This window comes from Gavia stellata, chromosome 9, assembly GCF_030936135.1.
Source record: "Gavia stellata isolate bGavSte3 chromosome 9, bGavSte3.hap2, whole genome shotgun sequence".
In the NCBI taxonomy this organism is placed as follows: domain Eukaryota; kingdom Metazoa; phylum Chordata; class Aves; order Gaviiformes; family Gaviidae; genus Gavia; species Gavia stellata.
Genome location: NC_082602.1, coordinates 23,422,061 through 23,540,588, shown reverse-complemented (window position 1 = coordinate 23,540,588; position 118,528 = coordinate 23,422,061). Strand labels below are relative to the sequence as shown.

At 37.0% G+C, this 118,528-nt stretch overlaps 1 protein-coding gene across 2 annotated transcripts; it reads right to left on the bottom strand.

Annotated features, from left to right (window-relative positions):
* Nucleotides 1-16,771: 16,771 nt before the first annotated feature.
* CPEB3 (cytoplasmic polyadenylation element binding protein 3) lies at nt 16,772-112,814 on the bottom strand. Of its 2 annotated transcripts, XM_059821242.1 has the most exons (11): nt 112,799-112,814; nt 109,377-110,284; nt 81,510-81,669; nt 69,273-69,329; nt 55,081-55,104; nt 50,170-50,337; nt 48,230-48,319; nt 27,933-28,051; nt 26,533-26,647; nt 23,468-23,649; nt 16,772-20,499 (listed from the first exon to the last, which is right to left on the bottom strand). In XM_059821242.1, the coding sequence occupies exons 2-11, from the start codon at nt 110,271-110,273 to the stop codon at nt 20,272-20,274; spliced, it is 2,040 nt and encodes a 679-aa protein (XP_059677225.1). In that variant the 5' UTR covers nt 110,274-110,284; nt 112,799-112,814; the 3' UTR covers nt 16,772-20,271. The 2 variants fall into 2 exon arrangements, with proteins under 2 accessions (XP_059677225.1, XP_059677226.1); XM_059821243.1 differs by lacking the exon at nt 55,081-55,104 and having other exon boundaries at nt 81,579-81,669.
* Nucleotides 112,815-118,528: the final 5,714 nt, after the last annotated feature.

Here is a 118,528-nt window from a genome sequence, read left to right as displayed (position 1 = left end):
GTAATCAGCCAGTTCTCTGCAGACCTGCAGCAACTGTTTCATGAACTGTGAATTACATTTTAGGAAGTACCTAGTGATGCAGGGTGTAGAGTTTGTTGTTAAGGTAGTATAAATTTGATAGAGCACATGAAGTACAGGAAGGGAGGTTGCTCCAAAAATTGTTGCAACAAATTTCCCTATCAGCATTTAAAATTTAAAAAACAAATTCTGAAAGAAAAAAAAAAATATATCTCTTGTGTTTGAGAAATGGGAAAAGAGGAAAAGAAAAGTAGAAAAAAATGTTACCTCCCATGTCTCCTATAGCTTTTTATTTTTCCTCATCACAGGAAGAAAAAAAACCCTAAAACCACAAAAGCCCTCCACCTTGCTCTAATGCTAGCTTACAGCTGCTAGGGAATTTACATCTCCTGTAGCAGGTGTTAATCATGGTGAGACTAAAGAGCAGTTCCACTTCGGTGACTTTTTCTATGTGTTAGTAGGTGGTAGCATAGTTAGGACTCAAATTATAAGAGATTACGTTTTCAGAGATGTATTGAAAACTTCAACCCAGTAATTATGTTTTCCAAAGTAGTCCATTTGTGCTGTGTTACTGCTGGAGGCATTCTGCATTGCCTAAATGATGTGTTCCTGCCATCTGAGTTTCTGAAACATAAGTACGGGAAAAAAATTATGTAGGTGGATCCTGTTAAAATAAAACTTTGGAAGCTAGGAAGTCTAAGACTTTATGTCCCAGGAGGAGGTGTGCTGAGGTGATGTAGTTTTATGCGGTGATAGATGGTACAATTGTCAGCTGTATTGAGGGGGAATGGAGGGCAGAGTGATCCAAGGCTTGGGAAAAGCAGGTCTCTACATTGATGAATACAGCAACAGTTCAGTTAGCTAGTTTGGTCCCAGGAACAAATACACAGGCCATTTTGCACATCCCACAATGCAGTAGCACCTTGGTATATGTAATCCACAGCTCATTAAAATGAAAAGAATAATAGTAGAAAACCTGGCGGTGAGACTTTGTGGAGTTCATTGGGAGTTAAAGTGGGTAACCAAGTTACTCAGTTCTAATTCAAGATACAGCTAGATGAAGCGTGATAGTGAGAACAGATAGTTAGAAACAGTGACACTCACAAGCCTGTATCTTGCCTTTTGACTAGAAATCAGGACAGAGGTCCAAACCTGTGAGCTAACCTCAGCTAGGAAATGCTGGCAGAGATCCCTCATTAGTGCAACTTCAGTGTTTCTGGGCATCTAATTTCTGCTTTCTTATATGCCTGTAACTTTTCCTTTCTGAGCAGTTTGGTATTTTTGTCTCACTTAAACCAAAGCTGGATTCAGAAATAAGTGCTTTTCATCCTGGTTGCATAACAGGGCATGAATACCTGATAACAGCTGCTGTCCTTTTCTTTTAGAGCACAGCTGGAGCACCAGGACGAAGTGCCAGTGCTGGTCCTTTTATTTTTCTTTTTACTGACTACAGTGCTTGTTCAGCAATGGTAGCGTAAAGATATGCAACCCACTAGGCTATGAGCGGATCTGTGTGGAACTGCTTTCTAGCCTGAAACTGTGCCACAGCGCAGAACAAATTGAAGTCTCATAAGGAGCAGAGAGCGTGAGAGTGAGTGTGTGAGGATATCAGGCTGCTCTCTGTAGCCTGGCATTTTATGTGCTTCTCTGTGGGAGAGACTACAGTTGTGTCTCTGCATCACAGACTGTTCAGTTCATGCACATTAAGCAAAACTTCCTTTGGCTAAAATGCAAAAAAAGTCCTGGTACTTACCTACAGTTACTTCAAATATCTTCTTTTGACTGTCCAGTGGATACAGAAACAAAACAAAGAGAAGGGAATTTGTTTCCCCCAAATTACATCTCTTGAATTTCTATTAAGCTTCTTTTTAGTGTAAATTAAAAATATCCCTGTTGTTTCAAAAAGATGACAGCATCCTGCCTAGTGGGCCAAAGAAATCATAATGCACTCTTACAGCCATTTGGCCTTCAGGGAGGAAATCAGCCTTGTTAGCTCTTCTTCTAAGAATAAAGAAAAACAAAAAAGTTAATGGAGGGGTCCGAGTTGCATGCTTTAGAATGTAATTCATCAAATGCGCTAATAAGTAAGAACACTTCGTTATCATTTCTTAAATAGAGTGGTTGGATCAGAGCAACTTGAAGAATAGGAGCAATCCAGCAGTGACCTCACCATATTGACCCTAGGACTTGGCAAGGTAAGAAGAAGCTGAGAGCTACTCGCACAGTCTCTGCATTGCTGAACCCAGCCTCGCCCCACCATAAAGTCTCTTACGAGCAGGAAGCTGAAGGTAACGGCTCTTTGTGAGTATCGCCAGTAGGGGGGATTGTCTCCTACAGCTCTAGCAGCAGTGCAGTGCAAGAGGCAGACCAAGGCGATACTATTATTCATGCTTTATTTGGTGCAAACAATGCATTTTAATCTGCCTGCCAGAAATCAAGCCAGATTGAGTCATAACTTTTGTGAGCTTGGGTGCCTGAATTGCTCCTAATGTCTGAGCGAGCCTTTTCTTGCTGCTTCTGCCAATCTGATTTGCAGTCCAAAGGGGCTTGTAGTGTTAACATAAGTACATTGAATAGGTTTTTGCTAATTCAGTCTCAGTTGAAAATGACTGTGTATGTAATAGGATATTTCTGAGAAGAAGCCTCTTGTATTGTGCTCTTCTGAGTACAAGGTTTGTTTGAATGCTGCCATAGTCTTTATTGGACATCATAGCCACGTCTTTGAAGCATTGACCTAATAAAATCTAGTGCGGGGGGTAGGGAGCCTATTAAATGTGAAACAAGCATAACTTCTCTACCCAACCCAGTCCCTCCAAACAGAGATGAGACTTTCAACCTTGGTTTTTTACACAGTGGGAAGGAACCAGCAATTAAAGCTTCTTAAATCCTTGTAGTTGTCAAGTGTCAGAATTAATAGGCACCAATAAATGGTTTCTACAGTGGAGACAGAGGCAGAAACAGATCATCACGCTGATTAGTTTTTCCTTTTGAAAAAAGGGCTGAGTTTATTGATTATTACCGGTGAGACCAGTGCATTCCTGTATGGTCTCAGACAAGTCACTTATTTTCAGTCCTTCTGTTCCTTTTATGTGCTGTTTGTGTTGCTCACTTAGACTGAAAGCACTTCAGGACAGAATCTGTCTCTCTGCTTTATGTAATGCTGGGCCCAACAAAGCTCTGCTTTACTTTGAGGCCTTTAGACACTGATGAAACAGAAATACTTTCAAAGACAATTAGCAACAGTGGCTTTGAATGGAAAGTCATAGCCTGGCCTGAGAAGGAGGAATTTTTACTGCTCTTCCCTATCTGCTGATTAGTATTGTCTTGGAAAGGAGGAGACTGGGAAATTTTGCAAACATTATAAATGTTCAAAATACTTGCACAGTTGTGGCAGACTCTGAGGGAGGTGGATAATGAGTGGTTGATTGCATTTGGCTGAAAATAAAAGTAGCTTTATTGACACCTGTATGCCTCAATAGCACCCAAAGCCCAGGAGAGGTTTAGTAAAAATTAAAGAACTCCCTGCTCTAAGTAGATGCTCATGATTACTTATAAAATTTAACCATTAAATGCCTTGAGGGAGAGGAACTTGACAGTATTGTAATATTTAGGCTGTAAAACAAACAAACAAATCAAAATAGGCTTTACTTTGAAGAACGATATAAATCTTCCATTTCTTCCTTTATTTTGTTTTTTATTATTTTTATCACAATAGCACCTGAGAGTCCTAGTCAGCATAAAGAGCAAGGCAATGTACAAACCCTGCCACAAAAAGGCTCTTGTTCCCCCAAAGAGTAGTTGGTCTCAGGGCACAGTAAGGGGAGCAGATTAAGTTGTTTAAGAGATGCCTGGTCTGACTACATTTTATAACCTTTTTCTCTCCAGAAGTTCCTGTCATCTCAGTTCTGCCAGTTGATCTACTTTTTTACTTTTTTTTTTAACTAGACTTTTTTTACGGAGTCAGACTGCATTCTGTAGTAATTAGATGAAGAGCCGAGATGGGTGGAACTGGGGCAAAGACATAGGGTTAAGTATTCAGGGAGTGGAAACCTCTTAACCGTGATCAGCAGCAGAAGACACAGCAAGTGAACATGCAGTGATGTAAGTCAGCCCTGATCTCATGGGTGTGGAAAGTAAGTGCAGTGAGAAATTCTTCCTCACTGATTTGGTGCCAGGCTGTGATGAGGAACACCTGCAAAGATAGTCACTGCTGAAATTACTCTGGCCTTTAATTTCTTTGTTTCAAAAGCTAAAGGAAGTATCACCAAAATGATTTTAATTAATAGAGTGACTGATGTAATCATAGAAGGGCACCTTTAAGTACAGGTAGAGTATATACAGTTTGCTTCACCCCACTTCTGGTGTACGAGGAGCTTTTAACGTAGGTAGTGTCACTTTCGTGCAACACGAAAGTTATAGCTTGTGTGTTTTCACTCAGAAGATTTGTGGCTGCCAAAATGTCCTCTGTAATCAGAGAAAATATTTCTGTCATGGGAGTGGCCCAGGTTTAGATAGTCTGTTGTTATCATCATGATGGACTGTTCTAATTAACCTTCTAGTTCACTAACATGCATTCCTAGTCATTGAAATTATTTGAGAAATAGTACCAGGTCATTAGAGCTCCTGATCCTCAAGGCAGGCTCATTGTTCAGTTGCCTACAGCGTACAGAGATGGAGGCGATATCTCATAAATCCAGTAAGTTAGGTGCATCTGTATAGGCTGTTAGATATGTGTTAGATAGGTGGAGACTTCTGAACCTGCACAGTGTCAAGGGCAGTTAGATGCTTTCATACTTGGCAATTCAACTTCACTAGAGCTAGCTAACAGGAAGTGGTGTGGACAGACACACATCTGAGATCTTGCCCTTCTAGCATGTGGGAAAGTCACTTGGAATTTCCACCTGTGTGTCCTTGCAGTCATCTAATTTTTTTTCTTTCTTCTTAAGCATGTCAATATAATTGAAACTCTTTTGATGAATTGTGAGAAAATGTGGAGGGTGCAGCTTCTGGCTTGGTGGTATGAAATGAAAGTGGACAATGGAGGCCTACAAGAGCACTTGCTCTTTGGATTTTGGTACTGTTCAGGCAGGTACTATATGCTGACCTACTCTGCTTTGCCAGGACGGGGAGTTCTGGGTCTGTGCAGAGGCACCTTTAGGCAACGTTAGTCAGCCAGAGGGTTCAGACAACTTCAAGGTCATGCAGCAGCTGAGTAGGAGTTTCCAGGAACAGTTTTGGACTTTAATTTTTAATTACATCCTTTTTTATTTTTTCAGTTTGGCCCTACAGTGAAATATGATTAAGGCAGTACTAAAGGTTTTCCATACCAACAGTTTCACCTTCAAAGGCATTTGCAGCTGCGACTTCAGACACTCTCTCTGTTTTTCAATTCTCCTCTACTGACAGAAGGAGGAATTCATGTTCACTGTTCATAAATAGGATCATGCCAGAGGACATCCTGACTCTATATGCAGTCTCTCTGCCTGCAGTCTGTCTGCTTGATCTGCCAACCCTGAATTTTCACCTACCCACTGGATTTGAAAAGGGGCAGATAGTAGATTTTTCTCTGAAATGAACTGCTGAATTAACGACTCTCTCTTCTGAGGGCCACAGATGGAAATGAAGGGCTAACTCCCTATGCTGTGTTGCTCAGCCCTGAATTATGTGGCAGGCACTCTAAGTGATGCATATGATACTCTTAGAAACCATTTTAATGGGGTGTCACTACATCAGCCAGGAGCAAATGCAGATGAAAGGCTTAACAGATAACAAACCAGAGGAATTCCCCTCAGTCTGAGGTTCATGTCCTCATTCAGGAGTTACATTTGGAATCTGCTTGTCCTGGATGTCATCAGAGTATGTTTTGAAACCATAGACACAGCTGTCCAGAAAATCTGAAAGGATTGCTGGCCAGCTCCTTTTTTTTTACAGGTTACAGCTGGCTTTGATGTGCTGCAAATACACCTATATGATCTATGTCTAGGTCGACAAATGTCTAGTTTAATGCTTTGCACTAGGTCCTTCATAGCCTTTCAGTCAAGGGCTTCAGTTACGTATTAATGGTACAGGTCTTTGTGCAGGTTCAACAGCAGAAACATTGGTATGTACTGGGGTAGGGAATACTTTGGCTCAGCATGTCAGATATAGCCATTGGCCCCAATTTGGCAATTACTTTGGTGTGCATGTAATTTTAAGCACATAAGTAACTCCAGTTGGCCAGGCTTGTGTTTAAGTGCATTGCTGACTGGGGAATTTCTGGTTCCTGCAGTTGTTCAGATCTTGGCTCCCAGGAGTCTTCCTCCAAATTTAACAGCATTTCTGCTTTACTTTCTTGTGGTAAAAAAGTGGTAGCCTGCTTTGCTCTGTCAGCACAGACAGCAAATCTGCTTTAGCTACCATCCTGTGAGGATCTATAATTTATGCATTGAACAGATAACTTGATGGGAATAAACACTCTATGGTTAACTTTGAGAGGCTAAGCAATATGTATTCCTAAAGCTGATATTCATTAGCTAGGTTGCATGAAAGTGCAGCTTAGCTAATTGGCAAAAATTTTGCACAAGCTTTTCTAAAGTTCGGCACTTATTCTACAAAGTTCAGAAGTTTACAGAACCAAAATAGGGCAGTACAGAGTAAGAACCAAAAGGCACGTTAGAAATTGAATTGTTTTTGCACCGGGATTGGGAGAGAAATGTGTAAGCTCCTTTGAACTAGTTGAACTAGAACTACATCAGCTCCATGCTATACATGAGATAGATATTGTTCAGAGCTGTAAAGAAGATATAGCAGCTTAACTCTTCGGGGAGAGGAAGGACTGTTTGGGACATTTGTAGGTAAGGGAAATGTATTTAAAGGTATGGTACTATTCCTTGTCCTGATTTTGTTAAAAAATGGATCCTTCAATTTACTGCACCCTAATCTAGATAAATGAGGGAGTTTCTCCTTTGCTCTGGGTAGTGATGCGTTGGATCTTTTTTTTTTTTACTCACTTGTACCAGGAAATGTCTCCAGGCCATCTGCCACTTCTACCCTGGCTATGGAAGAATCAACCTATAACAGGAAGAGAGTACTGCCTTACAGCGCAGGCCTTTCCCTTCCTTTTTAACCACATCCTTCCCTTTAAGAGCAGACTGTTCAGCCTGGCCCAGGTCAAAATGGTAGAATGGCAAAAGCAGCAATAGACTTGCTTTTCCTGTGAGGATGCACTTTTGCTGTTTACCAGCCAAGTGTATCAGGTAAACTTACTTGCTCTTTCATTAAATATGTATTTACCTCGTGCCTGTTTTCAAAACTGGCATTGCCTATACCATTGAGGTTTTGGGACATGAGCCCTTTTTTACAAGAGTCTTGTTCAGTGCTAGGTTTTCCACACCATGGAAAATATATATGCCGCTGCTGTACACACGCATCAAACCCTTTCTCATCTCCTGGGACTTGTGACATGTTCCAGCATAATTCTCCTATGTGGCAAGTTGTTCCACAGTTGCCAAAATAAGATTTCTTTTGCCTCCTGCTTAAGCATCCGAGACTGGCAACTCGCTGAGATGGGATATGGAATTACAAGGGTCATTGGCTTATCAGTACAGGCAGCTCCCAAGCTCCTGCAATACTGCCTGGGCCTTTCAGTTGTCTGTAACTACAGAAGGCAACTTCACATCAGAGTTGGTCTGGCTAGATGAGCACCTTGCAGCCTTGGGCACCACCCTCCCCTCTACTACATCCTGGCTGACTTTCACATCTTCAGCTCTTCCTCCAGGCAGTGGGAAAAGCCACAAGTAGCTGGGGAGTTCTGTCAGCTGTAGCTAGTGTCTTCTCTGTCAGAAAATCCGCAGCTGCTCCCAGGTGCAGCCCAAATATCGCCAAGCAAAGCAGCAAGAATTGTGGTGCAGTTTATGACAGGTTTTCATGGCTTCTATAGAATAAATGGGAGTATGTAGCTCTGTGGGTTGCATCAGACAGCACAGCCTGATACTGCTCTCTCTTTTCCTCAGCTGTGCAGTGCTGCAGTAAGGCTTCTGTTCATACTTAAGAGTGAGGGTGATCTGAGGAGAGGTATGTGTAAGGGTCTAGAGCATGGCTGGGACTGTGCCGATGGAGAGGGGTGGAACTGACAGAGGGGTGATGCCAGTCGCCTTCTGATGCCTCAGAAGGGATATCATGTTCTTCAGATCCAGAGCGAAGTAGTGTCTTCACTGATTGCCTTGTCCCACTGCCAGGATGAGGCTATAACAAGTAAATGGCTTGGTAATAGGAGGAGTTCAGAAGGGCCCCAGGAGTCCAAGCAGGTGGTATAGCTGGTGATGACAGGCTCAGTCTGTGGGAACAGTATGTGTACTGAAGGTAGCCAGGGAGAACTCATTTTAGCAGAGCTGGGTAGACTCACAGTCACATGGGCCCTGGCTCAGCTGTACAGCCTGAGCTTTAGGAAGCTGAGAGGGCAAAGTTTTCAGAACTTGCATATTGCAGCTGAGTGACTGTACAGCACAGTCACTCCCTGTCCTGTGTCCAAGGGGTTGTTCTCATAGCCCGGTTTCTGCAAGGATCACAAAATGGAGGACGCCCCCCACCCCAAATTTCTAATCTGGCAGTGTATTTGGAATTGGCTCAGGAATTGGGTAAAGATTCAGTTTGAGTATTTGATATGAAGAGTTCACTTCTGGCTAAAGCTATTTCTGTTACATCCCTCCTTCAGAGCATGATTTAAGAGGACTCTGATACAAAGGCACTGCCACTTGCTGACTCTGCGTTAGCTCCTGCAGCATTTTAAATACAGCTTAATTCCCCTGTGAAAAGAACTGACACAACCAATCCCCATGAACTCTTCACACTTGACAGAAACACAAGTGAAGAGGTTGATCCATAATAATTAGGAAATTGGGATCAAAAGCAGGCAGGCTTAGCCCAAACTGTTTTCCTCAGAGGCAATACTGCAGCTTATAATATACAACTTAATTACTGGAGAACATAATTTCTGCAAGTGAAGGCAGTTTCCAGAGTGGAAAAGCTGCTATAAATACAGTTCTAAATTCTACTCAATTTAGGTTAGGAGAGCATGAGTTTGAATAGTGTATAAAAGACCAAAAGGAGAATGTTACATAGTGTTGTCCTATTTCTGGTGTCACTTCTCAGTGGAAAGGCCATTGTCACCCATCTGGCCTCATATGTCATTCAGAAACAAGAAATCAAGAACAAGACAGAAATGGTGTTCCTTAAAGTCCTTTTCCAAACACAAATTGTTGTCCTACTTTAAAGCAGTGGCAGGCATCTTCACTTCAGGGCTGCGGTTGCTCTTTCAAAGGCACACTGAACTATGTTTTCTATGAACAGTCCTTTTTTATGTCTCCGATACTGTGTTAACAAAAGGCTAAACTGCAGGAGAGATTCATCCTCCCCCGCACTTCGCCGCTTTTCCTCTTTCTTTATACATTTACTCTACGTTTTATACACTCTGTACAGTGGAGCCCAGACTCATAGGATGGATGTGAATTTAAGATTTTTTTTTTTTAATATATGTTCTATGTAGATAGTCTGACAAATGCAGAGGATTCCACATATCGTAGCATTTGTTTTCCTTTTTCTATGTTTCATATGACACCTAGCTTCACTAAGGATTAGCTATCAACAGCTATTACACGTCAGTGAGTTAGATACAAGAGTTACTGAGTTACATAATGGTGTAAAGATTTGCAGACTCAGTAAGTCATATCTCCTCATGACTAGGTTATTTTTTTGGCCTTCTGGCTATATAGTCTATATTAAACTTTTTTCAGGGCAGTGATTGAAGTAGTATTACTGAAGGAATTTTAGCACTGAAATTTCCTAGTACCTTAGGGATTTTTCCAGAACAAAATATTACCAAATTGCTGGCTGATTGTTGGGAAAACATGTCCCAGAATCACAACTGTAGACTTTTACTTTGTTTTAATCAGAGGGAGAGACCGTTACAGCTTGTCATCTTTATATCCTATGTGCTGTGGGGGTAGTGCTTTCATTGCATGGCCATAAAGTAATGGTAATTCTCTGCCTCTAAACTCTCTTGGCCGAAAAGTGCTAGAACATTCTAGCTCTGCATTTGCTTTTCTGTCCTTTTTAGGGTTGTGTGTGTGTGGTTTACATTATCACTTGTTTTGTATTTAAGCTCATAGGATGCAGGTTCTTCAGCACTTCGAGGCTTTACTGTCATTTTCCCTGGTGTGTCAGGTCTTTTTTTCAGTGCTTGTTGGAGTATATTATTTCTGCTGTGGTCATAAGCACCTAATGAAACATTTCAGCAGATAAACAAATCTCCTCAACTGAGAAGAAGAAAAAAGGGTCAAGGTCACAAAGCCGAATCCGCAAAGTTACGTAGGTGGTGTGACTTTGAGCATCACTGTGTCTAATTGTTTAGTTCGTGGTGGCTAGAGCATAATTCATGTCCTTGAGTTAGGCACCTGTACAGTAAATGTGGTGTAGAGATAGCCAAGGTGCTTTAGCATTGGCTAATTTAGTTGCTTTTCAGGGTGGATTATCACACAGAGCATTTCATGCTCATGACAGTAGAGGTAGCTTGCGTTATGCTGCCTGAAGCTGGAGGAAGGGTTTTGCTTTCTGTTCTTCCACTTTATATAAAACAAATCAAGACTGTCTGGGCTAAGGGGGTGGGAGCAAAGGAATGAAAGTCTTGGACACCCACTTGGCAGGGAGGAGCTCTTGGTTCTGGTTTCTGCCCTATTTTGGAGTTTATGTTTTAATGGGTATCAAATAGCTCCTACTTATTTCTGCCAGAATGACTGAATTTTTTCTAGATTAAACATTAATTAAAATGGAGATAAAATGGACTGCTTAAGCATTCCTCCTCACCTCACCTTCACTTGTGTGCACTTGCAGGTCATTAGGTGCAACTAAGTAAGTAAGTTAAGTTCATCAGTGGGTAGAAAGCAATGATTAGGCATTTCCTAAGCTAGAACATGTTTAGATAGACTGTAACATAAGAAAGTAACCAGAGTAACATTAATCTTTTGTCTAAAGCTGGAGCCAATGAGAACTGGGTGAAAGTTGGCACATTTTCTGGTGAAGTGGTATCCCACTGAAGTTTCTAAGACAGAATTCTGTCTTCGAATTAGTGGGAACAATATTCTATCCATTACCTTTTATGCATTCTTTTGGCCTTTTGATACTGCATATCATTTTGATTAGCAAGTGATTTCACATCGAGGTGTTCAGCATATAAGGAGCTTGTTACAGAGAGGTAACATGTTGGTTGCACGTTGTCTAAAGGTATTTATATTTTGTAAGATATGTGGCAAGTTCTTAAGGGGGGGAAATGCTTTTGTTTATGTTCATTCATAGTTGATCTTTTCCTTTTGTCATTGCAAGCAGCAGATGAAGGAATGCAAATGTACATGTTCAGTAGTAAAACTGTCCAGTTCTGAGCTGTGACAAGTTACACAACAGGTAGCTATCGGGGAAAAAAAAAAAACAACAAACAACCACCCACAACTTAGGATATGTGTCATGTTAGCACTGTCTTTTAAGTGAGAATCTAGTTGCCTTCTAGAGTAAATTATAACTACTCTGAATTTTACCCTTTACAAATGATCGCTTTAGGCAGACTCCTCCCCATTGTGCAACGTCATCTTACTAACATTCCAGTATTACTCAGTGCTGTGTGACAGGTTAAACTGTGTGGAAATGGGGCAAAGAAATGTTGCCATTGCTTTTCATCCATTCATAAACTGGTGACAATTTATGAAATTGGAGGAAAGCCCAAATAATAGCATGCAGGTCTAGTCAGAAGTAAGAAACGTAGAGGCAGAATGCATAGCAGGACATTTCTGGCACATGCGTATGCTGTGATTCCGTGATGCGGGCTTTGACTGCACCAATATGCACAAGGCACAGTTGGAGGGATTAGTTATGAACAAGATTTTGCCCATCTCTTAGAATTTCATGGTTTTTATTTGACTCAGACCATGCTCTGTAGTACGATAATGAGATTAGAGGCTGTTTGTGTAACTTTGAAAGGCAAAGATCTTGGAGGAAAGATGAGATGAATCATGAATTGTATCTTTGCCATGATTTTTGGTAGTATTTTGCAGAATTATTTTGCATATGAACTGTACCAGCTCCATCTCTCTTTCAAACTTCTATTTCAATGGGTCTGTAGTATATGTTGAAGCTGGCAAGGAAATCAAGAAGGTGTATCAGAGGGTGCTATCTTGTTACATGTAATTTTATGAACAACCATTTTGATTATTTTTTTATTTGCCTTAGTGGTGATGCTTATGCTGTTCCAGAGAACATTCTTCTTCACTCGGTAAAGACGAAAGTATGTGTCACAAAATAGAGTAGTTGCTACGACCATGAGCAAAAAGGTTTAGTCCTTGCTCCACAGTGCATAGGAAATTCGGAAAAAGAACAGAATAAAAATTAAAAAAAATCCCCAAGTGTGTTAACCTCTCAGGCTATTGGACAGAGAAGGAAAAACACACCTCTGGTGTGTGAAACTTGGTCCAATAAAAATATTTGCAAGTGCTTTCTGTGTTTAGGCCTGCAGGTAAAAAAATACAGGGAATGACCTTGAGAACCCAAGTAGATCTTGGGTTACTGAACAAATCAGAAGTATTAAGACACAAGCAGTTTTTCATATTCCTGTTCACAAAAGCATAGGCCTAAGCAATGCTAGGCAGCAGCTCAAAGGGGATTTTAGGAAGTTGGTAGCAAATAAATGTCACTCAGTCACCTAGAAGTAGCAAATGGATACCTGGTTTTACTGATTTAGCCCCACGTGCCTACCGTGCTGCCAAGTAATGGTTGGCATGGCCACACTGGAAGGCTACTGTGCTGAGTGAGGCAGCATGAGTTCTGTCCTGTTACTAAGGGCCTGCCATATGACTTTATACTTGCTGATACTTTATTTCTCCTTCCAAAACAGAAAAAGGGGTAGCTTTCTGGACTTTTGTCATGCTTCCTTCTCAAATTGCTCTAGGAACTGTTTGTCATCCCAAGATAAACCTTGCTGGCCACCTGGGAGAGAGAGAATTCATTTGAACAGGCATAGTTTGTGTGTGCATCTGGTGTATGCAGCCTTGTCCTGTGTTCATAACAGAATTGTGTGGTATAAGGGTTTTGCAAGTAGCTAGTAACATTTTTACGAAAACAGGTTAAATAAGTTGCTTGTTTTAAAACCCACTCTCTGGTTGATCCCTAGGAGAGGCACTGCAGAAATTCTCCCCATGTGCCCATGCTGTTTAGCTTTCGCTAAACATGAGGAAAGCAGATTATGGCTTTTAAGAGCTAAGCTTTGGCTTTTCTGCAGGTCTGTGTGAGGGGTGACATGTTGCTTTGGTGCCTTGAGTACAAAAATGTTTAGCTTAGAAGTGTGCTTAAATAGGTTTAATATACAAGCTTCAACAGTCATATAGGCAGCTATTTTAGTTCAGTTTAAGCCTCGCAAAAATAACCCATAGAAACCAGAAGCAAAAGAGGCCATGCAGCCTTTTGTACTTCTTTAAGTGCATTGGTTTAAATTAAATTAGTGCAACCTTTTTTTAATGCAAGCAATGGCTGAGTTAAATGCTGCTATCATCAGCTGGAAAAGGAAAACAGTCAGTATCAGTACCTTACAAGTAGCATGGCTTACTTTATCAGTAATGCAGTAATGGAAGGATTGGAGATTAGATGTTCCAGAGAGGCTGCGCTTCCTCCCACAACTGTTCTCTGTAATGGAGAATGGGGGTAAACCCAGACTGATTTTGTCCAGATGGACTCGGAACATTGCACAGAGAGAGGCTACAATAAGCAGTTTAACACTCATTTACTGGAAGGTGTTTACAAGAACTCCCTTCTCAAATTTAACTCTGAAGTAACCAGAAGCCTACAAGTTCTCATACATTTTTTTTTAAACTACTAGAATTCCTGTTACAGATCACTGTCTTGTAAAACCACTTCTCCTGGAAGAACAGTCAGTAGACCATTCTCCTGAGAGTTACGGTTATTCACTACCAGTTTGCAAACAAGTCCATGCCTGAGCATTCTCTTTGTTTTCTGGCATCCAAGCTTTCTTCTTTCATGTGTGTGAGCTATTGCACATGGTAATGTTAAGATAAAATAGCACAACACAAGCCACAGGGCTCTGCACACTAAAGGAGCATGTACAATACTTGGTTGGCAGACATAACCACATCAGCTTTTCATATAATTTCCAAAGGGCATTTAATTTCTAGTGTAATCCTAGGCAGTTCCTGTTTAAGTAGAACAATACATTGAAGTCAGCCTGTAATTTCTAGTGCTGATAGTTCCAGCAGGATTGTTGAGCTGCATTTATGTAGAAACTGAAAGAAAGCAGTGACATAGAACATGCACTAGTTTACTTGCCCTGACATAGCAGAATACACATTTTTTTCAAGGAAGTATTCTGCAGAGTTCCAAACAGCTATATTGCTGAGCTTTACTTGTCCCCTATTAAAATAGAAACCATTAGAAACTAGTGTTGTAGTGCTTTTTTCTTTTTTTTAATCTGATCAGCCTGCAGCCATTGTTAAACTGCTAATAAAAGAGTGCAATATAAGTTAGCCAGCAATTTTTGTTAAATAATTCAGAGAAAGTAATTCATCCTTTTTTCAAGGCACTTGATACTGCATTTGGTGGGGAAAACTACATTCTCAGTTTGTGTGCATGTGAGTAAAGTGTGTATTTGCTTAACCTTATCTAGTGTAAACAGTTTTCCAATACAAGATTTGGGGGTTTTATAGCTAGTTTACATTCCCATAATGCGTATCCCAGGGTTTCCTTAGTGTGTGCAAAGGATGACAAATATCAGTACTTCATACAACTATATTTAATAAGTTATTACAGAAAAAAATAAAGTCCAAACTACAAAGTTTAAGCAGTTGTAAGCAATAGCAGCATTGAGCTCCATGTTTAGTCACAGTACTGCAGTTCCATACAAGCATTAGTCCAAGCCAAAAAGGAAGAAGCCTTGTTAGAATTACTAGCAAAAACAATCTAAGAGAACATGTAATAAAAGATACAGTACATTTAAAATTAGTTGAAAAACAAGTACAGAGATCTTAGCTGTGAATGCTCTAAAAGTTATGTCCATTATTTTGACAGTAAAATTACAAATATCTAATACTTTATACCCCAACAGAACTACGTCCAGGAAAAAAAAAAAAAAGAGCCAAAATTATCTCTTATTAGCACCCTGGTTTTCTACTTACTGCTAAACTTTTTCCCAGGTAAATTTTAGTGTGTCAGAATTATGTGACCAATGTGATTTCTGACCAGCTACCCATTTGGGGTATAGAGTAGTCACTAACATGAATATAAAATACTCTGTGGTATGATAGAACACTATAGCAGCAGAGATTAAGAAGTTTGTCTGGTTTAAAAGAAAGAAAGAAAGGAAGGAAAAGAAAAAAGGGTTTAGCTGACATCATACAAACTAGCATAAAAGCAACTACGTACAAGCCAGATTAAACAAAAGAGACATTTCTACAAATCTGTGACTAATCTTTCACTCATACCTTGCAAGTAGAGATGTCACAATACTGAAATATTAACATGGGAGCTTTTCCCAGTTAAGCGCCTTTTTTTTTTCTTTTTTTTTTTTCTTTTTTTACTACTCTAACAGATAGTGAAATCAGCAAAGTTATTTGCTAACTGCATATTTGCAATACAATTTGTTTTAGCCCATGCTTTGCTAGCAGGCTATAAAATACAAGCATGTAGGCAGAAATATAAGCATAAACTTTGTACCACTTAGCAGGAATTTTTTTATTCCCTCTTCATTCCTTAATCTCCTTTGTTTGCAATTTGCGTACATTCCAACCAGTAGTACCTAATTTGAGTCTAAATTTTACTTCACTATTTGATCTAGTCTATACATTACTTACAGAACTGAACACACAGAGGATACACAATAGACCAACTCTGGACACATTTCTTTCTGCAAGTTACAGATGAGCCACTCTAACACTCTAGCATAAGTTAGTCTAAAAGGTCATCAATAACTTGTTGAAGTAATTGTTTTGTCTAGAGAAAGTCATTGTATGCCCTCTTTACGCAACACCAGTTTGTCTGGATTTTTTTAGGTGCCAGAACAGAGAGTCACTGGCTTTAGGAAGGGGTTTCTTCTGGCTGCGTGGGGAAACAAAGGTGATGCAAATGGAGGTGAAGTGAAAGGTGTTTTGATACTGGCACTTGGTATTGCCAATTGAAAAGAAAAAAAGGACAAAGAGACAAGAGAGGCAGAGAAGAACGGAGAAAGACAAAGAAGCTGAACAGATGTTCAGACATGGTGGCAATATGGGTTACTGCATTGCTACCAGGAAATGGACATACAGTATTTTGCATTAACTAGGCAGCTACCAACACTATGTGGTAACTTCATTAGAAAACGATGTGGGTACCTACAGTCTGCTCCATGCTGCCGCTGATAAATGTATGCAGGAAGGAAGCTGTGCAGGAAAGGGTCAATTTAATTAAATAAATAACACGGTGGCAAAATACAATGAAGAGTATATATTTTAGGAGGACTATTGAAAAGACAGTTTATTGAGTTCATGACGAGAAAAGTAATGGAGCATTATGCTGAATGGGCAGGGTCAAAAACCCATTGTTTCAATAGATTTAGTTCCTTATAACGGCAATAGTATTTCATCAACACTGGTGGTGTATAAATCTAGACAGCGAACTGGTACTGTGACATCCCTATTATCTCCCTAAATCATTTTGATAAAGGAAAAGGCTTTTCAAAATATCACATTTTTTCTGCTTCATTCTGTCATTTTATTGCCCAATTCTTTGTTACAATTTTCCAATCACTTTACATAACCAACCATTTTCATCATTGCCACACTATTGTAAACCACATCAGCAAGTTAATACATAAAGCTTTGCATTTCAAAAAACTAGACACTTTAGTAACAATATTACAAAGATTTTAGCTTCAAAAATAACTGAAAATGAAAAAAATAAACTTTTAAAGAATTAGCATCATAAAATTAATTTATTCCAAGTAAAAATACAAAATAATATTAATGACATTGACCAGATATGAAAGTCTCTCCCAGAAACAACTATATTAATGGTTGAGAAAGCACTCCTTAAAGAAAATACGAAATAAAAATGAAAAATATGTAAATATGTTTAATTTTTTTCTTAGCAAAAAATCTTTCTAAAAATAACAATGAAAATTTGTCTCAGTACAAAGGCTACATTACTATTGAAAAAATACCAGCATGAAGAAAAGGTACATATTTGACAGTAGAAAAATGATTTTAGTGAATCACAATGTCTAAAGTCTGCAATGAAAATAAATCTGCAATAAAGATTTATGCCTTTTTTCTTTTCATTTTTCTTTTTTTTTTATACAAACAGTACAAACAGTATTGCACATAACAACAAATAGTCGAGGTTAGGTTAGCCTTCAAAAAAATCGACTAGTTCAAGTCTCACATCAGAAAAGGCCACAATAGGACCTGTTGTACCCAGGGGCTTCTTAGTCAAGTTGCAGTTCAGAACTCCATTATTTTAAAAAATAACTTTTTTTGAAGGACCCTCTTTTAATATAACATATTAACAATTCAGGGGCACATTCATTTACAAAACAAAAGGGAGCATGTCATAATTTAATAAACTAAAAAAAGTTCTCTTTAAAAAAATACAAACAGAAGAACTCTCACAATTCTGGTCAGTCGTGCATAATCACACTTGATTATAAATATACAAATTAAGGGAAAATATTTTTTCACCTTCTATTCACAACTTTCAGCACCAAATGGAATTTGTGTTTACACCTGTTCCTTATGATGATTTTGTTTTAGATTTAATCCAACATTATGCTATAGTGTACATTTTCCAGCTTCTCTCTCTCTCTCTCTTTCTCTCTGGGGGTATTTTTCTACATGAAAGAGGGGTATTTCTTCAAAAAGGTTTACTTCTTTCACATAATTAGGTAGATTTCTGTAGGTTAGCTATGATCTTTAATATTACAGTTATAAAGCTCTAACTTCTTCATTTTCAAAAAAACTCAAATAAGCATGAAAAAAATAAAGTTACCCATCTGTTAAATCATTTTTCTTGCAGAATTAAATTAATATATATTTTTCTGAATAAACTTACTTAGAAAATATCATTTTCTTTCCTATATTTCAAAATTGAGGTATTGCAAAAGATCATGTCAGTCAGAAAGCATGCCTTTTTCTTTAAAAAAAATCATCAGCCGACTGTTGAAAACTGTCTAGATACAAAAAGTAGTGCATAACAAAATGTCTTGTACAGATGAAAAAAAACAGAAAAGACACCTGGGCTGGGAAAAGAAATATCACAAAAACGCCCAGAAGTAACTTCAAAAGGGATAATTATAATAAGCATTTTAAACCAGTAAAAAACAATTTTTTTCTTTTTTTTTTTTTTCCAAAAACAGAAAAAAAACCTTTCAAAGCCAATACTTGCAACTAAACATTGGGAAAATCAACTTACTAAATTAGACACAAACAAGGACATCACAACAAACAAACCCCAGAACATTTAAATCTACTATGCGGTGTCATATCCAGTCAGATTGTCCCCAGAACTGCAAAAACAAAGGAGGAAAAAGAAAAAAATAGTGTACACATTCTCACAATCATTAGTATACCAAGTGTGTTTATATTTATATGCTATCTGCAGCCCCATAGTTCATGCTAAAAAAATGTCCACTGTGTTAGCAGGTCTTAATTGTATTCAAGCTTCACAGGATACATCCAGGGATTAGAGAGATAACGCCACATCCACAGAGCAGACATCTCATGTTACTTTTATATGCAGACATTTCTTTAGCACCACTTTTTTTCCTAACTTTCTTAAATGTGCCTAGTTTATTAGTTTGACAGACTATCTAATTGGTAGTGTATGTATGCTAGCATGAGCTCTTTGGTTTTCTGGACAAGGTCTGCAGTTACGTAAATGATGCAAGCATTAGGAGAGAGATTGTAACTAAGAGCTCATTTCTGTTTATGTACCTGTTATGAACTGTCAAAATGTGTTAATGTTGGATACAGAGGCTTTAACAGTTAAGTTTGATCACAGTACTAGACATAATCACTTTACTATATAAAATAAATTGCACGATATATAACAGAGCACCGCAAAGTACTTCATCTACCATCCACAAATTTGTTTTAAGAATATCCTACAGCTAGTTTTTATATTTGTTGTAATATAGGTCATTCTGTAATGGGCTGATCCTAATTTCAGAAGCATTACATTTACTGAGGCATGCCTTCCTCCAGTCAGTAATCAATTTTTTTTGTTACTGAGTATTTTGTAGCCTATGTAGTTTCATAATTTGTGCATTGTGGGCAAGTTTTATATTAGACACATATAAAATTTATTGCATGCAGCAACCTGATTAAGTAAACATGCAGTCAAAAAATATTGACCTTCCTTGGAAGCTTTTCTGTATGCTATACTGATCTCCTTTCAGCAGCCATCACTATTTTAATCACATATTCATTTTTTAATTGATACCCTAGCCTGAATAGAGTATTATGGTATTAGTAATACCATTTTAATAGCAGCAAAAGCTATTGCAGCATACATTTACATAACACTAAAAGACCTAACAAAAAAAACCAACAACAAAACAAAACAAACAAAAAACCCCTCAGCAAAACAAAAGAAAAAAGTCTGATCCAGCTTATGAGGTATCATCCTTACAAGTCAAAATGGAGAGCAACTAAAGGCTTATTTTCTTTAAGGGTTATTACTACTCTAAATGACCCAAACTAATGATTGCTGAATATCTGTTTAAGTTTTTGCTACATCTGCCACCTACTTGTGAATATTACCTTTGGTAAGTCATCTGCTAGGGGCAAGTCTAAATTTCTGAAAATAAGTGCATGCTCCAGTTTAAACATAAAAATAATTATAATAAAAAAACCTTCATCACATACGCATCAACCCAGTGAAGGCTGATGAGAATGGCAGTCTACATAATGTCACTAGTGACAAGTCTTGTGTAGGAAATTAAGGTACCAAGCAGATGTTTGTGTGAATCAAAGTGCAAAATCAGTACAGTTACACTCTGCCGGTTTGTATTATACTGGACACTGAGTTCAGTAATGTGACTGTAAATAATAATAATAATAATAGTAATAAAAAGACCCATATCTTCATTAAAGTCGAGGACGAATGCACAGATTTCCAGAACACTAAGCCCTGAGGCAGCGCTCTCTTTTCACTCGATTTTATCTACTTCAGTACTTGTTGCTGGGTGAGGCCTGGGATTCAGCTCCAGCGGAATGGGACGTGGCGGGGCCGGTCACCTCCCTCCTTTACCAGTGGTTTGTGGAACTCTCGCCCAGCACGAGAGTGTATGCTTGCCCAGCAGTATTCACAGTAATACTGCAAACAGGTAACATTGGCACAAAAGAATGGAGCAAATTTTCCACCACAGCGAGTGCCCTGGCATTCATCACACATCTGATCATCCAGCACATATGGCTTCACTTCCACCTGCACCAGAAAGAAGAAAAATAACTTTAAGAAGATTACATAGTTTTGCTAAGTATGAACAGAAGGAACAATATTTTAATTCTTTTGACTGTCTTGAAGGTTTGCAACTGATGCTGGATTAACCCGAAGAGGTTGGTAGTTAAATTTTCATACCAACCACCTTACTTGTCAGAAAATCTCAAGAAAGAAGGGTGTACTTTGGTAACTATTCAGCATTTCTTGGAAAAGTTAGGTATGTGAAAGTACTAAAATGGAAGTTCAGTAAAAATAGCATCTCCAAGGATTTTGATGCTGTCTAAGAAACCTCCAGGAATGTGAATACAGTTGTTATGGGGGCAGGGCAAGAGAGAGCAGCATTTAGGAAGAAAAATTATAAAGAGCAAACTTCTATTTATAAACTTCAGAGGTCTGGTGAGTTTCAGAGGGGTTTTTTTCCAGAGAGCTTTTTTTGTTTCTTTGTTTGTTTTTTGTGCACTGCAGAATGCAGGACCAGACTAATAAATGAACAGAAGATTCAAATTAAACAAGATTAAATGCACTTGTATTAAATACTCTGCTTTATGGTGGCAAAAATCACTATCTAAAGATTTTTAGCTCTAGAAATGTAAGATTTCATAGTTGTTCCAACTACGGCCTTGCCATCAATTACAAATAGGCTGGAGAGCTGCTGACTTTTGTCCTGCACTCAGTTGTAAACATCTTAGGACTGGAATTCTTTTTGTTTTTAAAGCACTTGTGCCAAACACAGCAGTATTTTGATGCATGACTAGGCACTTGCAATAATACTAATCACAGAAGTTGACAACGTGTGAGTTCTCTCCTGTGTGCCTGTTCCTGAGAATCAAGCCTACACATTTAAATTGAGTGTTTATTCATTCTGGGGAAATCATTAGTTTTATGCACGTGTAATTCTTATAGCTCTATGATGCTATTTATAAAGTGGTTTAAGTACAGTGAACTACATTCAAAGAGACAGAAAAAATTGAAATATATATACTTTTTTATTAGAAATAATTTTGCTGTAACTGCACAAGTGTTAGTCTGGCAAAATTTGTATATTGCAAGGAAAACTCGACTCCAGTAACTACGCTTAAGTACATACAGTATTAAAGAAACACCGAATGAGATATTAAGTTGAAAAACAAGAAACACATTATACAAAAAAGCTTTATGCTGAATTTTACTTCAACTTATCCTGATCACATTTCAACATATGTTACTCATTTGAAGTGAAGCTTACATAGTTAATTGTATTTCTTGCCTCTGGAACATCTAGAACTGCCAATTTATTTTTTTTAAATTACACTGTACTGCTAGTATTGCATGGAACAAGTCTGAAAAAACTGCCATTTTGCATATCAGATACCCTATCACTAAAATTATAAGCATCATGTAAAATAAAACAGCACTGTCTGAAATTATATTGGAAGAAAACACGTCCAGTGTCCGGCACATCTCTAGATCCCCACCTACTCACATTTCCAAAACATGAATTGTGAAGGTCTGAAATAGATTCTCTCTCTCATTCCTTTTCTTGTTTTCATTACTAGTGAAATAATTTTAAGAATGTATGCTGTACAATTGAGGGATTTCAATCTGTTAGATTTAAAAACTAATATTTAAGGACTGATTAAGGGACTTCATACTTCTTCAAACTCACAGATAAACCTGTTTTAAAAACAGATAAAAGATAATTAAGTAAACTTAAATTATCTGCCGACCAAGTGGGAAAAGTACTGATCAATGGAAAAAACTACCAGCTAGCATCCTAAAGCTTAGAAAATCCCCAAGTTTTTAAGCATGGCTGATATATAAAACTCAAAGGGTTCAACACCGTGATTAAGACTCCAAAATTAATCTTCTTAGTCTCTCTGTAAATTTTTTCAGAATTCAATGGAGAAGATGTATTTAGGAACAGCCTTGTCTTAGGTAAAATCATGAGGTATGGTAGCACCATAGAAAAATAGTTTGAGGACTTGCAACTCCATGATGTCATCTAATCTGACAAAAAGTTCAGTTCAGATTTTTAAAGAGAAAGTAAAAATAGCTTGGACTTTGCAGCTGTGTGTTTTTATATGTATACTGCACATAATAGACACACGCAATACCTGTCAAGCTGACTTCTTAAGAAACAATTTATATTAGATTAAGCAGAAAACAAGCCATCCCTATTGTAAAAATACATAGCAGCAGTGCATGCTGTATGTTCTTTGGAATAATTCTAAATTCTGAGTCCTCAAAAACATCGGTGTTATTTGTACATGTAATCAAGAGAAGAAGACAGAAGGTCTAAAGGAAAAAAAAAATCTTGGAAATTAAGTAATGTTTTCTCTTAATGTCTTCAACTCAGATTTCACTAAATACCTTAATGTCACTGTATACTTGAAAAGCCCTTTAGAAACCAGGATTTCATAAGGACTGAACAAAACCATCTCATTGCCCCCCCTTTTGCCTATCAAGCTTCTATTGGCATTTGGGTTTGGTTAAATAATTCTCAAGACTTTCAAGGTCAGCATTACCTATTATACTTAGGATAAGCCTGCGTTTTAGGAACCTCAAGTCTAGACGTACATTGCCAAGAGAAAATGTTGCCTAATAATTGCAGAAATGCCAGAAGTAGCCACTAACTAAAAGCTGTTGATGTACAATGAGCAAATATCTAAAGGAGGAGAAAGAAGCTGGGAAATTCTACAGTGTTTGACCTTCAGAATTCAAAACAAACCCAAGAACAAACAGGCTTACAACCAACTATTTTCTGGTTCTAGTGCTAAACAGTTATTTAAGATGTTTAAGATGCATTTTTTCACTCTACTTTAGCTGCTTAAATAGGCTTTTAAATAATTAACAAATGCCATCTGAAGAACAGAGGTTACAGTGTTCTCCAAGACAATATTAATAATAGGGATGTTTTTCATTTCTGTACAGTTTTGTGAGTAACAACCACTCTGTTCCATGCTATTTTACTTACCCGTTTATCAATGTCATTATGTTGGAGCTGGACAAAGCGAGCACTGATAGCAGCAATATAGCTCTGCTGATTGGAAAAAGCCACTCTGCCAGCACCTTTTGGATACTTCAACTCTGGGTCTGTATCAATGCCAGCATAGCAGACACCTCCATATAAACGGTCCATAATCATTGCCAATTCAACTGCAAGAAGTCAATTGTTAAATATTACACATTTAATGTAAATAATACTGTTGCATGTGGTTTGTTGCATTAAAAAAAAAGCACTATTTGCCTTAGTGTACTTGTCTTCCATAGTCTAAAATAGCAAACCCAGACGTTGGTTTTAACAGATTGAATCAACCCTACATGAATTATAGTAAAATATAAAGGCAAAAAACAGATGCTGTAAAAAGAAACTTCGTGTGATTTAAAAGACATGTGGATGAGGCACTTAGGGACATGGTTTAGTGGTGGACTTAGCAGTGTTAGGTTTACGGTTGGACTTGATGATCTTAAAGGTCTTTTCCGACCTAAACCATTCTATGATTCTATGACTGAAGTGTGAAAATAATGCAGGGTTACATAGTTAAAGTAGGTATCAGGTCAACTCTTAGAATTTTTCATATTGAAAATTAAAACTGTGGTATTTGGGATTAGGTGTTCAGGATCTCCCCCAGCTCCAGCCAGGCTTGTTAATGCTAGTTTACATATAAGATCACTTAAAGATATTCCTGTATTTAGAATCTGATATTTTGCCCTAAGTACTAAGGTTGAAAAGACATTAAGGAAGTATTTTACATTTTAAACAAAATTTGGTGAAACATCAGAAGTTATTACACTTAAAGCAAGCCTATATTTTGGGTGCAACTTAACTTAGTATTTTTGTGGAACATTAACTTGATTGTGGATCTTCTAAAATGGTTTGTTGCTTCTTCTGACACTAAGAATAACTCTAAAGAAGTTATAAATACCGTTCATAAGACAAGACAGGCCGAGTGCATGGCTGAGGACACATACAGGAGGAAAGTTAAGGGAAAGAACTGAAGGAAGTGGAAAAGAGGCTGAGGGAAGTGGAGAAGAGGCATGTAAACTATGCAAAGATGTATGGTCACTGAGCCCAGTTCTCTGTAAAAGTTGATAAGCAAACGAATTGGTCAGATGGATGAAGGACAGACCCTCACAAAGCAAGGTACTGAGACCTGTACAGTCCTGTCAAGTCAGCCATTTTTTTATGCTAATGTGCAAAAACACTTTTGGTAGCAATTTAAAATTTAGCTATCCAAGATAAAATGAAAAAGATATACTAAATATTTAAATCCTTGTAGTTCTCACAAAATTCTCACTAGTTAATTATATATAGAATAGAGACAATTTTTAAATTAAGTATGTATGTGTGTTTGTATAAATGTGTGTGTCACATTAAGGGAAGACCATATGCTAATTTGTCCATTTGCAACAAGCAAACAAAAGTCTGACTCATTCTACCAAACCAGGTACTACTCTTGCTCCAAACAGTAAGGGAAAACTATCAGTCACTAGTAGATTCTTCTGCTTTCTAATTATTTGGAATCATCATTTGGGTAATGATCTCAGAAACTGACAGTACAGAATAGACATCAGGAACACTTAAAAACATTTACAGTAGTAGTTCCAGTAAGTTACTCTTGCCAATAGACAAAGAATATATAGGATGCCAGGGCAAGGAAACCATGCAGTGTTCAGACAGTGTAGAAAAAACTTCTGTATCAGATCTCTAAAGTTGCAACCAAGAAAAACTGGAAACTATTTGTCTGCTTTGGAGAGGTTAACTATTTAAAGGCATCAGTTTTCAAATGTAATGCATTTCAAATGTCATCTATGACAGGCCAAATGACATACAGTTTTATAAAGGCTATAATTAGAAATGAGGTAATGTTTAATTGTTACTATTTACATAATTACTATCTTACAATTATGCCTTATTTTAAGATGGTGAGGAAAGTGAAAGCTGCTGAGAAACCTGGACTGGGAGAAATCTGACTGTCAGCAATGGCTGGAGGACCTTGTGTACAGCTTCCCAAAAAAATTAGGATTAGAAGAAAGATAAAGCGAGGAGCTGAAGTTCTTTGGGCTGGAAAGTGGCTGCCAAAGGAAAATATGGGCTACCAGGAAACCTGATACAGAAGTCTTTCGTCCAGGCAATGACTGAGGGGCCTTGTCTACTGCAGCTCTAGAAAATTAGGATTAGGGTTGAGAGAATGAAAAAGAGAAACCATGCAGCTGACTTGGAGTGAGGATGGAGAGGGACTACTAAACAGAAGTGAGGGCTGCCAAAAGACCTAGCTAGGAGAAATGTTTCAACTTGCTAATAAGTTTGTGACCTTGTCATTGGCTCACCAAAAATACAAGGGTTAGGAAGAAAAAAAGTGTTGGGAGTTGGGAGTGGTGCTGAAAAGGGGCCTTCAAAACAAAGTGGGGGCTGCCAAGAGATCTGGGCTGGGATAAATCTTTCCTCTGGCCAAAGGCTATGGAGTCTTGTCTATGGCTCTGCAAATAGAAGTGAAGAAAAAGAGTTAAGGGTGAAGAAAAAAAGATTGAGGAAAAGAGCTACATTAGGAGTGGGTCTGGAAAGTGGTCTTCAATACAGAGTGGGGCCACCAAGAGACCTGGGCTGGAAGAAATGGTCTATAGCTCCATGGGAAAATTAGGGTTAGGGTTGAGAAAAAGGGAAAGAGAAATCAGAGCTGCAGTTGGAATTGGTTTGTTTTCTAGTCAGACGAAAGGGGAACTTGTCTGCATCTCAGCAAGCAAATCAGGGTTAGGATTAAGATGGTATACATTACGAAAAATCAGCCAAGTTTAGGATGTTATGCAAACTGGGGGAAAACTGTTTCTGCTGAAAATCCTAATTAGTAACCTATTTAAAAGATAAAAAATGTTCATAGTTTGTATTTTGTAGACAGGAAGACACTCACTGACTTAAAAAGTGAGCTACAATCTTTGGAAAAGACGGTATATTTTCTGCTTTTTTACATATACCGTATATCTTTTCTCATTTTTTCTGCTTAATTGAACCCCCTACTACATGTCCTGCATTCTGCTCACCAGCTCGGAGGGGCCGTGGAACTCCTCCAACAAAGATAGTTTTTCTTGGATCCAAAGGCTGAGACCCATCCATCACAAAGTCACTGTCACTTAGGTTCCACGGTCGAATTTGCACCTGTATTAAGGATTGTTTTTAGTAGAGGAACTTGACGACTCCATTAAAATTAAGAAACAACTGCCAAATCTTTCTACATTTAAAAATATAATTGTAACTTAGCAAAAGCAGTAAATTGGTGGTATAAGCACCAAAACCATTTGAGAACATAGCCTAAGTGTTTGAAAGGTGGACAATTCATTTATCACCTCTAGAGGCCAGGCTTGAGTTAAATTTCATCACAGCAAACTCCTACCTCATTAATTCCCTGCCCCTAATCGCCATTATAATAAGAAATCTGTGAAAGGACTTTCAGAACATGTATGTGCAATTACAGTTGCAGCTTGGGCTTCTGGCTTTCCTGAAAACATATACAGTGATCCACAAATTTTAAAGCACTGATAGGAGTGGAGATAAAATTAATTTCTGTGCTTGGATACAAAAGTTTTTATAATGTGAGTGCTCACTTCTGTTAAGCAGCAAGCAAAACAGTTGATAAGAAATTTTTAGATTATACAGAAAAAAAACCTACTCAGAAGTTATTTGGATAAAGCTATTCACCCATCCATTTATTGGTCCTGGAAATCACATAAGCACACTCACTCTGCTGTAATACTGGGTTGTTCATTTATCTGTGCAAACTTTTTAATAGTGTTTCTAAAAGGCAGCACGTTTTTTATCTAATCATATTTGCCTGTATTTTTCATCTAACCTATATGTATCCATAGCCACAAAAAAGACTAGCATTAAAGAATGTTAGAGATGTGAACAATAGAAACAGGTTACCGTACGTCTTCTATTCTGCTATAGCTGTCTGCATTACTTGTTTTTACCCTGCAGTTTATATAAGGTAAATGATACCTAAATTATAAATTGATTTGCTATTGCATGCAGAAAAAATAACCTAATGAAATACAGAGGATATTTGAAGCTATCTGGATTTTAATTTGGAGGGGAGTTAAGTTTCTTCATTTCATTGCATAAGGCTGTCTTTTCTTTCAAATAATGTAGAGGGAAAAATTATAATCTGATTGTTTTACAACTAACGTTGTAAAAGGATGCATACTCCTGTGAGATACCAGAAATACCAAATATAAAAGTTAATTGAACATGGCATTTATCAGAAAGAAGCAAATGCTAAAACCATGTTACGCTGATACAGAAAGTCAATTCAATGTAGCAGCAAGGACAGCAACAGGAAATGAACAAGTCCATCAACTGTAAGTATTTATTTATTTTTTAACTGAAAAGACTGACAGCAAATGGGTTAGCAACCAGCGCAGGTGTCATGGCATAAGCTACTTACTGGTTTATCCTTGATTGTGGGACTTGACACACACAGGTAAAGTTTCCCATCTTCTTCCAGACAGGCATCTATCAGAGCTTGTACAGAGCTTTCTTCCTGGAACAGCAGAAAGGCATAACCTTGGAAAGGATAAAGGCACAAGAAAGAAAAAGAACAGATTAATGTATAAAGCAATTTTTTAAAAGAAAACAAACCCAAGAAGTGAGTAAGATACACAAATTACAAATAACTGTTAAGTCTGTTAATTTGTTTTCATATATTAAATTCACCGAATAGATCATACCCTCATACAGTATTGATTTCACAATGGAGTCAAGAGTGTTTGCTGCATATGAGTTTGTTTATTTGATTAATTAATGATTTTGAGCAGTGAGAATATAGGCTGATGAATATGGGGTTCTTATTATCCAGCAACTGTGTCTGAGCTGTATCTGCTGGTATCAGTGATTATCATCTTACAATGGAGGCACTGAGTTTCCAGTTACTATATACAATGAATGGATATTAGAAGAAAGGGTCAAAAAAGTGGACAGGTAGACAGATAAATAGACTTCTGTGCTCACATACTTAACTATGAAAAAAATCCTCCCCTAAAAACAACAAGCATGAGAGAAAAAGAATGGCATGTGTTGTGTTTTATTATGAATCAAAGTCCTGCTGTTGTTATTTAAATTTAAATAAAGCAGTTCAAAAGAAAGAAGAAGTCCAACAAAAACTGCTCCAAGTGATTGAGAATTTTAGGACTTTAAATTAGCCAGTAAAACTAAACATGTGTGGCATTCAGTGCTCTTCTGAATGCAGCTGGCAAGAAAGCTTTCTTCAGTCTTAATGTTGTTAAATTTGAATGAAGATTTGACCCAAGCAGTCCATGCTTTTGCTACCTCAGAAATGAAACTAATACAGCACGCTCTACACTACGCAAAGCCATCTAAAGATGTGCTGCTAGACTTGAATACAGCTGCTCAGTTAAGAGGACTTTATATTGAGCATGCATTGCTCTTTTGCTCCATAATCAGTACAACTCAGTCTTCTCACTGAGCATGAAGGTTTTGGCTTTGGCCTTTATAATTTGGCACTTGTGTGTCTTACAGGCTATGTCTTTTCAGAAAATCTGCAGCAATTAAAGGCAGCTGGAGTTTAAGCAGGGACTGCTAGACTTTCTTTGACTAAGACTCTTGACACAACTAAGCGACTACACGATGATACACCATACTTAAATTATGACAATGTTTGATATACCTTCACACAGCCTATTTGCTATTAAGATAGTGGTGACTTACCCTAATTTTGCACCCAGTACTGAGTGAATACTATTTGGCATGTCTTTTTTAGATAAATACTACACAACTCTGATTTATAAAAAAAATTTAAGGTAGACAGTGAAAAAGTGTTTTCCTCTGTAGAGTTATTATCTACCAAATTACCTGTTACCCTACTATCTCTAGTCATGTGTGACTTCTCAAAGAACATTGAATTCTATGCAGCTGTTTGTTTTCAGAGGCCAAAAAAGGTTTGTGTTAACAACATTGTTACAGCGCAGAACACATCTAGAAAGACTGACTTCCCCAAGAAAACAAAACAGTTTGATCACCACTCTTGCTAGCAAACAAGGAACTTGCATACTGGAGTTGGAGTAGATTAAAGATACCAGTCCCAATAAAAAGTGAAATAATTATTGAGTAAAAACATTGGTTTCCTCTCTAGCACGTCATTCTCTTAAAACAGTGCCCTAAAGATATAAACACACTTGAACATTTTAGTTTTAGACTTTACAAAACTAATTACATTAGCCGAGTACGAAAATAATTAGCTTGCAATCACTATAATTTTTAGCTTCATTTTATTTTTCATCCATGTACTTGTTATATCTTCCTCACTCCATACTGTCCCTTCTGATTAGATTCCATGATCAAAGCAAAAACTTTATACAAATTCAAGTATCTTTAGTTTAGCAGTTTTTTCAGCCTTATAAAATGCCCCAGTCAGAAAACTAGATACTTGGAAAAGACTACCATGGCAACTACACCTTCAAAGCCAACTGATCACACTTTATGGTTCAGCCCAATCCTTGCCTTACATTTTATATAAATGCCTTGTGAGACAAATTTCCAGAAGATGCACTGCAGATCACTCCAGTACTATGAAATCCAAATAAGAATACATGTACATTTATGCACACTTTAAACAAATGGTTTATAATATATTTAAATAGATTTAAACATTTAGGTTTTATTTTCTGATCAGACCATAAGATTTGAACTCCGAAAAACCCCCAGAATTTTGTATATTTCAGACTTTTGTAATCTTAAACCAGGAAAATAGTGGAAATTTCTTTAGCATAAAGTCAAAATGAAAATTGGGAAATGTTTATTGTGGCTTAATTACTCAGCAAAAATCTGGGCCACAGCTTGGGATGCTTCATTCTTCTATGAAGCTTTTTCAGGTTTTTCTCTGTCATAGTAAGAGGGTACATCTGTGGTAGTTGGAGTTGACAGCCATTTGGGGGTACAGTAAATAGTATGATCATAATTCCCCAAACCAGTTAAAATTTACCAAACAGATACTTGTTAATTTTCTCTGGCTGCTAGATTCAAGAGCAATCCAATTTAGTAAGAATTCAGTTTTCCAACCTGGGGCTAGCACCTGCCATGAAGTTTAGTAAGTTAACAGCTCCTCATTTCTCTAGACCTCTGTTACTGTAACACATTCTCCTGCCTGCTACAGAGTCTCTATGGGCCCTCTGAAGAGACAGGTAAGCAGTTTACAGCAGCAGTCTTCCGTTAATCTAGAAAAGCAAGCAGGCTGGACTAGCATGACATGGTGTCCAGCATTACTTCAAAACCTGGTGATTGCACATCTATTCCAGTTATTCAAGGACTTTGATACTCAAAACTAACAAATATTACACTGAAATGAAAAATATTTGAATACCAGAAGTTCAAATAATATAGAGATCATGTAGAAGCTGATATGGACAAGAAAGATACCTGCCAAAGTTAAAGGTATTTGTACTCATTTTCTAGAATTGCATAGGGATGCAAAAACTTTAAATTCAGAACGGTGCAGCTCCTTCCTGTAAGCAGTGGGGAGTACCAGGCATTGCTATTACTGAAGACTTAGACTCTTGCTCGCAGTATCACTGTTTGGAGCTGCATTTGCCTGTTCATACAAGCAAATATGTGCTTCCATGAATGCACTGCATTTGAATAGAACTCTATAGCAGGAGATGCACTTTGAACTGAGATTCCAGTATAAAAAATGAAATTGGAAAATACACATGCTAAAACTGACATTGCATAAAGAATTATCTCACACTGGATGCAATTTAATAATGGAATTTTTTTTTGCATAGGAACAAAACACCATTTTTAATAACTTCGGCCACAATTTAAGAAAAAACAGCTCACCAGTCTGTAAATTACCAGTAATTAATTTTCTCTTTGTCAGCTGTGTTTAAATGCTAGGTTAGGCTATAACTTTATAAAACTTCATAAAGTATTCCTTCCTGAAGAGATTCTCAAAAACATCTACTTCAGGCATTGTATCCTGTTCTACTGACTATTTCTATTCCTATTTCTACTACACACAATGTGAGATGAGCCCTATCCCCATGCAGCTTTACTGCATGGCTAGTTGACTTCTAACATTCAGAATGGTCCATTATAGGGGCTTCTAGGTTTGAAAGAAAATTCATGCTTAAACACAGTAGGTGAGGTAGAATTAATAAGATGGTCAGTTTCCAAAACAAAAGTGTATTAATCCACATAACTTGAATTATTTAGCAGATGCTGAAAGTTTCTTCAAATTCCTCAGCATTGTGTGCTTCAGCACATTCTCCTCTCTGTGCATCATGGGTATCATATGACTTAAAGCATATGGGTTTTTTTTCCAAGAAGTAAGAGATTTGATGAATTCCAAAATTTTAATCCTCTACAGCAGAATCTTGGTAGCATGCTGTGGTAGTATGTTGCAGACAAACTTCAGCAGTGATCCTTTCTTACCTGACCAAACGTTCAAAGTTTTGAGGGCTCAAGGCACTGCTCCTGACTCAGATTCCACAAAGTAAAACAGGCGAGATATTTGAAGACCCAGAAAATAGCAAGGTACCTGACAACAGCTGAATATTCTATATACACAGATACATGGCTTCTTGGCAGAGCAGAAGCAATCCAGCTCCTTCTCAGCTGTTGGTACGACACATCACTGTAGCGCTGACAAGAAACATTGCACTTTGCAATCCATGGGAAAAAGACAACAATGTATCTTGCTGTAAGAAAAGTCGCTACAACTTTTAAAAGGGTACAGCAGAGGGAAGAGAAGGAGAAGATTAATTTCCCTAGATTCTGAAGCACAGCCTAGGAGTTCCTCAACCTTGAGCTCAAGGATTCATTATTTTATGGAAAGCAGTACAAGAACTAAGCACCTTTGTACATGTCCCATTCTGACATCTAAACAGTGACAAAATTTCCATATGAAAGGATAATTTAGAACAGTTAGTCTAATTTCACTTAACCTTGCTGAGAACAAACTGGAACATCTGGCATATACGCTGTGTCCCGCAAGCTTGAAACAAGGTTGTCACTTGAAATGCAAGATACACCTGGAACTACCATATAAGGTTGCTATAGTCTGGAAAATGCATTTTTGCCAGCCTAGTCTGGAAAATCTCTATTTCAATTAATATCAACATAGGCATACCTTCTCTAGTGATGGGAACCTTCCTGTACTACTGAAAGCACATTTTGCAATAAGGCTTCAGTGATCTCTTCAAAACAACATGCTAGATGGAAAGGTTATTAAGGTGCTTATTCTGTCTTTCCTATAATAGCAGAATCTTGATATTCATACTTCCATTTTAACAACTGGCATGTTGGTACAAATTACGGTTATCGTATTGGAGTTTTTGCTAGAAGGGCATCATGCATCCTTCGTCAATGTAATTAAAGTGAAAAGAACTATGCATGGACCTTTATTAGGGAAGAATGTGTATTAAGTGTATCAAGGTGAGGGAGAAAATAAACTTACAGGACTTGTAGACACCATTCAACTTAGCAAGCCATAGCGGGTATAGTTCATCAGAGAAGACTATCTTCTTGTCTAGACCAAAGTATTTCTCAGAGTTAAAGATAATCCAACTTCATGCCTTTCATGGCTCACCAGGAAAAGACTGACTGCATTTCAGAGCATCCATGAATAAAAGATGTTAAAAAAATAAGCTTTCTTTTATGCTTCTAAACCTGGTAACACCTTCCTTGTACAGCTCCATCACTAGGCACAAAGTTTGATGTGAGTGAAATGAAATAATTAACTGTGTTTTGTAACCCATGGGAGAAGGTAGGAAAGAAGTTTGGTATACTAGAATTTTTACACTCCTTTCAGTTTAAGTGATTAATTACTAATGTTATGAGTGCTAAGGTGGTCTGAACAGTTTCTAGTTACTTAGTGATACAAGAGTAGCTGTGTAGATCTCTCACTTAATGAAGTCTGGAGCGGATGGAATTCAATCAGAAGTTTTTCTTAGAAATTTCAGTTAATTCTGAGTTAGTTCCATCTCTTTATATTAACTGAAGTTTACCATTTTATGCTCAACTTGTGACTACTAAAAGTAATTCATAACTTCTTTAAGTTCTTACATTTGAAAACAGCAATATATAAATTGCTGTTCAAATACATCAACCATGAGCTGCATTTTCCGGTACAAAGCCAGCGTTTTGGCATTCATGTGTTGTATAACCGATAGGGAAAGATTAACCTATTTCTGGCTCTTAGAATCAGGGCTACTTTTTAAATAAAGAAAAAAAATTGCAATGACGAATTATATATAATGTTGAAGAGTATTTGGATATCCATGTCAGAGGTCTGCCTATCATCTATTGATTTCCTGTGTAACTGACCTCAAATCCATAATTCCCAAAATTCAGCCCACTTACAAAATCAGATCTAGAAATCATGTGTTTTCAGTTTCGTAACATTGATGTTGGGTGGCAGAACTAAGACAATGAAGAGAAGGACTTTCTCTTCTCTTTACATACTGCATAGCAAGTCAGAACAGTCTTTGGGTAGTCACATGTATTCATTTCATATGCAAAATGGAAAGACTACTTACACTTGAAAAAAGTTAAACTACCTTTGAAGCACATTTTCTTTCATTCCTTCTTTTTGAAGTTTAGACAGTGTCTTTTCTGATGTTTTATAGGCTCCAAGATTACAATAAAATCTACCATCCTAAGATCTCTTATAAAAGTATTTCTGTATCTACCTACCTCATATTATTACGTAAAAAATAAGATGGAGTTAAACTTGCAATGAAAATTAGTGTTCTAGTCTCATGCCTTTGGGTTTATTTTCAGATGGTTGAGATGGCTACTTCAAAAAAGTAGATTTAAATAGACTTAATTTTTTTTCATGAAATATAAATAGCACTTTCTTCTTTTTTTTTTCCTGGATTTTTAAAAATAGTTTTGATAATTACAGTTTTATTTACTAGAACTTCTAGAATGAATTTGTTTTAAAAGCCCACAGCAAAGGAACATTTAGAAACAGTGTGAACCAAATTTCTAAACCAGTTAATATGATGACAAAGGGTCATTGCTCAAAGTCACCCTTAGTAATCTCATTAGGAGATGCTTTGAGCATGAATAAAACACGTTTCTAAATCCAAAGATGAAACGACTGTTAAAAATGAAACTCATTTTTGAAAAATAAAAACCCGAGGTGTTAAAAAAAAGCAGACTTTCTTTTAAACATTGCAGTGACATGACTGGATTTTCAAAAACCATCAAAGGCTTTAAATACTTAAGAAACCTCAAAATAGAAACGGCTGTAATTTCACTTAACTACTGCAGAAGAGTGAAATTATGTATTAGTCAGGGCTGCAAAAATGAATTTCTTTTAGTCAGTCTAATTTTAAATGGCAGTGTATGACCCTGTCAGCTGATTCCTTTCTTTAAAAAAAAAAGGTGTATAAGAAATGTGAACAGTTTAGCGTCTTACAATGAGACTCTTTCATTTTTTCGTCTTTTTCATGAGTACCAGACTAAGTCCGAGTAGTCTGATACATAAGAAATTCCCCATATGCCACATTGAAGACAGGTTTTGGGGGAGGTTTTGTTTGTTTTTAGAGGTATGTACTTCATATCCTCAGTGCCATTGAAAACTAATTGGATCCTGAATCTAAATAGCAATTAAATGAAGCATACATAGTTGAATGGAAGACAGGATGCATATCAAGAAAAGTCAACAAGCAAGCAGATCATATGGAAGAGTTGAAGGAAAAACTGAGGTTCTATATCAGTAGCTTCTGTAAAATAGATTGCACGTCTTCATAATTCCAATTTTACCATTAAATAGTCCACATCACTGAGATTACCAAAAGAACGGAAACTAACATTTAACCCTTGCTACTAATGATCTTACCATATCACAAATAACAGAGAAATTAGAAACCTCCTATGTTGTCATAAATATGGAGAGTTTTTCCCCACATCTTCAATTTAAATGGAAAAAAACCCAAACCACCCACAGAATGTCTGCTTACTCCATGAGGACATACATTATTTTTGGGACATGGGAAAGGTGGTCTAGTGTTTCCTCTGCACTTCAGTGCTGAATAAAAAGGACAACATTTCAATAGTGTTGTAGTGAATATATACAGCTAATTATAAAGTCCTTTCAGTTCCAAAACACGCCAAGAAGCAGAAAGGATTTGGTAGTCGTCACTACTCCAAGACTTTAACCGCTTATGGGGAAAAAAAAACGGTATACATATACCCTCTCAGTTTGTCCTGTAGTAAAAATACTCCTGCCCACTTGTATTGGAAAAGGAAACATTGAAATGCCTCTTTCTCTTTTTTTTTCCCCTCCTTTTTTCTTAAACTAAAAGAATATTCTACAAGCCTCTCTTTTTATCTGGCATTTTACTTCTACACTAGTGTAAAATATTGCAACAGCAAACTTGTAGGGTTGTCTCCTCTTTTAAAGGTCACAGCCATTTTAGAACTTCAGACTTCAGACTGCAACGTGATCTATAACAGCTATAAATCAGAATTAAAGGGTATAAAAACATAAAAGAAAGGCTATAACGTACAGTTTGGTTTATTGTAGTTATAAGAGTAGTCACATGAATTAATCATATGACAAAGACTAAATTTTCAATGAGGCAGGAGCTATCTTTGTGGAGTTTACTGGGTCAGCAGCATGAAAAAACATGCCTTTACATTCATAAATATCAAAAAACCAACTAAATTCAGAATTGAATTTTTCAATTTTGGTTTTCAAGGGCAATATGAAATGGTGACTGCTCTGGGCAGAGCAGCTCATTGTCATCATCTGGAGGGGGTCAGGTCTCCTGCTGCTTTTACTCTGAACAGATGGCTGAAAAGAGATCAGTTTCCCAGTTTGAACAAAACCTGTTACTCTTCTTTGCAAATAAGCCAATTTCCAATTCTACTCCAAGCAACATGAACACAGAAAAATTCTAGATAAATATAAATCGTCTGCTTGATTTCAGCTTCTATTTTCATGCATAGTGTCAGCATGAGGTAAAATAAATTCAACACAAAGATTTTCAGGGGAAGAAAGCAAAGGTCCAAAAATCCAGGCTCCTTTTTAGCTGAAGTCAGTTATTTTTAATTCATAAAATTTGATATTGGGGTTTACAATACATTTCCTTTTAAGTGATATATTTTTACTAAAATTTATTTTTAAAGAAGAAAGGAAACAGCACTTAGTAGAGCTGTGATACACAAAACAGTTGGGATTGTTGTCAAGAGCTGAATTCAAAGTAAAGGACGTCAATCAGAAAGATAAGATACCCAATGTCATTTACGTAGCCCAAGCCAGCAATGTATTTCCTGATTCCATATGATTCTAACTCTCCTGTGAGCAGACAGATAATCTGCACTTCACAGGGAGTGAACTGGGCCTAGAGAGGAACTGAAGTTGTAAGACGTTTCTTAAGACAGAATGCAAAGCTTCAGTACTAGGCTTTGACTTTTCTTCCAAGTAGTCAATTTGTCAATTGCTGCTGTGGTGCATTGCTGCTTAATAACTGTTTGAACCATGAACATGAACTCACATGTGGATTGTTTTCAGGTTCTAGTTGCTCAACTTTCTTGACTTTTTTAACTATATAGAAAAGATGCAGCCTGAAAACCCTTTCTTAATAATGGAAAGTTTTTCTAAAACTTGACTACTCATAGTTGCAGAACAAATTTCTCTGTCTCAAAAAAAACAGTTTCTGGTTAGTGAGAGTATGCATTTTCCTAGGAGATCAGAATGGTACATTTTACAAAAATAATTATTGGACTTGCCAAATCCTCTAACACATTATGGTTTTCACTTTATTAAATGAAAACTGCACAGCTTCCATTGGTATACAACAGACTACTGATTATACGACCTCAGTATAATCAGTAGTCACATACATCATAGGTCCCAAAACGAAGTAGAATTTGCATGGTATGAATAGATTAAAAACTGCCAGCCACAGCACAGAGACATCTGAGAGAGACACCAGTTCTCAGCTGCTCCTAGCTTTTGAAATGAGAAAGAGGCATATACGCTGCCTTGGGTGGAGGCATACACAGCATCTCATTCCAGCATCTGATGAATTGCCATTGCCAGTCCTACCCTCTGATTTGACAGATTAGAAGTATAATTTGAGATATTACCTTTGATAAATTACGGATTTTTGTATTCAGATGATATTGCACTAATTTTATATTACTGTATCATTATCATAGGGGTAGAATTGTGTGCATCGTTGCAGTGATTTCAGGAATGGAATACAGAATATTATAAAAATAATACTTACAGGAATTTAGAAAGAGAGCATGAGCTTGTAATGCATGAAATGCTTACAGCTGTTGGGGGGGTGGGAGTAGGGAACGACTTATTTTTTCATGACCCTCAGAAACAGTGAATACACTGCAATACTAGTACAGAATCTGTCTCTCCAACACCACCCCCAGTCATGCCCTTGAATTTATTTCAATGATTTGAAAGAAGAATTTGGTGCTTCTTAAATTATTAGCAAAACAAAGCATAGCCTAAGCTATTAGTAAAGCACTAAATATTATCAAGTCCTCAATATCACTGTTCAAAGGACTGCTTTTATCCTTGAACCCATAATACTTACAGATCAATTCATATATTTCTGTTTACAAAATAAAAGAAAAAGGCAACATTTAATGAAAGTAGTATTTTAAGGGGGGGGGGCCCACAAACCACAGAAAAATCTACTTGGCTTTAGACGTGGTTAATGAGAATCGGACAAACATTTAACTGCTTCCATTTGATAAAAGTGGTCTGGTTACTTCCTACAAATAAGCGGTAGAAAGCTTTTTCTGCATTTAGATATGTTCAAATTTCAGGTAATGCTTTCACTTCTCCACTGTTATTGCCACCTTAAACCTCTTTTTAGTGTCTTAGGCATTGGTGGGTTTTGAAAGAAAATTTAGCTAGATATTGTGAACTGACAGTCATACAAATCAGAATTAGCAGCATTTTCTTTCACATGTGTACTATGAAGTGACAATAGTGAAGAAGGAACATATTTTTCAGTCTGCTTAGGAGTCTTTTAGCCATTATCCTATGCAAAATTTCAGTATAAACAGTAGCTACATAGAATAATTTAATATACTTCATTTTAGCTAAATATCCAGTCACTATTTAAATATATAGTATTTTCTTCCCCATACTAACATTTCATAGTAGCTACAATTCCAGTGGGAATCTATGCCAGGCCATATTTTTACCTCCTGAGTAGGCCATGTGTAATGTGTAACCTACTCAGTGACTCAGTTGGATATAAGCAGTATAATATACATGTACACTCAATTAGTATACCATATACTACAGTCTGATATATTTATCATCTACAAAAAAGACAAAGAGATGCACACCCCTAAAAATGCACGATTCAGTGCTCTTATTTAGGAAACGTCATGAAGTCAGTCATTAAGCTCTATGTGCTTCTGTTTCACTAAATACAAAGCTTTCTCTAAAAGAGGATCTGCATCTCTCGAAGTAAGAGCTAAAAACAGTTAAAATTTTGAACTTAACCCTGTCCCTGATTTGGATCGCTGATGATTTGTAAGATTCATCTTTTATTATTAGAAGATAAATTCATAGGGCTCCTCCTTTCTCTTTGAGATTATCTTTAAGAACATCAAGATTTAAAACCTGTGATCACAACCAAGTCCAGCTTTATTAAAATTAATTGCCCAATAAATCAAAAAATATTCAATTTGCATGTAAGTTGGTGTCAGTTACCTATATACTACAGAATATTGAATACCCAAGACATACTCCTGAAAACCTCATAAAACAATGTATTTTTTAATACGGACTATCTTTAAGATCTCCTGTTTCTGTCCAAAAGAGACATGAGTAAATTTGTCTGAAATTTGATATATTTTCTTTGGCCACCATCAGTTCTTCAGATTACTGCATCATTTAATCAAACTCTTGTCTATTTTCCATTTAAGTCAGAGGTATATTTAGTCTAAGTAAGTCAGAATTTCAAGAAGTTCTACTGCAGATAACAGCTGCACAACAATGAAGAAAAAAATATGGGCACTACACACAGGTAAGTCTTACTGAAAAGTCCTAGTCAATTATTTCAGCGTCTGCCCAAACAAATTTACTGCAACAGTTAGTCCAGAAAGTGGATGCTTGGAATTGCTATTTAAACAGAACCTACTGAACTGGGCATTTGATTGAAAACTTGCGATGATGAGTAGTGATTAGTAGATGCATGAACCAGACTCCGACCACATGCTCTTTAGATTTTCAAAGCAGCAATCCCCTTGAGACAAGCCTTAAATATCAACTGTGACTTAACTCAATGTACTCTAATAAAATGGATAGTTCGTGTAAAGTATAAGAAATCCCATTGCAATCCTAACCCTTCTTGGCAGTGAGAGAAAACAGCCTGCCGCTTTGTCATACGACCAACAGAAAAGCGTCTGGATGATTTATGGAAAGACTTTCTTCTGGAAAGAGAAAATTATGCAACTTCAACATGTGACCTTTAGTTTTCCCTAAAGAGGCAGGAGACTTATGAAGAAAACCTATCAGTAGATGCAGGTATGATGTGTATGAACTTCAAAACTGTCTTTGCTGGAAGCGATGGATGTGGCCTAAGTATCTCTCCTCATGTAACATGCGACCTAGCCCATGAGTCAAAGCAAAACTAAGAGGCATTAGATAGAATTTAATAGAAAACTGACACATAGACTGCAGACCATGATACGGGCTTCCGAAGTACGCCTCCTTTAACTGCTGCCAACAAATCAATTGGGTCTTTTAGAAACCTGATTTTTTTCTGTGGGAAATTCAAGGCCTTTTGATGATACTGGCCATAAGACTGATGACCGAGTTATGAGACATCCCGTCTTCTTCCAATAATCACATAGTCCAACAGAAGTCTAGAATTTAATACAGTTTTGAATACAGCAAAACAACCTTCCATACTGACTTCTGTGTTGTAAAAAAGGTATTTTGCCTCTATCAAAAACTTCTGAACAGCCTCTGAACAGTTGTGACCACAAAACTCTTCTAGCAATTCATTACTAATGCTGTAAAATGAAGTTACATGGTAATTGCAGTCAAGCCCCTGATTACATAAACCACTTTCCGATAGAGTCAGATATGAAAGAGGCTGGTTGACAGATGCACAGACAGGCTGAAACTGAAAATGTCACACAGAACTGTCTTTACAATTTTTATTCTGGAAACTCTGGGGACTAGCACATCAGTGAGAAGGAGTATGAAAACAAGTTGTTTCTCTAGCAAATCAGAAGTGCAGCCATGAATGTGGATAAGTAGTAAGTCTGACAGTAAAATTTATCATATTAGCAATATGCACTGGAAGAGCTACCCTAGGACTATCACAGCCCTTGAACTCTCACTTTTGAGGCAACAGAACTCTTCCTGCTTAAATAATCTGCTTAAGCAATAAAGAGGAACCTAGGTGACAGACAGCTACTGAATTTATTTCCTGTATGACATATTAGCCCCAAATGCATATTACTTCTTCAAAAACCAGAAAAGTTAGTCCTTTATTTGTCTGTTGTACACATACAACATATTACAGTACACAGACATCATATTATCCAATGTGATTTGACTGTTGATCCTAAAAATGTTATTTATCTGAACAAAAGAACTACCAAAAACGCCAGGACACACTGGTGAGTAACCAAGAATCTGTTGAGGATGTACTCCAGCCTATCAGAGATATCTTAAGAACTTTGAAGTCTTTGGAGGAAGAAGAAAAAAAAAGAAGAAAAAAAAGTCTACACATAGACAAGTGTCCTGTAGACAGGACAACCCCAATTGCTTGAGAACATGACAAAAAAAAAAAACCCAAATAAACATAAATGAGGGATAAATTTATTGATAGGACAGATCTAACCTTGGACAACAGCCTTCTTTTGTGTTATAGGCAGAAAATAATTTGATTTGGTCCCATTACGTAAAATCTCACAAGAGACTACTCCACTTAGGAGAATGTCTTACAGAATGTTATCAAGCATGTGGTGTTGCAAGATTGATTCTTTCAGAATAATAATTGAGAATAATAACGGAGAGCCACTATCAGTAATTGCAGCCCAATATCTGACCCTCCCAACCCCGCCCCCCAAACAGTCCTGGAAAAGGAGCTGATCCAGTAATTGTGGGCATTACACCAAATTTGTCATGTCTTGATTGGAAAAAACTTTCTGACACCACATAAGGAGAATAAAGAAGAGAGGGAAGTAGGCAGAAAGGGAAAAAATGTTTTTTTGAAATACAGATATTTTTCTCTCATGGGAACATTTGGTTTACACTGATGAGGAAAACGGAAGCTGCTGGGGTTGGATTTACTCTGCTTTATGACTTCATACTAGAACCCAGAACCCCAAATTTCATTCCTGAATTCTACACTACCCATCCTTTCTAAACTTGCACAGTCCTGGCTCTCAAAATAAGGTTTTCAGTAATAACCTAAACTACATTAGGAATATTTGGCTATAATCATTATATTCTTCTCATAATAAATAGCCTTTATTTACTTATTTGGTTACTGTAGTCATAAGCAACTAGTAAGATTGACAGAAACACCTTTACTACCAAATCCTGTGGAGACTATGGATGCTGAGCCCCTTCTGAAGAGACCTGGTCATTCCTTAGGAATCAGAAGTTGCTTACTGAAGAAGAGTCAACAAATGCTTGCTAGAAAATTGTGGTTTCTTCAGGGTTAAAAAATATTCCCTTGCAACCTAGCATTCTGAAAGAAAATAGCATTTGTTGAAAGCAGCATGAAAGCTGGGAGAGAATAATCCTGCAAAGCTTCTTCAGAATCAGATTTGCTCTGCCTAAGGCTTGATTGCTTAAAAATATTTTTATATTTTGCCTCATCAAATTCTTGTTTACCCCTAGAAAAAAAACCTGCAAATGGCATAGTTTTAGGGACAGAGATTCTCTTATATGAAGCAAGCTTCTTGAATGCTCTGTGATAACTGGCACAGCAGTCTCAAAGACAGACTTTAAAATCATCATTATCCGAATCCACCAAGAATCCTCAAACATTTAGGACAAGACAGGAAATAGTGTGAAGATCTTGACAAAGGTTGGCTTAAACAAAAGTCATCGAAAACCTAAAAGAAAATTTAATACCAAAACAACCTTAAGTTACTAATCTGCTCTTCTGTAGCTGTGTATATACTGCATTTTGCTACTAGACATTTTGTGAATTGCATTGATTTGGGATTATGCTGCCCTGCTGTGGGAGGGAGGACACAGGGACTACCAATTATATACGTGGCCTCAGATGTCAATGGGTAAAAGACTGATATTGTGCATGGGTGTGTTGGAATATACGTAAACAAAGTTTAAAAAAGATCTTGCATCACTATTTGCCATAAAATGTGTTTCTGGATAAGGAATATCAGTTTCCATTCTAGCAAATACTATGATCTCTGAGTTCAGTTTTCAAAATACAAAAATTGGCTAGACATTTTATGCTGGACTTTGGTGGTGTGGTATTAGATCATTTAAGCCAAAGCAACTGGTTTCAGTATACTAGATTGCTGTATTCAGACAAACCAGATACCTTCTCGTGAATATGGCTGATGAAATTAGAATTATGACTCCATACTTCCTCCTTGCAACCGCTCATTCTTGTTCCTCTGGCAGAAGCTACTGTTGCCACTGCAGTGGCAGTGGAATTAACCATGCAAATAGTCCTCATCCATGAAATCAAGATCAGTCAAGAAGACTACCAACAACAGTGTTCCCATCTAACATTACCTTAGAGATCATCAGGAAGGCTCATACAGTCTGTCCCACCAGCTGTTTTAAATTAAGGCATCAGAATCACTTCACAATATTACTTTGTGCAACTTTGTATACACTATTTTTCTTCTTCATGAGATCTTGTTCACCCTTAGTGTCCCGTGTGGAGCAGTAGGGACAAGGGTGCTTATTTTTATCAAATAACACAATAACTAACTGAAGAACAGGGAAAACACAAGATGATCAGACTGCTGCACCACACATCTAAATCAACTGTAAAGCCAAAGCATTCCTCCCATTCCAAACCCATCCTATTTCCAAGCTCTGCCATGCTTCATTTTCTCACTCTATATCTCATCTTTATCCAAACATCACTCCTCCTAAATGGAAAGGAACAGAGGAAGACTTGTGCATAATTTTTGTAATTTTAAAATATGTTGTGCAGTTTTTAGTGATTGCTAGAAAAGTCATCACAAAGAAAAATCAATAAAGACTTTTTAAAAGTTGTTTTAAAGCTAGTAATCTGTTAAAAAAAAACTAAAAGAATGTTTTTGAAACAGTTGGCACCATCTGTTTGCTAAAAAAAAAGAAAAAAAAAGACTGTAGTTAGCATAAGCATTGCTTAACTCAGCAGACCAACAAATAAGTAAAAACCCCATCAATTTATAGTTCAATAAAATATGAATTACCTGGATTTTGCCAGAGTGAAATAGACTGTGTCATGGTAATATGTAACTACATTTGGTAATATTCTTCAGCGCATATTTCATTATTTCTCAGCATCTCATAGGTACTCAAAAAATACTTAGCCACAAACCACATTTAATTCCCAAAACTCTGTGGTGAAAGCAAGTAAACACTTTACAAACTGGGCATCTGCCTACCCAAGACCAACACATGGCATTTATAATTTTGCCAGTTCCGTTACTAACATCCAGACAGATGCCAAAGGAAGTCATCCAAAGACTTTTCAGGCAATGGGAATGAATTGGCCTTATTCAGAAGCAAAGCATTAAAATCACCTCATGGATGACACTAACATAAAAACATGGTGCTAACCTTTACAATGCATAGGAGGAGTAAAAAGAAATGTTAAAGCAATAATACAGATGCTCAGAACTAGAAATAGCAACCTGTTATACATGTTGTCAGCTGTTACCAGCTTCTCTTGCCCAAGTGCATAATATACACATTCAGTGACAGAACAGCTGGGTGCCACCTCTTCTCTCAGCAACCTAAATATTGAGCTTACTGGCAACCAATGCATCCTGTAAAGGCTGTTTGATCTACAAGGTGATTTTGGGTTTGTTATTATAGTAACCAAAACTCAACCATTGACCAAGCCAGATTGCTTTGCCAAACACATGCTCACAGCATATTCTATGGTGTCGGGCAAGATTCAGTAAGGGTAACGAAAACCTAGAGTATCTGGGAAAACAGAAAAACCTGGCTAATACAGATAGTATAAATGTGCTTGAGGAATATGGTGCAGACACATCCATGTTGATATGCGATCCCGCAAGGTCCAAAATTATGATGTTGGCACTGCACTGAAATAAGCTTTAGGTAACTCACCATGCTGGAGATTGCAGTTCAGCGTATTTCACACACAACCAGTTTATGTCCATCAGGTCCAGCACTAAATCTGAGGTAATGTGCCTAAGTGGACCTGTGGTGACACCATCCTGCTCAGGGTGCCAAATCCAGGAAAACATTCTTTGTTCAAGCTCAGCATTGCAAGAATGTTTCTGGACCCCAGCTAGTACTGAAAACAGCTTGCATGCCACTGCACCTAAGCTAGTCAACCATACCAACTAATAAATTAGCTAATAAGGCTTGCTAGAACTGACTACAGATCTATGATTGACCTGCCCACTTAACTAACCAGATAAAGCCCTCGGGGGGGGTGGGGTGGGGTGTGGGGAGGTGACTAGACTGTAAGCAACATTTTATTTTAAATCTTTCAGATTTCATGCTTGATCAGATTAGCTATGGCTAATAGTTCCTGCAGCCTTTTGTTCCTAGCTCTAAGAATATCAACGAAGTGCTCCTAATATAGTGCGACTATAGGGAATTCATATATTGCACCAACATAGTAAACATTCCACAAATTCAATGAATTCTACCAGTAAGAAGATACTGGAAGTCTGTATTAATACACTCAGGACTGTGAGGGATGTCTTCACCTGGACTTAACTATGAAGACAGAAAACCGTGATGTAAAACTGCCCCAGTGTAAAACTCGGCTGACTATGCTGACCCATGGCATCAACTACTGATGTTGCCAGCTCCAAACCTCTAACTGAATGCTTATCAAGGCAAACCAACAAAAAAAAACTGAACTTAGTTATAAGTCCAGACACTGCCCACTGGTCTGACCCTACGGACACAAAGGAGTAATGAAAAAAGCTATCCATCAAAAGATCGCTAAAGTCTCTCCGGAGGTGATGGCATATTTTCAGAAAGACCAGGGTTCAATTTTACTGCCAGTGGGGCACGTTCAAGTAGGTGGGAGAAGCCTTGGAGGTCAGGTTTTATTAATGTGTGAACAAAGATTAGCCTCCACATCATCCCCACTGCATTCCACCAATCCGTTTTTCTTGTTTTCCTTTGAGACTGCTAGCACAAAAAAAACAACAACTAATTCTCTCCTCTACAATTTAATTTGTCTTTTTTTTTTTTTGACATATTTTCCATTTGAAAGAATCATACTCAAAATGTCAGAGAATTTACAGACTAGCAACATGGAAGAGAAGATATCTAGAAAAAGGAAGGGAGAAAACATTTGAATTCACGAGTGTTTGACAGCTGAGTAAGTCACATCACTGAATTTTGTACCAAGCATAATTTCAAATATATCTTTTCATTTCACTGGATGTTTTAAAGAAACGCCTGATAATACATATCAAACCAGCTTAAAATAAAAAAGTAAAATAATAAAAAAGACTTAATTTTAGTTCTAAAGGAACTTCTAATGAAAAAACAGCAGTGGAGACATTTTATTGTGGTACTTCTCTCAACGATTCCATAATAATTTTGGAAAAGAAGTACTCTTTATATATACAATAGACCAAACAGCAGTGAAAAAAAATTATAATACATATTCAAACTTTACCCTTTGACGCCTGGTAATAACATTCTGTCTTCTACGCAGATGCTGCCTATATGGGATCACAGTAAGTAAAGTACGTTTGACCTACCGAGCTTAACATGACTGTAAGTGAATCTCAAAGACAGGAATGCAGGACGTATGATGCTGCAGCCCTGATTGATAACTAAGAAGTCAGTTATAAATAAATCTGGAACAGTTGGGATTGACTGTTGTTTAGCACTTTCAGACAGACATTCAGGGCAACTGGCAGAGGCTTTGAAAGCTGTTTCCTATATTAGAATCATGACAAAAATAGAAGTGAGGCTGCATTCCCTTGTCTTCTGCTAAAATAGATCTTAGGCAAAAACATTTTTACAAGTTTGGCAAGGCATAACTAGTCCACTGTCCGATAGAGAACAAAATCGTAATTGGAAGTCCCATATTGATCTACCATGAATAGTTACTCATTGAATTAATAAGAACAAAAAAATCCAAAGAGAAAAGGAGAAAAAAAAAAAGTGGAGAGTACTAGGCGATATTAGGGACAAGGAGAAGCTGGTTTTACGAATTTTTTTAACTTGTAAGTGAAGGTACAATCAGAATTCACTAGCCAGAAAGACCCTAAAGACCTTTAAAAAGGGAAAAACCATTTATTTTACCAACTGTCCTTAGGAAAATATGGGGGTTTTGGAAGTTTGGGGTGGTTTGTTGCTGGTTTGGGGGTTTTTTTTGTTCGTTTGGTTGGGTTTTTTACATTCAAGAACAGATGTTGCATAATAACTACCAACAGCAAGGCTGAGTTGGGAGAATGGAACAGGAAAGAGCGAGCATGTGTGGGGTTTTGTTCTGTTTTTACGGGCCCCACACACTGTTTACAGGGCAAGCATTTGTCACAGAGTTATCTTGCCTCCGGCACTTAAATTTCCAGATAAATTAAGTTGGCTTTTATTTGTGTGGTTTTTACAGTCAAAATATATCTATCAAAATATTGTAGGATTAGCTAGTTCACTGACTGAACAGCCTGTTGTTCTGCCAAAATAATCAGTGGCCTTAATGAGCAATTAAGAGCTTTCAGGGTCAGTGAGAACAGAAAATCTTAACATATAGATCAGAAATTCTGCGTATAACTTCATGCTGCTGTTTCAGATCATGAGTGAACTCCTAAACTATATGCAAGAGGCATGCATGACTGAGAATAGAATGTATATAGTATAATATAAACTCATAGGAGAGACTAGGATACAGTAAGAGCAATGTGATTTAGCCAAGTAACTCTCTCAAACAGGTTTCCCATAAACTGTTCTTTCTCAACCAAAACAGGTCTGCACAGTGTTTTGCTGACATATATGAAACTGCCCCACCTGCACGCACTCTAAACCACCCTGAACCCAATCAGCTCCAACCTAGAAGCTCTGTGACTGTGGTGTGTAATGCCAGCCTGTCCTCTCTTAGCTCATTGCTGCGGTTCAGCACTCGGCACGCCCCGATGCAGACCTTGTGGTTCTGAGCAGGATCACAGCTGCTTGGGTCAGAACACACAAAGCTGACTCATGGTTCTCAACAAAATACTGTGTACCCAATCCACCAGTGATTTCCAGCTATTACTTCTATCGTTTCTACAATATGCAAACTGCAACAGAATCAGCACCAGGAAATTTCGCAACTTGCCTTCTAAAGTAAGCCTAGTATAAATTAAGGCATGATTCAAGGACTCCAGGCTTGCTGAAGAAGGACACACACAGGACCACATTTCAGTCACTGAACTGTGTTTTTTCCATCATGACAACTGCTGAAAATATGCTTGTTGAAAGAGAGAAAATTCATCATAAAGAGTCAAATCTTTTCTTTGTAATGGATTGCCACATTGCAGACATAGTTTCCTTTTACCAGTACAGCCTGCATAAATGTATTTTAAACTAATTACCTTTAGGTGGAAAATATGACTTGCTTTCAGCTTTGTGAGGCCAGTCCACCACAAGAGGTCCAAACCTACGAAAGCTGGCAGTGATCTCATCTACAAAAAACAAATGAGGCACCTTAGAGAGAATCTGAAGACTGACAGTGGCAAGGCAAAAATTCTTACTTTAAAAGAAAAAAAAAAAAACCAGACTATTTTCTACACCTATTAAGAACAGTGAAAACTACAATAACGTACATAGAGGATGCCTAAATATTCTTTCACGTCTATGCTATACGTGGCTGCTTAAAAAAGTAATTTTACATTCCATTAATGCAAATTTGCAGCAGAATTAAATGCAAACATGATCTATTAGAAGTGAATATGCTTCAGCTGCAGTCTATTTCTAATTATAGGCACAGAGCGAGGTCAGATGCAGCCGCATGGGACTGACGGAGGAGCTACATGTCAGCACGGCCACTTCTTGTAGCATGCCCCAGAAAGCAGGCTGCATCAGGTTATGTGACTGTGGGGATTTCACCCTCCTCAGTCCCCTCTGGAAATCTTCCTTGAATTACCAAGTTATTTCTTTGCTTTTTAATCAGCAATTTAGAAACACTGTGGAACACACATTTCAAACTATCCTATAGGACAATTTTGGTTTACATGCAAATGCTTCAGAAAAAGTATTTTAAGTTATTTTTTAAAAATCTTTTTTCTCAATGCATTTATTTATGTACTTTAAAGAAAGAATTAGTTTAAAATTGTGTCTAACATGATGCTAGATAGATCAGAGCAACAATCCATCAGGAGAAAAGTTTGAAGACAAAGGCAGTGGTTTTCCAATTTTCTGGTTGCTGTTTGAGATGTGTCCAGTTTATCTGACCTCATGAGCTGCATGTCAGATTTTTCAAGCGACTAGAGCCACAAAACACATACTGCATAACTCAGAAGCTGAAGGAAAAGGTGTTACTGGAGTAGACCTCTCGTGGAAGAGGGTAATAGCTCCGAAGTGGCCATGTTATTTCCTTGCAGGATAGGCTGGGCATATATTTTGATTCTGAGTGGCCCAGCAACATTCACATCAGTTGTACCTGTTGGCCTGCTGATTCTTACAGCTGGAGATTCAGATGACCTAGCAGTCCCTGTATCAACAGTCCTGCAACTCATGATGTGACATGGGAACTGCATTTGAGCTGTTTGTAAACCATAGATTGGCAACTCATACTATTTTTTATTAAAATTGCACATGGTTTAGGTTTCAATTTAGGAGATCAGGTTCTGAGATCCCTCTCTTTTCATTATAAGGCATCCTCAAATTCCCTATGTATGCCAGTTGTAGCTAGATAGTGTTGGATTCCAGCTATAATATAAAAAATACACCAAAAGCTGTCATGATTCTGGTTTGGGAGGCAGGGTGTGTGGGAGCACACACAAGTAGAGCAGATGCTGAGATTGAGAAAAAAACCGGACCATCCCTACTAAGCTGGTTATTATTTTGTAACCATATTCATTACCCTACATTTGTCAACTGAACACTGCATGTATGCTGGATATAACAGCTGATCAATTAAAGCGTGATTTATTTTGGTAAGGACTGTATTAACGAAGTCCTTAAAGTCAACCACGTATTTTAAGAAGAACAGGGAAAGGCTACAGAGTTGTGACAGTACCCACTAAGTTCCCTTTTTCAGCTTTCCCACTTTACATATGTGGGAACACATGCTGTTATTGTAGATTAAAAGACCTGCCATGCAGGCGTTTCTGTCTCCGTCTTTTCTGATCTACAGTACAGAAGAATGTCATATTGCAGGGGGTGGTGGTGTTTGTTGTTTCAAATAATGTCACAAGCACTACAAGCGACATACCTGGGAAAATACATTCGTTTTTATGAAAATCTGACCTTTTTAAAGTAATTATATGAAAGCCAGTTCCCATATCTCACCAGTGTAACTTATTCACAGTACCTTCATCAATGTCAGGAGGAAGACCTCCAACAAACACCTTTCTAGAATAGCGTTCCACTCTTTCACCATTCTGACAGCGTGTTGGAGAGCTGAGACCCGATGATAAAGACTGATCACCATGACTGTCGTCTAGGAAGCCATCTTCAAAAGGAAAGAGTGAAGACCGACCTGTAACAGATTTTGTAGTATCTACAGTTAACGCTATTTCCTGGAGAATTAAGCATTTCAGTAAAAAACGTTATATTCTCCTTTTACTGTTCTGCTTTAACAAAATTTGCATTAAAGGGCCCAGCTAAGTGGTCCAGTTATCCAAATGATGTTCATTAGTATTGCTTCTATTTTTCCAAGACTATATTATCCTCACAAGACAATAAACCTAATTTAACGTTAAAATAACCCTTGCAAATGGCTTGCAATGAAAACCAACAAGTTATGATGAAATTGTTTGTCATAGCTATAGAATGAACCTTTGTAAGATTTACATTTCAAACCGATTCTTAGAGATTTAAATCTTCTATTACACATCTTGAAGGAATGATCTTAAAGAGCAGATCCCTCAAGCCATTGCACTGCAGAGCAGGACAGTCTCCTTCAGAGTGCTTTACAGGGTCCTAACCACAAGGGCTGCAACACTTCCTCCTCGAGTGAACAGAGGCCCAGTCTGAGCAGGGGAGCAAACAGCAAAATAAACAGAAAAGCTCTGTATTGTCGATATTAAACATGTAGGTGAAGCAAGAAGCTTAGCTAACAAGAAAAAAAAAATCTTTAAAATCTTGTTAAACAAACCACAAAAAACTTGCACTTGAAGAAAAAAGTTTTTAGCTAGGACAGCCTGTCAAGCTGTCACTCAGTGTTAAAACACCCTTTCAGTAATGAATTAACAAAAAGCAACATAAATGGCTGCTACTCAGTTCGTTAATGAAAAGTAAAGTATTTATTGGTGACCATTTGATGCAATTAACTTGTTGCTATTACTACCAAAGTATACACACAGTAAGAACAGGTTTATTAATCCAGAAGATAAAGTACAGAAATATGCAAAGTCTGTATGTAAGCAGCACTGTAGAACATGCCAACTTTAGAATTTAGTAAGTCCCTATACCTGACTTGAAAAATAAATCCTGCAACATAGAATGATGTGTAAATGGGAACCCCATCTCAACTCTCAAAAGGCTGTCCCCTCATGTCATGGAGGATTGCTCCCAGGGATGGAATTATAATTAATTGATACAAACAGTTTATAGGGGGGTTAATAACAAATACAAATAGCAGGGCACATAATGAAATTCAAAGGTAATGGATTACATGAAACTGACTTCCAGCAAGACCTAAGGAAGAATTAATACCATACTGATAACAACAGTAACAATAATCTAGCAAAGTACAGGAAATAGAGGCAAGGAGAAAAATCCAGACATGCAGAGGAACGCTAGTCAGAAAAATGTATACACTGAAAATATCAGTAATAGAGTCTCCAGTAGTAAAAGACAGATTACAAAAAGAAGAAGCAATCCCTATATATGGAAAACAAGCTAACAAACAAAAACCAGGAAAGATGTTCTGACTGACACAGAACACCTGTGTCTGCTTGATTTTTTAGGAACACCAGGCATTAGAAAAGTCTTGATTAGAAAGAATATATTGAATGCACAACATTGACAGAGATCACAGGTGCAAAAATCCACTGCAGCAAAAATCCTACTGTGCTTTCAAGCACCAACATAAAAAACAGGGTAAATGCCACAATCAGAGAAGGACTTAGAGATGCTACTTTTCAATGTCTAGTATAACTGGTTGTCAGAAATGGTGGGTTTAGAGCATAAAACAGGAAAGACTATTGATGAATATTCTGTTAATAGACAAACAGGTCACGCACATATATAAACATATGCATTTCAGCATAAAAGAGAACACATGCATGACAGAAATAATAATTGGGAATGCTAAAATTGTGTAAAAATATCAAATCAGAAAAGCCATTGGAAAGTAGGAAATTTGAAAATATCCATAAGGGATTGACATTACTAATAAGAAGCTAAATAATCTTTTCATTTCCACTCCCCCAACATATCTTCTTGTAGAAAATAAACAACAAACATGAGCCATTAGTGGAAGTAGACATATCAAATTAATAGACACTAGAACAAGGTGTTAATCTGAAATACAGGTCTACAGAGGAGGCTGAATAAGTGCTGAGTTCTGAAGGAAATAATGCACAGCAGCTTAAAAAGCAAAATACCACCTCTTACGCCAGATGCTTGACAGTCTGCAAGCATTGTACTCATCTTAAGTAAATGCAAAAGTTTATCTAAAACTTCATAGTTAAGTCAAGTATAGAGTTAAATGTATAAAGTATACAATTAAAATAATGGAAAGCATACAGACAGGGGAACAGGAAATGATTGTTCACTGTCTCTTCCAGTAAGGGGAAACTTAACGTGCACTGAACACAATCAGTAGTACGTTGCAAGGCTGAAAGCAAGTGAAACTGCGGAACCCCTTGCCACAGGCATTTTAGGATGCTGAAAAGTTTATGTAGGTTCAGAAAAGGGAATGAGCAAGAACAGGAGAAAAACCCACTCTGAAGCAATAAATATTGAGACATCACTTCAAGAAACTCCCAGAGGCAAATCTCTGGGAGTGTATTATGGGAAAGCATCGCTAAATGCCCTGGTTTTATACTTTTGCACCCCTCCCCTGGCACCTCTGAGTTGTCAGTGTAGCAGAATAGATTTTGAGCTGATTTCCCATAGCTGTGCTTACATCTGTACCTGAAAAACTGGTTGTAAAAGTTAAAAACAAGGTACCTAAAAGAACATGACTCAACAGCTCTAAGCATGATACCTCTAAACAAATGCTCGCCTCCCTACTCAAAGAAAACAGAGGATCTAGTAGAAAACTGATAGGCTATGGCAAGCTCCAAGAAATTTCTGACAAAACCTCTTCTCACTGAAGATGCTTAGTCACAGTCACAGTGACAGACTCAAACACTAATTAAAATATTCAAGTATAATAAACATGAAATGGGTCCCTGCACAGATTCGCCTCTGGGTACTCTGCATTATTATCACAATGCAAATGGTAAAAACAATAATAGAGAGCAATATATGAGAACATTTGATAAACAGCACATATTTTTTAACAGACTATTGTAGAATTTCAGGTTAAAAAAGCTCAAAACATCATTATAAAAGTCAAGGTAATGAAAAACATGAATATCACACATTTTAATATTGTATGAATAAGGCAAGTCACAAAATCCCTAACATTAATGGCAAGACACACACACACACACAAATCTACTTGTTACTACAGAAAAGCCTGAATTTCACATAGGAAACAATTATTATGGAGTAAAACATGCTTTTTGGTAGAGTAAAAAAAAGATTCTTAAAGTCCAGCACATTCAGAACTTGTTTGCCCTGTTTTGTCATCACTACAATTTGTATAAAACAGCATACACTGTGTTCATGACAATTACTGCCACATTACTATATTTTGCTTCTACAAGTGAACATGAGTTTCAAGAACTTAACAGTGTGCAACTGATTCTCACCTCCTTCCCTACTTTGGTGCCATTTGATCAACCTGCAAACACTTGCCACAATCTTAAAATGAAATTAAACATTGTTCACATGCACAGAGAGTATATAATATTATATACTCTGCATACTTTCCAATTTGTTTCAGTACCATGAGAGCACTGAAAAAGTGTAAGAATTAGGATGCTTTCAACATCTGTTAACAATAGCCTGTTCTCTGGAAGCTGGGAAAAATAGGAAAGTAAGTTTGTGGGGAAAACTTAAATCTTTTCTTTTTGCTTTACCTACCAAATAAACAGTAAAACCAGTCGGCTTTGAACAAAATCAGCTCAAATTCTGTATTATAAACTGTGTTAGTACAGCCTGTACAGCCTACTAGCTCAGTCCATACATATGTGTAAACTACAAGTTACTTATACGCCTTTGGCTTGCTTGTGGCTAGGTTTGTCTCCAAGCTTCTTCACAAATGTGATGCAAATTCTACATTTTGAAAAGAAAGCTGCGTCACATGCATAGCTGTCACAGAACATACATGAAAAAGAAAATAAAATGAAGTTTAATGCCAAAGTACCCCAAGCAGATGGCACTGCCCAACTCTAATCGTTAAAAGCTGCAGTCTTCACTGTTATTTTCTCAATAAAAAACAGTCTGTGAAAGCTACAGCACAGTATATAAACGTAAGGTACATAGTAGCTTTCTTGGTAGTCAGCGAGTTTGCTATTGTCCATGTTCATTAATCTCTCAGAATAAACGTATATGTAGCACTGTACACTTGTAAAATGTTTTCAGTCTGCTTTTATTTTTTAAGGGTTGCCTATGATGAAATAAAGTTAAAATGTGCTCAAATGTTGTCTCTTTTATTATTATCGTTATCAATATTCACTGCTGAGGACAGTTACTAGTATTGGTATTCACAATGTTCTACCTAAGGTAGTCCAATGTAATACTCAAGTGTAATATTCATTGAAAGATGTTTTAGCTAAGAAAAAAGTACTAGTTAACACTAGTTAGTTAACACAATGCACTAGTTAAACATTGCAGTTCTACTGAAAAAATCCAAACCTGAAAACAATCTTTTTTTGGAACACTACACATTTAAAGTCATAAATACGTGTCATGGAAGAGTCTTTGCATTCAATCATCCTCCAGTTCACTAGTAATAGCAACACACTTGAAGTTATCAGCTCAAGATCATCGTTGCTTTAAGCTGCTATTAAAAGGGAGATGTTTTGCAAATGAAGAATATGAGATTGATTTATATGAAGCAATTGATCAACCAAATAATGTTAAAATTGGTAACATCATAAGAGAACTAAATATTTATTTCTCCTAGTATTCAGCAAACAGAACATTTAGTAAATGCTTTTACCTCTTCTCCGCCCATAGCTCCTGGCTGCATGTAAACACAGAAGAACATTGTCGGTACAGCTGTCATTAGATTTAGCTCCAAAAGCAAAGAAAATGTAGCTTCTACCTCTTGTCTGTTTCCCCTCCCATCATAAAGGAAAAGACATTCAAAAAGTGCAAGATGAAATTCAAACAACCCAAGACAAGATAAAAAGTTTGAAGATGACACAGCGGGGGGGTGGGGGGGTGGGGGGGGAAAGAACACACCTGCTGTGCAAGTTTTCTACATAGTAAAAGTATTAAAAAAATCAGGTATATCAGAGTACTATGAGATAACAATTTAGGATTATAGTTTTCAGAGGCAATAAACATCATCAACAGTAATCCTAATTAAAACAATTAATTTTGCATTTTATTAATTAGTTGTGGAGAACATATTTTCCAATTATGTTTCAATTTAAATAATTAACCATCTGTAAATACTAAAATCCTATGAAAACAATATGAACACAATAGCCAGTATGTTCAGATGAATAAAAACAGATTGAAAAAACATCTTTGTAACTACCAGAATTAATACACCATTTCAACGAGACACGCATTAATGGCAAAATCCACAATGTTGTACAAGTGCAGAAGCATATTTCGTGATATAATGGGAAATGCAAAAAGCAGCATTTTTTGATCTGAAATTTTAGAATACCAGAAAATAATCTGGAAAACAGTGTCTTCTACACAGGGACTTCAGTCTGTCACAAAAGATCTCTGTGATCTTCCAAGGTAATCAAATGTGGAAGGACCTGATCAAAAAGGGATCAGGTAGAGTTTTTCAACAGAAAGTGAGCTTAGGCAATAGGTAGTAGAGCCTTGTTTTGTTTCTTTCTCTCTTCACTGCAATACTATTTATGTTCCTCCTCCTTCCCAACCCCATCGCATTTCCAAACCTTAACACTATGCCTTCTGGTCCCGCCCTACATGCCCAGGTTTTAGGTGTCTACCTCCTTTAGCTCTTCCTACATTCCCCATTAGCCCACTTCATCTAGTTCCCACTCCCTCCTTCTAGATCCCAAGTGTTGTCTACCATAAAACCTTCCATTCTTCCCATTTTCCTATTTCCCTCTTCAGATGCACGTCCTGAGGTGTCCCACCATACCCCTCAGCTTTCCCTACCTACATTTCTTTGGCCAGCAATTACATGACAGATCAGTTGTGGCTAGTTGAGAACTACTCATCTGCTGACTGGTCCCTTGGTTGTCACCTCTGAGTGGCCCCAGGGGCTACCCAGAGCAAGGCTGAACCTCCTTCAGCACAGGTTCTAGTAACCTGTCTTCTACTCAAGTAGCTTCTTCCTCAAGCCCTGAAGAAACACTGTCTTGGATGCCATACACCTATGTCTTTTTCCCCTGCCATCAATGAGGCCACAAAAGAGCAACTACATGAGTGTTTCATCAGGGGGATTAAAAAATTTCAAGGGCTACGATGAACTGCTTCACGATTTACGTTTAACATAAAGACAGTAGAAGCTGTTTGTGTGAACAACTATTCAGCCACAGTGAGGTAGTTGGTAAGCCCTGAAACAGACTCTGCTCCTTGCACAGCAAGCGATAGGGAGAATTCATATTAGAGTTGGCTTTGCAGCAAGAATAAAGTTAATCCTCCTCCTTTCTAGTTACTGCTAAAGCCGTATTTCACTACTTATTATCATGGCAAGAATCACTGTCACACCTCATGTAGTAAGTCCTTGTCTTGCTGAATGCCCATACACCAAAAAAAAAAGTACGTATCAAGGTATAGCTATCAACACATTTTGAGAGTAATTTATTTGAAAGAGGTTTCTCAAACAGAATGCTACCAATCTAAAAATTAAATAAAGAAGCATTACTTTAGTATGAGAGGAAAGAGACTTTTTTGTGTTTCTTTTTAAGAAAAGAAAGCTTTCTATACTTAATGTAAACATTCAGGCTCTGAACAAGATAACAGTACACTATGGCAGAAATCTACCACAGACTTCTGTAAATTTCAGAATAACCTATTGCCATTCATGTATTGTAACACTTCTATGTTATACTGCACTGCATAATATTACTTTTGTCTTCTGTATGCACTCACACACATAATCTTTATGTCCATAAAAAAGATTTACTGACGATACATTTTAAATTGCCTGTAAATTCTAGGGGGAAAATAATGCAATCCACTTAAACAGGAAGACAGTCAGCCTAATCAGCTTTTGCCAATTTAAAAACACTGCATCACATCTAAACACTCGAAGAAGGTGAAGTTTCACCATTCTTGATTATATTTTTTTTATATATACACACACACAATTTGAAAATTAACTCAATTTTATCCAGTGTTTACATTAAAATGTTACTTTTTCCAACAAGCTGACAGTTATTCAGCACAGCAGCTTAAGAATGTCAACACGCACTTTATTACGTTGTTTACACAGGATGCAAAATAAGAATGTGTCATTTGAGACAAGTTAATAAAAAAATACCCATCTTGTTCATAAATCAAAGTTCAGAGCACAACAGATTTAATAGAAGGAATGATTCGTCAGGTAATCTTCCTAACACCTCCAGTTTGAGGAAATATTTTAGAAAATAAACAATTTAGAAATTATTCTTGAATGAAGACATTTGGGAGCCAGTAAGAAAATTATTGTACTATTACAAACATTGAAATTACCACTGTTATATATCTGAAGTTACTTTCTCTCTTGGGCAATTCCAACAGAAGACAAAAGAAAAGAGACTGGGAGCTCCCAAAATTGTACCCACAACTGATGAAGCCACTCCCATAACCTGGTTTTGGTGCCAAATATGAATGTCAATTTGCACAGAAAACCACCGCCTGAAAGGTTTCAAAATTCAACACAAAAGTGATTCTTTCCTAGGTACCTCATAGAACATTAGAGTATTAATGAAAACGTTGCTGCTTTAAGAAGTGATGAGCGCATTTTCCCATATAAAATGTGAAATCGTTGCAAGCAGACACTGATCAGTTGTGCAACTCCCAGAACGATCACCACTGTGTTAGTGTTTCTCCATCCCTTTGCAACTTTACCTCTGACAGGTAGAAAGTTACATAACCACTATGTCCCAAATTGCATGTACTCAAATACAAAGGAACAACATTTTTTACCTCTCTGATAACCCTCCTGAAACTATTAACTCACCTCATCCCAGAAGTTGAGTGTATTTTTACAAACATGAAACCCTACGTTGAAGAACAGAACTCTAAGCTTTTAACAAACAAGCAAAACAAACTCCCCAAATCTTGCAATGCAAGTAAGTGAATTTAGTGCTAATGCTATTGGAATTCTCAAAAGCCTGCAGCTAAGATTACCCATTGTTGCAACAAATCAAAACACACTCAACTGAAATGCTCAAATTTTAACTGCATCTCAAGGACAGCTATACGAAACTGATGATAAAGAACTTTAAAGGCTTGCATTTTGCAAACATCTATCTGGCAGTCAAGGGAGAAGGGGTCTACTGGTGGCAGAGGAACACACTTGCAAAATTTTATCAAGACCCGCAAAACTCTTGAGATAACATGGTTTATGAGATGAGCGTACCTGCATGACACGCAGAAGCACACATCCACACAAGATAGCCCTCAAGGATTCAGGAGGAAGGAGTGACCTAACAACCCTTGCCTATGGTCCTGGAAAGGCAGAGGACCAGAATATCCACAGTGTGACAATGTTGACAAGAGAAGAAAAGTTACGTGGATGAGGGAAGTTACTCTGCTGTTTAAAGTTACTCTTGCTTAGTTAACATACATCCTGAAAACCAGGAACACAATCAAGCAATAGAACATTGCTTATTGCATACCAACAAGTAAACCACCTTCATTCTTCAGTTCACTATGTAGGCTGGGAATAAGTTTGGTTTTGCCCTGTTGTTTGTGTTGGAAGGTTCCAACACAAAAAGGGACATTGTGTAATTTGTGTGATAAAAGCAAACCATGTAAATAAATACCAGAATTGCACAAACGATTTCTGAGAATTATTACTAGTAAGGCAGGTGTTCTGCAATTTATCTGAAAGAGATGAAATCACATGACAACCTACTGAAAGGAAAGGACTGTGACTAAAACATATTCTTATAAATTTAACTTAGTGTATAACGTAGACATGAACCATATAGCTCAGCTAGAATACCTATGAGGTCATATGCAATGCCCTGCTGGGTAAGACCAATGAACCATTCAGACACATAGTCAGTCTTCAACAGTTACGCTCGAAAGAGCATATTAGACTGGCCACTATCAGTGATATGTTTCCCTCCTATTACCTTAGCATTCACTGGATGAAACACGTTAGGAGACACACTCTTGCCTACTTCTAATACCTGCTTTAACGCCTTTTGTTAATAATTTGTCTAATGCTTTTTTGAACCTGCTGATACTACCTGCTTCCACAAATTCCTATGGCAGCAAGTTCCAAAAGTAAACTACAGAAGCACTTCCTTTTGTGGGTTTTAAATTTACCAATTGCTCTGTTAGTTCTAGCTCTGTGTAACACAGTGAACAGCAGTTCTGCATTCCCCTGTGATTTTTTTAAGGCTCCATCACATTCACCTCCAGCCTTCTCCTCCCCAAACTGAAGCACTTCAGCTTCTTTAATCTCTTGGTAACTCAGTACAGTCACAGTAGAGACAGAACAATTATAAGGTCCAGAGAAAATTATATTCTAATAGTTAGCTATTTTGGTAATACAAAATAAGGAAAGAGCATAGCTAACCGAAAAAAAAAAAATTAAGCTTCCAAAGGGGATAGAGAAAACTGAAATAGAGCAGTGAAACTGCTGTTCATTATCAGCCTCATTAGCTTTACCCAAGGCTGCAAAGACAAAAAGTTTCCAAAATCCAAAGTTACGTGCTGTCACTGGCTTAATTTATTCCTATGGAATAGGATTATTCCATAGGAAAGCCATGAGAACAATTTTCCACAAAAAACAATGCATGCTTTAGGGTTTGTCCTCGTTTACTACTCTGTAACTGGGCTGGCTATACTCATATAAGGCTTGTAGTCTGCACTTCAGTTACAAGACAACAGAAAATAAAAATCAGTGGCACTTGGGAAAAATAGGTATCAGTGATGACTACACAAAAGCTCAACCTAGAAACGTGTATCATCTGACATGATTCAATTAAATGCTGACACAATACATCGGTGCAAGAAGGCGTAATAGTAACTTATCGTTCAAGATCCCTGTGAATCAAGCCTTTGAAGTTAAGAAACACTTGCAAAAACAAAAACCACCTTACTTGATCTCCTGGAGACAACAGGTGTTAGTCATGTGAAACAATGAGTATCCACTCTAACAGCTTAATCTCTAGTTAAGGGTTCAATTGTTATAGGTCAGAAACTGTGGGGAAATGTTCCCCTGGGAAGACAGCTAGCTACACAAGGGAGCAAGTTGGTAGAACAATTAACAAGCTTGCCTGAAACACAATCACCTTCTTAAAACATATTTTTTTATGAAGCCAATCAATCACATACTGATATTTATTCAACATGTTACTATCACTACCATCAAAAAAATGTTCTGTATAGAAACTTGAGTATTGTTCACCTACATCAAGCAGATCAAAAGCTTTCAGCAGCTTCCTTGTGGCTTAATTAATAACTTGTGAGAGAAAACTTTCTGGAGAAACTTTTCAAATGCATCAAACCTCATTAAAAATCTGATAACTTAAGTCTATAGACAAGCTGATGTGCTTCCAGTATGTTCATATAGGAGGTAAAATTGCCAAATTAATTTGTTGACTTGTTTTTTAAATCAGATTCTAACAGCAACATAAAACTGACAAGCTGTGAAAGATCCTCTTCACAGATTTCAGCAGAGGTATGAACAGGATTAACTTGTGCTAAGTCTGAAGACTGCATGATGCTCCTTACTGGAAGAACTCGGTAAAATTAAGAAACTGAAAACACATTTATTATAATGTTATTAAATTATGTTGGACCATGAAAATAATCTTTACTGGTTAGGCACAGCCCTTAAAAAATTTTATTTTAGATGAACTAAAATGTTTAAGCCATGAGATCTTATATGCCAAATAAAATACTGACTTACAAATTACTGACATCTGATCTCAGTGAGACTTCTTTTCTGATTTTTTTTTCATTGCTTTATTACAGTATGGGATTGGATCTCCACATTGTGTATGGATCAAATAGTTAGCATTTCAAGGAATAATAAATTTATGAATTCATAAAACATTAACTCAAAAGAACTATATATACCCTCTTTCCATATCATAGCTAAAAGTGAATCTGATAAGGTGATTTCAAATACAGAAATAATTGACACCATTTATTTGTATTATCCCATTTTATGGAAAACTTAATAGAAAGTATTTTTAAAAACATTCTTTCTTCATTGTTGATACTTATCTTGTTCATGCAATAATATGTCCACAGTATCAAAGATACACATTTCAAGGAAATCTTAAAGACACTTCTTAAATTGACATAACATAGCATTATCTCTATAAAAAAAGAGTAGACATTTCCAGATTTGAAATTTTGGAACTAGAAGGCCTAAAGGAAAGTTTATTTGACACAACTGGGAACCTCCTTGCTTTATAAGGTCCCAGAATCTTATTTCTAACTTGGAAAACTCATTTGTAATCTTGAAGCAGTCAGCAATTCAGAACAACACTTGCTTTAGGACGCTATGAGTTGTCCCATAATTTTCTAAGATCAGAAAGGAAAATATGTCAAGCTTTTTCTTTTGAATAGTGGGTCTCTGAAGTTCTTGGAGATCTGGAAGTTTACAAGTGATTTACAATGCCAGTGAAAATGAATTCATTAACTGAGACAAGGTGATAGAATCAAGTATAATTATGCAACGTATCTTTGCTATAACAATATCTCTGTAGCACACACCTTTAGCAAAAAGAGTTCTTCAGTGAGTTAAAGTAACAAAAAGCAAATGAACAGAATAATCTAGGAACTCTGTTTTTATGTCATTAAAATACACAGACTGAGATCAAGTATTTGTGTGCATATAACAAGAAACGCAGATGCAAGAAGTGCATGCCACATAGTCAGAATTTCTATCAACTGATTTGAAGATTTCCTTTGGGTCATAATAAAAGTCTGAGATGAGACATATGAATATTTTATCTTTGTAAAGTACTAGACTTCTTTTAAACTTTGGGCCACATATTCAAAGTTCCTTTGGGAAACTTTCTTGACTTTGTTCATTTCAGTCAATTCATTTGCTACAGTGTACACAAATAAACTTTATTTACATCTTTATGATTTTAAAAGTATCTACCATTCACCAACCTGTCTCAAACTACCCATGTGGAAAAATCATAGTTGCAATTCCAGCAAGACAAAACAAAAGTTTCCTCTTGAATCACTCTGTCAGTCCATGCTACTCTGAATGGTCAAGGTTATCTAACAAACTGTCAAAAAGTGTCGGGGGAATATCACTGAGTAAGAGCTAGGTAAGGAGCGTTCTATTTAAAAAGTGGATTTTCATACAGTTGGAGTTGGAGGTATATGAAAGGCAGTAGCTAAAGCGGAAGCAGTTTGAGTAACTTGATTTGTAGCACTCAACATAAAAAAATTATATGCACATAAATGCAGTTTAGAATAAATTCAGCATTTTCACTAACTAAAATAGGAGTCAAAGTTGACAAGAACAGCTTGCATATAAAAATGAGGCCAATGCTTAATAAAACCAGCATGAATTTACTGCATATAAAATACTATTTCTTGAATATCAATTTCTGGATTTTATCTAGATAAGAAGCAAGCTGATAAATGAACATGACATGATAAAACTCATTAAGTCACGTGCACAGAAGTATGGGGAAAAATAAGAATTACATTTGGGAGAATAAAGAATTAAACTTGGTTCACTGTATTAACTTTTGTGTTCCTTGCCATTTGCACAGAAATCTATCTGCTTCCAAAGAAAGTTTTCTATATAATAATCTGTTATTTGCAGAACACTCGTCCCACTTTTTCAGGGATAGCATTTGCAATTATTTTTACTTCAGCATTTGAGAGTTGAGTGGTTATTTTTCATGATTAGCAATGCAACAGAACAGCTTGTTTAAGAAAATAATGCTTTTCCTTCCCCTTTTTCCATGGCTAGAAAAGCTGTTCACAAAGAACAAGACTTCTATCCTCCAGTCTTTTTAAAGAGGTCTTTGAAAGAAAACATATAATCCAAATAATTTGGGTTTTGGGATTGGGATGAATCTAAGCTAACGGCTCTTCTAAGAGTGGTTCAAAAGGTGGTTCTCAATTTCCACTAATAGATGGGCTGGACATGCAGATGGCATTGCGATAATTTGGCGACATTAGCTTCAACAATCCCTTCTGGTTTACTTTTTTCCAATGCTAGCAATGCCAGCATTACAACAATCTCCCTCATAATGTATGCTGACATACATATACAACTGAATCACATCATCAGAAAAATACAATCTACGTGCAAGTTGTATGCAGTTAAAGCCCAAACATTGGACCTCAAACACTTGATCAAATACGTGAACTGCATTTGATACTATTTGAAACTATTGTTTAAACAGCTTAGGTCTTCCTTCCTTAGGCATACTGAGCAGCCAAGCATCTGTGCAGGAGGTAAGGCTTATCTATGTTCATTCCTTTGTTTTAGTTTGAAAAATAGATTAATGATAAAACTCACATTTCTAACAGCCAGGCTGATAGGAACTTCCTTCATATTGCTTCCAATCTATCAAACCTAATTCTGGACTGCAGCCTCATCTCTTCTAGCAACATATATAATGCTTGTGGAATAGCCTGGCAAATCTTGTTCTTAAAAATCTGCAGAAACAGATGGCACTCACCCACAATAGAGAAGATCACACAGATGAAAGGAAAGCACATCGGTGAGGTTATGAGGGAGGAAAAGTGGTGGGGAAAAAAAAACAAACAAGAAGGTAGTAAAGAACTACAAAGTTGGATAAAAAGGAAGAAAATTTAAGAAATCTTCCTCTGCTAGAAAAAGACTTTAGCAGTCACTGATAAGAGATACTGCCTTCAGTAACAGCCAAATCAGATCTCAGAAACTGCAGATGCTAATATAAAAAATTGAAGGGAAGAAAGAAGAAAAAGCATGTTTTATTGCTCCCCTGCCTTTCCCCCCCAACTTTTTCTTTTTTTTTTAATTGAACAGGTATAGAAGGGACTTTTGAGATACCAGCTAGTCTGCCTCACAGCCCTCCAGGCAGCATCAATACTAACTGCTTGTACAGCTGGTTCAGAAAAACTTAACAAGGCTGTGTATACAGTGATAGTTCGCACACTCTGGGACTCTTATGAACCCTGCTGCCTTTGCTATATCACACTTTACATCATTCATTTTTTCCCTCCAGTTAAACAAACTCTGATCTCTTCACAATTAAATCAGGTCTAGTTTTGCAAACCTTAGTAGCTCTCTCAGTGTCTTTTATTCTTTTATATTATTCCTTATATGTTAATAAGCTAATAACGCATTAGTAACCCGACTTGGCAACTGGGCTAAAGAGCTCAGCAAATTCCTATAAGGCAGGTACCAAACTATTAGAAGAGACTGATGCCTCTCAAAATTTAGCTGCACATTTTCCCAGAATATTATCCCTACAAAACCCAAGTTTTTAATAGCTATTAAACTGCCAACCTAATATTTTGCAAGACAAATATAATTCAATAACCTTTCTATTCAGAGTGGTTCATTTCAAGGTATACCAATAGCATTGGCAAAGATTTAAATATAAAATGCTATTTCAGCAACTTGGTTATATCTAAACACTATATGTGTTTGAAAACAATACACCAGAATATAGGAAGAGCCAAGTACAATAGGTCTTAAGGAGATAAGGCAATTTTAAAACCAATAGAAGCATGAGAATAAAAAATGAAATTGTTTTGCTGCCACTACACTTTCTGTCATGGCATGATGACTTCCCCACATAATAATTATCTATATTAATAAAACATAAAGAAAATATTTACACAAACATCTAAAACAGCACCCCAAACCCTTGCCTTAATGTATTTTTCAAATTATTTTATTCAGAACGAACAGAACTAAATGACATTAATGAAAAGAAGAAAAGACAGTCAGATGGAGAGCAAACAGTACTAGACCTCACAGATGACACATTTTCATCTCAGACAAGTATGAACATTGGAAACAGATGGAACATTTGAAGCCCAACAGCAGTGCAAAGTCACTGTACAGAGGAGCTTTAGGGAAAACAAAATTCCAGCTTTTCACAAAGGGGTTTTTCTCATTTGTTGATTTAACTACCTTTAGTCTAAACTCATTTCACAGAAGTTCATTTGCAATCCCAGCAATACAGTTCAGTGCTTCCTTAGAAAGATCACACAACCTTGTTTATTCCCCATCTCACTTTTTCACCTGCTATACTTCTCTCCCACTGAAGTTTACTGTTAGCTTTCTGGAGCTCACAAGAAGCATTAAAGATAGCTCACTACCTAGCACATAGGTGACTGTATATTCATGCTGATCATTTAGTCCTATTTATATAGCTAATTAAAAAGGAGCACATATTAACTCAAAAGAATGTCCAGTGTCCCCCAAACTGAAGCAATGGCTGCAGAAATGTATGACTGCAAATGGGAGTGAATACTAGCAAGAGAAGGGGATGGAGGACGCCCTTGAGTTAATTTTGGCAAAGCAAATTAATTTATTTTCAGGCTTTGCTTAGTATTGTAAACATAACTTTTAATTAGTATTGCAAACATCTAGTAAAAGTATCATCAATAGATGGTTTCTCTTTAAGTTCATACATGAATTTACATAAATAAAATCGATAATTCCATTTATGTGACCTTCCCCCTAGAAATTACAGTATCAATTGTATTTAATAAGGTGCTGTAGATTAAAGTTTATTAAAATTGTCTACTGTGTAGCTCAGTATGAGTGACATTATTAAAAAGTTAACAAACAGATGTCACTACTTGATTAAAAATACTATTTCAGTCAGAGAAATTTCAAGTGGAGCTAGTATAGATAAAATCTATAGCTTTTTCCCTTTGCACAATGTTTCAAATCTAAATATTTGCATCTTCCTTTTGTTTAAATGCTCTTTAGGATTATGCTCAGATCTCTCTGAATATTTGAACATTGCATTCCTCAATAGAAGTCTAATTCTACAACATAAATGTGTTTATATGCATGTGCAACAGTTTGTGCATGTACACAAGCATAATGCTATTAATGACAAGAAGAGCTTCATAATAATTATGCATTTAAAAGTAATCTCTTCTCTCTCACTAATTTTATTATTTCAGAACTCAGTGGTTTGAGATAATGATGACAATTTATAGCTTTGCACAATGATGCAGTATGCCCTACACTAAGCCCTGCCAACTAAGCAAGCAGCACCTTCCCTCAAACCAAACAATCCCCTTCAACATTTACAGATAGTAGCTCAAGACAGTCAGTCAGGAAAATCCCTAGTTTCAAAAGGCTGTCATCAATAAGAATACCAGCTGAAGTACAGTTGAAAGTGTTGCCATAAAGGATGAGGAGGAGCTAAAGAGACAAAGACCCCTTAAAAAACTTCCCCTCTCCCTACAACACATGAAGTTTTGCATTGCTGTTGGCATGAGCCTATGTTGTCTTCCTGCTTCAAAAGACTGCACACACTGTTAGTGAGAAATTAAGCTTTGAGTAATAAATCTTAAAGATTATTACTGTGTCTTCGCAGGAAAAGAGAAAAATGCTTATGTAGCAACAACTATAAATAGAATGTGATGCCTGGATTTGCAGATTCAGCAGACAGTGTTTGGTTTCACAGAAATTATATATAGCTATTACAAGTATTATGATTTAAAGAAGTTACCTAAGTTCTCCAAATTGCTCAAAAAATTACTGGGATGAAATCTCTTCTGGGAATTTTTATTTTATTTTACTTATTTTATTTTTTTTAAACCCAAACCACAACCATTCCAGCACAGGAAAGAATATTTCTTCTTGGACTAACTTTCCTTAGTATATTTCCCCATGACAAAGGTAATGGATCACATGGGAATTACATAGTTCTAAATTTCTCAGCTTTAGCTGCATACAAAAGAGGATTTAAATCACAGAAAGGGATTTTTAAGCTTATGTACTTGAATACTTGCTTTTATTCTCAACTCTTAAAGATTTAAGAGCAAAAAACAACAGGTTTCACAGTACAATAATTCTAGCTTCTGGGCTTTTAGTAATGGCCAAAAATGGTGTGGCCTCACCTAGTAAAGAATGGGAAGATGATGAGATGCAGGGGAGGGAAAATATGTAGGAACTTATCCAGACTTGTCATTTGCATTGAATTTCATTCAAGAGAACAATCACTACTATTATGCATAAAATTCATATTTATCATTCCAGGTTTATGTAAGTCTGTAAACAGTTAATATTTCAATAAACCCATCGTATTTTAAGTACTTTAAATGCATAAATATATTTTGTTTAGGTCCCTCAGTTATCTATACTAATCTTTTAGCCATACACCAGGACTATAGCTGTAAAGGATTATTATTTTTTTATAAATAATTAGATTATATAGCTGCTGTAAAAATTTCAAAGGAGCTAGACAGGGAGGAAGAAATATTTTCTTAAATATTATTTCCATTAAAAAAGCAATTTTTTTTTTAAAGTTTATCTAGCAATGACAGAAATCAGAATAGAATATATTCATCCATTTAGTATACGAGTTGTCCAAAAATGAAACAATCCTGATTTGATATAGTACAATACATAGTACAGCTTTTTGTATCAGTTTTTCATTCCTGTCTTTCTTGCAAAGTCTTATAGAGATTTTTGCAATACTGCTATATACTCCATAGTAACTGTCAATTTTAAAAAATAACTCAAAATTCAGTCATAATCTCCCATCTTCACACTTATATTACTATTGCAATCAGCTTATTGAAATGCCCACGTTAGAACAACAAATACATTCTGAGACCAGAATTCATGTCAAACAGCAGCAGACAGTACTGTGTAGGACTTACACACATGCACATCCACGTGACCAGCTTCCCCTTTTAATAAAGTCTTCAATTAAATGGAGCATTTCTCCCAGGTAATTATGTGATTTCCCATAATTTCATGTGCCCATAAGAAAATGGGGCACATATGCTAACTATGACAACAGAAACTCTGCAAAATATCACCTCAGTGTAAAATTAACAAAAAGAGCACAAAGTTTACAGGTTCCAAAAGCTTGTATGTAAAACCAAATGTTAAAACCCTTGCATCTTGTCTATTCCAAATTTTCAGTTCATTTATAAATTATTTTTTAATTCTGTTTGGTACTACACAAAAACAATCTAATTTTAAGACTCTAAAAAAACTTCAGTTTTCAACTATACACAGTGTAACTTATATAGACAGTGCAAAGGCAAATAATTTTAGAGAAGTTAGTAAATTAATCCTAACACCTCTAATACAACATTCTAAGCAAAACCAGATATTTCAAAATAGTTAGCGTTTCTTAGGATTACAGGGACAAAAACTATGCTTCGATTTGCATAGTTCAGGTCTACATTATGCTGGTGGTGCCTATCACCCCACACCTCCCCCACTACGTGATACAGGGCTGTCTCTAGAGCTTCCAGATCCATTTTGGCAGGCTTTTTGAATGCATATATCCATGACTGGAATTTTAAAATTTATTTTTATTTTCCAACACAAACAAAATAATTAATCTTTCAGTGAAGTTCAGCCCCACACTATTTCCTCATCATTTAGATGTCTAAACTTTCTCTCCAGTCCTGTCTACATGATGTTTTAGGGAAACTGACAATGTAAACTCCACCAGCCAATGTAATTGTGTGCAAAACTTGTAACAACTTGTCCCAACAAGAAGAAATATGTTTGAAGAGATATCAGAAGTTGAAGTTACAGATTTAACACGCATACACACCCACAAAAGAGGGAACAACAGAGACTGTTTTGGAATATTATCTATAGCAGGCATTATGAAGCTTCCAGTGGAACACATAAAGCTATTATAAAGCTAATATAAAGAATCACCAATTCTACCAATAAAATCAGAGATAATTGATTTCTGAAAATCATTGCATATAAACTGCCATGCAAATATTATTATTACACATATTTACATCTGACTTTACAGTACAGCTACATACACAATAAATGTAAGAAATAATATTCAACATGATAATATTAGTCATTAGGTACTAACTACTTACTATTAAGAGCCATAATATTGTCTGTTCCTGGATGATGGAAGTTTATTCCCATACGCCCTGCAATGCAAATAAAAGCTATTTTTAATGTTTTTATTTCAAAACTGAATTAAATTTATTAATATGAAAAGTTCCTAAAGGGGATGAACAGCGCAGGTAACCGAATCTTCCATCTATTGAAGACAACTTCACAAGAATACACATTTAAGATATTTAACACTGTAGTACCTTTAGTGTTATGTACTTAAAATACTGAAAATCACAAAATAAATAATGAAATAATTATTTTTTAATACATCCCTTTGCTTTGTACTAGGAAAGTATTATGTTTACCCTTTCAAAATAAGGCCTCAAAGTTCAACCTTGCTGCAGTTATGCCCTTGACAGTAGGCTTCAAATAACGAGTACAGCATTACAAAAACTCCACTTAATTGGTAAAAATAAATCACTATTTTCCGTACTACCTGTGACACCAGAAGCTCTCAAGTTAACAGATCGTTGGAGACAGAGCGCTTACCCTGTTTTTCTATCCTTCCCTAAGAATCTGCTATAGCTTACTATTTGAGATAAGATACTGGCTTGGAGAGAACGTTGTTCTCATGGAGTACAGTCATATGTACTTTGAAAAATATTTGTTCTTGACCCATAATATGAGACCATCGTATACAGAAGGTTCACCACGAAATTCAAATGAACTCTGCTGGTGCCAGTTTCCAGGAAGCTAGAGATGCAAAATAGTACCAATTTTCTCAGGTGAGATTTAACAATTGAAAGGTTGACCTAACAAGATCTCTGATGACTTCAGGAACTGTAAGTGGGAACAAATTCACACACGGTTACTTTGTTTCAAAGGAGACCTAGTCCACTGAAATCTACTTTTACCATCAAAGCAAGAAGTGAGCCAACACTACTACTGTTCAGATTAGTTTTAGTTTTAGATACTATTTAACTAAGCTGAAGTATTAAAAACTTGAAGAAACTTTGTAACAGGACTTTCTTAATTTAAGCCCCTGAAAAAATTTGAAAGCTGTAATTGATATTAGTCCTTGTCTGGAAAAAGATATAAAAGGATCATTATAGCCACATAAAAATTTATTTCAATTAAGTAATGTAAGTAACTTCAGTTACTTACAAGTGTTGTAATCCATTTCATATGCTCTCCGTATCTCTAGATTTGTGGTTAAGTTTGGGAGCTAAGGAAGCAGGCAGTTTACATTTCTTCACTACATTGGCACTCAAATATGGGAGCTCAAGACCCACTCACTATACTGCAGAACCAATATAACCGTTGAGTTCCTCTAGTGTAAATTCTCTTCCATGCTTCTGCAAAACCAAGTTTTAACAAATAAGCTTTGACAAAGCAGATCTAAAGCCAGTCTTCTCCAACATTTTTAGTTCCTATCAATAAGTTAAAGCCTTCTATTTCTAGTCACAAAAACTGTGCTGTAATTAATATTCTTTCTGAACAGATGCAACATGAGGTTTCAATACACTTCTGAAACTGTCACAAGCAGTTTAAGAAAGCAAATGTATTTTTTCTTCACATCATAATTTTCTCATTCTTTTAGAAAAAAGTGCTGCCAGTATAAGACTATGAAGCAAACAGCACCTCCAGAAAGAAGTGGGGGCAGAAGGAAGGTAAGTAAAATTTCCATTTTTACTTTCCAACTCCTTGAGCAAAGCTTCTTAAAGAGATCTTCATTAACTACTTCAGATTTTCTAGTTACAGACATAATTCTCCTATACATATTTTCACATTAATCTGGCACTGCAGAAACATTAAAGCTGCTATTATTTCAGTTAGTATAAGCTTGCGCTAAAATATTTCAGAAATCTTGCCAGATTGACATTAATTCCCTTTTCCTTAACAGTATATTAATGAGAGGCATTACTTGTAAAGAGAAAAGGTGTAGATAATAATCTATAATTGTAATTGAAAAAAGGGAACGGCTATGAAAAAAATAGCGTAAAATTTGAATGCATAATGCTTGCACGGGCCCTTCTTTTTTCCTTTGCTGAAGCTGAAATTCTGCTGTTTGACCAGCTTCAGAAATAGAATTGTATCTGTGACATCTGGGTTTGTTTTTTAACTCCCTCCAGGCTGTCACTGGACCAGGTGCTGCTTGTGTGACATTTTGTCACCTGCCCTTGGCCTGCTATTTTTAAACAGTTCTTGTCAGCTATCTTTTAAGAGGAGCAGAAAATACAGAGCAGCACAAGCAGAAGGACGTGTTCTCACACTGAGCTAAGCAACAGTGTGGGATAATTCCGTGCATCTTCAAAGGTTCCCTAATGCAATTCTATAGAAACAAATTAATGGAACACTTTCAAAACACACCTGTATTAAAAGCATTCAAAACAGACTGGTAATTCGCCAATCATAAGACGAGTAGTTACCAATAATTATATAGCCTTTCATATTAGCTACAACATTTTAATATCTTGTTCTTTGAAGCAAATTATTCAATTGAAAAAAGAGGCCAATATCTTGTTGTTTGAAGCAAATTATTCAATTGGAAAAAAGAGGCCATACGCAGATTACAAAACTGCGTAATTATCTAAGGAACAAGAAGAGAGCACAAAAAGGAAATTATAAATTTATTCATTTAAAGGTGCAATGTAAAACCATGAAATGTAATTTAGAATATGTATTTTCAAGGATTATGACATTTAATATATCCCTTTGCTTTGTACTAGGAAAGTATTACATTTACCCTTTCAAAATAAGGCCTCAAAGTTCAACATTGCTGCAGTTATATATTTGGATTAAACACAGAAATTACTATTGGAAAACAATCAATTTTAAGAAAAGCACATGTATGCTACCTGGTCCTTTACGAAGCACATATATAAGCACATATTTCTAATTACAGTTTTAAAAATAAATATTCGGATGAAATTTCTACTTTTCAAGAATCTTAAGCACAATAAGCAGAAATGCAGAAAGGTTAGAGCACAGAAGTTATGGACTCAAGCAGTTCACTGCAGTCATAAATAGGAACCGTCCCAGTAACAACATCCCCAGTACTTGTATTCAGTGTACATCTGCCATTTTCAGTTTGCCTGTCTTGGTTTCATAACTATCTACTGAGTGTATTTTCAATTATGTGCTTTTATAACACACACTTATATTACTGCAGTTAGGCTGCAACAATAATCACTCTTTTAAGTAAGTCTTTTCAATTCCTAATTTAAAAAAAAATAATCCAGTTGTATACTTTTTGCTCTTTAAACATTTCAGAGTATAAACGAGGGTTTCATGATTCTTGTATAGCCCAGGCTGCTCTTCTGTGTATCGTATGTCATTAAATTCCTTAAATTCTCTCTCCTAACAGCATTTGGAGACACTCTTCTGGCTGGACTGCCTAAGTGCTCTGCTGCATGTCCAATATCACGCTCATCATGGCAGAGAGCCCATCTCACATATGTGCATCTTCTCTTCTGTGTTATATTGGAAATAAGATGCTGTTAAATGGAATTTAACTTCATCTCATTCCCTGTAGAAAAGAGTAATGATTTTGAAACAATTCTGAAATCTTTCCAATAACTTGAGGAACTATACCCTTCCCACATACGAATCTCTCTATTAAATCTTTCACAAGTAGATAATCTGGGTTTTTTTAATTGTCCAGATAATTTCAAGTTACATGAACAGTTTTGAGAAAGAATGTTGTTCCAGAAATAACAAACCTGGATATCAGGCACAGTTTTACCACTATTGCAGTTTCTTGACAGTGCCTAGTGCCAGACTTGCCTATCGTGGTCCCCTTAATCTCAACTTTAAAATCCACTATTTTTAGCTAATATTCAAGCTTATGCGCACAATCTGTTTACAACTAAATGTAAAACCAATCTTTTATTTCATCTTTGTATATATGTGCTGGTATTACCATTATTTTCTCATGTCTAAAACAAACACCAGTGATTAACCAGTTCCAGATCTATAACTACTGTTTTTGCTTTAGGAGATTTCTGAATTAATTTTCTTTTTTTATTAATTTTCTCTTTTTATTAATTTTCTCTTCCTAAGTGCTCTATGTTTTTTTGAACTTGTGAAATCCTGATCAGCTCCTGGACATGAACACTTACTCACTGAAGGATTTTTAAGATTACAGTTACCTATTCTTTTCATTTTCATGTTGCAATCAACATTCCAAGAAACAATGTTCAGTGGTTATATATTGAGTAAAACTTCTTGCACTGTTATACCTTATGACTTTTACCAAGATTGACCACTTATACCAATTCAGCAACTGGTGTTTGGCATAAGATTTGCTAGAAAATAGCAAAGCTGGCCTGCTTTTGACCTGTCCTGAACCTACTGGGAATGAGAACTTCCTCTCACATAGTTCTTAAGATTGTTGTTGATATCAGTTACAAGTTATGACTAGCGATTCCAGTGGCAAGGTCAAATGAAACTGGCAACAGGACTAGGTCTGCTATACTTCCTTAGTAATAATACCTCCTTTATCATCCTTATCTCTTCTATCAAATGATTTCAAAGTTAGTGCCAACAAAAGGCATTACAAACCAGCAATAGTTATTTGGGCAGACAGGTAGCAAGTGGGATAGAGCCAAGTTTAGACACAGAAAAGTGCAAAAATCTAAGCAAGACCATCTGAAACAAGAAGATTATTTTGACCCATATGTATTTGACGGTCTAGTTTACAGCACAACCTAACACCACCCCCCACACACACTCCCATATCCCAGCTCAACCATGAGTTTTTGCTCCATGATTCAGAAATGGCCAAAAAGCATGAAGCATGTGTGTATATGTCAGAATTTTAATCATTTTTACCTGAGTAGACCTCAGACCATTCTCTCTCCTCTTCCCCCAAAAATAGACACCTGAAACTGATGCTACACTACCTCAACATACATGCCCAAAACAATTTCAAAACCAAGAACTATGTAAGCAAGGGTCTGCATAAAGAATTATAAAAATAAAAGGTAACTGCCTGAAGATGTTTGTTTGGGTTTTTTTCTTTTTTCTTTCCCTTCCCTCTCCCTCCTTTTTTTTAAGTCTATCTGCCATTTGTCACACCCATAATTTAAACGTCTTGGGACTTACGTATCTTTTATACATTAACATACTCAGCAGAACAAAACCACTATTGTTTGCCAGAAGGGAAATACAAAGAACTGTTACTGTGTTTACACATATATATTTTTACTGTGCAAATACATATTGTGGCAACGTGAACAGAAGTGTATAATTATCACCTACAAATATCAGTAATAAAGCTTGCTGATACTATCTTCCTATCACTGACTAAACAAATATATGCCATCAGTAGAGAAAACAACCTATAAAATATAACAGCATATACAACAAAACGCACTCTTCATAAGTCAATTACATCATTTCAATAAAACACAAAGGTCTTGCATATATTTAAGTAGCGCAAACATTTTTAGCTTGAAAACAGTTATGCTTTCAAAATATACTTTAAAAGCAAGACCTGATGAATATAAGAAGAAATTTGGCTTTACTTATAAGGAGTAGACAAGTATACGTACACATATAGCCATTCTACATGTAGTTCTAGAACTGTACTCAAAAGACGAATATTGGTATTCTTATTGGTGAGTTTGGGAGGAATAAAATGAACCAATATGAAAGCAGAATTTTCCATTAGCAATCTATGCTAAAACATACAAAACCCTCAAAACAGTAGAGAAGTAAGGGAGAAAAAAAGAAAAAAAGAAAAAGAGCTTTAGGTCTCTGTGAGGCCAGTGTTCAATAGTACAATGAAAAAATGGAAATAAAGCGAAGGAAAAATTGGTATCTGTATCACCACTCCTTAAACTAAACAACGCAAACAAAAAAACCCACCAATCCTGCCCAAAACAGATTCAGCAGGTCAAAGAAAAGGACATGCTGGATGCCAGCAGCAAATTAGGAAGTATGATCATACTACAGGATCACTGAAGAAAGCACTTATTTTAATTTAAGAAATGTGAACCATTTAATGGTCATTTTCTGTACTGAAAAAAAAGTATTAAAGAGGATTTTCTTAAATAAGCAGAGTTTCAAATGGAAAGGAAACAGAGCATGTTTCCTTTAAAAGGATTAACTTGAGTGGCCTAATTTTATACACAAATAGCTGTGCAAACACATCTGTCTGCTCACTCTGGTTTTCATTTGCATTTACAGAAAGGTGTCTAATGAGCATCGAGATTTTGAGAAGCACTGTTACAGTGCACTTTTTTCTAATGAACGTGTTGCAAAAAGCTCTGACTGGGTGGCACCATTTCTAGGACTGAGATGACAACATTTGTTCTATTTGCACAACCTTTGTTTTCAGCTGCTGACTGCAAACACAAATACGATCTATTCACCTTCACTTTTCTCAGGTCATGTGGCAAACTTACTGCTTTGCTTACGAAAAGCGTATGAACAATTAGAGCTGAACAAAATCTGGTGCCATGCATTGAAGTTAACTGGAAGATGGAAAAGTAAAGGTCCATTCTATATGTATTACAATATTGTCTAAGTTGCATATAATCTTCAAACACTGCTGTCAAGCCTCATAAACAACATAGTTAAATGTAAACAGGAAATTTTAAATTTTACTTAGTTTTCATGTGACCTGATACAGTCTTTACAATAGTTAAAAAGCAGTAAGCCCAGTAACTTCAGTTTTCTGTTGTGCAAATATATGGGTGTCATTCATATTAAGTATTGAAAATCAAGATAAAAAGTTTTCCCGCAGATGCTGTTTCTACCTCTGAACTGTTGTACATTTGTATTCAAAGTCTCATACAATCTCAGAACAACAAATGCCCAGCTAGTCAGGAGGCACATACATTCTACTGAAATATTATGACATTATCAGCACATATTTTATGTATCCTTCTACAGGATGATATCCATTAAAATTAGTTTTAATAGAGCCTACTCTTGAAATTCTCCTTGTACATGTGTTGTCTCCAAATACTTATACTTGAAGATGTGTCACACTGATACTTTATAAAAACCCCAGAATTTTTGTTAGTTGAGGATTTGCACATTACAAAGTTTGTTTCCGTTCTGATTTAGAGTAAAACCCAAATATTAGTTATCTACTGTAACAGTAAATTTAAAATAAATATTTCAAAGGGACACGATTTCTCTCCTCAATTTTATATTTTGATTCAGTTTCATGACCTGTCAGTAGCACATGTGCATAGCATATGATCTAACACAGCTGAAATATTTTATTTAATTATTTAAAAATAGAACAAAGGCAGCTGCTAGTTACTACTGATCAAAATATTTTTATAGATCAGAATGCCTCTGTTTGTGTTGTAATGCAATAGCTTGACACGGATAAACATATTGCAACAGTGACATATTACACCATAGACAGGAGACACTTTGATGTCGGAAAGAAATGTTTTGGTCAGTAATAAGTAGCATCTACTCATAGCTATTCTGATAAATTCAGTTTTGCCTTACAGCATTAGGTAGAAGCAGTAGGTAAATACCAACAGGTTATAAAATACTGCAAATATATCCTTTCCTCGTTAAAGCAAAACTCTCTCCCATGTTTTTGTAGCATATAATATATTTTATTAGCAACTCAGAAAATAAGACAGTTCAGGAAAAACATCTTAGAAAAATATTGCATACTTCTGTCATATAGGCCTGGTTATGACTGACACAGGGAACAACCAGATACCCTTGGCCATACACAGTAATTTGCCTTTAACTAGAAGAAGCTTAACAATTCATTTACTGTACTTTTTTCCTCCTTTTTGAAAGGAGAAAAGGATTTACAAGTATCGACTGAAAGAGAAGAAAAATGTTGAAGCTGGTCTTGACGGCAGAGAAAGCAGGTAAGGAAGTCTGCCTAACTGTCTTGGGAGAAAAGAAAAGGCGACTTCCTTTTTAACGAGTTTACATTCTTTAGATCTCAAAGCATGAAAACGGCAAACAATTTGTAAAGTTACGCAGTTCCCAGACTTCAAGGACAGAAAGGCAGGAACCTACAGCAGGGTACCCCTATCTGGTAGAAAAAGCTGAGAAAAAGAAATCAGTTTTAGACTGATCAGAATAAGAGCTGACACTGAACACCTTCTCCCAGAACTGGGCTGAAGGTAAAATGCAACATAGATGGATAAGCTGGTAATTAGATGTATCTAAATCCAGAAACCACAGAGCTAGGTATCAAATCTCTCTTACAGCAAGAAACACCCAAAAACAACTAAGTGACCCTAGCTCTCCTAGCTGAAGAGCACCAAGCCAGCCTGCCAATCAGACTGAGTTAGCAGTCGCTCAATGTAAGTAATTCAATATTGCAAGTCTGAGGATGTTAGTTTCTGCTGCACTAACAATCCTTCAGCCTTTCTCTTGTTCCACACTTGAAAGCAACACCCCTCAGAAAAAGTCACTTAATCACATGCCCTCTCTCAAAGCCAACTGGATCATGCTTTAAAAAAAGTGACCTGCTTCGGTGACCTTGAAATAAAATCAATTTCCATGGCCTGCAGGACAAAGTCCAATCATAGCTCAGATTCAGAGAAGGTATGAAGTGTCAACTACTACAAACAAGAGGATAGACTCCTCCTTTCTCACCCCTGAGCTTCTTCCCTACCTCCACTGAACAATGCAGAGCATGAGGAACTTATACCCCAAAATGAGAAGAAGATATCCCAGAACCATTTCAATTTGGTTTTCACATCAGAGTATTTTATGGTTAACCCTCCCATCCACATTCTAACCTAGACTTCTTGTTCTATATCCAAGATAATTATTTTTTGCTTCAAATATCTGCTGGGATGTGAGGGGGCACACATGCCAAGAGGGGCTATGTTCCAAGCAAAGTTTCAAACTTCAGATAAACCACCTGCAATACTTTACTAAGGAATACATACACAGGCAGTACTTCGGAAAATACGTATTTGCTGAAGACTTTGTTGCCAGTGGCAGGCTGAAACGATCCTGAAATAGCTGCACTGGCTTTGTAACATGCATTGGAGGCTCCAAGACATGTAGAGCTTTGCTAGAAGTAAATCTTTGTGTTTTCAAAATCAGAGGCTTTTGGTACTCATCTTTTCACTCTTTCCGTTTAAGAATCTGGATAGTAAATATAAGGCCAACTAACATGTAAGCGCTGTTAGCTATAATTGAGAAAACAAGGCTCATTTACCAAAAGGTGAACAATTAAAAAGTCATTTGAAAGCCATCTCATTGTTTTTCTTTGTTTGTTTTTTAAACTGGGATTTTTGTGGTTGTTTTACTTTCTCTATCTACACTAGAAAAAGCTGCACAAAACCTAAAAGAGGACAGTCACAGATGCCAGAGGAAGGGAAGACTTAAACGGGAAAAACACACCCAGTTTACTATGAAAGACAGAAGAGGTAAAATGAAGAGGAAGTAGCTCTGAAATTTGGTTAAGTTAATAAGATTCCAGAAAGAGTAGTTGAAATTTTGCACAAGAGGCATTCACACAGGAATGTCTACAAGGAACTGAAAAACCAAGCTGAAGTACATAACCAGTATATTCAAAAAGCTTCAAGGTGAAAATAAGTGAAAATGCGACAATGACTTAGGAAACAAGCAAAAGCAAGCAGAGTTGATCACATACTTTCTCAAGGTGATTACAGACTAAAATGTGCTGCTACTTTAAGGGGGAGAGCCAGAGGAGAGGGGAATAAATAAGAAAAAAGCAGGTGAGTTTAGAAGACAAGATTAAGTGAAATCTGAGGAAGGTGCAGAGAAGGACAACAGTTGAAAACCTTCTGCATCTTTGGTAGAGGAAAAGCAGAAAGTTGGAGGTACAAGACCAATTTTCACGGAAAAGGCAGCAACGAAAATGCAATAGGAAAGTGATTTGAGGAGTGGATCAATGTTTGCAGAAAAATAGTTAGGTTTTCATTAAAAGGATTCAGTTAAAATAGTAACACAGATCTGTTTAACACAGAGGAAGACAACGCTTCTTGGAAGGGAGAATGAACGTGTTCTGAAACAACCACTCCTACGAATATTGCCAGTCATGCTGCGGAGTGTGAAAACAGGAGCAGAGGAAAGTGCACGCTAGGTCAAGCCAAGGCTGGAAGTTAGCAAAGTACTAAGCCCCGTAGTTAGAGGGAGGAGGAAAAGAAAGCAAGACAGGGAATTAACTATATCAATGGGAAAAAAAACAGCTGGGCTGAGACAGAGAGAGATAACTAATAGTAAACAAGACACTGGACTGGAAGCTGGAAGAGAGCTAAGTAACGAGGCAGGAAGGCCAGAACAGGTGAGCAGCAATGAGTGAGAAAATGAGATAGGTAGAAAGAGCACATCCAGTAAGTGACAGAAATGTTTGTTAGCGAAAAAGTAAAGCTAACAGTCCCACTGGCAAATGGAAAAGATCAACTCAAACTTTACAATTAATACCCAACTCTCTGGTTTTACTTTTTGAGCAGAAGGAAACAGTTCCTACTGCTTTCAAATGTCCATTTAAACTAGTCAGTCTCCTACATAAATTGATAACCTAGTAGAGACGAAAATACTAAGTTTGTTTTGGAAAGGATACTTTTCTTGAAAAGCATGAAGCTGCTTAATGAAACCAAGAATTTCGTTTCTACCTCATGCAAAACACCAACATTAAATAGGGTTATGACACTCAGGTACAGCTGTGGAATATGCCACTTGCAACACTTATATAGACTAGCTCAGCTGAGTGTTGGAAACTATTCTTGACAGAATGAACCAACAACATGAAAGAATTAAAGATTTGTAGCCATTATTATTTTATGTGCTAATATTCTGATCAAAACCCATTTTTAAGTGGTTATAAAGAGACAATAATGAAAGTATAAGCAAAATTGCACTTACATGATGTTAAAGTCTTTTTCTAGAGAAACAGAATTTCTAATCCAATCTTTCTCTTTTTTCCCACGCTCAGTTTCTTTAAAAACATGGAGTTTTAGCTATATTATAATATGTTTAATACAATACAATAAATACTTCAATCTACTTACTAACAATTTTGATTTCTCTTTTTCTTTTAATACCAGCCACATGAAATGTATATCCAGCAGAAATCTCGATTTTGTTGAGCTTGTTTTTTGGTTAACACTTATTTTGGAGGACTATGATCAGAATAGATATGAGACAGTATTTCTTGCCATTTTAGACAGCTGAATAATGGTTAAAGACACATGAAGGCTACAGTGCAGCAAATTTCAAGATAATAGTGGAAAGCACAGGTTAAAAGAGCTGAGAGTACAGAAACCAGTTTGGTATGGTTGTAAAAAAACTCTGTTCCAAGAAAGATGGTGAAAAAGGCACAAGACCTTAGACCAAGAAAAAAAATATTTTTCCACATGTAATATATAAACGGGGAGGGGAGTGAAGGAGGTAGTCGTAACAACAGAAAAGTATGTATATAAGCATTAGCATAGGAAGTGCCATACACAACTAAATTTTGTCTCTATCAGCTCCAGTGTCCTGATTTCTTAGAGTTTGGGAATCATTTCTAGCTCAATACTTCCTTTGTATATGGCTTACTATTAGCTTCAGTCTTCAAAGTCAGCAAGAATGCATGTGAGCAAGAATGTGTACCTATTTTTAAACTTCACCAAAGAAAGATTAAGATCAAGGAATGTGCAGGTCGATCAGGAATATTTATTAATTGAAATGCTGCCACAACCTTTCACTGTTCAGTATCAGCTAGGTATTAGAAATTATTTCATCTCCAATGCTACACCTGGTAGAACAAACACAGTTTAGTAGCATAAATAATCAAAACTTTCCCAGCACTTAACAACAGCTAATAGCTTTTGGCTCATCCTAACAATCTGAAATCCAAATTAAGATACTTTTTTTTCAAAAAAACCTGAAACAACTTGTAGAGCATAAGCTTGATATGGTGGCTGGTTTAGAACCCAGTATATTAGCTGATGATCCAAAAATAAGAGTAGTATTAACTTTGAATAAGATGTTGAACATAAGAATTGGACCCCAGTTGCACTACACATTTTCTGAATTGAGTGACTGCAACAGGAGACCCAACTGTGCAATTTGCCGATACACAAAACCAAGTTTCGGAAATGCCAGTTCGATAATACCATGATTGTGCACTTACAGTAAATTATTACACATTTCACCTTATCTTCCTACAGTAGAGATGATTATCTTAAGATGGCAAAACAGAAGTTTTACATAACTGACAACTCATTCATTAGCAAGAAGTTTACAGCAATACTGAAAAGCTGATTTTTGTTTAAACACCAAGCAAGCATGGACATATGAATATTCCTAACCTGTAAAATGATTCCTCCACATTATATCAGCGAAACTCATTGGTGGGCCACTGGGAGGGTAGTGTTTACCTTTCAGAGGCTCATGATCAGTCCTTATCATATCCATTAAGGAATTTTCCAAAGAGTGCAAGTTAAAAGTGTCATAGGGCCTATTCCGGTCCTAGAAGAAAAAAAAAAGAGAAAGAAAGACTGTTATAAGAAAAATTATTTTCTAACACAGACACATTTCTTATTTTATAAAACTCCAGCATCCAATTCTACACTTTTTCTTGATAGAACTTTTTATATTACAAAAAAATTTATAAATATAAGCCTGCAATTGTTAAAATGATACCCTTCATTTTGCAACTGCTGCTGTCACCAGTACAGCTATGCAGAGAGGCTTTTTAATACTTCTAAAAATATATATACAAAAACCAGTTAATTCTAAAAATTATAATAAGAACTGCAAATAAAGCAATATTCATGTTTACACTGGAGAAGTGAAATTGTTTCAGAGTTCAGTTTTTGTTTTACAGCTTCATCATCTGTCTTCTGTCACTGTGCTACCTTAACATCAGAGCAGAAGCAAGCAATGCTCAAGACGCTAGCAGGCACATTTGTTCCAGAAAGTAACAAGTAATTCTTCAAATGTCTAACATGAATCTCACAGGTGTAAGGAAAGTACACTAGATGCAAGACAAGACAAAAAGCAAGATAAGATATGCAACACTTTCAGACTAGGGCACTCAAAAACCTGAGCAAGGGTTCATTTGTATTGTTTGAATTTTTCATTTTTAATTTGCTGTAGTTCAGCTTCTGTTTTTTAAATAAGGGAAAAAAATCAAAAACCCACAAACAAACTTTAGCAGGCTTATTAAAATAACCAGTTTCAAAGTTCAGGAACAGTCTTATGGAGGAAACAATCTACCCATGCCCATGTATCTAGAGTACTGCATGCAATGGGACAGCATAACAGAACAGTCCCTCTGTTGTAGTCAGACAGTTTCTAAAAAACATTAATTTTCTTATTCTCATCACTATCATTTAAAGAAGTAAAGCACAAGTATGTAAAAGATAGCAGTTTTTCTTTGTACACTATATTATGCTACAATTAATAAAGAGTGGTATAACATTCTAATGTGCAAACTGAAACCTTCATTGTAATATGCCCCCTAAATTCCTGGAACAATGTTTTCCACATGCTGGTTACTACAAGATAATCTTCTTGCTTGAAACAATAAAATTTAAAATCCTTAGTCAAAAAGCAGCAGTATCCATAGAAAATGTAACACAAGTTTTGTCTTTTAAGTATTATTTCTCTTGAACCCTCTTTTTCTTAGGTTATCTCTAAATAAAACTAAACAAGAGAATGAGTTCACTGGTATAATTAAGCTTTCTTTTAATATTCCTGTTCTGGAATTCGAATAAATACACGTTATTAAAGGTTTGCTGTTACAGAAAGCTCTGAAATACAGATCTTCCAACTGCCAAAAATCTCATGTTCTCACAGTCTGCCTACTGTACACTGAAGACCCAACTTCCCTTCCCCAACGTGCTAATTTTGTATTTTCTACAAGCATTCTTCACACATCGGTTTCACCTATTGAGCATTTTTTGGCAGTCAAACATGATGTCGAAAGAATAACACCTGATTTCTGTTAGAAGCTGTACTAAGCACCAAAGTTCCAATGAGCTCACTGATTTTCAATTTTCATTGTTGACAACTTTTATGTCTTCTACAGCTGCTTAGAATGCCAACATTTGTATACTATATTTAGAAGAGTGCTTGTTCACCTAAGTGGATCAATATATATGGAATATAAAATAAAACTTATGCCCACAAAATCTAAAATAGAGCTTGGAAAAAAAAAAACCCAAACAAAAACCCCAAAACCCTGAGGTAATTGTTTTTCCTAACAGAAAACTTTATTTTGGTTAAAACAACCAACTGCTTGGTAGTATGTAGTAGGACAGAAGAGTTCGTTTTATTTCATACTCACTTTCTTAAAAGAAATGGAAGGCTAGATTGAAAAGGAGAAGTGTTACTTGGATGTAAAAAAAAAATCCCATTCTTGTGATATATTAGTAACTTGATTAAACAGGATCTATGTTATTCCCTCTAAGCAAGAATTTTAGCTGTCTTTTTCTATTTGTTTTTTTTAAATACCTTTTAAATAGCTGTACTGTGAATATATAAGGAGGTCAAGTGTTACAGTACTGAACTATGGCATCTTTTTGAAGAGAAATTATGAAAGTAAACATACAGCTTATCTCCTAAATAGGGGTGGGGAAGTATTTTTCGGTCAGATCAGTCCTCTGATCTAGTTTACTATAAAGCTGTAGCAGAGCTGAGCTGGCAAAACCAACACTGGCAGGAGAGCAAAAGGGCAGGACTGCTGCTTTTGCCACAATCACAGTTTATTCCAGCTTTAAACATTCCTGAGATTACAGTCTTAGAGGCCGGAAGGAGTGAGTTCAGAAGAGGACACAGCCTATGAATTAAATTTAATTGTCCTTTATTAACATATGTATGTTATATTTTAAGTATGCTACTATAGCAGCAAATCCCTTGCAGGTCCTATTTTGTTCTAAAACTTCCCAAGGAGTTGTGCACATGGACACGCGTGAAAAAAGGGGAGAAAAGAATTGTAGCATCAAAGGCAAGGCTATACAAGGCAGGTTTCCTAGAATGTAGGATCTTTCTAACCTTTTAAGAGGCATACAAACCTGCAATGTATTTTCAAGATGAAATTAGACCTACATTGGACACAGGAAAATCAATTTAATCAAAACCCTTTACCTAGGCAATTATAACACTTCCCACTATAATACTTGAGCAAGCTAAATCAAGTAAAGGAAATTTAGACACAACAGACTTTTATGAGTATGTTGTGGCATGTGCGTAAGTATAACGCATGCTGACTACAGATTTTGTAGTGTGGGTGATAAAACAAACAAGTCAGGGCTAACATTCTAGCTCCTAGTAAAAGGGCTACTTTCTTAGTAGTTTTAATTTCAGTAGTAACTCATTTGTACTCAGCAGATTTGAAGACTGTTTCCTAAATTCAGCAATTTCTTCCAAGAAGCCTGCTGCTTCTGTACACACATGCACAGGATGATGTTTCCTCATTTCTCAGCATGAACAGGTTCTCCTGGTTTTGTGAACTGATACTGTTCCATCTCCCGGATTTGCCTTTTCCATTGTTTCCACAGACTACCGATCTACTGCCAAACAATCCCAACAACAGAAAAGGTCTTTAGTAGCACATGAGAACTTTGCAATGAAGTTCTGGGACTAGGACCGTGAATGGAAATCAAAATATAAACTGCAGAATGACAAAAGCAGAATAAAAAACTTGGAAAATCAGTTTGAAAATCCAGCAAGTCTGGAAAATCTGCTGGGATCTTCTAGAGAAGACAAAGATCCTAAGACCTACTTAAATAAACTACCTTATGGATAAAAGAGAAATATCCAGCTACAAGGCACTGCCTTTGGCTACACAGCAATCATTAAGCCAGCAAAAGGCTAAGTTCAGTCTGCCCATGTTGGATTGTACTTTTGCTGTGTAGAGACAGCAGCTCCTTCCTTGTTAGCTTCTAGTGTATACGGCAGCATATTTCAGTTCTTACAATAGTCTAGTCTTGAAAGAAAGAAAAACAGCTTAGTAATAGCAACTCTTAAGAGAAGATATGGGTCCCAGAACTTTAAATCCCAGCCCTTGGTTGTTATCTATACATTCATCCATGACATAGACTTCCTCAAAGTGTATATGTTAAGGATAGTGAAAAATTACAAATATGTATGCAAGATCAGATTTTGAAGGATCACAAAGTGAAATGGACCTCCAGTTGAAGGTGGGTCTCAACTTTCTACCTTTAAATATCTTACTTGTAAGGCTGATTAAAAATATCACAAAATACAGTGTCTATAATCTGTCTGTTAATTTAAAAAAAAAAGAGTAACTTTGCCAAAAAAATAACTTCAGAGTCAAGAAACTAAACCCGACAAAATACAATAATATGTATTTTACACTTTTGTGCATATGTATTATGCTAGTCATTAATTACACAACCAGAATAATTTTTCAGAGGTCTCCAGTCTCCATCCAATACGCATAATGACCCAGCTCCAGGAATGAATCAAAACAGTGCTTTGAAGAAGTCTGTTTATCTCTAGGACAGATGCCTGTGTTTCTTATTCCAGGAGATGAGTGAGGTGTAATCACTGTTTCAGGAAATTCCAGGAGGGGAAAAGACATTCTTAAAGGTAAAGGTTATCTTAATTATGAAACAAACTTTACTTCACATTACCTGAACTATGTAATTGACATGTGCGTGTATCATTTGAAATCAAAAGAACTTTTTCCCTCTGTCATACCCTGTAATGTGGTCTGCTTTGTCCTGCCCCCTTCAGACTCAGAGCATGAGCATGTATGGGCAGGGCATACCTAGCATTACACTTCAGTTCCCTCCCAATAGATACACAAACCATGTCTTTACTGGTAAGAGGTAAAGAATGAGAAATTAATATATGACTACATTATGGATGACAAAGCCAAGACCAGATCTATAGCTAGGGCCATAATAGAATCACAGAATGGTTTGGGTTGGAAGGGACCTTTAAAGGTCATCTAGTTCCAGCCCCCCTGCCATGGGCAGGGACACCTTCCACTAGACCAGGTTGCTCAAAGCCCCGTCCAACCCGGCCTTGAACACTGCCAGGATTGGGGCATCCACAACTTCTCTGGGCAACCTGTTCCAATGCCTCACCACCCTTATGGTGAGGAATTTCTTCCTAATATCTGATCTAAATCTACCCTCTCTCAGTTTAAAGCCATTACCCCTTGTCCTATCACTACATGCCCTTGTGAAAAGTCCCTCTTCAGCTTTCCTGTAGGACCCCTTCAGGTACTGGCAGGCTGCTGTAAGGTCTCCCCGGAGCCTTCTCTTCTCCAGGCTGAACAACCCCAGCTCTCTCAGCCTGTCTTCATAGGAGAGGTGCTCCAGCCCTCTGATCACCTTTGTGGTCCTCCTCTGGACTCTCTCCAACAGGTCCATGTCCTTCTTATGTTGGGGGCCCCAGAGCTGAACACAGTACTCCAGGTGGGGTCTCATGAGAGCGGAGTACAGGGGGAGAACCACCTCCCTCGACCTACTGTCACGCTTCTTTTGATGTGGCCCAGGATACGGTTGGCTTTCTGGGCTGCAAGTGCACACTGCTGGGTCACATTGAGCTTCTCATCAACCAACACCCCCAAGTCCTTCTCCTCAGGGCTGCTCTGAGTCCATTCTCCGCCCAGGCTGTATTTGTGCTTGGGATTGCCCTGACCCACGTGCAGGACCTTGCACTTGGCCTTGCTGAACTTCATGAGATTCGCACAGGCCCACCTCTCAAGCTTGTCAAGGTCCCTCTGGATGGCATCCCTTCCCTCCAACGTGTCAACTGCACCACATAGCTTGATGTTGTTGGCAAACTTGCTGAGGGTGCACTCAATCCCACTGTCCATGTCACCAACAAAGATGTTAAACAGCGCCAGTCCCAGAACCAACTGCCAAGGAACACCACTTGTCACTGGTCTCCATTTGGACATTGAGCCATTGACCGCAACTCTGAGTGCAACCATCCAGCCAATTCCTTATCCATTGAGTGGTCCGTCTGTCAAATCCAATTTAGAGACAAGGAAGTTGGGGGGGGGGGGCAGTGTAAAATGCTTTGTGCAAGTCCAGGTAGTTGATGCCAGTTGCTCTTCCCTTATCCACCAACGCTGCAACTCTGTCGTAGAAGGCCACCAAATTTGTCAGGCACGATTTGCCCTTAGTGAAGCCATGTTGGCTGTCACCAATCACCTCCTTGTTTTCTGTGTGCCTTAGCATAGTTTCCAGGAGGATATCCACTACATGATCTTGCTGGGCACAGAGGCGAGACTGACTGGCCTGTAGTTCCCCAGGTCTTCCTTTTTTCCCTTTTTAAAAATGGAGGTTATGTTTCCCCTTTTCCAGTCAGTGGAAACTTCACCAGATTGCCACAGCTTCTCAAATATGACGGGCAGTGGCTTACCAACTTCATCCACCAGTTCCCTCAGGACCCATGGATGCATCTCATCAGGTCCCATGGATTTGTGCACCTTCAGGTTCCTTAGATGGTCTCGAACCTGATCTTCTCCTACAGTGGGTGGTTCTTCATTCTCCCAGTCCCTGCCTTTGCCTTCTGCAACTTGGGTGATGCGGCCTGAGCACTTGCCAACGAAGACTGAAGCAAGAGAGTCATAGAGTACCTCAGCCTTCTCCATATGCCAGGTAACCAGGTCTCCTATTTCCTTCCAGAGAGGGCCCACATTTTCCCTAGCATTCCTTTTATCAGCAACGTACCTATAGAAGCTTTTCTTGTTGGCCTTGACGTCCCTGGCCAGATTTAATTCTATCAAGGCTTTAGCTTTCCTAACCTGATCCCTGGCTGCATGGACAATTTCTCTGTATTACTCCCAGGCTACCTGTCCTTGCTTCCACCCTCTGTAGCCTTCCTGGCATTTTTGCCTGACTTTCTCTTTGTTGGGATGCATTGCTCCTGAGCTTGGAGGAGGTGATCCTTGAATACTAACCAGCTTTCTTAGGCCCCTCTTCCCTCCAGGGCTTTATCCCATGGTACTCTACCAAGCAGATCCCTGAAGAGGCCTAAGTCTGCTCTCCTGAAGTCCGGGGTAGTGAGCTTGCTGTGCGCCCTCCTCACTGCCCTAAGGATCTTGAATTCCACCATTTCATGGTCACTGCAGCCAAGGTTGCCCTTGATCTTCACATTCCCCACCAGCCCCTCCTTGTTGGTGTGAACAAGGTCCAGCATAGCACCTCTCCTCAGTGGCTCCCCTATCACTTGGAGAAGGAAGTTATCAACTCATTCCATGAACATCCTGGATTGCTTATGCCCTGCTGTGTTGTCCCTCCAACAGATATCAGGGTGGCTGAAGTCCCCCATGAGGACCAGAGCTTGTGAAGGTGAGTCTGCTTCTATCTGTCTATAGAGGGCCTCATCCACTCGGTCTTCCTGGTCAGGTGACCTGTAGCAGACCCCCACTATAATGTCACCTGTCCCTGCCCTCCTTTTAATCATGACGCATAAGCTCTTAGTCGGCTCCTCATCCATCCCCATGCGGAACTCCATGAACTCCAGCTAGTCATTGACATAGACGGGGACACCCCCTCCTTGTCTCCCCTGCCTGTCCTTCCTAAAGAGCCTATATCCTTCCATTCCAACACTCCAGTCATAGGAGCCACCCCACCACGTCTCTGTGTTGTCAATAAAATCATAGTCCTGCAGGCGTGCGCACGTCTAACTCCTTGTTTATTCCCCATGCTATGTGTGCTTGCATAGAGGCATTTAAGGTGGGCCCCCGAGGAAGCTGACTTACTGGCTGGAATTCCTTTATGTTACTCTTCAGGTGCTCTCCTGTTGACCTGTGATCCTTCTCCAGACTCTGGGCATCTATTGTTGGCACTGGCATCAAACGGGTAGGAGTGGGATGAATTGAGGTTCCCCTCCCCCGGCAACTTTAGTTTAAATCCCTCTTCACCAGCTTGACAAGCCTATGACCAAAGATGGTCTTTCCCTTCTCTGACAGATGGACCCTGTCAGCCCTTAGTAGACCAGGTTTCTCGAAGTGAGTCCCACGGTCTAAGTAGCTGAACCCCTGGCTGTGGTGCCAGTCCTGTAACCATTTGTTGACTTGCCAAATTCAACTGGCCCTTTCAAACCCCTTCCCTTTGACCGGGAGGACTGATGAAAAAACTACCTGCACTCCAGAGTCCCTTCCTGCTGCTCCCAGGGCCCTGTAATCCTTGGTACTCTTCAGACTGCTCCTGGCTGTATCACTGGTGCCCAAGTGAAAAAACAGCAGTAGATAACAGTCAGTGGACTGTATGAGGCTTGGTAGTCTCTCGGTGACATCCCTGATACGAGGCCCCGGTAAGCAACACACCTCTCTAGAGAGTGGGTCAGGTCAGCAAATGGGTGCCTCTGCACCTCTCAGAAGAGAGTTGCCTACTACTGTCACCCTTTGCCACTTCTTAGTTGCGCTGTGTTAAGCGGACCTTAGTACAGCCTGGTTTCCTCACTACCTCTTCCAGCTTGAACAGGCAGCCCAAAGTAATTGGAACTAATGAACTAAAAAAGGAAATGACCAACATATCACATGGCAGAGACATGGAGAACACGAACCTTGCTCCAGAAACTGAACCTGTATCTTTTAATTCTGTTTCTGCAGAGGATTTTGGCAGCAGAGACACTTGAGCATTAGTTAATTAAACTACAGTCACAAAGTGAAAAGTTTTACCCTGAGAAGGCATGTCAGGAATCTAACACATGTTGCCCAAGCCTAGCTATCATCTATACTCAAAATCTTTAACCATGTACTTATGCATGCGTTGAATCCTTGTTGACATGGTCATCTGCATCTGTAGCATAAAATACACATTGAGCTGAGAGATACACCTGATCTGCCTATTTTTAGTATGAAAGGAGCGAAACCTCAGGTACCTAGACCCTTCCAAAGATACATTTCCCTGTGTCTATATATTGCAGTCCATCTGCTAACTGACTTCCTATTAAGCTTCCAAGCTTCCTATATTCTGAACAATATCTCAGTTTCAGTAATTTATTTCTGTGTTCTACATTTCCATGCTGCCCTAGATTTTCAAACTTCCTGCACCAGTATGTGGCACAACGCAGTCCAACTCTGCCAAGCAAAAAGATGGTCTCCACTTGCTGAACTATTAACTGTTTCCAGGAGAATACCAAAACTCCAGTTAGGCTTACAGAAGTCTCAGCATTTTTTACTTACTAGATTCTAGGACATTACATGTAGTATTTTGATCAGAAAGAAGAGATGAGATCCTGGGGAATGGCTAAATTCTTATGGCTTAAACAACTTTCCTATCAATGCAAACTTCTTCACTGTGGTCACTGCTGTGTTCCATTCTTCTGTGCCTGACATAAGCCTGGATTTCGCTGCACAGGGTTGCTAAGCATTGCCAACTAAAGCTGAAGTCAATGGAAGCACAGCTTTGAATAAATATAGGGTAAAATGCCAGCACTTTTTTAAACCAGGCTCGCTCACTCTGTTCTAGCACCTGCAGCAGGGGTTATTACTAAGATCACAAGGAAAACAAGTTTGTCTCACTCCAGTATCCCAGTCCGAAGCCACAAAACCAGCAACTGCAAAAAAAAAGTATTACAGAAGTTCGGCTTGGGACATGCTCAATCTGCCATGACGGTACACATAACAATCACATACAGCAAGCTCTAAATACTCACTGAGTCTTTAGCTCCTAGCCACTTCAGCTGTGATGCAATCCCACTTGCATTCTCAATAAAGTTTTTAAAGAAAAAAAAAAAAGAACCACCTTTCAAAAGGTAAGAAATCTGAGGAATATTGTCACATGGTAAAGTAAAATGATCACTTTGCAAAAGAATCAAAAAACTGTAAATAGCAAGTGTTACTTCCTTTGCAGCTTGGTGCTGGAATGCTGCCAGTAACAACATGACTGACAACACAGATGCATGCAGAACTAGAATAACCAGAAATTTCAGTAATTTTTCTTTATATTGGATTTCATTAAAATATAAAATAAAACAAAACAAATAAGAAGGCATAAAATGAAGGTAGGAGGGAAAAATAGGTTAAATTTGTATATGCCCATGATAAAGAACATTACAGCAGAGCTACTAGTACTAAGTCTTAGTGGAATTTTATTTTAATTCCACTTTCTTTTTTGATCTTTCCAGTTAATTTGGGTAGTATTAAACTAAGCTGGATTTATTATGTACCTTTACTGGAACAAAAAGGGGAATGCTTTCTTATGTTATTATTGCTCTTGGAATGCTCACAGAAGAAACTCATCAACTTTTCATACATTTGTCTTTTCTCACTACCAACTGTAACATATTTTACTTTCATAAGTGTTCAGAAGTTTACTGGTAAAGGGTGAATTTTTTTTAAGCTTGCTCAAAAAGCTTCTAAGAAACATAAGGAAGTTCAATACAAATATATAAACCAATATCTACTTGTATATAGATTATGGAAACATTTCCATATAATTTGAAAAATAACATTTCAGAACTCTAGTTAACGATATTTAATCACCTTGTCTATGTTATATAAACTTTTATAGCTAACATGCAAGAATTCAGATTGAAACCAAAAGCTTTGAAAACTTGGCCTACTCAAGCAATTTTTCCAGAAATAAAGGTAAAGGTTGTATTCAAACTTTACCCTGTTATAAATTCTGAGCTCTAAAATGTTACAAGAATACTAAAACCTTTCAGTGAAATGTTTGCAATTTTTATTTCCAAATGAACTAAAAAGCACAAAAATAGGAAGAGATACAACAGGCTTTACACAGAATTACAAAAACTAATGTAAATTATATTATTCAGTTTAAAGGTCATTTTACTTTGCAGTTAAGATGAGATTCCCTTTTTGTACACACTTAATACATGCTCAGAATACATATAAAAATGTTCAGGCTTTATAGCCATAAGACTTGGTATCATAATCACTTAAACAGAATATCCTGACAAGTTACTGAATATTCAATATTTGCTTGCAAACTGAGGGGGAAGAAAGTAATAGAATTTACTCTGCCTTTTCCTAAATAGAGGTGGTAGCTACAGGGCAGACTGAGAGGAATACACTAGCTGTTTCCCTGGTTTAGGCAATTCATGTTTTGAACTTGCAGGGAACAAACCACAATACGGCCCTACTGGATACAAACTATATATATACATACATATCTTGTTCTATACTATATTGTTCATTTCTTTCAGCAGAGCCTTACTAAACAATAGCCTACTTATTGTGTTCTTTGAAGCACCCTTAGCTATTCTTCCAATACAGACTTTTATAATACACCAAGCGTACTACTTACATGATCACTAGTGTTATTTTTCCGCCTCAGATTCAAAAGACAGTAAAGCACCTAGTCAAATGCTTAAATCACCTAACCTAATGCTCCAATAGGGAACACTGTTTATTACCAGCAAACAGAAATATAATACACTTAGTATTTCAAACATCATCTTTTTGCCATCAAAACAATTAGACAATGTGTTTAAAAACCCAAACAAACAAAAACCCCACAACAACAAAAAAATCAAAAGAGTCTACAAAACAGCTATTATTCTCACACCCGTTACACTACTGAAGGGAATGATCTGCAGACATTACAACTGACTGAGCACTCACTGACAGGATTTATGTTTAGTCATATTTTGTTCAACGTGATGCTTTAGATAAAAATCTGCTCATCAGTCCTGCTGCTGAATACATCTCAAAAAGCTGATGTATCCACTTTCTATTATAGTTACTGATTCCGGTAACAAACGGTTCTAACACTTGTAAAATATAGGATTAAAGTAGTTACACCCAAGATGATCATCAATTCACAAAAACAAGCAAGTGGAAAAAAAAAGATGTCAGCAGTAGAATTTACAAGGCCGTTCATTATACCCTTGAGCTATTAAAATGACATAATTTAACTGGTTCATTGGCCTGCTGTGCAAGAGTTCAGCACTGATAAGTTACCTTTGGGCTTCTAGCACTCCGTTCAGTAGAATGATGCCTGTGTTCTCTAGCAAAGGAAAACTAACACTGACCTAAGAACACCACCTAGCCAGCTAAATCAGCATGAGTTAAGTGCAAACCTCAAATCACCAGACGAAAGCGCTACAAAGATGCAAGGACTGCAAACAGAGGAGAAGGGAATATTGGTGATGCTACAGCATGAAAGGATCTGAATGATCACACTTCGCAGTCTGGACCACGGAATGTAAAAGACAGTAGAGACATATTGTATAAGGAAACTATTGTCTCAGAAAGATTTACAATAGGAGCAGTCTGTCTCATGATATTATAAGATAATGAGACAAAACCGGAGATAGAAAAGAATGCAAGTAGTAACTGTCAGATGTCTGAGCACCATTGCCCAGTAGCTTCATTTACTACGGCCACCACAGTAAAGGAATCTCAAGGATTTCTCTGAAACAGCAACAGTGGCTTTGTGTATGGTTACTGATCATCAGTGACATGGGATATGTTGGTAAGGTTAAAAAAAAAAAGAGTCACTGAAATGTTTAAGCCTTATGACAAACAAAATATTGTCTCTCACCCAAATTCATCGTGCTTTTAAGAACAATGTGACTAAAATAATATCTAACTGGCATATTTCAAGTCAGGCTCCTGTTCCATTTCTGTTGTGCTCAGGAAATAGTGTCTCCTGAACAAAAAAAACTTGTAGGTGCCAGAACTTCATATAGATATTCAACAAAAAAGGGGTAAGACCTTTCATGAGGACAAGATCTTCACCTACTGGTTTGGAGAACTACCCTGAGAGAGGACAGTAATTTTGCCATTTCAGTGCCAGTATGGCCCTTTACTTCTAAAAGGAAACTAAGAAAATGTTAAGAACAGTTGCTCAGTAAGCAGGGGGGGAGACGGGACAGGGAGGGGAAAGTGGGGCCGTTTACCAATATTTACACACAGGCCTAAACCAGGCCACACTCTCAATGAAAAACAGCTCGCAGAGAAGACAAGGAGGTGACTTTTCAGTGATGTCGCTTTGCATCCAGCAGGATTTAACCTATTAGCTGCCATATACTTTTAATTACTAAAATTACTCTTGTAAATTACCCAAGTCCTAACAATACTATTACAGCATGATTAATAAGCATGAAAAATTGTGGGACAGGAATTTAAAACCTACTTTAAAGAGGTACACACAAAAATCCACTCTGCCACCTTCTTCCTAATGGGGACTGAGAATAGTTAGGCAGCAAATGTTCTCCATCCTGGGACTTTATCGAGGACATAATCTAACATTGAATCCCAAGCTGTCACAGTCACCTTCTCATAAAGGAAAGAGGACTACAGGCTCTCTCAAGCCATGCAACTACTTCTAAACATGAGTTGAGGACTCCTGTATAGCCACTGGGATACGAGGCAATCCTTTTCCAAAAGTGTCATTATGTTAGAAATTTTAATTTAAGAATATTTGCTATTAACAATATTGCTATCATCTTCAAAGTTACCGAAGGCTGCATATATGCAACTGAACAGGTGGGAAACAGCAGAGAGTGGCCATCCAAAGACCACATCAAGCTCTACTTAGAGGAAGGAAAGGCAGAAAGGGAGGAAAAAAAATCCCAGCCTAAAATTGTGTTTTAATTAGAAGCAACTCTTCAAATCAATTATATGCAAGCAATTCCATTTCAGATCAAATTTTATAAACAAAGAAGGAATTTTCCAGCTGCAAGTATTGTATCATCCCATGTATGAAAAATTTCAGTTTAATAACAAATTCAAAATTAATATATTAAATATATTATTTCATATAATAAATACATTAAAATAGTAGCTGAATCACACTATGCATACTTGCATCTTTTACTACTCAAGGGGCTTAAAGGCATACAGGATATGAGGAAAAGAACAACTATCTCATGTTCAAGGCGCCTGAATACTTATGTTAAAACCTTGAAAAATAACCAGAAGAGATATTTCTTCCTCTTAGAAGAGAAGAAGCCATAAGCATTTTTGTGTTTTCAGTTAGGGGTTACACATTCAAATTATTGCTGCATGTTTGGATTTAATGAATTAAAATAATTCAAAAATCACATACAAGATATAGAAGTACATGTATGAACAGGCAATTAATCAAAAGGAAACCTTCTTTATGTTAGCTCCTCACAGAAATTGGAAACGATACTCATAGGAGCAAGAAAAATGCTTTCCTTTTACATTACAGGAGCTAAAATGATTTAGCACAGGGCAAATTTAGTAAAGTTTGCTCCAGACAGGGAAAATGTCTTGAGATAAAAGTCTACCTGACTTGCAACAGAATTTTCCTTCTTTTGTACAAGGTAATGAAGATTGACAGGCACCTTAAGACATATTGCTGTAAGGAAAGAACCAGGATGTTCAGCCACTTAAGCACATTCAGGGAAACCGTAGCAAGTTCAGCATGAATACCTTGGACAACAAATGTCTAGAAAAAAGTCTAGCATATCCTATGAAGAAGTCAGGAGAAAATAATGTAGCCTCCATAATCGGACTTCACATACAGAGGGGAAAATCAGGTAAACAAGGGTAAACAGTAAAGACAGGTAAACAGTAAGAGACAAAGCGATACCATCTCTCCAGTTCAGTAACAGACATCAGATGCATGTGAACACTGTGATCAAAAGCAGCCAGAGTTGGTAAGCACAGTTAGTGGAACAACTAAAGCTAGTCCAAGTCAGAATGTCAGTACTGTATATATCTGACCAGCAAAATAAAAATGAAAGAACCCCAATAACTGAAGCAGGATATGAAACTATATATGACAAACACTGTTTCTAGTTTTTATGACTGAAATTCAAGGATGTCTTCTCTTTAAGAAATAACAAGCAGAGCTAATGTAGCATCATAAGTTACTGATGCAATATCCTGGAAAGTAGGATTTCTGGTTCTTGAAAGAATGATATGGCTGATCTAACAAGGACTTCAATATAGCATTTCATATGGTGCTACAAGCAAAGTAACTACATAATTGGGAAAAAAATGGTAATTAGTGCAACTGGGGTAAGAAAGAAAATAACAAAAAGGGAAAGAAGTGATAGTGCTAAACAGAGAAATCTGCTAAAGAAAAGTTACTAATGGAGTTTCTTAAAGACAAATCTTGAGACCAATTTCATCAATAATATTGGTTATTGGCATGTTTCTACTTCAATAACATTTACAAGATACCATCGATACAGAGGAGATCAGCTCATCATACAGAAAGCTTTGAATTAATTTGAAGAACTGCAGCAAAGCAGGATGATAATTTAATAGCACTAACTATAAGGTCATGACCTCAAGGACTCAATTTTCACTACAAACTGGGACCTCATCAACCAGAAAGAAGAACACAAAGAAGAAAGACAAGAGTTTATTAGTTAATTTCTGGACAATTATAAACCACTAGTATAAATGTTGTGTGAAAAGGTAAACAAAATTGCAGGGTGTATGAAAAATGATACTTCTAGTAGGGTTGCCTTTTGCATCTATCCACATCTGTATTCATAAAAAAAAGCTATTTTCATTGTATTTGTTCTTTTAAATTAACCCCCTTTCTCTACACACCCAACAGAGCCAAGGACTGACCTATGTTTTGAAACATTGACCAGCTCAAGTTTATATTCAAACAAGGCTACTATGTAAGTGAAATAGCAAGAAAACTTTCCAGTTTCTCTAGAAAGTGAAGCCTTTCAAACAAACTGTAAAATCTAATACAATCCATTTCCAAGTAGTTTTAAATGGCATACATAATGTCAGTTACTTCTCCCTTGCGTAACAAGAAAAATTGTTATATAAGTAATGTACTATTTCTACTTTGTGAAACCATGTCAGAAGAGTGTGTTCCTGTTTAGACAAGGGAGGTAAGACTGTCTGCAGAAGCTTGCATCAAAGCATTACTTGTGAACACTGCTGACAATTATGGTTGATGTTATTACTTAGAAATCACAGGTACAGCTTCATTTATTAGCAGCCAGAAGTAGCAGAAGCCACCAACCTGAAACATCGAACGCAGCCTAAAGTATGCAAGATTTTATTTGCAGAAATTCTCATCCACAGAAAGTGAACAGGTATATTGTCATCTTGGATTACCATATACGAAAATACCACAACTTCACTTTCATTTTGTAGTATAAAAATTCTGCTTTTTCTTATCCCTGACTATTGCTTCCTCCACCCTCTTGTTCTGCCTTAGTCTTCCTACTGCACCATTAGCTGCTACTTAGGGCTGAGTTTTAAGAAAAGCCCTTTCTGTTACTGTGAGAGGCTTCACTGTTTTCAATTTTTTTTTTTAAATGACACAGGAAGAAACAATATGATCCTAGAAAGAATACATGAGTAAGACAATTATTTAACGAGATGAAATATTAGGCAAGACTGTTATGGTAATAATAATTTAAAACTAAAAGGTATCTTCATAAGTAGTTTAAAGAAAACTTCAAAACCACAAGTGTGTTATAAACATTTGACAGACTAAGTTATTATAGATCTTAATGGTAACTAAGCACATCAAAATGGCATTAGATTTGGTTACAAGCCATCTGTTAATGTGCTGGGCCCTAACAATCAGTTAATACATTAATCATTTATTAACCCCTTACAAACGTACAGTTACTGTAAAGGTCATGAAGTAAATGGTAGTAACACTAGCTACCTACATGTTAATTCATTAATGCTTTTAACAAAACTCCTTCACAAAGTAAAATACTGCATTAAAGGATCTGCCTAAAAAAGCTTTGAGTAGTACTCTGGAAAACGCTTCCTTGTGAGACCACAGGAAACATGGGAGTTTAATATATTAGATTTAAGGTTTCTGAAGTATGATCTGTTGACTGCTGCAAGGTCATATAACATTTCATGATTGTCTATCACATGGTGCTAATTCTCTACCTTATTTCCAGCTGCTTGACACATGATAAACTTGACAAAGAAGTTTAGATTTCTGACTTTTACATTCTACTTGATAAACTAAGCAGATACAAGCTCTCTTGGACCTCAATCAATGCACCACCAGTAATATACGAACAAGAACTGCTTAGATCAATTCAAGAAGAGCTTGTCATACCTGCATATGAGATTTTTAAAAAATATTACTGAACATGAGAAAAGCACATTACTTGAACTAAAGCACAAGTACTTTCTTAAAAATAAGGATTAAATTTTCCAGTCAAATTTTTTCAGCTTAACACTGCCTTTTCAATACTTAATTGATGGTCTGGAAAGATTGATTTCTAGTCTTTTTTTAGGTTAATAGGAAAGAAATAGAAAAATTTGAAAGTTAGAAAGAAATAGAAAACAGAAAAAGAATGGATGATCATGGTCAGTCAATGGAAGGCAGGCTTGAAAAATTGAGATGATCTAACATTTAATAAAGCATCTTGCAATGCATTGTTCTTAGATATTCTAATTTAATGGAGCAACTTAGTAAACCAAACTAAACATAAATATTTTTTAAAGATACTAATTTAAATATAATCAGAAAAAGCAATTGTACAACTAGGGCACAGAAAAATAAATCTAAAATTCCGTAAAAGAACACCATCCTGGGTGAAAGTAAAAATATATGTATAAAGGATAACACTCAGCATAGCTGAGCTGAGAAGATGGTCCAATGATACTTGGCACAAGCTCCAAAACTATTCACCCATTCCATGCCTTTTTTTTTGTTTAAAATGCTTTCAGGGTAAGAATTGTTCGTTTTGTATATTGTATGACATGTAACTGAAATTAAATGGCATTTCACAGTCAGATGCCATTGAGAAAGTTTTACTAAATCATGATGATTACTGACTTTACCAGCAAAGTAAAATCTGGAAACAAAAAACTATCAACTTTGTTTTAACTTTTTATTTATTTGATTTTTTTTTTCCATAAAGGATAGTGGTAGAAGAAAGCTGAGGTTAGTAGAAGAGATAAGCATAGTAAGTTTAAGGTTGAAGAAACATCCAGGAGACCTTTTAGGATGTTAAGAAAGACTTTTTACGAAGTGAAAACCCTGCAATTCACACTTGAACACACCCACCCACACACACTGTAATGAAGATTTAGAACACACACATAGATACATAAAAATTGCTTTTTTTCATTATGACCATATAAAAGACTAAGCATAATCACTAAAAACTTTTAAAATTACAAAAATAACTGAAAAAATAACTACATTTGAAAAATAACAAAAAAAAATGAAGAAAAATATAATTAGTTTGGTAGTTCTAGTTCCTGTTCCTAAATTTAGTTTATCTACACATACAGTGTAAATAAACTAGGCAGTAGGGATGATAGTATAGTGACAATTTAAACTTCATCCTTCAAAATCAGGTCAAAATCACTGGGTTGGCCTTTTTAATTCTTGTCAGGTAGGAATTAACATAATCATTCAAGACAACATGGCAACTCCTTCCTTTTATTTTTTTTTCCCTTGCTGATAACTAACAAACAACAGCAGTGAGAGCCTAAAACATTTCCATTGCTTCAAGCAGAATGAAGTAGCAACTTCCAAGAAGAAATTATGAATTTTCATTTAATCCAAAAGAATATTTTATCATTCAAGTGTTTTAAAATAAAATGTTATGTTTTATTTTTAGCAACATTCATAAGAAGCCATAATTCCAAAGACTTCCGTTAGGAAATAAATCTTACTTAAAAAAAAAAGCCTTTACCACTCTGAGAACAAAACCAAGAAAGCTTCAGTGGGTGATTTTCTTTGTTTTGAAGAGCAATTCTTATATATAGAAAAGATTAATTCAGAAACATAATACATTATAGATAGCAACACTTTCTAAAGTTGCCTGACATTTCTCATTAAAAGGTCAGCTTTAAGTTGCTTACACTGTTGCCAAAAATAACATTTTAGGGTGAATCTTTTTAAGATGAGCACCTCTCACAATAATTCTTCCATGTATGAAAGATTAATTTCACTGGAACATCCACTTACGATTATGACATAAAAGAAAAATATATATATAAAAAATGACCATGTTAAAGACACAATGCTTTTCTCATTTTATGTCAGAAGTGTTTTTCTGTCAATCTGTGTGAAAATCCATCCCAAGTAATATATTCTGGAAGCTGGGTGTGGGGACAGGGAAAGAAAATCAGTTCAGCACGTTCAGACTAAGTTATCACTTGATTAAGATTTCTACATTTCTAAAATTTAGAACTTCTAGCTAATATTTCTGAAAACTCCATTCTCTCTGAATTTGTTTAAACCTACTTAAACCCCCTCATGCTATTAAGTTTGCACAGGAGTAATTCCCACAGAGTAAGTGAACACAATTCAGCTTATGAAGCCCTGTAACTTGAAGCTTTGACATAGAAAGTGGAATAGGGAAGGCCAACTCAAATGAAAAGCCTCAGTAAGAAAGGGGATCAAAAAGCAGGAACAGAAAGAAGTAGAAGGGAAGTTTGAAAGGAGTGGAGTTAAACAGTTCAAGGCTAGATGAAACAAAAAAAGGGCCATGCCCACAAACTCCTGCTTCACCCAAAACTGAAATCCATTGACAGTATGTGCTCTGTACATATTACTTCCATTAACTTTGTTAAACCAAGAACAATCTGTTGAGTGGATCAAAAGACTCCAACTTGGCTGATGAATCATGTGAAGGTCATCACCCTAACATGTAACAGAATCTGTGGTTTTGCTTAAGTATTTTACTTAAGCTCTAGGAATTTAAAAGAAAACTGCAATTCTTGCAAATTTTGCAAAGCCATACACACAAAAAAGTTAGGAGGTGCAGGAGTAAGACTGCCTGTGCAATTTAAATTCTACCATTTTGCATGAATAAACTATAGCTGTCTAAGTTTCAAAACCATTTTTCCGACAAAACCCTATCTCATCCAGTGCCCATCAGTGATGTTTTTGAGTAATTAAGAGGTTGTTTGTTTACAGAAGTTCTATGTTGTTTCTTGCAGAATTTGGAAGATGTACAGAGAATTACATAGACAGTTGAAGGAAGAAAAAAGTGGGTCTCATTTAAGGAAATTAAATATTTTGCTTCTTTTCTCTTCCCTGATGAAAAGTTCTTAATTCCTGAATAATTGGCATGTAACTTAAACTAAAACTTTTCATAAGCAACAATTTGTTTTCTTCACTTTTTGGTGCCTAATTTGATATTCATACAAACAGCAAAGAGACAGTCAATGGATGTTCTGTTTTCAAAGAGCTATATATGCTAAATATTTCAGAAAAAAAATCAACTTTTTAGTCTTCTCAGATTGAACATTGATAAGAAAATTATTTCCCTAAACTCTGTGCCTCTTATTTACATCCGTATAATGGAGATCACACCACCCTTTCTCCTAACAGTGTGGTGACAAAGCAGATCAATATCTATCCTGATCAGCACAGTGCTTCTCTTCTGTAAGATCTTAGAAAAATTTACAATGTTATCTCTGGGATGAGTTTGAAAAGCATGCAATAAAGAGACAAAGCCACATTAAACAATGAGGAAAAGGAAGGTATCAGTTAGCTGTGTTTTACAAATGCTACTGGGAACTTGTAGGAAAAGATAGACTCATATAATTGAAACTTAGGAAAATGAAAATGTTGACCAAATCTGAAGACACAAAGCAAAGTTTCTGAAACATTTCACAACTTGCATTTTTAAAATTCTAAAATTTACAGTACTAATAAAATGGTTACACAAATGAAGATCTATTTCTATATACAAAAATAGTACATTTGTCTAACTACTGAGACACCTTCTTATTGTTGGTATGTACAATATTCGAATAATTGCTTTAAAGCAATGCTTTTGCACTTCTCGTAAATTTCTACTAAATGAAACAGGCAAAAATCAAATAAAGAAGAAATAATGAAACAAAACATGGTAATGATACCCTAAATTTAGTTACAGAATGTATAAAATGTCACAATAGCCTAAAAACTGAAAAGTCTAAACATGCTCTGACATACTTGTTAGAAAACAAGAATGGAAAACCATTACATTTCAACTCATCTTGTTGCTGAAAAAATAGGTTTAGCTTAAGTACAAAAAAAGAGGCAAATTATCTCAGTAACAGCAAAACCTACTTTGTCAATGAAGTTCTAAAGCAGGTGTTACTGAAAATTAATTACAATTGTTTTTTGGAGAAAATGAACTGCCTATACATACACAGGTATAGATTATAGATGTACATACATATATATTTTGCATATAGTTATACACAGAAAGCTAATATTAGTAGGAACAGAAAATTTGCCTAAAGCTTTGAAGTATGCCTAGTTTATTTCTCTCATACTACATGTTCCGCTTACTCTTGTTGCTGGCTAGAGTGAAAAAAAGAATCTCTTAACACATGTGGACGTTTAGGAAGTTTCCCTATAGAAGGGAAGTTATTAGCCCACATAGCACCAGAAAGAGTGCAAAGGGAAATTTAGCTGACCTTATGCTGAGTAAGCAGGAGTTAGAACACTGTTTCCTGCCCTTTCTGAAATCTTATTTCCACCCCACCATACCAAACTAGTAGGTTGAGATGAGAAACGCTAAGAACTACTTAAGGCAGCACCTTGCGAAACTAAACACTTAACTGGACTTGCAATAGGCTAGAAGGGCACAACAGTCTGACTACCCCTGAGAGAAGGCAGTAGCTTCCACCTACTTCTATTGTTCCTCCCATTTCAAGCTCATACAGAATTTCTTTACCTAGCTTTTGATATCTTTTGCCAATAAAAACATGATTTTTCTGAAGACGTGGAATACAAGTAAACAATCCTCTTTCATGTCTAAAGAATATGGTGCTCCATTTTCAACAGTTAATTGCAACCAACAATTATACATGAAAAGCTTTCAATATTGATTTCTGGGAGTTGAGAAGACAGAGTGGGGGGAAATAGGGAAAAGAAAGAGAAAAGAAGTACTTTTTGTATCTAAAGTCTGCTAACTGCCATTATGCTAAAGGTCTTGAACAGATCCTTTTCCTTAAATAACATATGACGTTACTATGATAAAAGCAAAAGCAAAATCAAAGCAGCATGCTTATTTTGGGAAAAACAGTGAAGTTTGTAAAGGCCTTTATTTCCTGTGGAAGTTTATGTCACAATTTGGAATAACGTTTTGATTAGATTTCTAGGACAAGCATCTTTTATTTATGAATAGCATTTTCAAACTTGTAACACTATCTCAAGTGATCAGTAGGAAAAAGAAAAACAAATAAAGGCCACAGAGCCTTAGAGCCTCTCTCAAAGGTCATCACTGGATAGTTTTGGTATGATGTTTTTCTCTTCAGCCTCATTTAAAAGTTTTTGAAAGCAAAGTAGTCTACCCAATCCAAGCAAAATTCAGATGTATACAGTTTAAGATCACTATATAACTTCAAACTAAGCAGTGTTATCTTTTAGCTTCCCTTCAGTATGCTTCAGCCAGGAATCACTCATGAGTGACCTTAACGAAGGGAGAGCTATTTCACCAACTGCTAAGAAATGGAAATGTTTGTCATCCACTCAGCAAACTCGTATTTTCTTCTTGAAAACCACCTGAAACAGGAAAACATTACTTTTACCAGGTCTCTATTCCTCTTACCTTCAATTCACAAAAGCAGCCTCTAGGCAAAAAAAAGAAAACTGGGCAAGATGATCCAGGAGGGATATAAATAAAAATAAACACCCATGCCCTTCACCTTCCTTTCTACCTTATCTCCCAAAGGAAAAAAAGATAATTCCTTTATCAAATCTTTAAGAAAAAACTACTGATTCATTGTTCTATATTAATACCTTTAATGTTTTTAAGGAAGTCCTGCTTAAATGTGGAGTGGCTCAGAATATCAACTGCATACTGAACTCACACCTTTGCTCTACCTTCACTAACTTTGAGAGCTTATCTATGATTCAATTGGTTACTTAAAAATCAATAAGCAATTAGTGCTCAAATCATCATACTTTAAATATGAAAGTCATGTGCTTTTTCTTCTATACTGTTAGTATATTTTAGTTAATTTGAAAACGCAGCCATTTAGAACTCAATCAAATTTAAAATCTAACAAAAATTTTAAAATACTTCACAACTGCTAAGGCTAGAATGTCAGGTATTGCTTCTATCTGTTACACTGGAAGACTACTGAGATACCATGACATGTGTTCTCACATTTTAATATTCAGAATCAGGCTACTTATTGTGCTAGTTAATAGTAACAGAAGCATGGAACAAAGGGGGGGAGGGGGGCGGGGGGGAGGGAGGCAGACTAAGTTACTTCCACAACAACTAGGTCCTTTAAGTTACTTCCACAACAACTAGGTCCTTTTTTTTTTTTTTTTTTTGTTCATAAAGCTGCAGGCTGCCAGTACTTGTGTGTCATCATGTAAGAAAAATAAAGATTAGACTACATGTTAAGAAATAGTTTTCAAGACACCAGTAATACTACGAAGTATGGTTACCTACTAAACTGTCAAGAACCCAGAGCCCAGAATGTCAAATTTAGAAGAAATACAGAGATTTAAAAAAAAAAAAAAAAAAAATATCAATCTTCAAGTAGACTTATTGTATACAACTATTTCTGGTTGAAAAAAAAAAAATCTAGGTTTAAACAAAGACTTTAAAATTACAGTCACCAGAGTGTATTAGCCAGTAAAACACCTTTACTCATCAATATAAAACTGTATTCATTACACTTATGAATGTTCCAATATTTGAACTCATTTTAATTCAGTCATCATTTTTAATATACACACACATATATATATCCTAATATGCATTTCAGGTTACTGTAGTGTTAAGAAACAGAACTACGACAAATAAGCTATAGCCAATTCATTGCCTGTGAAGAAGTTAACACAAACATCATAAAACTGAAGTTAATAGTGTATTTAAAATTTTTTTCCCTAGGACTTGAAGACAAAAATTACTCTACATTAGTTTACTGTATATGCATATATATTTTTATATGTGTGTGTATGCATGTGATTTACTTTGAATATTAATATGTATTGGCATGGAGAAAGCTAAGTATGGGCTAATATCACAGGCCTGAAGAACTTCAAATGTTTAAAGAAAGCAGCTTCTTAAGGAGCTGTCTATTAATCATCAACCAAAAGTCACACTGGAATTATAAACACCATACAGTGGCCATTCCCTTGCCCTTCATTTCACTCAACAAACAACTGCAGTGTGTTTAGAACAACACATGACAAAGTACTTGTGCCTGCTAATGTGTTACGAATTAGTGCATCTGTATCTAAATGTATAAATACATATTCATACAAGCATATATTTATGCATAGATACTGATACACAAACTCGCTGCATGTTTGGATTTGCATTTTGTTTAAGTATGAAATATTGAAGTTATATATAATTTTTAAATTTAGCTTATAATTTTATCTGGGTCCAGATGAACTCCTGCTGAAATCAGTGAGAAAAAAACAAACAGCAAAACACCCCCACCAAAACCTTTCTCAACCTTCCTGAAAAGATAGCATGTTAAAACTATTTTTATCCACAATAAATACCACCTTATTTATTTCTGCTAGAGTAGTATTTATCAGTAAAACTACCAAGAATGACTTGATGCATGCCAGAATCTTCAGAGCACCAAAGTGCTATGGATTTTTTAAATGTAAAACTTGCAATTGTTTATTTTTTATTGTTTCTAAAGAACATTACTCAAGAAAGCAGCAAAACTTGAACAATTTCTAGGAAATTGTTATAGTGTTGCTGTTATTAAACATCCACAGGGCAGACTTTCTTAATTAGCATACTGGTCTTCAAATATTTAATTCCTTCTCTATCTTCTCCACCCTAAAGAGAATTTCTTATCCATGCTTCCAAGGGTCTATTTCAGGCACTATCAATCCTCCTAACCCCACAAGCTGTGTCCCAATATCTTCATATGGCCAAAAGCCAATAGAAATACACTATTCACCTGAGAGAAGTGAAGGAAAAGAGAATTCTGGGAGCAGCTCAGAAGGATGAGACAACAATAGCTCTACTCAAGCCCCACAACTCTGCTGTAAAGAACTGAACCTTTGCCCAGGTCCCAGGGACAATCACTTAATGTCAACCTCAAATGCCAGAAATGGGGATCACCTAGCATAATGGCACAACAGTGCTGCTTGTTACATGACAATCACAACAGAAGACCTTCACCGAACCACTCCGAAGCCGAAGAATATTCAGAAGAACAAACTAGCCACATTTCTGTATTTCATATCTGGCCTTATTCCACATCTATTCCTGTGATCTTCTCTCCAAGTCTTATTTGCTACATTACATTTCATTCCAGACTGACTGCTTCTTTTCTTTTCTTTTCTGTTTCAACTACGAGCTTTGTATCTTCAAATTATTTTTATACAGTGCAATGAATTTTTCTTCGTAAGTATATGAAAACAGTCTCCTTCAAAGCATTTTTAGGTGCCTTTCAACACCAATCACAAAGCACACGCTAACAGAATTCCTACCGACTGGTATTTTAAATGTTCTAATAAGTTCTGCAGCACAACTCCTTGGGACAGACACCAATTGGTTTTGACATACAAGGTGCACTAATGTATTACTTAAATTCAGGTATGAAGACTTCTAGCATATTGCTTTATATACATGTTCTTAAGAGAAACATTTTCAAATTCAACATTTTTTCCTAGAACTAGATACATCCGTAGCTGAGTATCAGCTGTCTTCAAATGTTACAAACTTGGAACACAAACCTTGATTACAGAAGTTTTCTGCTTAAAAATTTTTGATCACTGCAAAGACCTGAATTAAAAAATAGGTATCATTGATGTTAATTCAACTGGTGAACATATTAATATTTTTCTTTTTATTTATAACATCTTGAGCTTCATATCTTTTTGAGGAATTAAACATAAACCACAAATTTTAAAAAGTCTTATAATCTCAACATAAGATAAAAGAATGGGTTAGCACAAAGAACTTGCTAATGTGCATTAACGTATTGCTAGAAAGTTTACTGAAAGGTATTTCTGAAGCAGATCAAAAATGCTCAGTTATGAAGGGTGCCTGATGTACATGGATAAACCTGCCAGAATTACCTGATAGTGCTGACAAGCAGAATTTATTGTGTCAACTGTGTCAACATACTACCCAATTTCAGGGGGGTGGGGTAGAAAAAAAGGCAATCAGAACCCAGGCAGCAAATATTAAACTCTTCTATGAATTTGAATTTCATTTTTATCAATGTAACTAAACAGTTGCCTCCTATCAATAGTATAGTTTAAAGACTTTTCTGGCAATTTGTTAAATATAGGAGCAATCAACATTAACCCAGATTACAATCGTGTACGCAAGATTCAGCAGTTTGTATTACAAAGAGCCTAATAGGAAAAAAAGTAAAAGTTTTCTGAGTCTCTGAAATCAGACTGTTATTCCAGCTGCTGCTGAGAGTAGTCTAAGTATTTGCTTTCAGCTGAACAGGAAAATACCAAGTTAAATTCACAGAGAAGAAAATAAGTTTCCAAATTTACATATTGGCTAATACCTTAGCTTTTCAAAGCCTTAATTTTAAAATCAAAGGAACTTTTCTTTAAAAACATTTATCTACTTTTTTTTCCTAGTGATGACTAAATACCTGCTAGTTTAATTTGTGACAATTTACAGTCACAATAATAAAGTTGCGTATTCATTAAAGATGCATCTCACTGACCAAACCACAGAAATAAGACCATGTACTGTTGTTTTCCCTACTAATTCAAATGTACCTGAATTTATAGTGTCTTATATGTAGACAATTTAAATAAAAGAATAATTGTAAATTGAAACACATTTCCCACTCCTAAAAAATGACTGGGAGCTATATTCATTAGCTTTGTGGTGTTGTGCTCCTGCAACATAGTAGTTCCACCAGGCATATTATGTCTAAAGTATAATCTTTCTCCAGACTTCAGTGCTACAGAGACATTGACCAGCAGTTCACCAGAAGCCACTCTGCCTTCACTTAGGGTAGCCAATAAAAAATTAGCAACTCTCCCTTTAAACAGAATGAAGCAGCAAAATGAAATTTCAGGACTGACTATAAGGTGCCCTCTTTGAATGGGACTGGAAGGTGCTTAGGAATGCATGTATTTTACTTCAATAATCTCTTAAAGTAATGGGGAAGTGTTTGGTTGGTTGGTTTTTTTTTTTACTTTGTTTCTAATACTAAGTGTCAATCTAGATGCTATTCTTACCATACTGGTAAGTTAAAAATGTTTGAGAGTTCATACTTAGTTGAGAAAGCAATTACCTAAAGAGAAAGTATATATGAATGATTTCACTGTATTTCAAAACAGAAGATTCAATTTGTCTGAGACTAAAAAAGCTAACCTAGAAGAAATTTAAGATTCACTTCACCCTGTATAGATATAATTGCAAGTGCATGCTCCGCTTTTTTCAACTTAAAATGGATTCACACCATGACAGGTTTCATTCTGCATTAAAATTGCAAATCTTCTATGTGGCCCAGTTTCAGCTGCAATTGATCTGCTTTGTCGTCATAGATTAAAAAAAACAGTGAAGGGCACTGCAGCTTTAAATATTTCAGAGCTATGTAGCTAGTAAATAGACTCCATTGCAATATGGCTCTGAAGGTCGTGTCCTATTGTCTCTTTTCTCTGCAAATATTTTGAACAGCATAAAATGGTTTATTTTATACAATACCTCCCTGCCATTTCTAAATCACATCAATTGTATTAGGCATTTCCTTACTGGAAAGGACAGATACGCCACACTTTCCATACACACCCACGCTGCTTCTAGATGTATTCAAAACGTCCACTGTGAATATAACAGCAGGGTGTACATACCAGACATATACAGCTTTTCAAATGTATACCTTATGCGAACAGACTCCCTGTGAAATCCCACCACAACATAAGGACAATTAGTTATTTCAATGGTGATAAAATGATTAACTGGATTTCAGGTCAAGAAGCATCTTTGGTTAAAATTAACATGCCAGTTAGAAAACTGAAGCCACCAATTTTATCATCTGTTTCTCACATATGAGAAAATATGAAAAAAAATTGTAACACGCAGCACCAAGAGAACATAGTCTGCCAAACCTGTTTTTCATGAAGGAAGGCTACTACCTTTCGGATGCTAAAAAAAAAAAAAACGAACAAAAATCCCCAAAAGCCCTGTCACATTTAAGAATAAGTTACAAGAAAAATAAGACTATAAACCTCAAGCCAGAATTTGGAATCTTTGTGTATGCACTCCCTAGGATCAACCCCACTTCTTTCATATAAGGTGAGTGTTCGATGCAAATATGATTATGGAGATGCCTCCCAGATAGAACAGTAACGTGAAATACACCCCTGCAAAAATACAACTTTGTGATAGCTGTCACCATGCAGAAGGTGCATGTAGTCATTTACCTGAAAAGGCAACAGATTGTTGCCATTGTCCGTCCTGAACGCGTTGTCTTCCATCCAGGATTTGGGGGTTAAGGGTGCAGCCCGTGGGAACTTCGGAGGGGCAATGACATTGCTGGAGAACGGTTTTTTAAGGGGTGAAATGGGATTGAGGGGGGAGGGTACGCCGACCCCCACTCCCACGCCGACCCCCACTCCAACTGCCCTTCGAGGGTCCCTACCAGCCTGCAGCCCACCCCAAGGGTTGGAAGGTGTACTCCAAGCCGCATTTTGATGATTATTCCAGCTGGAGGAGGAAGAAGAGGAGGCAGAGGAGGAAGACGGCTTGCTGGTCATGATGGGCTGATGGCTGTAAGCAGCATTTCTCTGGGTGAAAGGTGCCTGATTAGGGCTTACAGGTGACCTCCGCTGCTGCTGCTGCTGTGCTTGCTGCTGCTGCTGCTGCTGATGTTGGTGGTGTTGAGTCTGAGCTAGGCCAATTTGAGGTGAGAAAGTGCCACCAAATACAGGGTTGACATGGTGCGGAAAATTCTGGAAAAGCATTGTCCCATTGACTGGAGTAATCCCTTGGAAAAAGCTATCATCCACCGTGTTTGTGGTCCCTGTAGACCAGGTGCTGCCGAAGGAGGGAGACAAGGAGGTGCCGGCTGCAGGTTCTTGTTGAGGCTGGTGAAAGCTCAAACCAGGCAAAATGGGAGACTCCATCTGCATCTTCTCCTTGCTATTTTGGGAAGCAGCCGATGTGCCGATACTAGTCACTGAACTGTTGTCTTCTGGTTTGGGTGTCTCCGACGAGATGGGTGTAGAGGGGGCTTCTGCTGAGTTTGGATCTTGCTGCTGCTGCTGCCGCTGCTGCTGGGGCTGGGCTTTGCTTTTGTCCATCAGTAAATCATCCTGCATGGTTTGCGCAGCTGAAACAGTAGGGGAAAAAACCACAAAGACAGATTATTAACATTGTCATTCATACCACAAAGGAGGCTGTTTTAATCATTTGCCGGCCAAAAATATCGTCCTATTGCTAGTGCTATGCTACAGCAAGTTGCAAGGCAAACCCGTAATCTTCCCCCTCCCCCATTTAGGAATATGTAACCTTTGATCGTGCCAGATTGCCTTTAAAATATTTTTTAAGATGCTTCACCCTTTTTGATGCCTTGTTTCCTTTCAGTCTAAATGAGATGTGCTTATAGGGCAGAGATATACAGCAATTTCGCCACGTCTCTTTTCTCTTACACCGGAACTCAGAGCTCTCACCCTGCAATGAGAAACTGATTCTGGTTCCTGTTTTTCCAAGCACCCTCCTCCTCCTCCACCTCCTCCCCCTGGTTATTTGCATACGTCAATAAATACTGCTGCGTCCTTCAGCAAGGTTAAAAAGACACCAGTCTTCACTCTTCTCCACCCCCTTTTCTATTAGGGGACCTTTAAAGGAGCCGGGTACCGATTTTCCTTAATTAACAAACAAGCTTTCAATTATTTAAATTTATCAGAGAGAAAGCACACACGAAATCTCGCACTGACACGGAGCGGTTCTTAGCTGCACAATCGTTTTCTGGCCTTTTTTTGCCGCACAGCTCGCCGCTTGCTTAGGGCATGAGAAGCGATCGCAATGACGGGGCGGGGGGAGGGGGGGGAAGACACTTCATGTACAAAGCCACCGATGGGTGTTATATTCGCCTTCAGTGACCTTACGATCTTTCCGTGTAAAACGCTATTGTACATCAAAGCAGTCCTTCGTTTAAAGGTATTTCTACTGGCTATATTTCTATATATGAAATCATCAGTCATTTGTTCATTGGAAAAAAATAAGGTCAAAATGAGCATATCTGGGAGGTATTATGAGACTATAATGCTTCTGATGCTTTCACAATGAAAAATAAAAATGGGGCAAATCGAAATATTTAAAATACAGACATGCCACATTTCAAAAGCCATCTTTATATGCACAAGACAAAGACTAGTGATGCAAATTATTTGCTAAATCAATACATAAGTTTAAACTTTAAAAAGTAAATATATGTAGAATGGTTGCGTCTTATATCTGCTAGAAAAGGTGCTTCATGTGAAATTGGACAGAGCATGTAATTTATTATTTTGAAACACATTAGTACTAATGCTTATACAGACATCAATGAACAGCAATTGTATGAAACTAGAACAGGAACCTCCGCCTTTTGCAGACTTCTAGTCAATTGAAGAGATCATTATAAATCTCAAAAGTATTTTAAATGAGCCAAAAATCACTTACTTTAATTGACTAACTATGTCAAAGATGATCATTGCTGAATACCTAATTGCATATCTGTTGAGTTAATCATGACATGTACAATCCTAAGATTGCATTTTTTTAGGATTTCTGTTTTAATGTAACAAAGTAAAGTTAAGCCAAATCAATTAACTGTTTAAGAAAGGTGGAGTGAGGCTGACGACCCTCTCCTTTCTGACATCAACAGCTTTCAGATGGTCCATGTGTATCTTCAACATTTTTTGCTTCTTTTTTTCTTTGAAATCTCTTCTGAGCCATACACACACTTTTTAGTTAAAATGAATGTCAGGACAGGTTTCTGCTATCAATTAAGTTCCTGCTCGTGCTCCCTCTTATTTACCTGTTCAATATGTAACCTGAACAGCAAGGGTTCATGAACAGACTATGCAGTGAGACAACATTAAGGCAAGTTGCTAAGAATAATGGAGTAAACTATTACATCTGTAACAGGCAGCTCTGCTGCTGCTGCTGCTGGGGGTGCAGAAAACCTTGCAAGGCAGTTTAAAGCAATACTGCAGTAAGCCATAATATATGAAGCTCCGTGTAGCTTTCCATTAGCTTCATTTCTATCAAAATCAGTATTACTCCTAAGGCTACGTAAAATTACTGATGATTCCATATCAGAAAAAGGTTACATGTATCCCTCCCCTGGTTTTGAGCTACCAGTATAAAAATATATTTAGAGAGAAAAACGTAACAGCTGAAATGTTAAAATTCTGTCACCAATAAAGTATATTTAAATCAGTTTAGTCACCAGGTTATCTACAGTGGCTAGCACAGCAGTTGCTTCAAATGTGTACCTTGACTTAGTTCATTGTTTTTGAACTTTATCCTAAGGACTATAATCCACATTCATTTTCATACTGCTTCTTAAAGGTAAAAATCACTGCACAATTCAACCCTCTTGTCAAGGTCAAGACTACCTTCAATGAATGAAGCCAGTCTGAATGGAAAAACACTGGATAATAAATGACTTTGAAAGACAGGCCAGCCAATGTCTAATGTTAGACTAATATGCAGTACTTCCTGATTATTTGCTGGTGTATGTATTTGTACAAATTTACAATCCAGTATAGGAAATCTACATCCCCATAGCAGTATCAGCTCCGTTTGCATGCAGTAACCCACGCAGTCAACACAGAAAATTTTAAGGAACAGTTACCTTTGGATTTTCTGTATTTAAAGATCAACAAAATGACAGTATATTTATTTTCTTCTTTCAGGTTTGGTATATGACAAATAGTCGACCACCCTGGCAAGAACACTTTGACAACTGGAAGCTTTCAGCGCATGCTCTCCCAAAGAATCATGGGGTTTGAAGTCTTATCTATAGATGGCATTTCACTGATGCCTCTCCTGAAACGAAGAGGGCTTGACAGGAAAAAAAAATAATACGTGCACACTCCCTCTTTCCAGAGAAAACTACTGCAATCTGAATCACCAGCTCTGAGAAAATAAGTATCTGTCAGATTGAACTGAAAGTGAGTAACTAAATAAGAGCTTTTAACAGTTTAATTTATAAGCTCAGATCAAATAGCTACCTATTCAGAACAACAATTGCTAGACAAAGAAATAGTTCCAGTATTTCCAAACTTCCTTCCAAACTCCAAACTTCTAGTATAAGAAATTAATTATAAGCTCATACCAGCTATAAAATGCACAGCTTTTACAAAGGATATTGTGTCATGTTGCTTAGCTGAAGAAAATACTAAATAATCTCCGTCATAATATAATTTCTAAAAATATTCTGAAACTCAAACACAAATAGGTCGAATATGAAAATTTAAAACAAATCAAAATTAGCACATAGGCAAAAAGTTGTACTATTCCAATAGTTTCTAATTTCCAAGTTACCGCTTTTTCATGACTAAGTTGTTGTTACTCCACTGAAAAGTCTAAAAAAAAAAAAAAGCTACTCAGAAGAAAAGGTGCAAATTTTACCATTTAACATTCCACCTACTCTTTACACTGTGGTTCCACATTTCAGCTACCTCCCTTCCACTACCCACATATCTCCAGCCTCCACATCAGTACACAGCCTGACAGGAGTTCCTCTCATAAGATATTAATATTTTGATGATTAACGTAGGTCAGGTAAAGTTTTCAAAATTTCATTTCAATTTACCAGCACTTGTGTTCTGTCTTATACTGGTCCATGAATTATTCTGGATATTTATTCTGGGTACTTACTCATAATACTAATTATTCAGGTCCAAATACTAATGCTTGTATGGAAATTACACAGTTGAAATCAGAAGTGTGAAAATATCAGTGTTTAATGAAAGCGCAGGCTGATTTTTCCAAGGATGAAATATGCATAGCTTTATGGGTGAAAGGGATGACTAAAGCTGAGAAAGATAAATTAGGGCAGTTGAAAATATGTTGTTAAAACACTTACGTCTCTGCTTTCTACAGTCTGTTTATGTTGGACTGTATGGTCTGCCTGCCTTAAATCAATGCTGTAATTAAGAGTTTCACAACACTTGCTCTAACCTGTTTATGCTACTCTGAATCATTAAGGGCAGGAAAACTGCTTTCTTACAGCAGCTGAAAATATCTCTTTTGTTGAAATAGCCCAGCTAGCACAGGGCTGGCTCTAGGCATTCTATACCCGTCCTTTATGCCCTTATTTACTTCTGGGTTATTGCTTTTCAGTCGATTTGAGGATTCATGTGGAAGGGACCGCACCCTTACTGTCAGTTCTTCCCAGGAGACAGCTTCACTTTGTAGATCAATTATTAAGATAAGGAGAGTGCTCATTACGATATTCACAAATGGAGAAGCACTCCAGAACCAAAGAAAATCAGGACATAAAGACAGTTTTTGATCAACTAGCCACTAGAAGAAAAACATTTTTTGTTTCTACCAGCCAACTCTTTCATAACTGGAAGTTAAAAGATAGTAACAGCAACTGTATCAGAACACAAGAGCTTAATTCAATCTGGTATCTGAATTACTTGACCTTGGCCAGTTCCAAAGAAAAAAATGTAAGAAAGGCCCAAATAAGCCTAGCTAACTCAATTAACATTATATTGAGTGTATTTTTATTTTACAAAATTAATTATGAAGCGATTTAAGCCTACTATGACTAAAAAAACATGCTAGTCTTTTTGCCAGGAAGTGCGTATTCCAACTAGCTTGAAGGTTAAAATGAAGTATTATGTTACTGAAAAAACTAGTTTTACTGTAGAAACATTTTTCTCAGTTTAGCTTTGTTTCATTTTAGTTTAATTGAGGGCTCCTTGTCTTTTAAAAGATGGAATCAAGTAGATAAAAAATGCCTAACTTATCTTGTAATTTAATTTTACACATTACTATCATAGCAGTTAAAAAGCAGTTTTGCTAAAATAGAACACTTCCATATCGCCAGGTTACTTAGCTTCATTGAAAACAGTGAGTAATTCCAACAGTCTTAATGTTGTCAGATCAAAAGAACTGTATTAAGGTACTGCTCCTTCATTATTCAGCCTCTTTTTCAGGCCTTGCTGAAATAGTCAGATAAATACTTAATATACCTCCATATTATTCTTACAGTAATTGCTTGTCAACGTCTTTATTAAGCTTAAATCTGTATACATTTCTTATAAAATAATTTAGTATTTTAAAGGTTATATTTTTACATAAATCTGATAGCCAAATTTAGGGCTCAATTTTAAGCCTTAAATAGCTTATATTGGTTTTGGTGATTTTCATTAAGTTCTGTACTTGCCTTCAAACGTGCAGTTTTATTTAATTCAAAATGGCTGCCATCTCCAGTTAGTATCAGTGAGGCTGAGCTCTGTCGAATCTCAATTAATAGCAACCTTTTTCCCTCACTTTGCCTTGGCAAAAGAGAGTTTGTTCCCAGGAGAGTTGTCTCTGGGCTCAAACGCAGCTACTACCAGGTGAAGGTAAGAGAGGAACAGAGCGAGACAGTGCAATGAACGTCATGGAGACAGCATGAAGGAACAAAGAAGAATCTATTACGGGATGAGATGGGAAGCAATAGTTTAAAAAAATGAAAAAACTGCAAGAGGCAACCTGAGATTTGTAGTGTAAAATGCCAATGCAAAGAAGAAGGCATATAGGATAAAAAGTGGAAAGAAAATGAAGAGAAAAGGGGGATGAGGGAGAGTGAATTGCAGGAGATTGTTGGGGAGAATAAAGCAGGCATTTGAATAGAGCCGCTGCATATCCAGTCTTGTTAAGGGGAAGAGATGAGGATGCAATGACAACCCTTGCTCTGTCAGGGAATAAGGAGGTTTTTTTCTCAAATTTAGAAACAGTTGGTTATATATGTATTTTAGGATCACACTTTGATTCTGAGAAGAACAGACAAATAGAGAACATATACCCCAAGCTGTCCAACAAACTCCTGAACAATAAAAAGGCATAAATCAGTTTTTAGATTTCAGGATCTTTAAGCTATTTATGGGATATTAAGAGGTCTGCCATTATAGTATCATAGAATGATAGAACGGTTTGGGTTGGAAGGGACCTTTAAAGGTCATCTAGTCCAACCCCTCCTGCAATGAGCAGGGACATCTTCAACTAGATCAGGTTGCTCAGAGCCCCGTCCAACCTGACCTTGAATGTTTCCAGGGATGGGGCATCTACCAACTCCCTGGGCAACCTGTTCCAGTGTTTTACCACCCTCATAAAAAATTTCTTCCTTATGTCCAATCAAAATCTACCCTCTTTCAGTTTAAAACCATTACCCCTTGTCCTATCATGTTTTTATGTATCCTATTATGTTTTTATATTTCATGTTTGGAAAAAAAAGAAGAAAAAAAAAAATTGCATCCAAACCTACCAAGTGTTCACTATTTGACCTGATATTCAAGTTTTGTCCAGTCTTGTCATACCTCCCTGTGCCAGTGGTAGAGCAAAGCAGCCGCCTTGTCACAGGCTGTTCTTCAGCCTCAAGTGGTAGCCAAGTGATCCTGCGTTCTGGTTACATTTCTCCAGGTAAGTATTGTTCACAGCCATTATTACTCATTATGACCTCATAGCTTTATCCTCAATGGCAGGCAACTCCAAACCAAAACCACAGAAATTGCACAAATCACATAATCCTAGAAATAAAACCAGCTTCCCTATTTCCATTTGTAACATTTGGGAATAAATATATAAAACCTAAGCATTTGGCTAGTCTAGCTGATCAGTGCTCTGGCCAATAGGCAATGCACTTACTCCAGACGAAGATTAGGAAGCAGAAACTCTGGTATCTAATATTGCTCTTGCATTTCACGAACAGCTGTAATTGGGACAGCGTGTACTAGGTTCTCTTCCAGGAAGTCATGCCCATATGGTTTACTCAGGCCACTGCACATCCAAGACTTCTCATCAGTGCAAGCAAAACTGAATTTTATGGTCCCAAGAATAAGTACAACCCAAATTTTCTGGGACAGGATGTCAGCATGATGCTTTCTTCCTACCTGCTTCTATGCATACTTCCTGTAAGGAACATTTACATCACTGTAACTACTTCAGAATTCCTGTTTATGATATTTGTAGCAATTAGAAAATAAACAACACCCTCCCTACTCTATACATATAATACAGCTTACAAATCCAAGTCCAGATATTTTACACACATTTTTACAACACTTTTCTCTCAACAAAGACTCTCAAAACCGGACTGATTTTTCCCCACCTAAGGCAGCACAGTCAAAGAATCCAGTATATTCACTAAAGTTTCCTTGCTATTCTACCTGATGTCTATAGTCATGTACATCCACCATGCAAATGCTACTTGTCTCAACCAAGAACAGATAGAGGTTGATGCAGTTGTAGAGTTGTGGGGTTGGCCCGGTTGATTACTACCTTGTACAGCAACTGCAGTATAACAAAGTTGTAATTTACACAAGGTATCAGGGACTAGTTACATGTAACAAAACTTATTACTAGAGCTATTTATTAAAAATATACACATATATATAATCTGAAAAGGAAAATTCAAAGTTGATCTTTACTAACCAACCTTCCCAAGAATCTGGAATGTCACAGCTGCCTCTGAAAAGTAGGCTATCTCCCTTTGCTTGGGGAACATGACATTATGCAGAACCTTTACCTGCATGCAAATATGCATACACTTGGACTGAGAAGTAAGAGTGGGCGACAGACACCCATGGTGGAGATAAATGGGAAGGCAACTTCTCTCCAGGTGCTATCCACCTCTTTGTTCTAGAAAGGCTTTTCAGCTTCCAAATTTCCAGTTTCACAGACTGTGATGCTCTGTATTGGCTTCAGAACATGTAACAAATTTTAAAAGCACTTTACAAGGATTTTTTCCATCAGGAAGCATGCCTACAAACTGAAATGAGAGCCTTGTCATTACCACCAGCCATCCCACGCCTCACCCCACTTGTGCACAGAAACTAGCGGCCACCGGGCCTCCATCGAGCACGAAGTGCCACTTACAAGGGCGCTGGGTGCTTGTCCTTGTCATTGCTAACAAACCAATAAAACCGGATTAATTTCCCTTCCGCCGTGCCAGCCACCGCCCTCCTCGGCAGCCTAGCCGGGGTAGGCACCTGGCAAGGTCCCCTCTTCCCTCGGGCCTCTCCGCCCCAAGGGCAGGTCCGGGGAGGCCGGCGGGCCGAGCAGGGGGCGGCAGCCGCCTGCACCTGTTCGGCAGACGAGGGAATGGCGGCGGTACGCAGGAGGGTGCTCCCTCCCTGGGGGGGCCCCACGCCCTGCGTGAGCGGGGAGGGGGCAGAGGAGGAGGCGGCCCGGCCTCTCTCTCTCCTTCCCTCCCTCCCTCCGCCTGTGAGGAGGGGCGGCCGGCGGCGGGAGCGGCGGTGCGCCTCTCCCCTCACCCGCCGCGGAGGGCAACGGCCGGTGCGCGAGGAGTAGGGCGGTGGCGCGAGGGCCCTTCCCACTCCCCCACCCCCTCAGGGGAACCTGGGCG

Coding starts and splice junctions, on each gene's coding strand:
- CPEB3 (XM_059821242.1), bottom strand. CDS start 110,273: ATGCAGGATGATTTACTGATGGACAAAAGCAAAGCCCAGCCCCAGCAG. Junction 81,670..109,376: donor ACAATCTGTTGCCTTTTCAG/GTAAATGACTAC, acceptor TTTTTCTTCTAG/GACCGGAATAGGCCCTATGA. Junction 28,052..48,229: donor GTCATATTTTCCACCTAAAG/GTAATTAGTTTA, acceptor ATCCTTTCCAAG/GTTATGCCTTTCTGCTGTTC.